Raw genomic sequence first — 144,179 nt, 5'->3', positions numbered from 1 at the left:
GGAATAGGTACGGCTTCAGAGGGCTAGATACAGGCTGTTCACCTGCCCTGGCGCTGCTCTGCCCCTTGGCTAGCTTCCTCTCTTCCTGTTCCTTCTCAGGTGGGTCTTCCCTCAAAGAGACAAAGCAGTAGCTCTAAGTTACATACTTTCAGTTAAGAAGCCCAGCTACTCTCCTGGAACGTTCACCATCTTCCTGGCAATACTCTTTGACTCAGTCTTGAGTTAGAGTCTTTATTTCCTTATCCTATGGTACCGTCTTCCCCGGTTTATTCTTCTTTTTGGCGGAACATGCCCTCTAGTAGCTGCCTGAGAGAAGATGACTAGAATTAAATATTCTCTTCTGAGATTTTGTAAGGCCAGAATGTTTCTTTAGTTTACCTTCGTGCTTGATTAGTAGTTTTGCTGGAATGAGAGAGACTCTCAATGTTACCCATACCTTGTCCTTCTGTCTTTCCTGAGTACCTTTCTAGATCCTTTGCAGTGAGGTGGTGTTGTGATAAATTCAGCCAGTGAATTGTGATGGAAAAAGTATATCACTTCCAGGCCCAGGGAACTGAGAGCTTGGGTGCCCCTCCATGCTCTGTTTCCCCCACCACAGGAACTTTGGAGGACATGTGTTTAAAAGCACCTCTCAGGATAGAAAGAGCCTGGATGCCTGAATCACAGGATGGAGAACCACCCGCCAACCTGCTTTTACAAGAGCAGAAAGTAAACATTGCTGTGCTAATCTAAGATGTCAGGGTTTCTTTCTTCTTTTTAAATTGCAACAGCCCTCAGTGGAATAAACATTTCTTAGGTGCACCATTCATATGAAGAAAAATTTAGAACACTCCTGAGGGACACAAAGAAAACTCAAACAAATGGAAATCTGTATTCCTGGAAAAGAAGATTCATGGTCTAACAGTACCAGTAGTGGAAAGTGTATTAATTATGAAGGTGATGTCATCCCTATAAATATACCAACAGCATATTATTTTTTTTGAGGGGAAAACTAAACAATCTCATTCTAAAGTTAATACGGAAAGGAAAATTTTGAAGAAAAATAAAGTTAAATTCAGATCTCGCACATGACTCCAGGATAAATTCTAGTTGGTCAAATAATTAAATGTAAAACATGATACCATAAAATTAGGAGAAATAATGATAATTGTTTAGAACCAAGTACTGGGGAGGCTTTCTCACGGCATGACACAAAACCTTCATAGCCATGGAGAAGATATTGGTAGATTCCATTATTTAAAGGTAAAGGGAAAAAATCTATACATGAAAACCCCCATAAGCAAAGCCAGAAGACAGATAATAAACTGGGAAAGTATTTGCAACTCAATTCAATTCTAAAGAATAATTTCCCTAATACACAAAATGCTCCTGCAAATCTGCAAGAGAAAGACCAATAACTTAGCAAGAAAATGTGCAAATGATATGAACAGAGATAGAAGGAAACATACATGGATCTTAAAAGATGAAATGATGCTCAATCTCACTCACAGTAAGTCATTTCACATTGAAACTACAAAGGGACATCATTTTTCACCTACCAGATACTGGCAAAGATCCTAGAATTTGATAGCATGCTGTATTATTGAGGATACAGGAAATGAGCACTGTCATAAATTACTCGTGGATGTGTAAATTACGACAATCCTTACAGAGTACAATTTGACGACATCTTTGCAAATACTCTTTGAGCCAGCAACCCTCTTTAAGAACTTTCTCCATATCTGCAGATATGTGAAAGGATATCAGCATAGCCTAGCAACATTTCTTGTAACAGTAGAGACAAGAGATGAGCTAAGTGTCAATGTAGGGGCCAAGGGCAGGCTGCCCCAAGATGGGTCACTTTGGCATGAATAGTCTTTTGAGTTCAAAGTAATCAAAACCCAGCAGATGGAGGTAAAGCTCTCTTCCTGGTCCTCAACCGCCTAAATTTACATTGGGAAGGAGAGCCTATGCCAGGAAGAGAACTATTAAAAGATTCCCTTTTACCTGAGAAACTTATCTGCACAATAGGACAACTTTTGTTTTTAAAACATCTCCTTTCACCTTCCTGGTAATGGCCTTCTTCCCCATCTTTTCCTCAGATTCTACCCCTCTCCTTAGCTCATATAAGCTTCATGTTGCCTTCTTGTCTTTAGAATTTCCATGTTTATGTGGATTCCCCATATGTATGCTATTAAATTTGATTTTCTCCTGTTAATTAGTGTCATGTCAATTTGATTCTAAGTCCAGCTAGAAGGACCTGGGAGGGGAGAGGAGATTGCTTAAACAACACACAATAAAATATTCCATAACTGTAACAAAGAATGAAGAAACTCAAGAACAGACATGGATTTATCTCCCACACATCTGATTGAATGAAAAAGACAAGTTGCAGAATGTGTGTGCAATATACTGTATTAATTGTGTGGGGCTTTTTTAAAAGAGGAAAATGTATATAGTTTCTACATGCACAAAATATCTCTGGAATGAAGTATAAAAATCTGGTCATTGTGGCTGTTCATGGGAAGGGAACTGGATGAGGGTAAGAGAGAAGATTTGAAGGGAAGAGTTTGGGCACTTGCAACTTACCTTTCAGTATCAATGGTCACATAACCCCTTCAGTGACAAGCATCTCACCTGCCGCTGAGTCAGCTCATAGCTCACAAATATGTGTGAGTGACTCCACCTTCAGGCTGATCTCTTTTGGAGGTTTTTGGGACACCCCTTGTACTGTGGGCAAGTGTCTACCATATGACCAGAGTGTGGGTTTTGGCTTCCTATGTTGATATAGTCCAGAGGAATGGCAGGGAAACAAAGCAATTCCCTTTTGATGTCTTTGATAACAATGGCTCTAACTAATGAGTAATGAGAATGGAAAGATTTCCAGTTGAAGACGACCCACCAAACACAAATTTACTCCTCCTCCCTCTGAGAGTCCTATTGCAATGACGAAAGAAACATTAAAGAGAAAGTCCATAGTAGCATTGGGAATCTGGGAAGGATGCTTTTAAGAGATCAGAAGACACACAAAAATATTTCCTAAGACATAAAGCAGACAGAATCAGGTTGGTGGCAGCTCTAGAATTTGTCTCTGGGATCCATCTTCTCACGTTGCTCCTGAATAAAAGAAGAAATGTGTTACAGGTGGTGTCCACAGTGGATATTGGGGCAGGAGTAAAGGGTCAGTGCCCTGAGTTGTCAGCTGCTTTGAGGGACCAAGAGAACCCACACTAAGGAGTCAAGTGACCTCAGAACCTAAATGTCAGCCTGTCTAGTCACATGGCCTACTAAAAATCAATAAGTTGCTATATCCAAAAAGTCATCAGTTCTGGAAAATTAGAAGTGAGTTCTTAGGTGAAAAATTGAGCAGATGTGCTTCATCCATAATGGGCTTGACTCAAGGTCTAAGCAGGAGCTGAAAGCTTCCGCAGATGAATTCTCCCAGAATGCAGTGCAAAACAGGATGTCAAGGATAAAACTGAAGGCAAGTATGATGAACACCATTCATGTGTAGTGGCTCAACGTAGTCCCTGGGTTCAAATCCTGCCCAATCCTTTATTAACTCTCTGATCTTGGGTAAGTCACATCATGGCTCAATTCCTCAGTTTTTTCAGCTGTGAACGGGCGACAACCAGAGGAACCACTGCATAGGGTAGGTCTGAGCAGTATATAAAGTAACAGGTAAAGTGCTCAAAAAGTGCCTGAACAGAGTAAGACTCAGATCTGCTTAGCTAAGTGTCTATTGTTATTCATATTAACAGACCACCAGCTATGTTAAAAATAAATATGCTATCACATTCCCTGTTTGAAAATGTCTAAAATAAAATGATGCAGAAATCTTCAAAAGTAACGATGACAAGGGTAGTCGCACTCTTTCAAAAGCAACAAAAGACAAGAAACAGTGAAATCAGAAAGATAGAATTCTAAGCCAAAAAGTATTAAATAGGACACATTTTATATTTATAATAAAAAAACTATGAAAACAATGGCAATGAGCCTTTATGCCTGAACAACATGGTATCAAACAACATGGAATCAAAATATATGAAGAAAAAGAAATTGAGTCAAAATGAGAAAATTTAGCAAATTTCTAAAATGACTGATTAAATAGACAAAAATAAATGCCATGGGGTTTTATTTTTATCTTTTTTAAAGATTTTATTATTTAGTTGAGAGAGCGAGATCGCACAGATGGAGAGAGAGAAGCAGACGCCTTGCTGGGCAGGGAGCCCGATGCGGGGCTCCATCCCAGGACCCCAAGATCATGACCTGAGCCGAAGGCAGACACTTAACTGACTGAGCCACCCAGGCGCCCCCGACATAAGGGTTTTAAATATTGAAATCACAAGCTTGATTCAATAGTAACACATAGGATTTTGAACCCAGGAAAGAATACACACTCCTCGTAAGCACACATGGAAAAATTGATATAGTTTTGTTGTTGTTGTTGTTTGTTAATTCATTAATTTATTGATTCATTCAACAATACATATTTAACACTCACTAGTTACCAGGTTCTATGACATATATTGTGTCTACACTATACAAACAAAAAGAAAAATTGATATAGTTTTAAACTAAAATGTCTCAATAAACTTCAAAAAGTAGAAGACACTCGGGCTAACTTTCTAATGTCAATGCAGTAAAACCAGAGATCAGAAATAACACAGAATGTATGGACGTGTTGAATCATTAAATTGTACCAGAATCTAATATCACACTGTGTGTTAACTAACTGGAATTTAAATAAAAACTTAAAAATAACACAGAAAAGAATACCCCAATCAAAAAAAGAAGAAAAAGATATATGTCCTTGGAGATCAAAGCAATACAGAGCAGCATTCTGTTACTCTTGGGCAAAGCAGAAAGTCATGGTTGGCACTGCCCACAGTTTCTACTTGGACAATGAAGACTCTGTGTAGTAAAGTCACAGAGAAGACAAGGGGAAAGGAAATCAACCCCGAAAGCTAGCAAATGACTGAAAATGAGAAAAGAAAAAAGGAAATTTAACAGATAAAAGAAGCAGACATCCATGAAACAGGGCAAACAATGAACTTTGATAAGATCAAAATCAAGTTCTTTGAAAATAACGAATACTAATAACCAATACAACGGCAAACCATTCACAGCCTTGATCTAAAAAAAAAAGGAATGAGAAAAATCACTACCAAGGAAGGAGAGACTTTCAAAATTATAATCAACTTTATAAATTTGAAAATCTGAATGAATTGAATATTTTTTTAGGAAAATATAAATTACTAAAATTAACTACAGGGTCAGAAGACCTAAATCCTTGATGGTTCCATTGAAAAAAATTGAAAAGGTAGTCAGAGGTAGTCAGAGGTCTGGTCCTAAAACAGCCCCCAGAGTCAGGCAGTGTTTGGGGGGAATTCTTGTGACCTTGCAAGAAACACATCGTTCTTATTATTCAAACTGTTTCAGAGCACAGGAACAGATGAAACGTTTCCCTTCTCATTCTCAAAGTCTAGCAAAGTCCTAATATCAAAACTCATCTGCATTTGAGAGGTATAGAGGTTTGCATGTGCGTGCATACAAGTGATCTAGAAAGAATCCAGACCCTAGCAGGCTTCCTCCTGGGAAGGACGGGGACCAGGGCTGGGTGAAGGGGGTTTTCACTTCCTACCCTACACATTTCTGTAGTTTGATTTTTCTCAATAAATACCCATTGATGGATTAACTATGTAATAATTTTGAAAGCATTCATTACTTTATTTATTATTACCTTTTCAACTAAAAGAATAAGTAGGAAGTATCTGTATCAGAAGTTGGCAAATTTTTTTCTGTGCAGGGCCAGATAGTAAATCCTTTAGCCTTTTGGGGCTCATACAATCTTTGTCACAGCTGCTCAACTTCGGTGGCTAACACAAAAGCAACCACAAACGATACGTAAATGAATAGGTGTGGCTGTGTCCTAATAATATTTTATTCACAAAAACAGGCTGTAGGTTGGATTTGGTCCTCCGCCATACTTTGCTAACTCTGATCTCTATCAGGAATGTGGAAATTGGTATTTTGATGCATTTTACTAAACCTCTGTCCAATGTTGTAGTCATTTAACAAATATTTATTGAGCACCTACTATGTTCTAGGCACTGCTCTCAGGACTAGGGATATAGCAGTGAACCAAACAGAGTCACCATGCTCAGGGAAGTTGCATTCGGCTGGGAGAAAATGGACTATGTGCAAATAAAAAATAAAAAATGTCAGGGATTAATAATTACAATGATGAAAATAAAACAGAGAGTACTGGAGGTGGGGATGGCACAGTTTTAGAAAGGGGGGTAAGAAAGCCTTCTTGAGAGGTATGTGACCATCAGAAAGAGGCTGAGGATGTGCTGTGTGGTGGGGAGGGAGTGGGGACCTGTTCCCGGGAAAGAGGAGTGTGAAGTCCCAAGCCAGGAAGGAGAACCAGCAAAAGGCTGATGTGCCCACGGCAGTGGCCAGTGGCAGTGGTGCAGGCGAGCAGGAGAGACCCAGGAAAGCATGCATCTTGCGAGCCAAGGGAAGTGCCAATCAAAGGTCAAAAGATGAGAACCATTCTCCCAGGTAACCTAAGAAGGGCGGTAGGGTCGGGCTACAGAGTAGGTTCAAGCAGAGAAATGTGGCCAGGAAGCCAAGCTGGGCACTTGGAGACCCGGACCGGGGCAGCGATTAGGCGACAGAGCGGGTCCTCCAACCAGCAAGCTTGGTCCCAGGCTGCACTGGGCTCTGAGAATGACAAGGGGGATCGAAAAGCTTCCTTCAGTGTGTGGGGGGTGGGGCTGTGTTGGTTGTGGGAAAAGGGTGACACATGGAAACAGCCTATCTCTTCTGAGAAGCATGAAGTTAAGGGCCAGTGCAAAGGTGTATGGAAACAGAGGAGAATTCCATTCCATTTGCCCAGTCTGTGTTCCATGGAGGATGGAGGGGGCATTTTGCACTAAGTTTCTCCAGGGTTTGGTCAACTGAAGAGCCTGGACCCCACGTGCGAGGTCAGCAAGATGACCACGTGTCCGTGGGCTGAGTCAGGCCAGCAGAGGTTCAGTCCTTTCCATCACAGCAGAGGCTTGGTGGGCAAGGGTGGGCAGGAGACCTACATTTCTTTCCAGCCAAGGGTGTTAAGAACCAGGCTGGCCAAATCCTTAGGTTTGTGTCTGTGAACGAGGAACACCAAGTCCTTGGAGGCAGCAGGGCTCCGGAAAGGGCACAGAACCCATGGCTGCATTTCTATACCTGTGACCTGGGGACAATCACACTTTGTGATGCCTCAGAGGTGACTTAAGATAACATGTGGAAACTGCTTGTGAACCTGAAGGTCGTGAGTGTGAGGAGAATGTACTCCGTACTCCATGGAAGCACCAGACCCATTGAGAACTTTAAACAGACAGCTGAGGGTCATTCTCCATGAGCGAAAAATTTTGGGTGTTTAAAAAAAGACCAGTATTCCTTTATATTTGTCCAACATTGTTCTTTTTACCATGCATTTAATGTGTGTAAATAGAAACACAACTTCGGCTTGACTTCTCCCTGCATCTTATAGCCTTGTCTTTGTGGAGCGGGATGCCCGTGTTCCCACCTCCACCTGCCTGTCCTCAGGACTGCTGCTGCTGCTGGCTTCTCATTGGCTGATCACAGGTCCTGGATACAGTTGCCTTGGTGAATTCGCAACCTCGTGTGTGGGTAGGGGCAGAAGCTTCTCTGATTTATCCTCTGCTCTTAAAAGTTGAGGTTATCCCCAAATGAAGCTTAAAATAAATTATGACTATCCCCCTCCACTGTTTTATTTTTCTTCAATTTGTGCTTCCGTGAGCAAGTAATGCTCTTTCATTGACAGCTGAATGAGCAGAAAAATGAGGAAAAGCAACTGTCTCCTGTGTCCCAGTGGTTTCCCCGCTCCAGCCCTTCCTGGAGTGGAGAGACACAAATTACAAAGCACGCACCATCATTTTTCGGAAGTTAGCTCTTAAGGCTGAGTGGGAGTGATGCACTTTGAGGGCCTTCATTTCAGGGTGTCATATGGGAGAGGTCATATTCCATTTCACCTTGTCCTCCATTGACGAGCGTGGGGATGAGGGGAAAGCATGGGGTCCCACTGGGCGCAGAGCAGGACTTTGATGATGACAACCACGCAGCCAACATTTGTGCCATGGAAATGTCTTCTAACAGTTGGTGGAATCAAAGTGGGTTCTGACATGAGTGTGGCAAAACCCGTTCAGGAGAGAAACTTTTCTCACCTCCTGGTAAAACCCCATGGTGCATCTCTAACCTATTCATTAACTCAGAGAACCTAAATATAAATTATTTTTGCTACTATCTAACTACTGTTCTCCTCCAGAGGCAGGTTTAAAAGCTGACCACATTGGTGCTTAATAATACCATACTGTTGTTCCTGGTGTGATAAAATAACCTAATGAGGTGCATTTTTCACAGGCCTATATTTCAACATGAGTATGAGATGATTAATTATAATTTTAAGCCAATGTTTCACAGATGCAGAACAATCTACATGTCACAGGTTGTTTTCATGAACAAAACAGGGCTTACATCATGCACCCCGTAGGTTAACCTAACAGACTTAACTATTGTTCTAGAATGTATCCAATACATAAGGCAGTGCGGCATGATACAGTTGGGAGTGTACAGGGAAGTAGGCAGCAACTGTCAGCCATAGACAGTGAGCTCGGAGGGAGTGGTAATGTAAGGATAAACCAACATGGATAGAATGTCCACTGATGGCCCCTGCATGGAAGGTTCTCCACATGTTCTCCAGCAGCGTTGTGGGTAACCTGTTTCGGATTTTAGGCTAGAAAAGGACAGTGAAGTCAGAGAGAAGAAAAGCATGAGCTGTGAGGGAAGAATGGGGTGGGGAGCTGGTGGCAGTGTAGCCCAGTGCCATGCAGAAAAAGGCCGACCGAGGGACATGGGTGGCGTTGGCTGCAACTTTTCCTTGAGAAATGGAAGTTCAAGAATAACCTTAGTCCGGTCTGAAACTCAGAAGGGCCTGAGGCTGGGGGCAGGAGGCAAGGGGAGATGGGTCTCTACTCTTAGACCACTTCAGGGTACATCTTACCCCATGTGTAGAATCCAAAGGAAAGCTTGGTGGCAGATGTGGACCTGGGGAGGCTCTCCCCAGGAATCAGGAAAACCAAATGCCTTAGAAACTCAAAGAAAGCCAACTATAGCAGGGTGGCTACTTCAGAGCCCAGACTTCCCACTCTCTTCATAAGGATGTGCTGTGTGGTGGGATCATAACTCTAACAGAGTTATGATCTGAGGACTATTCTTTCTGTCCTTATATGATCCCTGGGTAGGGGCTGAACAAGGAAAGGGAGAGAGGAAAGAAGGATCTAGGACTTGGGGAAAAGTAGGAAGGGCCAAGAAATAATAATCCAGATACTGTGTTTGCACAGGAGACAGAAAGTCAAAATCCAGGACGATCTGCCACCTTTATTAATGCAGCCAGGGTACCACAGGTGCCCCTGGGGTTGGTGTGTGGTCAGATCCAGAGAAACAGGGAACAAAAGTGGTGGGACGAGCTTAGTTAGCAGGTCCAGTGTGCAGGAACTAGTTGCACAGAGAAAATGCTGGTAACCTGGGACTTAATTGTAGAGAGGAGCCAAGCCAGGAAATTCAGTGTGTAGACTGCTCAGTCAATAACTACTTAGCAGGCATTGGGTGCCAACTATATGCCAGGCACAGAGTAGTCTGGGGCACAGAAAAGGAAGAATAGGTCCGGGGAGGCTGCCTGACATGTTTTTGTGCATTTATTCCCCACACCGATAATTCATTATTCTCATTTTCCACAAGCAAAATGCAGAGATAGAGGTTAACAGCTTGCCCAAGGCTACACAACACCTGTGATGCTTGCTTGTATGTGTGAAATTGGCTGGGCCACGGTGCCCACTTGTCTGCTCAAATGCCAGTCTAGATGTTGCCGTGAAGGTATTTGGGGATGAGCTTAATATCTAAACCAATAAACGTTAAGTAAAGCAGATTACGCTCCAAAATGTGGGTGGTCCACACCCAATCACTTGAAGTCCTTAAGAGTATAGACTGAGGTTTCTCAAAACCAAAGGAATTCTCCTCAAGACTGCAACATAGAAACCTGCCAGTAGGGCACCTGGGTGTCTCAGTCAGTTAAGCGTCTGCCTTCTGCTCGGGTTGTGATCCCCAGGGTCCTGGGATCGAGTCTGACATTGGGATCCTGGGATCAAGTACCGCATCAGGCTCCCTGCTAAGCAGGGAGCCTGCCTCTCCCTCTGCCCCTTCCTGCAACCCCTGCTTGTGCTCTCTCTCAAATAAATAAATAAAATCTTAAAAAAAGAAATAAAGAAAAGAAACCTGCCAGAGTTTCTAGCTTGCTGCCCTGTGGAATCCAGACTCAAGACTGCAACATCAACTCTTATTTGATTTTCCACCCTGGTGGGGCTTGCCCTGTGAATTTTGGACTTGCCAGCCCAAACCATTGCATGAGTTAATTCCTTAAAATAACTTTCTCTCTCTCCTTATCTATCTATCATCCATCTATCTATCTATCTATCTATCTATCTATCTATCTATCTATCTATCTATCTATATTCCTCCTTACGGAAAACAAAAACTAGAAGGGGAAAATCACCTCTTTAACAAATGCCAGAGGCACCTGTTAATGCAGAATCCTATACTAGGAAGGGCTGTGATCAATGGGGGCCAGGCCTCCGCCTCCTGAACAGGGCAGGCAGGAGGTCATGCTCTCCATGTAGGGGATTCACTCCAGAACCTCCAACCCCGCCCCTGCCAGAGAAAACCAGGAGGAGCCTGCAGGAGGGGCCGTTATTACAGGGACTCCAAGACCACCCAGGTCAGTTTACGGGACCTCTGGGAGTTCTGCCCCAAGACTACATGGTTCTCCACACAGCCAGGAAAGGGACAGAGAGCAGGATGTGTATAGACCGTGATAATGGGGCCCCAAGTACATATTTGAGTTAATAAGTCTGATGAATGGAAAATCAATTATATATGCTAATTAAACACAGTAAATGTTGGCTTGTGCACTTTTCTACAATACTTTCTAATTACCATAACTTAGATATTTATAAGCAAGCCATTAAAAAATCAAAGAAAACTGATGATTTACATTTTTCACGCCTTTGGAAGGGGGAAGGACGTTGAATGGAGTAGGAACCATTTCCATGGTTGATTTGAGTTCTTGAATTTATTCAAGTTCTTCTGATCAGAAATACCATAAAGGCTTACCACAGTTCAGGTTTTATTCTAGTCCATAAAATACATAATTTGTGAGCCAGAAATGAGGATGAAGGCAACTCGTATATTTGAGCAACTCCAGAGCATCCCACAATGAGTTGAGAACATGGGTGTTTGGTGGGAGAGAAGCATGAGCATAGATTTTAGAGGACCACTAAACAATTCTTAGGTTTTAGAATTTTACTACTGAAGTACATATTTTTTTTTGTTTCAAGTTTTTATTTAAATTCTAGTTAGTTAACATACAGCACAATATTGGTTTCAGGAGTAGAATTGAGTGATTATCACCTACGTACAACACCCGGTGCTCATCACAAGTGGCCTCCTTCATCCCCATCACCCATTTAGCCCATTCCCTGTGTGCCTCCTCTCCAGCAACCCTCAGTTTGTTCTCTGTAGTTGAGAGTCTCTTATGGGTTGTCTTCCTTTTTTTTTCTTCCTTCCCCTATGTTCATCTGTTTTGTTTCCTAAATTCCACATTGAATGAAATCATATGGTATTTGTCTTTCTCTGACTGACTTATTTTGCTTAGCATAATACACTCTAGCTCCATCCACGTCATTGCAAATGACAAAGTTTCATTCTTTTGGATGGCTGAGTAATATTCCGTTGTGTATATATATATATATATACCACATCTGAAGTGCATAATTATCTGGGACGCTGAGAAATGAACAATATCAGCCTGTTTCAGGCTCCGACAAAGAACAAAAGGTAAGAACAGTCAGGTTCACACTTGAACAGCATCACATCAACTGCCTGCAATAAAATGGTGCTTTTCAAGTACCATTCTTTACATATGGCAGAGCAAGCCAAGAAGTCACACAGTGGTCTGAGCACATCCCAGAAAATACAGGCATCAGCAAAACAGTTTGTAAGTGGCCGGAGGACACAGCGGAAAGAGAAAGGGAGGAAGAAAACAAAAAGCAAAAAGATAGGACTTTTTAAAGGTTGCAAACACACAGAGAATGTTCACATACTTGTTAAATAATTGAAGACCTTGCTCTTGATCTTCAGTCTCACGGGCATCGCTGGGTTCAGACAGAGTGCCAACCCTTGCTTTGTTTTCTGCAGTGGATGCATCTTGGAAGATCCTGTGGGTTTGTTCTGCATTATAACATAAACAGGCATCATGGTTATGGCAAGAAGCTCACCTACTTCTTGCTGCCTTTCTTGTCGTCCCTAAAGTTATATGTTGCTAGGGATTTGGCTATTCCCAATTGTCTACAAAAGGATGATTTTTCAGTTCCTATTTCACATTTTTCTAACCAAACATCCATTAGTTCATTGAGAAAATGGTTCATTACAAGTCATTCAAAATAAACAATTGCTTGTTTTGGCTAGGAATGGAGTGGCCATTTTTCCAAAAGTGCATGTTGGTATTTTTCTGGTTATGAGGGTTGCAGTAAGTACCCCCCTTCTTTGCAATAGATAAAAATGGGTTTCATGGAAAGAACGAAAGAAGGAAAAAGAGAAAGCAAAATCCCTTTCAAATGTAGTATCTTCCTGAACTACTGGCCAATGACTTCCCCACCTTGGGTTTGGGTTTGGGTTTGGATCTGGTTTCTCTTGGGTTTGGGAACCAGAGTCACAGGGAGTTTCTACTGACTTTTAACACTCACCAGTAAAGCTCATTTTCTTCCTCTCCAGGACTCCACCATGGACCATGATATCTGCCTTAGTTTGGGGCAGCACCTTCTCCACACACCTAGTTCTAAACCTCTGAGACTCATGAGCCTCTTCACCCCACCTCGCAACAGTCACAAGGGGTGATGTTCCCTAGCAAAAGGCTGATGGCACCCTGATTAAAACCTTCTGGGGGACCCTTTGTCATCCAAGTCCATCCCATCAACCTGTTGGCCCACCCCTGCCCTGCACCGCCCCTCACCCTCACGTACACCCCCTCTGTCATGCCCCTTTCCTCCTTGAGCTTCTGGAAGGCAGCCCCCATCCTCCCATCCACATGTGCCCAGTCCTGGGTCCTGAACCTGCGAGGTGCAGACTTGTCATGATCTATGCTGTCACATTGAATCACATTGTGGTGGAAAGGCTCATCCCAAGAGACAGGCTATGGGAAAGGGTGGCTTTGGCATGGCTGTCCCTGATGTCTCCTTGTATGCTCCACATTTAAATTGTCCATCCAGCTATAGATCTTGCCTCCTCCCAATGGGACAGAGGTGGGAACAAGAGAAATGCAGTGGCCACCTTAAGGGGTGGGAATTGCCACGGGGATGAAGCTCTTGCCCCGGTGTGGTGGCTTCTCCCCTGTAATCAGGGACGTTGGGCATTCTTTTCATCACTGATGGCACAAGTAACCTGTTGTAACAACCTATGTTGTCCACGAACAGTATTAAAATGTGGATATAAAACCTGAAACACTATCATGCTCCTGGGTCCCATGAACTGGTACTATGGAGTGAAATGCAATAACCTTTTGCCTCTACCTTTATGCTGGTTAGATCATTTTGACTTCCATGGAGCTCTCTAAAGCACAACTGCTAATCTGGAGCCTTCCAGCTTGGTCACTCCGGGATACATTCATTTAATAGGATGTATTTTTAATGGTGGCAGCTGGCTCTTTTTGTATTGTAAGAGCTGCAAGGCTTCCTTGGTGCTTACACAAGCTGAAATCTATCCCCGCACAGTGAGAGGAAGTGGATTTCCTTCTGAAGGTGGATGCCATTATAGCTCATCATAAAGCAGCCCCTTCTGGAGCACCCACAAAGGAGGAGCGCCATGGAGCACAGATGGATCACCCAATGCTGGAGGGAAGCAAGCCTTTACTTAAAAGCCTGGAATTATTACCTAGGGAATCACCTACAAAGGTCAGTCTCAAACTCAAAATGCTGCCCATGGATCTGATGTGCAAGTGGCAAAAGATCTGGAATATTTTAGAATTTTATTAAAAAAATAATCTAAAACATAATCTCTCTGGCTACATTTTGACGATGTTAGTGCTATATGTATATCTATTTTTTACAATTTTAACTTTTTATTAAGATTTTATTTTTAAGTAATCTCTACACCCAGCTTGGGGTTGGAACTCACAACTCTGAGATCAAGACTTGCATGCTCTACCAAGTGAACCATCCAGGCACCCCTACAATTTTTAATTTTTAAGTAGTTTTAGGCTCATATAAAAGTTGCACAGAAAGTTCCCTTGTACCCTTCACTCAGTTTCCCCCCACAGATAGCATGTTACATAACCCTAGTATGTAAATCAAAACCAGGAAATTGATATTGGTGCAATACTAAACTATAGATTGATTCAGACTGTACTGGGTTTTACATGCACTCACTTTGTGTGTGTGTGTGTGTGTGTGTGTGTGTGTGTGTGTGTGTGTGGTTGTTGTATAGTTCCATAACATTTTATCATTGGTATAGATTTGTGCAAACACCAGCACAATCAGGTGATTTTTTTTAAATGAAATATTTCTTTTTTTTTTAAATTTATTCTTTTTTTTTAAGATTTTATTTATTTATTTGAGAGAGAGAACGAGAGAGAGAAAGCACGAGAGGGAAGAGGGTCAGAGGGAGAAGCAGACTCCCCGCTGAGCAGGGAGCCCGATGCGGGACTCGATCCCGGGACTCCAGGATCATGACCTGAGCCGAAGGCAGTTGCCCAACCAACTGAGCCACCCAGGCGCCCTAAATGAAATATTTCTATTCTATTTTTACTTATAAACATTTCAAACACGCAGAAAAGTATAAAAAATGATATAAGAGATATCCATGTTTCTAACTCTGGATTTAACAGGTGATAACGTTTTGACACATACACTTCACAATCTGTTAAAGAATTAAAATATTAAAGATGCAGCTAACGCCACCTGATCCCTTCCCTCTCCCTTTTCCTTCTCAGCCAAGGTTATTTCTTTATCAGCAAAATTAACTGTCAAATCCAGGAAACAAACCTCACTCTGTAATGGTCCCTTACCTAAAAAGTGAGATGATTACTATGATAAATATTCAGGCTATTTTTGACTTACCAGGATTTTAAGTTACATTGTAAAAAATATTCGTCAAAATTTTTTAAAATGTATTATAGATATTTAATAGAAATAAAGAATTTGGCAATAAAAACAAAGTTTTGCAGTAATCTTGTTTATCATAGTACTCTATGAAGTTGTATGGAATTAATAAGTGCATAGATGAATACTCCTCTGACAAACATGTTACATCACAGGCTGTAAGAATGTATTACATGACAGCCTAAAATAGTGTATAAATAAAAAACCATGTCTAAATATTCATTTTCACCAACTTGACTTTTTCAGTGGATGGGCCGTTTTACTGAAGATTGTGGGGGCTGTGGTAGGGGTGAGGTTACAATGAGACTATGACTCACAACAACTACCTTAATAACCAAGGATAATTTTTCCATTAAGACAAATCTTAAAATACATGTAATACACGTCCAGTTGCGACCCTGATGGTTCAGGCTTGAGGAAGTGTTGCAGACCACAACAAACACTGCTTCGTCCTGCCCTACAATTCTTAAAGAGGTGAATGAGTATCCCCACACACGCAGGCCACAGCATCACAGAGAGGGGTCGTTTTCTCTTGCCTCTGCCCTCATGACTCCCACCACTGCCCCAGAACACCTGCTGCCCCCCAAACCCTCCTCTTGTGCCCAGCTCTGCGTGGCTTTTCTCACCCACGCTCACCTTTCCCTCTCCTATTCTTCGTTCCTTTTTCTATGGCCCAACCCAAACCCTCTCTTAGGAGAAAGGGTCCTTTCTCTTTCAACGTTAGGAGGTAGGGAAATTGAGAAAGGCAATTACAGGGTTCTCTTTGGAAGGCTAGGAGAAGAAAAATAGCTAAGAAGATCACTGTGCTAGTTTTAAAAACATAACAGCTTTGGGGCACCTGGGTGGCTCAGGCTTAGTCAGTTAAGTATCTGCCCTTGGCTCAGGTCATGATCCCAGGGTCATGGGATTGAGCCCCGCAATTGGGTTCTTCGCTTATTGTGGAGCCTGCTTCTCCCTCTCTGTCTCCCTCTGCCTGCAGCTCCCCTTGCTTGTGCTCTCTCTCTGTCAAATAAATAAATTTTAAAAAATCTTAAAAAAATAAAATAGCTTTATTAAGCTATAGTGCACATATCATAAAATTCACCTTCCAAAGTAATACAATTTGGTGGTTTTTAGTGTTTTCATAGATGCGCTCAACCACTAATTTCACAACATTTTCACTGCCCCCCTAAAAAAGTACCCTGTACCCCAGAGCAGTCATTGTGCATTCCCTCTAATTCCAGCCCCTGGCAACCACTCATCTACTCCTGTCTACAGATTTATCTATTCTGGACATTTCAATGGAAGGAATCGTAACAGTATGTGGCCTTTTGTGACTGGCTTCTTTATCTTAACAAAAGATATTCAAGGTTCATCCGAGTTGTATTGTAGCATGTGTCAGGTCTTTATCCCTTTTTAGGGCAGAATAATATTCCACTTAGGAATATACCACATTCTGTTTATGCATTTATCAGTTGACCAACATTTGTGTTGTTTCTACTTTGGGGGCTATTTTAAGTAATGCCATTATGAACATTATTTTTTTTAATTGATAAACTTTTAAAAAAGATTTTATTTATTTATTTGAGAGAGAAAGAGAGCGAGAGAGGGAGCGGGAGAAGCAGACTCCCTGCTGAGCGTGGAGCTTGACGTGGGGCTTGATCACAGGACCAGGAGATCATGACCTGAGCTGAAGTCAGACACTTAACCGAATGAACCACCCAGGAGCTCCGCCGTTATGAACATTCTTACACAGGTTTCTGTGTGGGTATATATTTTCATTTCTCTTGGGTTTATACCTAGGAGTGGAATTGCTGGGTCGTATGACAACATTTGGAGGAACTATGATTATTTCCGTGCGTTCACCTATAGAATGAAAGTTCAGTCCAGCTTCCTTAACTTCCTACTCTTTCCTGCCTCGTACTTCGAAGTCCTCATTAAAACAAGAAAGGTGCATATTTTTCTATTAGTCAGCTGAAATCATCCCCCAGGTTGTTTGCGGGTTACATCAGGTCTTACTTGGCATCACAAAAATTTACTTCCATATCATGAGATTTGAGAGAGAAGCATCGGAATTTTTAATCAAATGCTATGTTGAAGCTCACTATCACATCGTGAGGGTGGGGTGCCAGAGATTCTGCTTAGACTATCCTTAAGCTCACTACTTTCCAGAGCAAACTATGTTCTTACCTTGGTAATAAAGGAAAAAGCAGGTGAGCAGGTAAGGACAGAATTCCTCCAGGTGAGAGCAGAAAGCACAGAAAGCCTTTGGACCTTTGGAGCAAAGCTTCAGAAAAAAAGACTCCACTCTCTTCCAGGAGCAATCCCAGGAGAGGATCTCGCTGTGCTCCCTCAAGGAGAACACGCCATCATACACCAAATGCAGAAGCACCTGGCTCACGTTGAAATCCCTCAGTATCCTCTCTCTGTAACTCGTCAGTATTTCTGAGAGCTGCTTGTTTCTCGCCTCCTTTTCTCTCTGTGCTGTTGACTCGCAGTAATAGAACCACGACCTGGCCCCTCCCTCCCCCATCCTATATAGAGCGGGTGAAATGTCTCCCACCGGGGCCTGGGTGCTCGGCGGCCCCCGCAGGCAACGTCCGCACTGCATGGACATCTGGAGGCAGACTCACCTACTGTCTGGCATTATTATAGATCTGCGGGGAGAGGGAAGGCCTCGGATTAATCCCGCATGCTGACCCGCGTGGCCCTAAGAGGATTGTACTGCACTGATTAGCCCCTTGCAGCCGTTAACTTTAAAAGATGAAGAAACAGTCTGGCTACCGCCTGTTCCATTGAAATTCTTCCTCTGGGCCCCAGGTGATCATTTCCCCCTTGAACTCCCCCAAATGGTTGTTTTTAATGTTATGAACGTAACACGCTCACCATCTAATTGCATGGTCTCATCACGATGTTGGAAGGGGTTTCAGGAACCCTGCGCTCATCTCTTCCCGCCCCCCACCCCCCCAGTCTGGGGGTAGACTTTGCCTTGCAGTAAAACTATAGATGGTAGAGCAAAGTAGCCAAAGCCAGTGGTTGTTTAACGGTGTTTCAGTTTTATTCAACTATCTACTGAGTGCTATTTCTTCCTGGCATGGTTCCCTTCCTCCTAAGAAATTCAAACACTTCTATGTGATCACTTGGTTAAATGATCTCTCTCTCCTCTGATCTGACCCTGGTGTCCACTTAATGAAGCCAGATTAGAAGAAGGGATTATTGCTGGCTCAGGGGAGGCCTCTGACATCAGTGATGCCTCACTGCAGATTCCACAGATATAATTCAATTGCTCCAAGCGAGCCTTCGTGTTTCCACCTGCCCGGAACCTCCCAGGCCCCGGAGTGACCCTGGAGTGTCCCTGGCTGGGTCTGCAGGTGACCAATTCTTTGCTTGCCCATACTCTCTCTCCATCTGTGCATGGGAGTGAATTATGGCTTTGGGGTCCTTCTCCTACCTGTATCATATGTGTCTTCTCTCTAAAAGTCACCCTAAAATCACCCCAGATAAAGAGGAATGATTTAAAGAAGCCCAAAGGTCTCTTACATTTTTCCACTTAGGAAATTGATGAAAAGATCAGTGGTTATTGTGATATTCAGTTTGGTTTATAGAAGCAATTAGATATTTTTCTATAGAAGCTGGGTGGAAGATTTATTTTTCAGAAATCAAAACTCCCTTGGAGTGATGTGATTGTGGTAACCACAGGAGAAGGCTTTTCCTGGCTTTGCTTCTGACCTCTTGTGTGACTTTGGGAAGCCCGCGTGCTTGCGTGACTTTCACATGCAAGCCGACCAACCCTGAGCACCTCTTTTATCAGAGGCTCACATTTCAGGCCACCATCCACCAGCCCTAATCACCCCTGGCCAGGGGCCAGATGACTAGGGACAGCTCCTATGTCCTAGAACCCCCCGAAAGTATGCAAACTAGCCACTCCTCAGCCTGCTTCCCCTGAATCGCCCAGGATTTTCCTGCAGAAATCACAATAAAGGCTGTCTCATATTTTCCTCCCACTCCTTCCACCTCCTGACCTACCCCGGTGCTTCCCCGTGTGGCCCTGCCTGGTGTGACACGCCCCTTCCACTTGGGATCGGTAACAAATGATCTTTTCTTTCTTTCTTGTTAAGATTTTATTTATTTGACAGAGAAAGAGTGAGAGCACAAGCAGGGGGAGCAGCAGGCTGAGGGAGAAGCAGACTCCCCCACTGAGCAAGGACCCCGATGTGGGGCTCGATCCCAGGACACTGGGATCATGACCTGGGCAGAAGGCAGATGCTTAGCCAACTGAGCCACCCACGCGCCCCACAAATTATCTTTTCATCGGTGGTGGTCTCTTGATCTGTTGGCTTCAATATACCTGAATAACAATGAACTCTACATTTTAAGACATCCATTGAAAGTACAAATCTGGGACTGGGCTGGGACAATATCACAAAGTGCTCTGAGCCCCATGAAGAACGGGGAAAGGCGGTGACAGAACCCAGCAACTTCTTCACTACCAACACTTAAGGTAAATGTGCCCCACGTTGAAGCTTGGGAGGGAAAGAGTGCCATCTTGTGGTGTGTTGTGGTCTCTCAGGGCATTTCTTCTTTTTAAGACTTTTTTTTAAAAGCAGTTTTAGGTTACAGCAAAGTTGAACAGAAAGTACACAGTTCTCATCCCCCCTGACCCCCCCACCCACCCACCCACACACAGCCTCCCCACTGTCAACATATTCCACCAGTGGTGCATTTGTTACACTTATGAACCTGCATTGATACATTATCATCACCCACAATCCATAGTTTAGGGTTCACCCTGGGTGTTGTATATTTCATGGGTTTGGACAAATGTATAATGACACACATCCATCATTACAGCATCATACAGAATAGTTGCACTGCCATAAAAATCCCCTGTGATCCACCTCTTCATCGCTGTTCCCCACCCCCAACGTCTGGCATGCACTGAGCTTTTTACTGGCTCCAAATTTTGCCGCAGGTGATCTTTACTCTAAGACTGTCTTTATTTGGATGCCCACTTTGGCTGGTGCGTGATATAGAATAATGACGTGTAAGACAGCAAACTACCCTGGAGAGGAGGTGCAGATGGAGATTTAAAAAAAAGTCAAGTAGACAAATAAAATAATTACAATATAGCTGGAAAAGAAGTTGAGGGAAAATGAGGGTAGGGTCTACCTTAAATAAAAAGCAGAGGAGGCACATAAGCTAAAACTGCCAGGATGACCAGAAGGCAGATATTACCGTGGAAAGAAGATGCTCCCAGGACGCGTAAAATTTCAGTGTCAGGAAAAAGTGAGGGCTCCGTGAACCAGTGGATGGGGCTGTAGGATGGGGGTCATGGGATAATATTGCGGAGGCCATCAGGAGCTCAGTCTTGCTTGTCTGCTAGGTCCTGATGAGAAATTTGGGTTTTCCTCTGTTCGCAAAAGGAAGCCCCTGAAGGCTTTACCCAGGGGAAGGATATCATCTGATGGATGGGTTCAGAAGCTGCTAACATTTTACCTTTTGCTTTGTCACTTGCTCTCTTTCTTTCTATAATATTTTTGGGAACTATTTGGACATTAAATTACATATATCCCTGTGACCTTTTACCTCTGAATAACATCAGCTTGTTTTTACTAAGATTGGAGATGTTCTCTTACATAGCTTCGGAACAATCATCAACTTCATAAATTCACATTAACATAGTATCACATTAGATATTTTGTCTATACACAATTCCTTTTCCAATTTTGTCTGGTTGATCTAATAATGCCCTCGATAGCTTTTTTAACAATCCCACCCCCGGTCCAACTTGAGGTTTTAAAATTTATTTTTTAAGTTATTTTTTAATTGAGGTGTAATTGACCTACAGTATATGGTTTCAGGTGTACAACATAAAGCTTCAGTATTTGTATGTCTTACAAAATGATCACTACAATAAATTTAGTTACCATCCATCCCCATACATAGTTACATTTTTTTCTTGTGAGAACTTTTAAGATCTACTCTCTTAGCAATTTACAAATATACAATACAGTGTTATTAACTACAGTTGCTATGTTGTACATTACATCCCCATGACTGATTTATTTTATAAATGAAAGCTTGTACCTTTTGACCCCGTTCGCCCCAAGACTGTTCTTAAAACAACCATATTTGCTCAGTTACTTGAGATACCACCTTGATCATCTACTATTTTTTTTTTTTGTATGAAGTTTGGTCTACTTTTGGACTTTCTTTTCTATTCTTTAGATATATCTGTCGATTCACGCACCAGTTCCATATTCTTCATGTTAGAGCCTTTGTAGTATGTTTTAATATCTAGCAGGGCTAGATATAGCTCCTTATAGCTCTTTCTCTTCATTGTTTTCCTAGTTATTCTTTTGTGTTTATTTTTTCATGTGAATGTTAGAATTGGCTTTTCTAGTTTCCTGAAAATGGTCACTGGAATTTTTATTGGGGTCACATTAGATTTATAAATAAACTGAGGGTGGGCTGACATATAAGGATATCGAGAAAGCCTAACCAAGAACAAGGATGTTTTCCCATTGGCTCAAGTCTCCTGTGACTTTCAGAAGTGTTTTAGGGTTTTCTTCATGTAAGTTTTAAGTACAGGCATCACTTATTTATTGCAATTTGCTTTTTTAAAAAAAGTATTTATTTATTTGACAGAGAGAACGAGCACAAGCCGGGGGGAGAGGCAGAGGGAGAGGGAGAAGCAGGCTCCCTGTTGAGCAGGGAGCCTGATGTGGGACTCGATCCCAGGACCCTGGGATCATGGAGCCACCCAGGTACCCCTCTAGCTTTTTCATCATCATTATATTTGTTATGCTGACCTGTGATCAGTGATTTTTGATGTTACTATGACGGCAAACTTAACTGATAAATGTTGTGTGTGTTCTGACTGCCCCACCAACAAACTGTCCCCCTGTCTCTGTCCCTCTCCTCCGGCCTCCCTGTGCCATGAGACACAGCGACATTGAAATTAGGCCAATGAATAATTTTAATTAACTCCAAGTATTCAAGTGACAGGAAGTGTTCATTGAAGCAGCAAACTTGATTGTTGTCTTATTTTAAGAAATTGCCACAGCCACCCCAACCTTCAGCTACCACCACCCTGACCAGCCAGCATCCATCAATGTCACGGCAAAGTCCTCCATCAGCAAAAAGGTGATGACTCATTGAGAGGTCTGATGACAGTTAGCATTTTTCAGAAATAAAGTGTTTTTAAATTAAGGTGTGTACCTTATTTTTTATTAAACATAACGTTATTGCATACTAAATAAGCTATAGTATAAACATAAGTATTATATGTGCTGGGAAACCAAAAAATTTGGCTCGCTTTATTGGAATATTCTTTCCATTGGAGCAGCCTGGAACTGTACCTGCAATATCTCCGGGATATGCCTACATTCCTTGCTGCCTTATTTCTAATATTTTCTCTTTATTGCTCTAACCCTAAATGGGATTCTCCTATTCATTGTGCCTTCTGACTGGATATTACTTGTGTGTGTGAATACTATTGATTTTTGCACATTAAGTTTATGCTTCTTTTTTTTTTTTTTTTTTTTTAAGAGAGAGAAAAAGAGCCTGCCAGCAGGGGGTGGGGGTGGGAGGGGCAGAGAGAGAGGATCTTATGCAGCTTCATGCCCAACACAGGGCTCTGTCTCACAACCCTGAGATCATGACATGAGCTGAAATCAAGAGTCTGGCGCTTAACCGACTGAGCCACCCAAGCACCCAGTTTTATACCCTTTTATCTGGATAAATTCTTTTTGATTTTGTGTTGGCTTTACAATTGATTATTTAGAATTTTCAAGGTGTATTATCATGTCATCTTGAACAGAGATAACTTTTCTTTCTCCCTTCTTTTTCTTTCTTTTTTTTTTTTTTAAGATTTTATCTATTTATTTGACAGAGACACAGCGAGAGAGGAAACACAAACAGGGGGAGTGGAGAGGGAGAAGCAGGCTTCCCATGGAGGAGGGAGCCTGATGTGGGGCTCGATCCCAGGACCCTGGGATCATGACCTGAGCCGAAGGCAGACGCTTAACGACTGAGCCACTCAGGTGCTCCTCTCCCTTATTTTTCTGTTGTTTTCTCAGCCAGATTCCATCTACTTGTACCTCCATAGCAATATTAAATGATAGTGGAGTGAGTCGGCATCCATGTCTGGTTTGTGACTTTGGGGCAAATACCTCTGGGTCTCCCTCTTAAGTTAGAACTTAAGTAAAACTGTGGTTTTATGATTGAGGTATATATATTCATGTTAAAAAATATACACCCATTTCTGCTTTTTCACAAGCTTTTATTTATTTATTTTTTAAAGATTTTATTTATTTATTTGAGAGAGAGAATGAGAGAGAGAGGGTACATGAGAGGGGGGAAGGTCAGAGGGAGAAGCGGACTCCCTGCTCAGCAGGGAGCCCGATGCGGGACTCGATCCTGGGACTCCAGGATCATGACCTGAGCTGAAGGCAGTCGCTTAACCAACTGAGCCACCCAGGCGCCCTTCACAAGCTTTTATTAAGAATGGGTGCTGCATTCTGTCAAAAGCCCTTCCGGCATCTATGGAGTAATTATATGGTTTTTCTTTTTAGGCTAATGTGATGAATTACATTAATATATTTTCCATTATCAAATCATCATTGTATTCCTGGCCTAAACCCCACTTGATCACGACATACTGTTTTCTTTATATAGCGTGGAACCCTGTTCATTTTCATTAACATTGTATTTAAGATTTTTGCATCAGCATTCATAAGTGATGTTGATAAATTTTCTTTTTTAGTGCTCTATCTTTATCAGGTGTAGGTGTGTTATACTGGCTTCATAAACAGTGTAAACATTTTTCTTTATTTTCCATGCTCTGTGACAATTTATTAGCACTGAGACTCTATGATCTTTAATGGTTTGATTGAGTTCCCCTGAAAATCATCCGGGCCTGATGCTTTTCATGGGGTAGTTCTTTGATATAACTTTACTTCTTCTATGGAAACTGGTATGTCTAAGGTTTCTATTTCTGCTGGGGTAAACTTTATATGCTTAAGAAATTATCCATTTCCTTCTGTTTTCCAAGTTTATTTGTAGGGATATAGAAAGTAGTGTCTTATAATAATTTATTAAATTCCTTATTATCAATAGTTATTTTCTCTGTATCTTTTCTCATCTTGCATATTTATGCTTTTTTTCCTTTTTTCTTTGATTTTGGAAGTCGGTGCTTGTCCACTTTATTTTTCAGGGTTTGGGATCTTGGTTTACTAATCTGAATGAAAGATTTTCTCTTCTCTATCTCATGAATTTCTTCTTTTTTCTTTATTATTTTATGTGCTTCCTGCCTTCCTTTATTTTGTTATTTTTTTAGGTTTTGAAATGAGAATTTATTTATTTTCATTGTTTTTTTTAAAAGATTTATTTATTTATTTTGAAAGCGAGAGAGAGAGACAGAGAGACAGAGAGACAGAGACAGAGACAGAGACAGAGAGTAGGGGGAGGGGCAAAGGGAGAGGGAGAGTCTTCTTTTTTTAAAATTTTTTGTTATGTTAATCACCATACATTACATCATTAGTTTTTGATGTAGTGTTCCATGGTTCATTGTTTGTGCATAACACCCAGTGCTCCACGCAGAACGTGCCCTCTTTAATACCCATCACAAGGCTAACCCATCCCCCCACCCCCTCCCCTCTAGAACCCTCAGTTTGTTTTTCAGAGTCTATCATCTCTCATGGTTTGTCTCCCCCTCCGATTTGCTCCCCTTTATTCTTCCCCTCCTGCTATCTTCTTCTTTTTTTTCTTAACATATATTGCATTATTTGTTTCAGAAGTACAGATCTGTGACTCAACAGTCTTGCACAATTCACAGCGCTCACCATAGCACATACCCTCCCCAATGTCTATCACCCAGCCACCCCATCCCTCCCACCCCCCCACCACTCCGGAGAGGGAGAGTCTTAAACAGACTCCACGCTGAGTGTGCAGAGCCAGACTCAGGGCTCAATCTCAGGACCCTGAGATCACAACCTGAACCAAAACCTTGAGTCAGTGGCTTAAGCCACTGTGTCACCCATGTGCTCCTTCATTGTTTTGTTTTTATTGACACAGATATTAGGGTTATGAATTTTTCTTTCACCATTGCTTTAAATGTATCCTGTAGATTCTTATGTGTATTTTCATTATCATTATTTTATTTTATTTTTTTAAAGATTTTATTTATTTATTTGACAGAGAGAGACACAGCAAGAGAGGGAACACAAGCAGGGGGAGTGGGAGAGGAAGAAGCTGGCTTCCCGCTGAGCAGGGAGCCTGATGTGGGGCTCGATCCCAGGACCCTAGGATCATGACCTGAGCTGAAGGCAGATGCTTAACGACTGAGCCACCCAGGCACCCCTCATTATCATTATTTTAAAGAAATTCTGTGATTTCTTTGTTTTTTCTTCTTTTACAAAAGAGTTGTTTAATAGAGGTCATTTCATTTCCATGTGGAAGGGCTTTTTAAAAAGTTGTTTCATTTCTAATTTCCAATTCCATTGCATTGGGATCCAAGAGTGGTGCATGTATATTTCTAGTTTATTGAAGTTACTGAGGTTTTCTTTAGCTGCTGGTATAAGATTAATCTTTGTGAAGATTGTGTGTGTGCTTAAGTAGCTTTTGATATATATGTTAACCTTTTTATTATATTTTGGGAGGGTCTTTTACATTCTTACGTTTGTATGTGTATACTCGACCTGTCTTGAATGAATAGTGTGTAAAATTTTCCTATTATTAGTGTGTTTGATCTCTTTCTCCTTGCAATTCCTGAAGTTTATATTTTATGTAGTGCTGTGTAGTTTGCCTCATATATATTTATAATTGCTATATTGTCATTGCAGAATGTGACTTTTTTTTAAAGATTTTATTTATTTATTTGACGGAGAGAGACACAGTGAGAGAGGAACACAAGCAGGGGGAGTGGGAGAGGGAGAAGCAGGCTTCCCTCTGAACAGCAAGCCCAATGCGGGACCTGATCCCAGGACCCTGGGATCATGACCTGAGCTGAAGGCAGACGCTTAATGACTGAATGTGCTATTTTTCACATTATAAAGTGTCCTTTGTCTCACTGAATGCTTTTTGGCTTGCTTCTTTAGTATAAATATGTTCTAAATATTGCATGGGGCATACTTACACCCCCAATTATTATTTATCTGAAATTCAAATTTAACTGTGCATCATATATTTTATCTACAATGCTAAATACAGACAAGTCCTAGAAATAAGGATCATTGCCAGTACCCAGACTGTGCAAACTAAATATCAGTTCTCACTAAAAGCAACTAGGCATGGCATCTTGGAGACATGACAGATCCTGCGTGTACAGATGAGTCTAGAATATTTTATCATACCAGAAAGAAAGGCAGCAATGAAATGTCTCAGGAGTCAGTTTGAAGAGGCTTCTACTCCACAAGAGTGCAGAGACATCTATAAACCAGGCTCAAGTTTTTTCCTCCTCAGTGAACTGGTGATATAGAATTCCCCATGAGGCCATAGGAGCTCTGGCCCTATGGGTGATTGTGCAACTAACTTGTGCCTTTAGAATCTGTTTGAGCTTGAACTTATGTGTACCTCTTTATTGATCATAGAGTGCTACTATACATGCCTAAATTTAGGGCTTGGTGGGTCAGACAACACCAAGTTCATGATGGACAGCTTAGGTAGCTTGGTAACTTGATGGTCCATGATCAAGAAATCAGTCTCCAGGGGCACCTGGGTGGTTCAGTCGTTAAGCGTCTGCCTTTGGCTCAGGTCATGATCCCAGGGTCCTGGGATCCAGCCCAGGGTTGGGCTCCCTGCTCAGCGGGAAGGGCCTGTTTCTCCCTCTCTCACTCCCTCTGCTTGTGTTCCTTCTCTCTCTTTGTCTCTCTTTGTCAAATAAATAAATAAAATCTTAAAAAAAAAAAAGGAAAAGAAAGAAATCAGTCTCCACTGTGGTCCAGGAGCAAACCAGAGTTGCTTCTCAGAAATAAAAAAATGGCATGTTTTTTTCCCCACTCCTAAAGGACTATGACTGTGATTCCTTTATAAATTCCATCAAAGGTTACATATATTACTCTTACCTTCAAGCACCATCAAATCTGTTGCATCATTGCGGTCCATGGGTAAAAGAGCTTGCATAGCAGCTTGACCTATTTAGAGCCTTCTGCTCTCACTCCTACTCAAAACTGTAGTCTTTTGAGTGACACAGTAATTGGGTCAGAGTAACATACATGCTCAAATGAGGTGTATGTTGTCTCCAAAATCCAAAAAGGACCCCTAGGCATTGTGCCTCTTAGTGAGACAAGTCAAGATTCAGCAACTTCTCTTTCACTCTGGAAATGATATCTCTAGATGCCCTCACCTACTGGGCCCTTAAAAGTTTCACTGAATGGCAGTCTCCTGCAATTTTTAATTTTAGGATTTATTTTCCTCCCAAATCTTTCATGTGCCTTCTCAAGGTGACTATAGTATAGTTGACCCTTGAACAACACAGGCTTGAAATGCATAGGTCCACTTATATGTGGATTTTTTATTTTTTTATTTTTTAAAATTTATTATTATTTTTTAAACATTTTATTTATTTATTTGACACAGAGAGAGGGAGATAGTGAGAGAGAGAGAGCACAAGCGGGGGAGCGGCAGGCAGGCAGAGGGAGAGGGAGAAGCAGGCTCCCTGCTGAGCAAGGAGCCCGATGCAGGACTTGATCCCAGGACCCTGGGATCACGACCTGAGCCGAAGGCAGCCGCTTAACTGACTGAGCCACCCAGGCGCCCCATATGTGGATTTTTAAAAAAATAAATACAGTAGAGTACTGAAAATGTATTTTCTCTTCCTTATGATTTTCTTAACATTTTTTTTTTCTAGGTTACTTTATTGTAAGAATATAGCACATAATACATATAATATACAGAATATGTGTTAATTGACTTAACATTATTGGTAAGGCTTCCGGTCAACTCAAGACTTCTGTTATTCATAGTTAAGTTTTTGGGGAGTCAAAAGTTATATGCAGATTTTTGACCACACAGGGCATAGGTGTCCCTAACCCCCCGTACTGTTTAAGGGTCAACTGTGTTTGTTATTTCCCGCTCACCAAGTAGAATCAGCGGGGTATTATTCACGATAGGACATTGGCGTGATGTCTTTGAAATGGAGCAGCAATCAAAGTCCTTGTGGACTAGATTATGACGTAAAGCTAGAGAGTCCTAGGGTGAAACGATGAATGTATTGCTTGTCTTGGCAACTGAATGAAAACTGCTTTTGAGGGCCTTTAACTAATAGGCATAAAGTAAAAGCATTAGCCAGATCAATAGCTGCATATAAGGTGCCAGAGATGATGCTGATTTACTCCACCAATGAGAGCATATCTGGAAGAGCAGCTGCTACTAGAGTTGCCATCTAATTAAATCTATGACAATCCACTGTAATTCTTCATCCATTTGCCTTCCCTATAGGCCAAATAGGGGAGATAAATGGAGGTGTGGTGAGAATCACCACGCTGCATCTTTCAAGTCATTGAGGGTGGCAGTAATCTCTGCAATTCCTCCAGGACTATAGTATTGCTTTTGGTTTACTATTTTCCATGGTCGAGAAAGTTCTAGTGCCTTCCACTTGGTCTTTCCTACCAGAATAGGAAAGTGGTTCCCTTTCTGGGGTGAGGGAACCACTGTGGATATTCTGCCAGTTGCTGAATATGTCTGTTCAAATCCTGCTTTCTGAAACTGGGGAAATAACCGCAGTAACCTGAGGAGCTCACCATCAGGTAAATCCTAGCCCGAACCTGGAAACAACCCAAATGTCCAACAACAGATAAATGGATAAACAAATTGTGGTATAGCCATATAATGGAATATTATCAGGGATGGGTGAGGGAATGAACAACAGATACACCCAAAGACATGGATAGATCTCAAAATTATGCTGAATGAAAGGAGCCAAAAAAACAGTACATGGTATATGATTCTGTTTATAGAAAACTCTAGAAAATGCAAACTAATCTGTAGCGACAGACAGCAGATCACTGGTCGCCTGAGGATTGTAGGTGGAGGCTAAAGAGAGACAAATTACAAGGGAGCCTGAGAAAACTTCGGGGGCTGGGGAGGGGGCTATGCCGGGCCATAGCATTTGACAATACATGAGTCATGGCAGAATGGGAGGAGCAAAAACCAGATGGCAGCAGGTTGAGAAGTGACTGGGAACAGTGAGTCAGTGTAACTCTGTCCAGAAGCTTACCAGGGAAGGGAATAATACAGTGGTTTCAGTGCCATACGTAATGGAACTTCCTCCTGGGAGCTGTTTGTGATTCCAGTTAGCTTACTCCAACTAGATGCCCCCCTCAGCCCCTGGAATGCGGATCTGCTCCCAGAGTGGCATTCATTCGCCTCTCTACCTTTCTAATAACTGCCAGCCTTTATTTTCAGAGCAATTGCTCTCTAACTTCATCAGTCTAACTAAGCTCTCCCATTTTGGAATTCTGAGGGCATTTATTATCTCTTTCTCATCATAGGACGTGTTCAATTCAATTTCACCAATGTTGAAAGGTACCATAGTGTTAAGCACATAGACGCTGGCATCAGATTATCTGAGTCTGAATCTCAACTCTGTCATGCAGTGGCTGTGTGACCCTGGTCAAGTTGCTTAGCCTCTCTGTGCTTCAGTTTATCCATTAATTTACCAGACATAATAAGAGTACTTTTTGCTATAAGTATTATAGTAGTATTTATAAAGAGCTTAAACCAGCGTTTGCCACATTCTAAACCCTAAGAACGTTAATAAAAATCACTTTGTGTTCCTATTACAGGAAGGTTCATGCTCACAGTTACGTGGTATACAGGGATGTCTGCGGCATTTGCCTTAACCTGGAGTGAGGAGCTAGCAATTGCCCGTCAGCTTCAAATTTTCTTAGAGATCTTCTGTGCCTTGGCCCAGCGGCCTCTGCACTTGGTCAGCTTTGGCATGAAAGCCAAAGATGGTGGACTCTCAATAGTCACTTCTCAGAACCTAGCTGCAAGTTGGAAGGATGGTGACTGCTAGAATTCGCGAGAGGAAAGACAGAGCCACGCTGGGAAGGGAGATGTTAATAACCTTCCCAAGATTTTGGACACTTTGCATTTCAACCACCTCATGGTGATATTCATGGCTAGCCCTGAAGGCACGGTCTGCCTATTCAGGCCCCACGCCACTCTCCACGCCCTGACCACCGCGCGTGCGGGTACCCAACCCCAGCAGCGTGCCCAGCCTCAGCCCCACCCCTGCAGTCACCGCCCCCCCGCCTCCCCCTCACCCCGCCGCCCCGAGGCCCCAGAGTATAGTCCCCGCCCTGCAGTGTGCCTCCTCTGCCCTTCTCTGTTGCCCCGCCTCTCCTCCTCGCCCCGCCTCCCCGCGGTTTCTATGGTCCCAGCTTGCGGTGAGCCCCGCCCCTCCTCTCCTCGTCGCCCCGCCTCTCCCCGTCAGTCCACCTCCCCGCGGCTCCTATAGTCCCCGCCCTGCAGTGAGCCCCGCCCCTCTCTCCTCGTCGCCCCGCCTGTCCACGACGCCCCGCCTATAGCCCGGCCGCCGCCGGTGCCTCCAGCGCAGCGGCTGCTACCTCAGTGGCGTCGGTGGCCTGGGGAGCCGGCCGCCATGGCGGCGGAGGCCCTGGCGGCCGAGGCCGTGGCTTCACGCCTGGAGCGGCAGGAGGAGGACATCCGCTGGCTGTGGGCGGAGGTCCAGCGCCTGAGGGACGAGCAACTGAACGCGCCCGACCGCGGCCAGGCCGAGGGGCCGTGCCTGACGCGGGAGGTGGCGCAGCTCCGGGCGGAGAACCGCGACCTGCGCCACCGCCTCTACCGCCTGCGGCTGTGCCTCGCCGAGGAGCTGAGACAGCAGGCGCCGCTGGAGAGCGCGGCGCGGGCGGCGGCGGCGCAGGAGGAGGCCCGGCGCGCGGCTGCCGGCGCGCAGGTAACGGGGCGGCAGGCTCGCTGCGGGGAACGGGGGCGGGTGCGACTAGAGCCCCGGGCGGGCGGCGCCGCGGGCTGCGTGGTGCACGGGTGGCGGTGGTCCCGCCGGAAGGACGGGTGCGGCCGCGGCGCGCTGCTCTGTGCACCTGCTACGGCCTGGGGAACCAGTGAGGCGCCTGGACATCCCTCGGAGCCCTGTCTTTCCAGCAGTCGCCAGACTGACTTAATGGTGTCATTTCTCAGCTCTCCCAGTAAATTGCCACATATTTTCTTCAGTAGCAGAAATAGCATTTTCCTTTGTTTGAAAAAAAATGCTGGCGTGTTTAAAACTTACTCTTCTTTTCTTAGCAGGAAGACCAACAGCTACGTAAGTAAACTCAGCCATTTCGTCTAATGAATGGCTGGTTCTGAGCTGTTTACGACAGGTGGTTTTTGGGGGTTTTTTTTTGTTGTTCACTCGTTGAAATCTGTATATTTAGCGTTATTATTAGAGTGTTTTAATATTTTGGGCCATTGAAGGACAGGTTATCGTCGTGTAACATAATACATTTTATGAAGTTTAAAAGATTTCACAGACTGTGGGGTGTTCTTGAGTTCTTTACCAAGGGTAACTGTGGTGCACTGGCAACATCTTCCTAAAATAGTGTATTTACAGTGCGGAGGCAGCTACACAACCATTTTCCAGTGACATTATGTTTAAAGTTTAGGGGAAAAAACTTTAGAGAGCAAAATATGTTAAATGTACTTAGCAAGAGTGTGTGAAAATGCACAGACAGGAAGGACGGAACCCCAGAAAGTGAGTTGCCCATCTAGAGTTTTAGGTGGTGGTCAGGGAAGCCCAGCCTCCAACGTGGGACACTTGCTGATTGCTCGCTCCTCTGTTGTGTTCCTCTTTCTTGTCATTGGTATGAGTTATTTATAACTTACCTTTATTTCTCAGCCTCCTTCCAGTCAAACCCAAGAAAAGAACACTAAAGCAAAGGAGGATAGCAGGCCTGAGAGCGAGGTGAGTTGTTGCTATGGAACTAATGTAAAATACTACCTGTAATTTAAATATGTTGATACACTTAATAGCCCAGATTTTAAATTAAAACATAATTACTAATTAAATTATGACACTAGTAGTATATTCAAAACCTTGCAAGCCTTAGCTACAAGATGTCTTAACTTCGAGCTGAGCTAGCCACACAGCTATCTTTAAGTGCTTCTTTGTCTATTTAAGTTGAGATAGCAGGGCTTTACTTTTGTGTTAAGGAAATTAGCTACCATATCAATCATGAAAACAAACCAGAGTAGGTTTTGAGGATAAACACTTGGCAGGAGCAAAGAAGGAAAACCTGGCTGCGGAGTAATCAGTCTGGTTGCGATCAAACAGGAAAGACAACAGAGAATGAAGTAGGATGGTATATGGGTAGGTGCTGAATTGTGCAACTGTGCATAGACGAGTGTTAAACATATGGCGGAGGGAGATATGGTAGTTAGAAGAGGTGGGCTTTGAGCTGGACCCTAAGACCTAAGAAGGGGGTGGGAAGTGACTGGCAGGAGAGTTGGAAATGACCTGGGGTGTGCAGAGAATGGGGTGAGCCTTACTGCAGGGTGAACACGTAGAAAAAAGTGGGCTGTGTATGTTAACCTTCTTGTATTCTAATGACTTTCAGGTGACAGATCAACCAGATTTTGTGAAGGAAAGATTGAAGCTGTTTGAAATATTGAAGCAAGACCATCAGCTCTTATTTGTCGTTGCTGACGAAAAGGGGAATACAAGCAATGTGATCACAGTGAGAGTGGCTGGTGGGAAAACCGTGGAAGGGGAAGTCTGGAAAACAACACCTTATCAAGTGGCTGCTGAAATTAGGTAAAACCATAGTTTGGAGAAGATATTCATTATGTAGTATTGTGCCAGAGCTTGGTGACAGTGTGTTCCCTGGGAACTGCAAAAATATTTTTTTTTCTTACTTGAATAAATTAAGTGTCATTAATTTTTTCCCTCTGGCTTAAATAGGGCATTTAAATAAGTAGTTGAATACCAGAATAAAATCTCTTCTTTAAAATGTCCATATTTTAAAGTTCTTTTTTTTTTCTTTAAGATTTTATTTATTTATTTGACAGAGAGAGAGAGTACAAACAGGGGAAGCAGCAAGGAGCAGGAGAAGCAGGCTCTTGCTGAGCAGAGAGCCTGATGTGGGGCTCGATCCCAGGATCCTGAGATTATGACCCAAGCCAAAGGCAGACTCTTAACCAACTGAGTTATCCAGGTGCGCCCCCCCCCCCATGAAAAATATATAGTAGAGAAAAATGTATAATCCTTGACAGGTCACTTTACATTGACTTTGTTCATCATCAGAGTATTTCCATGAGATTTTACTGATCCTTTGCTGGACTTGACTCCAAGTCAAGTCATCATCCCACCAGTAAATAACCATGGGTGGTTCTTCGAACCATGTTGGACAGATCCCTGAAGGTTTTCAGGCCTGTTTCTTTTAATCTCTGGAATAATATTGCTTTTCCCATTTACCTAATGAGGTTGTAAAAATTAAATAAAATAACTGCATATGAAAAATACTCTGAAAATTAAAGTGCCTCTAGAAATGTACAAAGTGACTTATTATAGATTGAAGGTGTATGTGTTAGAGCTATTATCAACCCTGGAATAAATACTTTGACTTTCCTAGAAGTTAGATACATTAGTGAAGTTATGTTATTTTGACCAATGTTAATTCCTAGCAGTAAGTGTAATTCCGTGGAAGCTATAGCTCAAGACTGCCATGTAAATAAACTTTTACTATTTAAAAAGCAAGCTTTTTCAACAGTTGAAATCTTCAGATTTCCTTGGAAAACTATGATTAAAATTATATATATATTTTCCCACCCCATCATGTCTTGCACTCTAACAGCCTCTCCCAGCTATTCCCACGTTTTCCAGGAGAGAGATGGTTAGATGTGCTCAGGAAAAAACAGGCTTTGAGGCAAAAATAAGTTTCTGTTTCTTCACGGCGAGTCAGTTTGCATGTTGGCGTAGTAGAGACTGGTTCTGCACGGAAGAATCCTGTTTGAACTTGGGAAGCAAAGTTACTGGATTATAGGACAGCTTCTTCATTGTACCCTTAATAATCTGCATTTCCACAGGGTACCAGCTTACAAATCGTACAATCAAATTTCATGATAGTGGGATTGTAGGAGCGTCTAAAAAGTAAAGTTAGCCCAAACCAAAAGACAAGCAAAGCGGGCATATCAGGCAAACCTGTTAGGAAGAGAGCCGGGATCATAGTACTTCAAGACACCAGAATTCAGAGCTTAAATCATCAAATGGGAGGCTTATTTCAAAAATAGACAAACAGTGTAATCCGCAATGACTATTTGTCACAGAACTTTAGGAGTTAATTGATGTAGCATCAGATCAGAAATACAAAATTAAAGACACTCAGGAGTGGTAGGCTTTAACCTCTCTTTGGTTAGTACTGGTTTTGGACCCATCACATAGGCAAACATTAGGGTTATATGCGTCTGAATAATAACACTGTGAGGGGGACTTAGTGGTTGCTCACCAGTCTCTGTGGTCTACAGATAGAGATCTCTCAGCACCTGTGGTTGTGTTTTTGGCTTCTCAGAACCTTAATTACATGTGGAAATACAGTTCACATATTCTGTAGGTAAAATGAAATCTGTTATGAACTCAGTAAACATTAAATGACAGCAAGGCAAAACAAAGTAAAACTTGAAAATTACAAAAAAAAAAACTCTTCAAAATAACTCAGGTGAAAGGAAATAAAAACCACAGGATTTTTTTTAAAAATTTTTTTATTATGTTAATCACCATATATTACATAATTTGTTTTGGTGTAGTGTTCTATGATTCATTGTTTGTTCATAACACCCAGGGCTCCATGCAGAATGTGCCCTCTTTAATACCCATCACCAGGCTAACCCATCCCCCTACCCTCCTCCCCTCTAGAGCCCTCAGTTTGTTTTTCAGAGTCCATCGTCTCTCCTGGTTCGTCTCCCCCTCTGACTTACTCCCCTTCATTCTTCCTCTCCTGCTATCTTCTTCTTTTTCTTTTTTCTTAAAATATGTTGCGTTATTTGTTTCAGAAGTACAGATCAAAACCACAGGATTTTTAGGAAATACTTTAATGAGGAGAATGTATGTCAGAAATCTGTGGAATAGGGCCAAAGTAGTGATCAGAAACAGATTTGTAGTATCAAAGGCTTTTCTAATAAGAAAGAAGAAGAAACAGACTAAGAATTCAACAAAGACAGTTAGAAAAAGAAGGGAGCTCTAAGGCGAATTAGAGAGGGGCACCTGTGTGGCGCAGTTGGTGGGACGACAGGCTCTTGATCTCAGCTCAGGTCTTGATCTCAGGGTTGTGAGTGGGGTTCTGTGTTGGGCTCCTACTTAAAAAAAAAAGTGAATTAGGGAATAGTATTAACTGGAAAACTGTCTGAATAAGGGTTCAGTGAGGTGGCTGGATATAAAATAAATGAGAAATTAATAGTTTTATTAAATTATACTGCCTATTCTCTTGGGTTACTGAGAATTGATTGCATAGATGATGATTCCTGTTCTGGGGGAGTCTAAGCATACCATGTAACGTGGAAATCATTAAGGAAAAGATGGACAAATTCAAACGGCACACAAAATAAAACGCTTAAGAAAAATGGCTATGTGTAAAAATGACACATAAAACGGGAAATGACAGATGTAAAAAAAATGTACCATATAAAACAAATGATTGCTCTCCAAGTGTTTTTCAAATTAATAGGAAAAAGATGAAAACTTCAGGAGAGGAACAGATTATCTTAGAAGTATAAATGAAAATTATTATGTGTTCTCTATTTGTCCAAGGTTTATGCATAGCAGTTAACATTGATACAGTCTTGGGGAAATGGCATTGCTGGAGGGTGGATAAATAGGTCCGGTCTCTTTCAAACTTTTAAAGCCTTAAAAACATGCAAACCCTAACCTTGGACCCAGTAATTCTATACATAGCCATTTATCCTAAGGAAATACCCCCGTAGAGGGGCGCCTGGGTGGCTCAGTTGGTTAAGCATCTGCCTTTGGCTCAGGTCATGATCCCAGGGTCCTGGGTTTGAGCCCCGTATGGGGCTCCCTGCTCAGTGGGGAGTCTGCTTCTCCCTCTCCCTCTGCAGCTTCCCCCTGCTTGTACGTGCATGCCCTCTATGTCAAATAAATAAATAAATAAATAAATAAATAAATAAATAAATAAATAAAATCTTTAAAAAGAGAAAAGACCCCTGTAGAAAAATGGGGCAAAGGACAGTTCATAGTAGTTCATGAAAGAATTGTTCGCAGAGTGTGGTTCCCAAACCAACAGCATGAGCATTACCTGGGAACTTAGGAGAGAGCAAATTCTTGGGCCCTGCTCCATACCTCTTGAATAATTAGTCTCTGTTTGTAAGCCCCTCCAGGAGTTTCTGATGCAAGTTCAAGTTTGAGAACCACTGAGTTAGGCTAAACTGCTGTCGCAAGAGATCTCCCCCAAAGACCATTGCTTGAATAAGGTAGACCTCACGTTTTCTCATATGGCAGTCCAGAGATGACCAGTCCAGGCTAGTGGACATCCCTGGTCCATGCAGTCATTTATGAACCTGGGCTCCTTCTGTTTTGTTGATCTGCCATCTCCTAGGTCACAGTTCATCCATGTTGAGGGGTGGAAGCTGAGTTCATGGACTCACGGACTTGCTTGCAGGCAGGGGGAAGACAGCTGAGGAACAATAATGCTTTGAGGGCCAGACCCCACAATGGCACACTCTAATTTCCTCTTCTATCCTATTAGCTCACCTTGAGTCACCTGGCCACCCCTAGCAGTAAGAGAGAATGGAAATGTCGCTTTTGCTGGCCAGCCACATGTCCAGCTAAAGCATTCTCCCCGTGGAAGAGGGAAAGCATGGTTTAGGGGACAACGTCTGCCACAGTGTGTCCCTGTGAAGTCCAGAAATCTGTGAGAGCCCTTTTTCATCATCCCGCACACTTGGTCCCTCCCCAGGCGAGACAGCTCTGGGTCCCAATAGCTGAAAGCTTGGGATTTCCAAGTGATGTACAGAACACCCCGTTAGGCTGGCCCCTTACACTCTAGCAACAAATAAGCTGATAGGGCTGCCCACCCCACATGTGTATATATACGGTGGTGGAATACACACGAGGCCAACACGATAGAAGTGTATTTGGAAAAAAGAGGAAGGAGCAGTAGGGCATCCAGTAGTGGACAGAAGCCATCAGATTCTGCTGGCAGCGATCGGGAGGCCCACAGCCTGGCAGCGGGCAGTGCTTGGGTCAGCCCGTCTGGCCACCCTTTGTTTTCTGGTCCACAGTCCCCCGGAGGCCCTGGTTTTGCTCTTGGGGAGGTTCCTAGTTGTCCATCATCTAGACAATTCCATCATCTAAGAATTCTAGAGAGAGACTTCTCACCCCTTTTTGTCCTGGCTTTTGTGCTTGGCTCATTCCTCTGTCCCTCAGTTGAGTGGCCTGAGGTCATATGAAACACAGGCTGTGGGAGGGCAGCACCCTTACTCTGATCCCTGCAGTGGGCCTGGCCCCTATTGTCAGTCTTGACGTTGGCCTTCGAGAAGAGCTGTCCGTGCCTGTCCCTCCTGCTGTTGGGGACAAATGACTGTTTCTCCGATCTCGCACAGCCTCACATTTCTGGACTCTTAGTTTGGATTACAGGCCACAGGCAGAGCCTCTCTTGGCAAAGTCCTGTCCCTTCCATCTCTGCCTCCAAACCAGATAATTCTCACCCGGGCTGAGCTGGGTCTGGTGGTATTTTGCAAAAGCTGCAGTAGCCATCCAGCGTTTACCAACATTCTGCCTTTTTATGCCTGCTTCCTTATGTGCTACAAGCATTGTAAGCGCATTGGTTTGCTTTAAGGCTTTACCAAATATGATCTCAACTATTTAATCACGTATCAGTATTTGATGCTTATCAAATACCAAATGATGCCACGACAAGGGGTGTTGGCCACATCTTGCTGCCCATTTGCTAAGCCAGTGCGACGTGTTTTGGTTTTGTTACTCACCTCCAGGTCCTTACTTTTTTGTATTAGTTAAGATACAGGCTAAGCTGCTGCAACAAAAAATTCAGTAGCATAAGTATGATCGGAGTCTCTCTCCGGTAGCCGTCTGGAGGTGCGGGGGGCCACCTTGGCAGGACAGCACTCTTTTCCATAAGTCATCTGGAGACCTGAATTCCTTCCGTTTGGTTGCGGGACCATCTGTATGTATGTCCAGTGTTGCGCTTGTCTGCATGGTTGGGGGGAACAGCGTGCGTTCGCTCTGGTGTGCAGGAAGTGGGGAAGGGATGGGGAAGGGCTCTCCGTTGTCTTAAGGCTGAGATGCAGAAGTGCTACAGGCCACTTCTGCTGGTATCCATTGCTTCCAAACCTAGTCACATGGCCACATCTGGCTGCAAGGAAGGCTGCAAACTCCTGCACAAGAAGGAGAGAATGGATTTGAAGAACCCTTAGCAGTCTTCACAGCCAGTAAAAATGAAAATTAAATTCTACTTCGTTAATAACAGTAGCTAGCATTTATTAAGAAGTTTTTATTGTGAGTATGCCTTATTTAATCCTTAGAATATATGGATGAGGAAGGTCCTATAAATCCCCATTTTAACATATGAGAGAGCCAAGGCTTAGAGTAAATTGTTCAGTGTTCAAACCCAGAGCAGGTGCTCTTAACCACAGCACTGTACCAATGCTCAAGTTACTCACAGAAATGCAAGTTAAAACATCATATTGGAAAGAGGACATGGTTTCATAGTACCTGACATTATGAGGGGAAAGAGAAAAGGTATTCTTGCACCTTTCCTGGTCGGGAAATTTGGCAGTATATTCCAACAGAGGTCATTAAAGCATATTTCCCTTGACCCAGCAGTTTTACTTCTTGAATTTTTCCAGAGAAAATGATTGGGCACTAAGATGTGTGTTCAAGAATGTTCACTGCAATATTACTTGCCCCAAAACAAAACAAAGAAAAAAAAAAACCCACAAAGAAATAACCAAAATGTCCAGCCACAGAGGGTTCAGTAAGCAAGTCTTGTTTCTTCTGCAACTAATTACTAGCATGTTTTTCAAGTCTGTCTATTGTCAGGGAAAACATGCGACTTACAAAGTTTAAAAAGTACGTTACCAGATAACATATACAGAATGGTACTATTATTAGATTTTTATTGTAGTGTATATATTTATGAAAAAATATGGAAGGACATACAACAAAATGTTAACAAGTAATCCCTTGGTGGTGTGATTGAGGTTTTTTTTTTTCTTCTTCTTTGCTTTTCTGTGCTTTCCAGGTTCTTAATGCGTTATTTTTGTCAATAATTTTCAAACAACAATAAATGTGTGGGGGGCGCAGTGAGAGAGAGAGAGAGAGAAGGAGGGGTGGATGTAGAAAAAGACTAGAAAGACATGTACTAAAATGCTAGGAGTAGTTATTTTCAGGGTGGTAAGATTTAGATGTGATTTTTATTTTATTCTTCGTGTTTTCTCTGTTTTCCAAGTGTGGTGGTGGTGGTTGTTGTTTACAGTGGATGTATACTACTTTTGTATCTAAAATAAATGTTATGAAATAAAAAAAATCTGTTCTATTAGTTTACATTTGTACTTTCTATTCACTTAAAAAAAAAACCCTGGAAACTATTCTAATCTTTTGTTTTAATGAATCATTGTAGTGTGTGATAAGGTTAACTCCCAAGTGACTTTTCTCTTTCTAGTCCAGAGCTGGCTGAAAGCACGGTTGTAGCCAAAGTAAATGGTGAATTATGGGACTTGGACCGTCCATTGGAAGGGGATTCCACTCTAGAGCTGCTTACGTTTGATAATGAGGAAGCTCAAGCTGTAAGTATTTAAAAACCAATCAATGAAACTTTGAGTAATTATATTGTAAACAATATTATGTACAAAGACACATATTAAAGTCAAGAATGATGAGTTTTGTAACCTTCTGAGACTTAACATTTGTTTATTGGTGCTTAGTATTTATGAGTTTCTATGGAATGAATATGTACAAATATATATCAGCTTTTAAAGAAGCCCCTATTTATCATTTTTTAAAATAATTATTTCTTTAAGCTATAATGCTTTATTATAAAATCAATGTATATTCCAAGTGAATTTTAATAGATTCTTAAAAATCAGTCTACTTTATAATATAATATGTGTAGGAGAATTGGAAAACATTATCAAAACTCAGATATCTTTTAAATAGTTATTAATGTAATATTCTGGAAAATAGATACCAGATTTTTATGTAGGTCTCTGATATGCACCGTTACCTTAACTTTGCAGTTTTCCTTTCATGTGGCCCACTGTCCACCTAAAACCTAACCTGTGATTAGTTTAGGCTACATTAATCTTGAAACCTAGGCTAAATTTCTTGATTTATTAACCCAAACTTATAAGAAGCATATTATAATTACTTTTCTGTGTGAAATATGTGAGGTATAACAATTCAATAGCTAAATAATACAATATTAATAAAATCACATTTAAAAGTGATTCGGAAAGAGCAATTTTTAGAAGAAATACATAGCATATATGTATTATTTAGTTTTTCTCATGAGTTGTTAACAGCTGTCACTTAACTTCATCCCAGATTTCATCCCTAGACTTTAAAATTTTATAAATTCCTTCAGTCAACTGACCAGCATCTAAGGCCCTGGAGTCACGTAAAGACACTATAGGGCTGCAGTGGACAAAGCATGGAGACTCCCGCTTCCAAGAGTTTTAAGAGTTTACATCCAGTGGGAGGAGGTAGTAAACAAGAAAACAAACAACTAGAGGTTTCAGATAGTGTCAGTTTCTGGAGAAAGTCCAGTCGGGGCTGGAACCAAGAGCCACCATGATAGCTGGTGGAGCAATTAGTTTTGATCCTCAACTAAGGGCCCAGATCCTGCCTGAAAGCCTTGCACTTTCCCACACTGGCAGGCTCTTGGTTTATCTGCAGGTGTCGCTCCTGAGACTCTTTTTACATAGTTGGCTGTTGAACTTCTTCAATCTGCCAGGTACTAGGGTGGTAGGGGATGGACGAACTACCAACTTTAATGTTCCATGGAGATGTGGGCATCTTTGGGGTTCTTCTCTCCTTGCATTCAGTGACCTCATGAAAAAGAAAACATTTGTTATCATGGGAAATCTTTCTAGAGTGCCGAACCAGCAGGCCCCTCTGCTTGCCATGCTCATAACATGGTATCTGACGTCGGATTGTAGGGTTTCCATAAATATGTGTGGTTGTTGATGAAAATGATAATAGGCAAAAACATTTACCAGAAGTTTATTTACCATTTACCAAGTGACCCTGGCCCCTTGAGTCCCCAGTTACCCTAGCACATGTGTATGTTTTAATCCCTATTTTACAGATGAGGCAACCAGAGCTCAGGATGGTGAAGTAACTTTTCCAAGATCTTGATGCTTCTTTTAATGTAATTTAGTAACAAAGATTTTTTTGTTGTTGTTGTTCCTGGAATTTATTTTCCTGTTGCTATAAACATAATAAGATACTGAACATAAACCAACTTATGAATATTTAGCACATATCCATGAAAAAGAAACCCTATAGAAAAATGAATCTTGAAAACCCAGATCTAAAGAAATGAGAAATTAATGCTTTTTTAAAAGCATTTTTTGCTTTATGGAAAATTTCAAGACTCCTTTATATTGTAAAAGATGATTCTATTTATAAGAATAGTTAGAGCATAATGTAACATACAGAAGAAACACCCTCTGCCCTCTAGATAAGTTCATATAGAAAATGACAGGAAGAATATTCACATAAAGCTGATAAATATACACAACAGAAACAAGGGGCATTTTATAAAATGATACAGCTTGCAATTTTAAAACATATCTAATGGTATTTCCTTTTGTGAGCGTATTGTCTACTAAAAGAATATATGTAGGTAGATATTATTCTACTTTAAATCTTTGGGGGAAGTCCCAGGGAAACCAGTGATGTGCAGCTATGATTTCATGCTCAAGAAAACACAAGGTACTTGGTGGTACTTAGAGGTGTGAACCAGAAAAGCAGATTTACATAAGAACCAAAGCTGCTAGTTCTGTGCTTTTAGTGCAGCTCAGGGGTCTCTTCCAGTACATCAGGGCATGAGTCGGGCTTCACTCCCCTTTTCAGTGGCCACCTCCCCCCATCCTCTGGATTCTCTCATTTACAATGAACCACGCCCTTCTTTTAAGGTCCTTTATGGTGCCACTGCTTTTCTGGTTTCATTCCCACCATCGATTGTTCTCAGTCTCCTTTGCTGGCTTTTTCTTCTTCATCTGCCCGCAGAGTGAAGAATTCCTCGGTGCTCAGTCATGGCACCGTCTGTCTTTAGATTCCCGTTCCAAGCGTTTCTATTAACTATCCGCTGTCAGTTCTTCTGTCTGTGGCTAGACACGTCTCAGTCTTGTGTACGCTGTTGGCCATGCACTATCTCCATCCAGAGATCGTACAGGAATCCTGAGTATGTCCACAGCGGAACTCTTGATTTTAGCCCCATCTGAGTGTACACCTCCATGACATGCCTAATTGCTCAACCTAGAGTCTCAGAGGTTGTGTATGATTACAGCCTGCCCTCCCAGCTCCAGTCTCGAATTAATTGGTAAGCCATTACTTTCCTGAGGTATCTTGAATCTGCCCACTTCTCCACATTTCCACTGCCACTGTCCAAGAGTCCACGATGGTGTTATTATGGCACAACCCAAGAAACTGCCCACCTGCTGTCCTATTCCCCTAAAATCCATTCTTGTACTGCTACCAAACGGTGTTTTAAAAGGTAAATTGAAAATTTTTCTGTTTAAAGCCCTTCACTGCATCTCACTGCATTTGGAATAAAACTCAGCTTCCCTCCTCTCCCGGCCCAAGGCCTGCATGGCTGCTCGCCTTTTCTTCTCTCTGCAGCCTTTCTCAGGCTACCCTGCTTTCCCCCTTCCATGTTCCTGACTCTCTGTGAAGGTGGAGCCTTCACTGTCACTCTTCATTCCAGTGCCCTGTTCATCTCCTTTTAAATCTTCTTCTGGTCTTGTGATTATGCACTTACTAGTTTGTTTATGCCCGTCTCTCTCACGCTGCGCTGCAAACTGCAGGAGGCTGGTGACTCCTTTTTGTTCACTGTTGTATCCCCAACACCTAACACAGAGTTTGGCTCAACAAATATCTAGGGATGGACAGAGCACCAAAGAAGAGACTTGGGTTCATGTTGGCAGTTAGTCTGCCCTCCTGGCACCATCCGAAGCAAAGGGACCGACCCTCTGGGCCGTTTGCAGATCCTATCCCAGCCTAACGCTGCCGGTTGGGATTGCCCATAGCCTGCTCAGCCAGCCAACCTCCCTCTGTTCGGATTGATTTTATTTGTCAAACGGCTTTCTCATTGTAACATTTCCTATTTGATAAGGGAAGGAAAATGCTGCCAGGGGACTCCGGCGTTGTCTTGCTTCTTTGGCACCTATATTTATTTGGTGACTTTGGTTAGTTTTAGTTTATCCGTAAACCACTGATTCCTTGGGGATTCAAAACCAGATTCAAAACCCAACTTTCCGACCTTCTAGACCTGATGAGCGGCCCTTGGACGGTGGTAAATTAACTCATGTGTGTGCTGGCCGGGGCTCTCAGGCCACATTCCCAGGCCCCACACTCGTCGCCCTCCAGAGCCATCTTGTCAAAAGCTGTTCAACCTGCGGGGACTGCCGTGTAGACGCAAACTACTTTGGCCCTCTGTGTTCAGCTTCGAGGCTGTCCCTGGAGAGAAAGGAAGGAAGCCAGTGTCTGTCACCCTTGGCTTTCCTCCACTCTGGGCTGAGCTGGGCTGCCGCGCGACTCCTCTGCTCAGCCTTCCAAGCGGATGGTTGAGGCTTCAACAGACAACCTCTCTGCGAGTGAAGATGGACGTGGAAGGCCGTGGTTTTGGAGCTGTGCTTTAGCTGCGACTCAAGACAGCAGTTTACACTAGAACCCAGCTTATGGCCCTGGTGTAATTGCCAGGAGCGCTCAGAAAGTGTTCTCTTCGACGTGGGCATTGAAGCGTTTCTTTTCAAATTGATATTGCTCTGTGTCTTAGCATTTGTCCCCTCAAAGGTGATCCACTTGCTTCCTTGTGTGATTGGACTAACAGTTTCCCATGCCGTAATTTCGATAGCCACTGGCCTCTGTGTTCCACACAGGTGTACTGGCACTCCAGTGCTCACATCCTTGGGGAGGCCATGGAGCTTTACTACGGAGGCCACCTGTGCTATGGTCCACCCATTGAAAATGGATTTTATTATGACATGTTCATTGGAGACAGGTAATACCGCCTGCATAGTCACTTCTGAAGGCATGCGTTTATAATGATTACATATTAATTTAGTGAATGTGTATATGTTCTATAACTTGAGCATAGATTGGCTATGTTTGAAAATTATTCTTTTATGAGTTTAGATTCCAGAGGAACTTCTCGAACTTTCTTTCTTGTCCTCAGAAGGAAGTGATAATACTATTTATCTCACATGAGACCTGCTAGAGCCTAGTACTGAATTAAGAACAGAATCTCAAATTTAATCCCCAGAGAGTGGCTGGTTCAGTTCTGCTCCATGAATAATGAAGGGTGCTATCCACCTTGGCCAGACATCCCATGCAGATAAGTACCATGCAGAGTAGGGGACAGAGGCTTCACATTCTGTAGATCTGTGCTTGAAATCATTAGCAACAGGCCCAGCCCCAGCCCACCACCTGTATTCCCCATAGCTCTTAAGGACTAGCTGCCAAAGCTGAAACCTGAGGGTCCTTCCAATTCCTGTCCCTCCCTCAATCCAGTTCTTCCAGTCCTATCTCCTAAATAGTTCTCCCATCCTCCCTTCTTCCTCTGTGCTTCTGCCTGAATTAGACCCATAACATCTCTTGCTGGATGACTTTGGTACATTTTGTCCTTACCTGTCACTACTGCACTGCTCAAATGGTCTCCCTAACTGAGCACCCAGTACTCTATAGCTCCTGTGTACAGCCTTGTCCATCTTCATCTCCTGTTCCCACCACCCCAAGATTTGTTCAACAAGATTTTTGACTGAGCTTGGTGCTGGTGATTCAGCAGTGAACAGAGTATGGTCTGTTCCCGTGGAGCTAACAGTCTGGTTAGCTTAGACAATAAACAAACGAACAGCCACTTACCAGGTGGTGATGAGTGGTATGGAGGAAAAGAAGCCAGGTGTGGAGAGGTGTGTGCCATGACAGGTGGTCAGGAAAGGGTAAAGTGATGCTGAAGCAGGGACCAGAATGGAGGAAGGGAGCAAATGCTGAGGCTGTTGTGTGTGTGTGTGGGGGTGTTTATGGACCTTTGGGGGTACAGCATTCTAGGCCTCTGGGACCTCCCTGGTGTGGGCCTGTGCCTGTGTTGTTTGAGGAAAGGCAAGGAAGCCAGCGTGGGTGGAAGGGAGTGAGGGAAAACCAGAGAGCAGCTGAAAGAGGTCAGCTGATGGCTCACGGAGGCCCATTCCCTGCAAGTACCAGACTGGATGCTGCAGGTCACACCCACAGATCTTTCTCCCAACCCGATTCCACAGAAACTGAGGGCGGGGATTTGTGAGCACTTACTACATCTCTTTTGAACAAAAATGTAGGTGTGTGAAGTATAAGGTTGACTGCATGAAGAACAGGTCTAAAGGAGCTTAGTCTAACCGGGGAAGATTCTAATGGGGCTTTTCAAATTATACACCTCATTGCAGAGAAGAATTGCAGGCAAGTCATTTCCTCTGTTGGGGCCTCAGGATTCTTCTTTGAGAAGTGAGATTGTCTGCCTTGCATGTGGACGTATGACTTTCTGAAGTCCTGGTACAATAAAACACGAAATTCCTCAGTGTCAGTGACAAGGGTCCAAAGAAAGGACATTGCAGGAAGGCTGAGAAATCTGAGTTGACTCTCACTTGCTCTTCTTTTTAGAGCAGTGTCCAGCACAGAACTGTCAGCCCTGGAGAGCATCTGTAAGACTATCATAAAAGAAAAGCAACCTTTCGAAAGACTGGAAGTCAGCAAGGAAGTGCTCCTCGAAATGTTTAAGGTAATTTCAGGAAACTCTTTAGAATAAGAAAATCTTTTGCCAGGAATATTAAAAATGATTAATTGACATAGCTTTTTTTTTTAAACAAATAGTTGAGTGTTGCTTGCCACATTGTTCCAATCAGTTTGGCAGCCTACTGTGAGGTTGTCACTAGTCACCCAATGTGATATGTCCTTACTATGTCCTGAAAATTTTAATGCAGTTATATGTAGGTGAAGGACCAGGTGATAATTTTCATGTGTGTGTCTATAAATCTGATTAATTTTGAGTATTGTTAATATTTTGACTAATAAATTCAATAATACTTCTACTTTCTCTTTATATTGTTTTGACCAACGTATGTAAATATATTCTTAACTTTTATTTAGCACGCGCGTGCTCACGTGCGCACATGTGAGCAGGGGTGGGGCAGGGGGAGGGGAGGGGCAGAGGCAGAGAGAGAGAATCTTAAGCAGATTCCACATCCGGCCCAGTGTGGAGCCTGACTCAGGGCTCGATCTCACGACCCGAAGATCATGACTGGAGCTGAAATCAAGAGTTGGATGCTTAACAGACTGAAACACCCAGGCGCCCCCTGATTTTATTTTTTAAATCATATCAAAGAAAGCACGTAATTTGAACATAGAATATTGTTGAATTAAAAAATAGGTTTGGGCTTGGTAAAGTTGCAGGTACTCGTGTGTGTGTGTGTGTGTGTGTGTGTGTGTGTATGTGTACATGTATGTGTGTGTGGTAAAATACACAAAATAGAAAAATTTATTAACCATTTTTAAGTGTACAGTTCTGTGGCATTTTGTACATTCATATTGTGCAACCATCACCACCATCCATCTCCAGAGCTTTTTCCTCTTCCCCACCTGGAACCCCAACCAAGTAAACACTAACTCCCCATTCCCACTTCCCCTTTTTCTGCCTGTACAAATTTGACTACTCTAAGAACCATATAAGTGGAATCATACATTTTTTTGTCCTTTTGTGACCTCCTTATTTCACTAGCGTAATGTCCCCAAGGTTTGTCCATGTTGTAGCATATGTCAGAATTTCCTTCCTTTTTAAGGCTGAATAATATTCCGTTGTATGTATAGACCACATTTTGTTTATTCATTCATCTATTGGTGGACACTTGGGTTGTTTCCACCTTTTGAATATTGTGAAAAGTGTCGCTGTGAACATGGCTGTAGAAATATCTGTTCTAGTCCCTGCTTTCAATTCCTCGGGGTATATACCCATAAGCTGCTGGATCATATGGAAATTCTCTGTTTTGTCAACTGCCAGACTGTTCGCCAACGCAGCTGCACCATTTTACATTCCCACCAGCAGTGCATGAGGGTTCCAGTTTCTCCACGTCCTCGCCAACACTTGTAGTTTTCTGTTTTGTTGATAGTAGCCATCCTAACGTGTGTGAGGTGGTATCTCATTGTGCTTTTGACTTGCATTTCCCTAATGACGAGTGATGTTAAGCATATTTTCACGGACTTATTGGCCAGTTGTATGTCTTATTTGGAGAAATGTCTATTCCAGTCTTTTGCCCATTTTGTAATTGGGTTGTTTGTTTTTTGTTGTTGAATTATAAGAGTTCTTCATATATTCTGGATATTAATCCTGTATCAGATATGTGATTTGCAATTATTTTCTTCTATTCTGTGGGTTGCCTTTTTGCAGCCACTCTTAAGAACTAAACTTAATCAAATCTCTTTGAAGAAAAATGATTTGATTTGAACATATAAGTATGAAACAGTTAAATCATACAAATCTATTTTTTTTCTCTCAACAACTATCCCCTTTAAATAGTTATTTAATAAAAAGTACCTGGCACCAAGGCAGTAGTGATGAAAGCAGGAAAGAAAAGAGAAGTGTCTGCTGAGTTTTTAATGTAACGATAGGATCATTTACTATAAACTTTGTTTTTGTTTTATGCAAATTAATGCAGCTATGTCCTCAAATTTTATTTATTTCATGTTAATGAAATAAATGAAATAGTTAAAATTGGAATCTTCAGACCTAAATGTGAGACCTGAAACCATAAAAATCCTGGAGAGCACAGGCAGTATCCTCTTTGACAGAGGCTGTGGCAGCTTCTTACTAGCTATGTCTCTGGAGGCAGCAGATATAAAAGCAAAAATAAACTATTGGGACTACCTCAGAATAAAAAGCTTCTGCACAGCAATGGAAATAATCAACAAAATAAAAGGCAACCTACTGAGTGGGAGAAGGGATTTGCAAATAACATATCTGATAAAAGGTTAGTATCCAAAATATAAAAAGAACTTATCAAACAACACTCTCCCGAAAAGAGTAATCCAATTAAAAAACAGGCAGAAGACATGGATAGACATTTTTCCAAAGAAGACATTCAGATGGACAACAGACACATGAAAAGATGCTCGTCATCACTCATCACCAGGGAAATACAAATCAAAACCGCAATGATATATCACCTCACACCTGTTAGAATGGCTAAAATCAACAACCTGAGAAATAACAGGTGTTGGCAAGGATGCGGAGAAAGGGGAACCCTCTTGCACTGTTGGTGGGAATGCAAACTGGTGTAGCCATTCTGGAGAACAGTATGGAGGTGCTTCAAAAAGTTAGAATACCCTATGATCCAGTAATCACACCACTAGGGATTTACCCAAAGAACACAAAAATACTAATTCAAAGGCATACTTGCACCCCAATGTTTGTAGCAGCATTATCTACAGTAGCCAAAGTATGGAAACAACCGAAGTATCCATCAACTGATGAATGGATAAAGAAGAGGTGGTATAATCTACAATGGAGTATTATTCAGCCATAGAAAGAATGAAATGTTTGGGCGCCTGGGTGGCTCAGATGGTTAAGCGTCTGCCTTCGGCTCAGGTCATGATCCCAGGGTCCTGGGATCGAGTCCTGCATTGGGCTCCCTCCTCCTTGGGAGCCTGCTTCTCTCTCTCTCTCTCTCTCTCTCTGTCTCTCATGAATAAATAAATAAATTCTTTAAAAAAAAAAAAAGAATGAAATGTTTCCTACCAAGACATGGATTGAGCTAGAGAGTATAATGCTAAACAAAATAAGAGAAAGACAAATACATGATTTCACTCATATGTGAAATTTAAGAAACAAATGAGCAAAGAGAAAATAAAAGAGAGTGAGAGAAAGAGAGAGGCAAGCCAAGAAACAGACTCTTAACTATAAAGAACAAACTGAGGGTTACCAGAGGGGAGGTGGGTGGGGGGAGGGGTGAAATAGGTGATGAGCACCGGGTGAGGTACGGGCGTGTTGAATCACTGTATTGTACACCTGAAACCTAATATTACACTGTATGTCAACTAACTGGAGTTTAAATAAAAAAAGAAATACATTCTGAAAATGAGATGAAAAAAATCATAGTCTTCTAGAACAGTGCTGTTCAATAAAAATATAATGTGATAATGATGTACTGTATGTTGGCTAATTGAATTTAAATAAAAAAATTTCGAAAAATAAAATTTCGAAAAATAAAAATACAATGTGATCCACGAATCTCAGCCCCATATGTAATCTTAAATTTTCTGGTAGCCACGTTTTAAAAGTAAAAGAATGGTGGAATGAATTTTTATAACATTTTATTTAACCCATTATATCAAAAATATCACTTCAACATGTAACCAACATAAAAATAATTAATGAGCTATTTTACATTCTGTCTTTCACAGTATGTCTCTGAAATCCCGTGTGTTTTGCACTTAAGCTCATCTCATTTCAGACTGGTTCCATTGCAAGTGCTCAGTAGCCACTCGGGTTCATGGTTCCTGGTTTAGACACTACAGCGCTACACTGTGAACTCGGGTATTCCCCGAGTCTCAGCACCTAGAACATAGTAGACACCCATTCAGTGTTTGTTGAAAAAAGTAAAAGTTTTTTTCTCCATTTAAACATTTTATATAATAATATGTAAATATATTTTTCTTTGTAGTACAATAAATTTAAATGCCGCATCCTGAATGAGAAAATTAACACTCCAACTACGACGGTTTACAGGTAACGTGTGTGTAAATTTTAAGCCCTGCTCCGTGGTAAACTTGAAGGTATTAGAAGTAGAAGCAGTTGGTCTTTGGGTGGGTGGCGTATTTTATAAATTTGCACAGTTGATATACTACTTTAGTTTGGGACTCCGAAATGTTATCAGCAAAGGGAACTTATTCCCCTCTTCATTTGTATTTATCAGGCTGGTGCTAAAACCTGAATTTTTGTTTTCCGGACGTTAGCTGTGACAGCATCTTTCCCCATGTGGGTGAGACTGTTTGCCCAGTGCCTTACGTTTTAGTGGGGGCTGTTAGGGAAGGGAATTTTATTCTATCCTCCCACATTCTTGTTGATGTGGCAGCGGGAGTTGCTCTATGTCATCTGCCTCCTACAGTGATTTTCTGCCTCTTACTATACTCCCCATTTCCGGGAGTCCAGGAGCATTAACTTTCATGCGTTAGTCAGATATTCATCATGAAACACAATTAAAGACAACCTTGGGGAACCAAAGGCAAGTCAAATGGTAGGAAGAGGCAAGTGAAGTCAGTACCACTGTGACTTAGTTCTGTTCCTTTAACATCTGAGCCCTTTTTTTTTTTTCGTGCGTCTTTTAAGCTGCCTGACGGGTAATTGCTGTTCCCCATGTCTGTGTGTTCTGACTGCGTCTGTGACCTTCACGGTCCCATCTTAGAAGATCTGCTGTCTGTGTATTTGAAATCACAAATACCCTCCGCAAGGGCATTTACTTTCCACAGTCAAGTACTTATGATTCTGGGGTTTAATGGTGCTGTAAGTAAAGTCATCTCCCCTCTAAGCAAAGCTATGCACAGGTTATTTCTTTAAAGATTTTATTTATTTATTTGAGAGAGAGAATGAGAGACAGAGAGCACGAGAGGGAAGAGGGTCAGAGAGAAGCAGACTCCCTGCTGAGCAGGGAGCCCGATGTGGGACTCGATCCTGGGACTCCAGGATCATGACCTGAGCTGAAGGCAGTCGCTTAACCAACTGAGCCACCCAGGTGCCCCTGCACAGGTTATTTCTTATGTTACAATATGAACTCATTGCCCTTTGACATTGAAGCGGGATAGATACTGTGCTTACCTTATTTTTGCCATTCGCCAATGACCAGACAAGGTTTTATTATTCATTACCTGTAATTCAAGTAATTGTTAGTATATGCATTTTAAAACTTAAAAATACATGAGGAAATAAAAAAGGTATGCTGTTTTAAAATTCTGGCTTCTAATACTTGAGCCTTTGTGGTTATTTTTTTTTTCTTAAGATTTTATTTATTTATTTGACAGAGACACAGGTCAACAATGACGCTTCTTATTCTGTCAGTTTAATTTTTGGAAAATGAATTGCTTTTCGTTCTATAGGGTTGTTCAAAGATCAGTGTATTGAAGTCTTTCATGCTAATTAGGCATTCCTTCCACTCCTTTGAGCGTTGATTTACCACTTCCATCTTGGACAGAGAACAATAAAGCCTGGTCATTTGAAGAAATGCTATTTTCATCTTTTTTTTTTTTAAGATTTTATTTATTTATTTGACAGAGAGAGACACAGCGAGAGAGGGAACACAGGCAGGGGGAGTGGGAGAGGGAGAAGCAGGCTTCCGGCAGAGCAGGGAGCCGGATGCGGGTCTTGATCCCAGGACCCCGGGACCATGACCTGACTGAGCCGAAGGCAGACGCTTAACGACGGAGCCACCCAGGCGCCCCAGTATTTTCATCTTTGAAGCTTATTTCACTTTGGTGAATAAACCGGTCCCTTTATGTATTCATTGTAATTTTTAACTTTTTAACCAGTGAACTTCAAAAATACTTAAAATTGGTTGGAAGAGTTAAGGAAACTTACTTTCTTTACTAAATTTTCCTTAAATTAGTTGATGTTAAGGACCTTCCCTCCAACCAGTGTCATTAGTATTTTAACTTTTTAAATGTTTCTGTACTTGATAAAAAGTCTGTGCTTATTAAGGTTTGGGGGTCCATGTTTGTTAGAGGTGCAAGTGAATCCCCAGCAACAGTATCATGTGTTTGTTTTGTTTTGTGTTTTAGAGAGAGAGAGAGTGAGAGCATCCACAGACAGTGGGGAGGGGACAGAGGGAGAGAGAGAATCTTAAGTAGGTTCCATGCCCAGCACACGATGCGGGGCTCGATCCTAGGACCCTGAGATCATGACCTGATTGAAGGCAGACGCTTAATCGACTGAGCCACCCAGGCGCCTCCAGACCTGATTTTTTAGAGCAGGTTTAGGTCCATAGCAAAATTGAGAAGGTACAATGATTTCTTCCGTACCCCCTACCCCACACATGCACAGCCTCCCCCACCTATCTACAGCCCCCGTAGACTGGCACATTAGTTACAACTGATGGATCTACACTGACACATCATAGTCACATAGAGTCCAGAGTTTGCATTATGGTTCACTCTTGTTGGGGTACATTCTATGGGTTTGGTGAAGTTTATTTTTAATGTAAGGTATGAAGTTAGTGCATTTTGTATAAATTGGAGGTCATTTTGGTTTTGAAAGTTAGTGTAGAGCAGGGGAATGGCTTTTTGATTTTATGAAAGTGGAAGGTTTTTAAGAGCCTTGGGATATGACAGTGAAAAGTGATGTCTTTATGTACAGTTATTTTCAGAAGATTCTGTAACTTTTGAATTTGAACAAAGGAGGGAAGACTGGGATCTAAGACTAGATAGATTGCCTCTTCATCCTAAATTAAAAATTAATTTAAATTATTTTAAGTTGGCCCCAAATCAAAAGTTGACCTAAGATGTACAAATAAGTGAGATCCTTCACTTAAAACATATGAAAACATGGTTTGTAACGAATGGTCCAAAATGCTATAACTGTATCTGGGCATGTCTGAAATATTTCATTATAGGTGCGGTCCGCTAATTGACCTTTGCAGAGGCCCGCATGTAAGACACACTGGAAAAATTAAAACCATAAAAATTTTCAAGGTAAGGATTTTTTTTTTAATACAGCAGACTTAAGATGACCCAGATAATGAGTAATTTCAGTCACATCTTTTATCATCCGAACATCACAGTATTGTAAAATACTTCATTATTTGATTTTTACAAAAACTTCTAAAAATACTGTAATTTTTTAGATTTTTTGATAATTAGGACTTTACATGTAGTTTTGTTTATTATCTAAACTCACTACACATGTGACAATGCCTTTCTTTCTCATATGCTATGTTAACATGTTGTTCTGGGTATCATGGTTTTCTCGAATCACCCTAATGTGAACAAGAACACTTGACTGGGATCTTCACGTCCCCGATCCTGCTTCCTCTGCTGCTCCTCCCGTCAGTGGTGCAGTTACTCTTGGCCCTGCTGCCTTCCCCTACCTCACTTTCCTTTCCCACAATCCATACAGCAGACTACATCGTTTTCTGATGAATTCCGGCAGGGCGGGTTTAATTAGAATCAATTTTAAAGTCTTTCCAGTGCTACCGAAAGTCATCTTTAAGTAAAGCTATGTTGATGATGTAGCAGAAAATTGTGCACATATTTAAGAGCGGTTTTATTTATCACCAAATGTTTGGTGTGTTGACCCAAATCTTGTTTGGTGCTTAGAATTCCTCAACATATTGGGAGGGCAATCCCGAGATGGAAACACTGCAGAGGGTCTATGGGATATCCTTCCCTGATAACAAGATGATGAAGACCTGGGAAAAGTTCCAAGAGGAAGCCAAGAACCGAGATCACAGGAAGATTGGAAAGGTACGCCGTGCGTCCTAATCACCAGCAGGATGGGGACGTTCTTTGGCCTATGATCAAATTGTTTGGTATTTCTTCTGCTCATGTCTGGTCTTCTGTTTTGCTGGCACTCGGAGTTTGCTGTTGCGTTCTTGCATGCTAATCCCCAAGTGTCCTCTCACCTCTTTCCTTCCCGTGTCTTTTATTAAGTTTAGAAATCACACCATTCTCTCATTCTTACCATGATATAAAAATAATGTTTTAAAAAATTGTATGTACTTAATAACATACTTTGTGTTTGGGAAACAGAGCAGAAAGAATGAACTAGATGGAAATTGTAACTGAGCCATTCCTAGCATATCACATGCATACAGTAAATATTGATCTATGGCAGTGAGATTTGAGATGCACTTATTGTTTTAATCTAGGAACAAGAACTATTCTTTTTCCATGATCTGAGTCCTGGAAGCTGCTTTTTTCTTCCCAGAGGAGCCTTCATTTATAATACACTTATGGATTTCATACGAGTAAGTTTACTTTTAAAATGTTTTTCTTATTCAGCCCCATTTTACTATTTTCTCTCATAATAAAATGGCCAAGCGTTTTCATTAGCTTTAGTTTATGAATATTAATAATAATTTTTTATTAATTAATTAATAAGAATATTAACTAATATTAATAAGAATTTTGTACCTAAAAGAGAAATACTGGATTGTGCTTCAGAAAAAATTGAGATAAATTCTATATTCCCTAAATAAAATGCATCCTTGGGATTTCCGTAAGTGCAACTATTGTCCATATACATTTCTAGAGCATGAACAGTACAGAGATAAGCATTAGATTAAGTGTGGAACTCTCTGTGAAGGAGAAGAAAGGAGGAAGTGCCCTCTCTGGTACACAATGCTAAATGATGAAGTGTGGTTGCTCAAAATGTGGTCCCTGGTCCCCCTCCATTGACTCCCAGGTGACTTGGCAGCTCCATCCGGAGCGAAGGGTAAAGGCAATTGCGTAAAATACCTTCTTGTAATAAAGGTCATAGATTAGAAAGTCTTCATCGCTTCTCGGCCTTTTGGCTAAGATCAAGTGTAGATTAGAAAGTCTTTAGTTTACATCATTTGAACTATAGATACTGTCCAGAGATGATCCATGTGGACGATTAGGATTATGTTTCCTTTTTTGTGTTTTTTGTCTTTCCTGTAACTAATAATTACCTAAAATTTTCATATACTCAGTTTTATATCACTGACTTATTTAATTCTTATCACTTACTCATCCTCAAATTTTTCCTCAAAACTGCAAAACTCCTTACAGTGTATTCTTATGATTCAGGTAATGTCTCAGTAATTTAAAAAATGTGGTCCTCTTGTTCTAGAATTAACTTGCTACAAGGATTCTTGCCAACTGATGTCTTAGGACTTGTTTTATTCATCATTCTAGCTACTCCCTTCATGTGTCTGCTATGTTGATTCTCTTTTCTGATACTGTATCTTCCTCTTCCTTATCCCTCTCATCTGGGGAAGCACTTTCTTCAGTAACTTCCTGAGAAAAGGTTAATGGCGTGAGCTGGTTTTTCTCTGTCTACCTCACCAGTCTCATTTCCCTTCCTTCTCTTGTGCTGTGTCCCTGGAGGCTAAGCTCTTTGGACTCTACCACCTGGGCTACCTATTTTCCAGTAGGGATTGACCAGTGTGAAGCCCTGGTAGGCCAGAGGGCCTTGAAGAATCACTGAAGATTATCTGAGACTTCAGCAGGTGGTGATGACCATGACGCTGCTGTTTTGGATGGGCTATGCTGGAAAATCAACACAGCCCCTGGCGCCTTGAACTCTCAAGGTTGGAGATCGAGTTTTGGAGAATAAATAGAAAGCCTCTGTGGTGGCCTAAAAGGAATCTCTTTATCTTTATAGATGCAAGACCCACATGGCTGATGATTAGGCCTGATTTATATGGCCTGATTTGTATGGGCTGCAGAATTATAAAGGTATTTAAATTCACAACCCCAGTGGTCTCTTATGCTAAGGTAAGGGCACCTGTGGGAAAGAGTGGGTTCCTGAATTTTGGAATAAGAATTTTTGGCAGACACAGATGAGGCAGAAGACTTTGAACTCCCAGATACCTTTGTCTGAAGAAATTGGCCTTTCCATGCAAACAAAACAAAAATAAAAAACATTCAGGAACTTTACCTGTTTTTCCTCTTGATTTTCTGTTATATGATCTTGCCTTTTCCCATATTTAGTAATTTTTTATTATATCTAAATATTGTATATAAAAAGAACTTCAGAGGCTATAGATAACTTCATCTCCCACTAGAGCATTTACCCCCTGCCAAGACTGAAGACTAATTGCTCAGTCCAGTTAAAGATTGAGCTGAGGGACGCCTGGGTGGCTCAGTCAGTTAAGCGTCTACTTTCTGCTCAGGTCATGATCCTGGGATCCTGGGATCGAGTCCCGCATCAGGCTCCCTGCTTAGCGGGGAGCCTGCTTCTCCCTCTGCCTGCCTCTCCCCCTGCTTGTGCTCTCTCTCTCTCTCTCTCTCTCCCCCTCTCCCTCTCTCTGACAAATAATTAAATAAAATCTTTAAAAAAAATAAAGATTGAGCTGAGTTAGGGCAGGGTCTCCATTTTGATAAGACATAGTCTCCCTCTTCTTCATCCATATTTCTAGGGCATGACCCTGTGGGGTTTCCAGTTGATAGGCTGGTCTCTTCAGCTCCAAAAGACTGGAGGAGAGTCAGTTCTGCTCTTCGAATGTGTTCTGCAGAGCAAAAGACTATTCCAAATCTCATCCAATTACTGTATTGGCTCAACATCTAATAATATGTCATCTGAATCTGCAGGTCTAGGTGCAGAAGCGGCTCCTCAGGTGCAAAGTACAGATCACCAAGTGCAGTTCTGCTCCTCGTAAGATCTGTGAGCTAAAGGGGCAAGTTATCTGTGGGCCATCTCCCCCCACAACATTATAAAATAATGATAGAGAAATAGGATGCAGTGTGTACTGCCATTCAAAAAGGGGTGGGGGAAGGTAGTAGTCACTGATCTGTAGAAATCCTGACAACCTACTTGTTCTTTCTCCCTGGTCAGAAAATGTACTTTGGTTAGGGCTTTTGTCTCTGCATGGGTTGTGGTTCTGCCCTTTGAATCATCCTTCCTTTACCATGAGAAATAGCCCATGTAGCCTTCTGAGTAGCTTTCTCAATATTCTCAATCTGTTTCTTTCAGTAGGAGTTTGGGGTTCCAAGGCCTCATTTCATTTTGTGCTGTCTCTGTCCCTTTTAGTTTAAGCCAGTACAATTCCTTGAAAAGCTTCATGGGGTCTTTTATATACATTTATAATCAACACTTGGGTGAAAATCACACCTTCGTCTCTTTATGAGCCAGATCATTCTCTACCTAAGCCTGTCTGTGAAGCTGATGTGAGCAGTACACTTAAGATTCTTAAAAGCCTTAATGTTTGGGGCACCTGCATGGCTCAGTTGGTTAAGTGTGTGACTTTTGGTTTTGGCTCAAGTCATGATCTCATAAAGAGACTGCTTCGGATTCTCACTCCCTCTCCCTCCAGCTCATGTGCACACTTTCTCTCTCAAAAAATAAATAAAATCTTAAAAAAAAAACCTTAATGTTTAGCTAGAGAGTCTACCAAGCACACTCTTAAGACTCTCAGAAGCCCTACCAGCTACTTGCGTAGATCATTCTGAGGTCTTCACAAGTGGTATACAGCCATACCCTAAAGAGCTTTACCCTAGGCCATGCTTTATGGGTGGGTGGTAACCTGTGTCTTTTCTTTGTGCTGAAGTCATTCTTACCTTGTGAGTCTGAGGATGCAATAGTTTTATTTATGAAACTAGCAGGTCCTGGCATTTTGATATTTCCTCTCAAAAACTTAATAGTACCCTGTTTAGTTTATATCTCTTTTGTATTTTGTCATAGGCAGCCATAAGAAGTCAGCTGTCCCTTTCTTCTCTCTGCCTAGACATATCCCTAGCTACAGTCCATGAATTCTCTGAGTACCCTTTCTGTTTTTCATCACCTCAGGTGATAGTGTTACCACCGTACTGGCACCACATAACAAGAGTCCCCTTTTCTTCATCCTCCAGTATATTTTCCTCACCGTCCTTCCAAGTCCTCGCAGATAGTCTCTAGCCTTCTAGCTCCCACCCACCACCTGGCCCCAAAGCAGCACCCACATCCAGTGCAAATTCTGGTTGTCTGTTGCAGCATAACAGAGTGTCCTGAAGCTTAGTTGCTTAAAATGGCTATTTTTTTGGATTATTATCTCTAATGGTCTATGCATTAGGCTTATCCAGGTGGTTCTTACATTGAGTTCCTTATATGACCTCATTCAGATGGAGGCCAATGCCAGAGTTGCTGACTGAAGTTTAAGTTACATTTGTTAAAATGCATAAATCTGAAGCTCAAGAAATTTCCACATGTGTGTACGTCTGTACAACCACCACCCAAATCAAGACATAGAGCAGTTCCATCCTTCTTTAAAATATTTTATTTATTTACTTATTTGAGAGAGAGAGCAGAGTGAGGAACAGGGAGAGGGACAAGCAGACTCCCTGCTGAGTGTGGAGCCCAACACGGGGCTCGATCCCACAACCCTGCGATCATGACCTGAGCCAAAATCAAGAGTTGGATGCTTAACTGACGGAGCCACAGGCATCCCTAGGACAGTTCCATACTTTCATAAGGTCCTCTTGTATCTTCCCAGTCAATACCTGCCTCCCCTCTTCTCACCTGAGATGATCTTGCTGATTTCTATTAAGCATAGATCAATTGTGCCTAGTCTTAAACTTCATGTAAATGGACTCATACAGTATTAGCTATTGTGTTTCTGGCTTCTTTTGTTCAACTTAATGTCTGAGACTCATCCATGTTTTATGTATAATTTTTTTTCTATTGTTTGATGTATTTCATTTTGTGACTGTAGAACAGGGTATTTATTTGTTCTCCTGTAGGTGTACATTTACATTTATGTTGTTTCCACTTTGGAGCTATTATACATGAAGCTGGTACAAACATTTTTGTACATGTCTTTTGGTGGGCACAAGTACTCGCTTCTCTTGGGCATATACCTAGGAATGGAATTGCTAGGTCGTAGGATGGTAATGACTAACTTAAGAAAATACTGCATAGTTTTTATGTGGTTGATCCATATAATGTTCCTTCCAGAAATGTATGAACATTCCAGTTACTCTGCATCCTCTTCAACACTCGGTATTATCAGTTTGCCATTCGGGCAGGTACCATGGTATTATTCTGCATTTCCCTGATGAATAATGATGTGACAACCTTTCCATATGTTTGTTGGTCATTTGGATATCCTCTTTTGTGAAGTTCCTGTTTAAGTATTTTTCCCATTTTAAAAAACTGAGTTGTCTTTTTATGATTGCTTTTTAGGGGCTCTTTCTTTATTCTGGTATGAGTCATTTGCTAAATGTATATATTGTGAGTGCATTTTTTCAAGCTGCAGCTTATTGATTCACTTTCTTAATGATGCCTTTTAACCAATAGTTCTCATGTTTAACAAAGTCGGGTTTATTATTTTTTTATTTTCTGTTTAGGGTTTTTCATGCCCTCTTTAGGAAATCTTTGCCAATTTCAAAGTCATGAAAATATTCTTCTTTGTCCTATTCTAGAAGCTTGATTGTATTTGTTTTTAGATTCAATGTCATGATCTATCTTGAATTCACTTTTAGGTTTTGTGGAATAGAGGGGTCATGGTTGATTTTTATCCACAGGTTATCCAGTAGCTTCAGTACCATTTATTACTGCAGTAGAATCTTTGTCCCAAACCATTATATATTTCTGGATATTTATTCTGTTCTTTTGGTCCCTTTGTTGTCTGTCCTTGCATTAACACCACACTGCTTTGATTATTGTAACTTACTATAACTATGTATTGTCTTAATATCGGTAGTTTAAGTTTTAAAATTTTATTCAGGACTATTTTGGCTATTTTAGATTCTTTGTATTTCCATATAAATTTTATATCATGGTTTTCATTTCCTAAAAAATAACTGCTGGGATTTTGATTGGAATTGCATTCATTCTATAGATTAATTTGCAGATAATTGACACCTTAACCACATTGAGTTTCTAATCTATGAACATTGGAAATTTTGTCGGTTCATTTAGTTCTTTCTTTTCCCTTGGCAGTATTTTGTAACTTCTATTTTAGAGGTCTTGCACATCTTTCATCAGGTTTGTCCCAAGACATTTAATTTTTTTGAGTGGAAATGGTGGAGAAACACAGACAAAGGTGCCCAACGCGCCTCGGTGGCTCAGTTGGTTGGGCCTCTGCCTTTGGCTGAGGTCATGATCCTGGGGTCCTGGGATCAAGCCCCTTGTCGGGCTCCCTGCTCAGCGGGGAATCTGCTTCTCCCTCTTTCCCTCCCCCTGCTCGTATGAGTGCATGCTCTCTCTCTCTCTCTCTCTCAGATAAATAGATAAAATCTTAAAAAAAAAAAAAGTTACCCAACATCGTTAGTCATCAAAGAAATGAAAATTAGAGGCACCTGGGTGGCTCAGTCAGCTAAGCATCCAACTCTTGATTTTGGCTCAGGTCATGATCTCAGGGTTGTGAGATCGAGCCCCGCATTGGGTTCTGCACTGGGTGTGGAGCCTGCTTAAGATTCTCCCTCTACCCCCACCGCTGCTTTCTCTCTCTGTCTCTCAAAAAAAAGAAAAATTTGAAAATTAAAGCTGCAGTAAGCTACATGTCCACTAGAATATCCCCCCATAGTAAAACAACAACAACAACCAACCTGAAAATACCAGAGATTGGCAAGAATGTGAAAATTCTAACTCCCATTGGTGGGAATGCAAAATGGTACTGCTACTTTGTAAAACAGTTTGGGCAGTTTCTTACACAGTTCCAGTCCTAGTTTTTTACCCAAGAAAAATAAAAACATGCCCATACAGAGACTTGTATTGGAATGTCCACAGAAACTTTATTTATATTAGCAAAACTGCACAAAGTAAGCTATAAACATAATAACATTTCCCGTCATAGAGCATACTTTAAAATCATTCCCAAACACATGAAATGCTAACATGATTAGCAGTATTATCCAGAGTGGATTAAAAGTCCATTGATTATTATCTCCTGAGCCAAGCTTTAAAATAGTCTCTAGTCAAAACAAACAAGCAAACACAAAAAATTCTTCAATTTTTAGGTCCTTGGTTAATCTGAATATATAGAGGCATCTGACATAGCCACAGAATAGTTACTGCCATTTGTAATGATCTATAATTTTGTTAAAACTTTCTAATTTAGTAAAAATGAGGGATAGGTAAAGCAGCTTACTGAATGGCTGAGACCCAGCTATCCACAACTGGACTGAAAAGATGCTCTGCCGAAGAGTAACAATGGCATCCCTTTAAGTGATATGAAACGAGTGTTGTTCATAATTTTAAAACATTATGTTTTATACTTTTTTTAATTGTAAGAAAAAGTTTTTTTACTTCATTAAAATATGCTGGTCTAGATCTGTGCCAGATACCCTTAAATGATTAACAAATGGTAAGAACCTAAGAAACCAGCAACAGAGATCATCTGATCAATATCTTGAAGGAAGAAAAGTTTAAATAAAATAAGAACTTTGGTTGAAAGACTGTTTTCCTGTCCTGAGTGATTGAGTTAGGAAAGCTGTTGATAGGTAGGGAGGAAGAGAAACCAGCTTATGGCTTTATAGATACCCGCCACTTAATGTGTTATATATTAAAATTCTCAGCTTCATTTCTGTTTAAAACTAAACAAATCAAAACTAAATTTGAGTGCAACATAACATTCATGCTTATTGAGTTATAAAGTGATTCTACCTCTTAAGTAATAGAAAAATACCTGCTGTTTATCTAGAATGTAGAAGGATTTTGGAATTTGTAGTTATAGAAAGTTTATATATACATAATATTATATGTGATATATATTATACATATAATTTCAGTTACTAATTTTCAAAAGAATTAACAGATTATGTACTATATACTATTATATAGTATAAAATAAAGATACTTAATGTGAAAATGAGACTGAGAGTACATTAATCTTTCTTTCATGATCCAGAACACCTCACCTAAAACTGAGGGCACATTAACCACAAACTAATATGAGGTGTAATCCCAAATTAAGAAATATTCACTCCTAGTGTTACTTTGCATGGAATTGTGATCTGTCTTGCCACATTTTAACATTAAATATGTTTATCTTAAAGGAGGAATATCACCAACATAACTTCACAGAAGTGCTCTCTCCCAACATGTACAACAGCAGACTCTGGGAAACCTCAGGTCACTGGCAGCATTATAGTGAGAACATGTTTACCTTTGATATTGAAAAGGACACGTTCGCCCTTAAGCCCATGAACTGTCCAGGGCACTGGTGAGTATTAAAAGTGAAGCAGATCTTTGCATAAGAGCACATAGCACACTTCATCACAGTCAGCTTTGAATATTACTAGTTTGCTTTTTTGGAGTTAAGGGATTCCTTTAATCTGAGGAGTGGTGGCTACCAGTTATCTTTACCAAGTTATTTCATTCTGGAGAGTACATTTACTCTTTAAGATATGTTTGATCTTGGGCAGGTGTAGAATGTTAACTGGAAACCATTTAGTTTTTGTGCCTCTTTGAGATAGAATTATATATCAATTTTATAAATTATTATATTTGTTTCTGTAATAGTAATACACATCAAATACACATATTTGCAGAACATTTAGTTATTATATACTGTTTAGGTTGATGAAAACAAGACCAGTGAAGTCATAATCAGTGGGTTACTGGATTTCATTGATTCTAAGATAACTTCCCACCCACTCCCATTTCAACATCCCTGAAATCAGAATGCATCATATTATCAGGGGCCTCTTAGCATTATGTCATAACTTAATGGTTATTTCCTTTCTAGTGGTATGTAATATAGTGATACATCTTACAGTGTTGTCTTAGATTCTTTGAATGAATGTAATTATCATAAAGCTGGCATGCAAATTCAACCTTGTAAGACAAGCATATTTCACAATAGGATGTGAACAGACATGAGTATCCACCAAAAAATTTCCCAAGTATTGTGGTTTTGTATCATCAGCATACATAGTTTCAAGTACATTGGCCTTAGAAGGTAACTATAAAACCTCAAAACAAACTGAAGAAATCTTTTTGCCCTTTAAAGACTAAAAGAAATTCAACTTTACAATGACAGCATATAAAAAATATATACTTAATTTTGTGAAAACTGGTGTGTAAACATCTGTTTGCTCTCTTTTTAAACAGAAGGTAGAACTAACCTAGAGTCTTGCATTCTGTGAAATACTGTTAACTTTTTAACTCAGTTTCCTATTAGGTACCATTTGAAGCTATAGCCTATGATTTCAACTATAGTTATAAGTAAGCCTGAATGAAGGTAGGGAATGGAATTTTGATCTTCATACCTTGGAATAAGGAAGTAGGATCACAGTGGCTTAGTGGTGTTGGGGTGAGAGCCAGGAGTGGTTTTTTTTTTTTTTTTTCCAGAAGAGAGGTCTTTTACTCAACAGGGAACACTTGTTGAGTGCTTATGGCGTTGGTGCTAGGAATGCAGAGGTGATTAAGACACCGTCCATTTCCTTAGGGAGCTCACGAGCAGAGTGGGACAGAAGCAGATATATCGACAATCAGTTATGAAAAAGTAAGTTCAGTGTCAAATTAGTGGCATGTTCCAGGTGATCTTAGAGCCTGAGGAGAGACTGCCTAGTCTCATCTAGGGAAGTGTCCAGGGGGCCTTCACTTAAGAAGTAGCCTTTGAAATGAATTGTACACAGTAAGTAGAAATTCACTGGGTGAAAAAGAATAAGGAACAGAATTTCTGGAAGAGATAACAGACAGGGTTCTTTCTCAGAGTGCTGCAGTGATATAAATTCAAGGTTCAAAAATTCCTAGAAGTTTTTTTTTTTTTTTTTTTTTTTTTGAGGGAGAGTGAGCATGGGGAGGGGCAGAGGGAGAGGGAGAGAGAATCTTAAGCCCCGATGTTGGGGCTCAGTCTCACGACCCTGAGATCATGACCTGAGCTGAAATCAAGAGTTGGATGCTTAACCAGGTGTCCTTGAGGAATTTTAACTGTAACTTACTAATATTTAGATAATTACTTAATCTTTTCTCTGCTAAGTAAAAGCCGTGTGTTGTTGCATCTTTTCTAGTCTAATGTTTGCTCATCGTCCACGATCATGGAGGGAAATGCCTATCAGATTCGCTGATTTTGGAGTTCTTCATAGGAATGAATTATCAGGAACTTTAAGTGGTTTGACTCGAGTTAGGCGCTTCCAGCAGGATGATGCCCATATCTTCTGCACAGTAGAGCAGGTAAACGGTAATACTGGGTGAAACATGGTTGACATAAATTCAGTGTGTTGCCTTAGACACATCTCTTAGTTTCAGAGTCGCTATAAAATAAGATGTCTGTTCTCATCTCTGAGGTCTCCTTCAGCTCTAACATTTTTGATCCTCTAATTTGGGGAATAGATCAGTAATTTCTTGTCATGAAATGTATTATCTTTTTCCATCAAGTTTCTTCCAGTTTTATTAACTTAAATACATTAAGTGGAATATTTTAAGGGACTTGGTAGAATTTTGGTTTTTCTGTTTGTTTGTTTGTCAATATTGCCTAGAAGTGAGAGCTTACTTTTTCAGGTTTTCATGTCAGTTCAAATAAAAATTGCCATGAAATAGTACACCATCAAATGATTTGACCTAACTGACACTTAAAGAACACTTCAACCAATAACAGCAGAGAATGCATTCTTTGAAAGTGCACACAGAACATTTACCAAAATAGACCATATTCTGGGACTAAAGGAATTCTCAATAAATTTAAAGGGTTCAACTCATACAAAATACGTTCTCTGGCTACAGTGGAATTAAAAGTCGAAATCAGTAACAGAAAGCTATCTGGAAAATCCCCAAATATTTGGAAAGTAAATAACACGCTTCTAAATAATCCATGGATCAAAGAAGAAATCAAAGGGGAAATTAGAAAATATTATATATCAAATGAAATGAAAGGAAATACATCAAAATTTATGGGACACCATTAAAATGATACTTTGAGGGACATTTATAGCACTAAATGCCTATATCAGAAAAGAAAAATGGTTTCAAATCAGTAACCTCAGCTTTCACTTAATAGACTAGAAAAAAATACTAAATTATATCAGAAGTAAGCAGAAGAAAGAAAACAACAGCAGAAATCAATGAAATAGAAAAGAAAAACAATACAAACTTTCGGTAAAAAGCAAAGTCTGGTTCTCTGAGAAGATCAATAAAGTATAAACTTTCAGTCAGACTGATCAGAGAAAAAGAGAAGATACAAATTAAAAATACTAGAAATGAGAGACATGACATTACTTCAGATTCTATAAATAGTAAAAGAATAATAAGGCAATATTATGAACGATTTTATGCCAGTAAATTTGTCAACTTAGATAAAACGGACAAATTCTTTGAAAGACAAACTACCAAACTTCGCTCAAGAAGAAATAGATAATCTGAGTACCCTTTGTCTATTAAAGAAATTGAATTGGTAGTGAACAGGCTTTGCACAGAGAAAACTCCAAGCCATGATGGAATCCTTGTTGAATTCTACCAAGCACTGAAAGAAAAAATAATACCAATTCTTCATATCCTTGCCAGGCATTAACAAGGACCTCCCACACACTTCATAGTGCCACTGGAGACAATGTGGGCTTAGACTTCCACCATCATCTGGCAGTAACAAGGTGCCTGTTCTAGTCCCTGTTTTGAGTGCTGTCAGAGGAGGTCTAGTGGAGAGACAGGACTTTTACTACCACCCCACAGTAATGAGGTCATGCATTCAATGTGGTCAGTAATGGCCACATGAGGAGCAGTAACAAGATACTCCTACCTCTCCCTGGCAACGTGTTATCAGAGGAAACCTAGTGGGGAGCCATAAATCCCACTGTCACTATCAGTAATGAGGGGTTCCTACTTTTTTCATGCGTCCTCAGTAGAAAACCTAGACCATCTATTCCTACTTTGCAGTAACCAGGAAGTACTTCACCCTCCCTGTTGGAGCAGAGTCTGTGGGAGCCAGCTAAAACAGAGGTTTAAATAAAATTAAAGGTCTTAAACTATCCAAATTTTAAATTTTATAAATCAAGAGTTGTTCATGCCAAGAATTAGGAAAATCTCAACTTAATGAGAAAGGACAGTCTACACTAATGTGGAGATGACAAGGATATTGCATTACCTGACTAAGATTTTAAAGAAGCCATCATAAGAATGTCTTACCCAAGCAATTACAAATACACTTGAAAACAAATGAAAAAATAGCCTCAAGAAAGAAATAGAAAATCTCAGGAAATAAATAAAAGAGGGGTGCCTGGGTGGCTCTGTTGGTTAAGTGGCCAACTCTTGGTTCTGGCTCAGGTCATGATCTTGGGATCCTGGTATCCAGCCTCCATCTCACATGCTGGGTGTGGAGCCTGCTTGAGGATTCCCTCCCTCTACCCCTTCCCCTGCTCTCTTTCTCTCTCTCAAATAAGTTTTTTTTTTTTTAAAGAAATAAAAGTTATAAAGAAGAACCAAATGGAAGTCTTAGAACTGAAAAATATAACAACTGAAATAAAATAGTGGATGGATTCATGAGTAGAATGGAGGGGACAAAGAACAGAATCAGTGAACTTCAAGGCAACAATAGAAATGACCCAGCTTGAACAACAAAGAGAAGAGACTGAAAGAATAATGAACACAACTTCAGAGACCAATGGGACTAAAACAAAATGTGTAATATTTATGTCACCAGAGTTCTGGAAGAAGAGGGGAATAAGGGTGGAGGTGAAAAGTACTCAAAGACATATGGCTGAAAACTTGCCAAATTTGGCAAAAGACCTAAGTCTACAGATTCAAGAAGCTGAGAAAACTCTAAAAAGGATAAGGCCAAAGAAATCTACACCAAGATAAAGCATAACCAAACTTCTGAAAACTAATGACAAAATTTTTGAAAGCAGTGAGAAAGAAATCAACATTATCTTTAAGAAAAGATGTTTTGTTTTGTTTGCATAAGAGATTTCTCATCAAAAACCGTGGATGTCAGAAGGAAGTGAACAACACTTTCCAAATGCTGCAAGAACTGTCAATTCAGAATTCTATATACAGAAAAAATATTCTTCAGGGATGAAGGGTAAATCAAGACATTAAGCCTACCTTAAAACAATGGCTATTGGAAGTTCTTTAAACAGAAAGGAAATGATAAAAGAAAGAGTCTTGGAACATGAAGAAGGAAGAAGGAAAAATTGTAAAAGTAAAACAATTTCCTTTTCCTTTTGAGTTTTCTGAATTATGCTTGGTGGTTGAAGCAAAAATTATAACACTGTCTGATATGGTTCTGAGCATATGTAAGAGGAAATGTGTAAGAAAATTATACTATAAATTGAGTAAAGGAGGTAAGGTTTCTCTACTTGAACTGGCAAAATGATGACATCAGTAGGCTATTATGTAATACCTAGGGAAACCACTGGAAAAAAGATACACAGCTATATGCTTAAAAATAGATAAAATGGAATTCTAAAAAATATTAAGCCAAGGGAAGGCAGGAAAAAGAAAACAGAAATGAATAATAAGACAATACAAGAAGGAAACAATAAAAACAACAAAAAAGACAAACTGAAATCCTAACATATGTTAAATGTAGATGGTTAAAATAATCAATTAAAATGGAAATATATCAAAATGTATGGGGCACAGCAAAAGCAGTGCTAAAAAGTAAACAACACTAAATGCATATATTATAAAAGAAGAAAAGTCTCAAGTCAATATCTAGGCTCCCACCTCAAGACCTAGAAAAAAAGAAGGGTAAAATAAACCCAAAATAACAAGGAAGGAAGCAATAAAGACCAGAGCAGAAATCAATGAAATTGAGGACAGAAAAATAATGGAAAAAATTAATGAGACAAAAAACTGGTTCTTTGAAAAGATTAAGAAATTGGCAACTTCCTTCAAGACTAACAAAGAAAAAAGTTGGGAAGACACAAATTACCAGTATCAGGAATCAATAGGGGATATCCCTAAAGACCTTGAAGACACCAAAAGCATAAAAAATGAATATAATGAACAACAGTACATAAATTAGTTTGATAACTTAGTTGAAATGTACTAACTCCCTGAAAAGCACAAACTACCACAATCACCTGATAGGAAATACATCATTTGAAAAGCCCTATCACTATTAAGGAAATGAATATGTAATTTAAAAACTCCCCAAAAAGAAAACTCCAGGCTCAGATTTTTTTCACTGAAGAATTCTATTGAACATTTAAAGAATTAGTACCAATTCTGTACACTCTGTTCTGAAATAGAAGAGAACACTTCCTAGTTCATTTTATGAGGCTAGTATTAACTGATACTAAAACCAGACAGAACTACAGACCAGTATCCCACATGGATACAGATGCAAAAGTCCTTAACATGATATTAGCAAGTAGAATTCAACAATATATTAAAATAATTACACATCATTAGCAATTGAGGTTTAGCCTTCAGGGATAAGAGGCTGATTCAGTGTCAGAAAATTTGTCAGTGTAATCCACCATATGACAGGCCCATTCGTGGGAATGTAAAATGGTACAGTCACTTTCAAAAACATTTGGGCAGATTCTTAAAAACTTAAACACACACCTACCATATGACCCAGTCATCTTACTCCTTTTTTTTCCCCCAAGAGAAAAAGAAAGCACACGTCCATAAAAGACTTGAACACAAACGTTCATTGCAGTTTTATTTGAAATAGCCAAAATATAGAAACAACCCTAAAGCCCAATAACAGATAGATGTAAAAAGTAACTGTGATACATCCATTCAATGGAAAACAGTTCAACAATAGGAAGGAATGGTCTATTGACACATATAACACGAGTTTATCTCAAAATAATTATGCTGAGTGAAAAAAGCCAGCCAAAAATAGAGCATGTGCTGCGTGATTCCAGATAAAAATTCTGAAAAAGTCAAACTGATCCATAGTGACAGAATGCAGATCCTTGCCTGTCCCCCTGCCCCTTCCTAAAGGGCTCTAGTTTTGTTAGCCCTTTTCTGTTTGCATTTAAAGGTGCCATCCTTTCCCCCCACCTTCCTTTCCCCCACCGTGAGGGGATCTCGCTGCACTCTCTGGAACCTCACTTATGTTCTAGGCTCAGCTGCCAGTCTCACCTGCATCTCAGCTCTCCTTCCTGAGCTCCAGATCTCAACCTCACAGGGTCTGGTAGACCTTCTGTTTCTGCCTCCCACACCACTGTCTCTGCCTTCCCTGTTCACTTTTTCAGGGGATGCACCAACATCCTCTCCAGTGCCCAGGCCAGGAGTCCAGGTGCCTGTTACTCTTCACTGCTCATGTCCAGTTAATCACAAGCCTTACTGAAAGCTCTTCCTAAATGTATTATCCGTTCCTGAATAATTTTGTTCATTCCTGGATTTCCAGCATCCAGCACAAATTCCCTGCATTCCAGCTACTTCTCTCTGGTTCAAACCACCATCACCTCACTCCTAAATGACTCTACCGGCTTCCCAATGGGCCCGCCTTCTAGTCTTACCAATCTATTTCCCGTACTTGAAAGGAACAGATTGGACTGTGTTAGTCTCTTGCTGAAGAACCCTTCATTGGTTTCCCATTGCTCTCAGGCTAAAAAGTACAGACATTATACTAGCTTTGAAGACCCTTCATTTTCCCTGTCCCCTGCCTGCCACTAGCCTGATCACCTACCACCCTTCTGTGCCCTCTTCCCTGTCATACGCAGCTCGGCCCCATGGCAGCTTCCTGTGGCCCCCCTGCCCTAGCCTGCTCCTCTGTCCTCTGGGTCCATACACTTCAGTATTTCCTCTGCTCCAGAAGCTGTGCCCTAGCTTTCCACGGAGATATACACACACACACACACACACACACACACACACACACACACACACAAAACATCTTTATCCATTCATTTGTCGATGGACATCTTGGCTCTTTCCATAGTTTGGCTATTGTAGACATTGCTGCTATAAACATCAGGGTGTACATACCCCTTTGGATCCCTACATTTGTATCTTTGGGGTAAATACCCAGTAGTGCAATTGCTGGATCGTAGGGTAGCTCTATTTTCAAGTTTTTGAGGAACCTCCATACTGTTTTCTGGAGTGGCTGCACCAGCTTGCATGCCCACCAACAGTGTAGGTGGGTTCTCCTTTCTCCACATCCCCACCAACATCTGTCATTTCCTGACTTGTTAATTTTAGCCATTCTGACTGGTGTGAGGTGGTATCTCATTGAGGTTTTGATTTGGATTTCCCTGATGCCGAACGATGTTGAGCACTTTTTCATGTGTCTGTTGGCTGTTCCGATTTCTTTGGAAAAATGTCTGTTCATGTCTTCTGCCCATTTCTTTATTGATCATTTGTTCTTTGGGTGTTGAGTTTCATAAGTTGTTTATAGATTTTGGATACTAGCCCTTTATCTGATATGTCATTTGCAAATATCTTCTCCCATTCTGTCGGTTGTCTTTTGGTTTTGTGGACTGTTTCTTTTGCTGTGCAAAAGCTTTTTATTTTGATGAAATCCCAATAGTTCATTTTTGCCCTTGCTTCCCTTGCCTTTGGCGATGTTTCTAGGAAGAAGTTGCTGTGGCTGAGATCGAAGAGGTTGCTGCCTGTGTTCTCCTTTAGGATTTGGATGGACTCCTGTCTCACATTTAGGTCTTTCAACCATTTTGAGTCTACTCTTGTGTGTGGTGTAAGGAAATGGTCCAGTTTCATTCTTGTGCCTGTGGCTGTCCAGTTTTCCCAACACCATTTGTTGAAGAGACTGTCTTTTTTCCATTGGACATTCTTCCCTGCTTTGTCGAAGATTAGTTGACCATAGAGTTGAGGGTCCATTTCTGGGCTCTCGATTCTGTTCCATTGATCTATGTGTCTGTTTTTGTGCCAGTACCATACTGTTTTGATGATGACAGCTTTGTCATAGAGCTGGAAGTCCGGAATTGTGATGCCACCAGCTCTGCTTTTCTTTTTCAACATTCCTCTGGCTATTCGGGGTCTTTTCTGGTTCCATACAAATTTTAGGATTCTTTGTTCCATTTCTTTGAAAAAAGTGGATGGTCTTTTGATGGGGATTGCATTGAATGTGTAGATTGCTCTAGGTAGCATTGACATCTTCACAATATTTGTTCTTCCAATCCGTGAGCATGGAACGTTTTTCCATTTCTTTGTGTCTTCCTCAATTTCTTTCATGAGTATTCTATAGTTTTCTGGGTACAGATTCTTTGCCTCTTTGGTTAGATTTATTCCTAGGTATCTTACGGTTTTGGGTGCAATTGTAAATGGGATCGACTCCTTAATTTCTTTTTCTTCTGTCTTGTTGGTGTATAGGAATGCCACTGATTTCTGTGGATTGATTTTATATCCTGCCACTTGACTGAATTCCTGTATGAGTTCTAGCAGTTTTGGGGTGGAGTTTTTTGGGTTTTCCACATAAAGTATCATATCATCTGCAAAGAGTGAGAGTTTGACTTCTTCTTTGCCGATTCAGATGCCTTTGATTTCTTTTTGTTGTCTGATTGCTGTGGCTAGGACTTCTAATACTATGTTGAATAGCAGTGGTGATAGTGGACATCCCTGCCGCGTTCCTGACCTTAGGGGGAAAACTCTCAGTTTTTCCCCATTGAGAATGATATTCGCTGTGGGTTTTTCATAGATGGCTTTTATGATATTGAGGTATGTATCTTCTATCCCTATACTCTGAAGAGTTTTCATAAAGAAAGGATGCTGTACTTTGTCAAATGCTTTTTCTGCATCTATTGAGAGGATCATATGGTTCTTGTTCTTTCTTTTATTAATGTATTGTATCACATTGATTGATTGATTTGTGGATGTTGAACCAACCTTGCAGTCTAGGGATAATTCCCACTTGGTCGTGGTGAATAATCCTTTTAATGTACTGTTGGATCCTATTGGCTAGTATTTTGGTAAGAATTTTTGCATCCATGTTCATCAAGGATATTGGTCTGTAATTCTCCTTTTTGATAGGTTCTTTGTCTGGTTTTGGGATCAAGGTAATGGTGGCCTCCTAAAACGAGTTTGGAAGTTTTCCTTCCATTTCTATTTTTTGGAACAGTTTCAGGAGAATAGGTATTAATTCTTCATGAAATGTTTGGTAGAATTTCCCTGGGAGGCCATCTGGCCCTGGGCTTTTGTTTGTTGGGAGATTTTTTATTACTGCTTCAATTCTTTAGTGGTTATAGGTCTGTTCAGGTTTTCTATTTCTTCCTGGTTCAGTTTTGGTAGTTGATACATCTCCAGGAATGCATCCCTTTCTTCCAGATTATCTAATTTGCTGGCATAGAGTTGCTCATAATATGTTCATAGAATTGTTTGTATTTCTCTGGTGTTGGTTGTGATCTCTCCTCTTTCGTTCATGATTTTGTTGATTTGGGTCATTTCTCTTTTCTTTTTGATAAGTATGGCCAGGGGTTTATCAATCTTGTTAATTCTTTAAAATTAACAAGATTGTTTCATTGATCTGTTCTACTCTTCTTTCGGTTTCTATTTCATTGATTTTTGCTCTGATCTTTATTATTTCTCTTCTGCTGGGTTTAGGCTTTATTTGCTGTTCTTTCTCCAGCTCCTTTAGGTGTAGGGTCAGGTTGTGTATTTGAGACCTTTCTTGTTTCTTGAGAAAGGCTTGTAGTGCTATTTACTTTCCTCTTAGGACTGCCTTGGCTGCATCCCAAAGATTTTGAACAGTTGTTTCCATTTTCATTTGTTTTCCATGAATTTTTTAATTCTTCTTTAATTTCCTGGTTGACCCATTCATTCCTTAGTAGGATGCTCTTTAGCCTCCATGTATTTGAGTTCTTTCCAATTTTCCTCTTGTGATTGAGTTCTAGTTTCAGAGCATTGTGGTCTGAAAATATGCAGGGAATGATCTCAGTCTTTTGGTGCCGGTTGAGACCTGATTTGTGACCTAGGATGTGATCTGTTCTGGAGAATATTCCATGGACACTAGAGAAGAATGTGTATTCTGTTGCTTTGGGATGGAATGTTCTGAATATATCTGTGAAGTTCATTTGGTCCAGTATGTCATTTAAAGTCTTTATTTCCTTGTTGATCTTTTGCTTAGATGATCTGTCCATTTCAGTCAGGGGGGTGTTAAAGTCCCCCACTATTATTGTATTGTTGTCGATGTGTTTCTTTGCTTTTGTTATTAATTGGCTTATATAAGTGGCTGCTCCCATGTTAAGGGCATAGATATTTACAATTGTTAGATCTTCTTGTTGGATAGACCCTTTAAGTAGGATATAATGTCCCTCATCTCTTATTATAGTCTTTAGTTTAAAATCTAATTTGTCTGATACAAGGATTGCCACCCCAGCTTTCTTTTGGTGTCCATGAGCATGGTAAATGGTTTTCCACCCCCACACTTTCAACCTGGGGGTGTCTTTGGGTCTAAAATGAGTCTCTTACAGACAGCGTATCGATGGGTCTTGTTTTTTTATCTAGTCTGATAGCCTGTGTCTTTTGATTGGGGCATTTAGCCCATTACATTCAGGGTAACTATTGAAAGATATGAATTTAGTGCTATTTTGTTGCCTTTGAGGTGACTGTTACTGTATATTGTTTGTGTTCCTTTCTGGTCTGTGTTACTTTTAGGCTCTCTCTTTGCTTAGAGGACCCCTTTCAATATTTTTTGTAGGACTGGTTTCGTGTTTGCAAATTCCTTTAGTTTTTGTTTGTCCTGGAAGCTTTTTATCTCTCCTTCAATTTTCAATGACAGCCTAGCTGGATATAGTATTCTTGGCTGCATATTTTTCTCGTTTAGTGGTCTGAAGATATCATGCCAGTCCTTTCTGGCCTGCCAGGTCTCTGTGGATAGGTCTGTTGTCAGTATAATGTTTCTACCATTGTAGGTTACAGATCTCTTCTCTTGAGCTGCTTTCAGGATTTTCTCTTTGAGACTTTAAATTTTACTATTAGATGTCGAGGTGTTGACCTATTTTTATTGTTTTTGAGGGGGGTTTTCTGTGCCTCCTGGATTTTGATGCCTGTTTCCTTCCCCAAATTAGGGAAATTCTCTGCTATAATTTGCTCCAATATACCTTCTGCCCCTCTCTCTCTTTCTTCTTCTTCCGGGATCCCAATTATTCTAATATTGTTTTATTTTATGATATCACTTACCTCTCGAATTCTGCCCTTGTGATCCAGTAGTTTATCTATCTCTCTTTTTCTCAGCTTCTTTATTTTCCATCATTTGGCCTTCTATATCGCTAATTCTCTCTTCTACCTCATTTATCCTAGCAATTAGAGGCTCCATTTTTGATTCACCTCATTAATAGCCTTTTTGATTTTGACTTGGTTAGATTTTAGTTCTTTTATTTCTCCAGAAAGGGTTTCTCTAATATCTTCCATGCTTTTTTCAAGCCCAGCTTGTATCTTTATTTTTTTTTAAAGATTTTATTTATTTGAGAGAAAGAGAGAATGAGAGAGAGAGAGCACGAGAGGGAAGAGGGTCAGAGGGAGAAGCAGACTCCCTGCTGAGCAAGGAGCCCGATGTGGGACTCGATCCCGGGACTCCAGGACCATGACCTGAGCCGAAGGCAGTCGCTTAACCAACTGAGCCACCCAGGCGCCCCCAGCTTGTATCTTTAAAATCATCATTCTGAACTCTAGTTCCAACATCTTACTAATGTCCGTATTGATTAGGTCCCTGGCAGATGGTACTGCCTCTTGTTCTTTTTTTTTTTTTGAGGTGATTTTTTCCGTCTTGTCATTTTGTCCAGAGGAGAATAGATGAATGAGAGAACAAAATGCTAACAGGGTAACAACGACCCCAGAAAAATATACACTAAACAAATCAGAAGAGACCTGAAACTGGGGGAAAAGAAAGGGAAAGGAAGAAAAAACAAAAAGATAAAAAACAAACAAAAAAACAGAATATGATCAAATATGATCAGGCTGGTGCATAGATCAGTGCCACACACTAGATTTCGGGTGTATTTGGGTCTGTTAGAAGAAAGTGCCTCCCAAAATTTTAAAGAAAGAAAAACATATATGTACAACAATAAGGGTAAATATGATGAAGGGATGGAATATGACTGTAAAGATGAAAATTATAAAAGATTTTGTAAAAGGAATTGATAAGAAGTTGGTTGAAAAAAGAAGGAAGAGGCTTTAAAAAAAAGAGAGAATGTGATCAGGGAGGAGACTAGAACAAAGCCATACACTAGAGATTTAGGGTATATTTTGGTCTGTTAGCGGAAACTGTATCCCAAAATTTTAAAAGAGAGAATAACTTACATATATATGTATACCAAAAATAAAGTTAACTACTATGAAGGGATAGAATATGACTCTAAAAATGAAAAATAAAAAAAGATTTTTTAAAGAAGGATTGATTAAATGTTGGTTGAAAAAGGGAAAAAGAAAAATTCAAAAAAAAGAGAAAAAGAAAAAGAAAGTTAAAAAAAATTAACTTTGAAAGACTAAAGAATCATGGGAAAAAAGCCATGAATTCTATGTGCAGCATTCCCCTAGCTTTGGAGTTTCTGCCGTTCTCACTGATTGGTAAACTTGGTCTTGGCTGGCTGTTCTTGCTGATCTTCTGGGGGAGGGACCTGTTGCCATGGTCCCCAAATGTCTTTGCTAGAGGCGGAATTACCCCGCCCTTGCTGGGTCAGGGCTAAGTAATCTGCTCGGGTTTGCTCTCGGGAGCTTTTGTTCCCTGCAAGCTTTCTGTACAGCCTTGGAGGATGAGAGTGAAATGGCAGCCTCCCAATCTCTGCCCCAGAGGAGCCAAGAACTCGGGGCCCTACTCCTCAGTGCGCCCCCAGAGAAAAGCAGTCAGTCACTCTTGTCTCCCCAGTCTCCGGCCGCACTCAGTGCTCACCTAGCCTGTGACGGAGCATTTCTGTCTTTGGCACCCAACCCCGTTTGGAGTCCCCAAACCCAGCAGATCCCTGTGGTGCGCTCCCGTGCCGCTCCTCCCGGGGGAGGAAGGGGAGTCTCCTGGATCTGCCGCTTGTTGGGTCCCTGCTGGAGGAGCAGTGGCCCGACTGTGCCGCGGATCACGGTTTATGGCAACCCCGAGCTGAGAGCCCACTCCTCGGCTCCGTGTCTGCAGCTGGCTTCCCCGCTCCGACACCTGGGAGCTCTGCCGCACTCAGGCACCCCCAGTCTTTCTGTGATCCCGAGGGTCCTGAGACCACACTGTCCCCGAGAGGGTTCCACCCCCCGCTTAGCCACTGGAGTGATGTCCCTCAGCGGAGCTGACTTCTAAAAGTTCTGATTTTGTGCTCTGATGCTCTATCACTTGCCAGTAGCGGCTGACGGAGGCCCCCTCCCCCGCTGTCTATCTTCCCAAATATCGCCTCGGATTCACTTCTCCGCATGTCCTACCTTCCAGAAAGTGGTCGCTTTTCTGTTCAGAGAGTTGCTGCTATTCTTTTCTTCGATCTCCTGTTAAGTTTGTAGGTATTCAGAATGGTTTGATCCCTATGTAGCTGAATTCCTGGCACCAGATGAAATTTAGGTCTCCTACTCCTCCGCCATCTTGTTTCTCCAAACCATACTTTATTTCTTAATTTATTTCGGTGTTAACTCTTTAGAATATTTCATTTGCTCTCATTTCAGATTGAAGAAGAAATAAACGGCTGTTTGCAGTTTTTGCAATCTGTTTACTCAACATTTGGCTTCTCCTTTCAATTAAATTTGTCAACAAGACCTGAAAACTTCCTAGGAGAAGTTGAGCTATGGGATGAAGCTGAAAAGGTAGGGGGAGACAAAGTGCATCCCTTCCTTTCTGTGAGTGTGGAAACCACCCGAGTGACTGTAGTTACTTTGCATGAGGAGGATGCCATGCTTTGCAATAGAAAGGTTTAAATTGGAAGTTATGGGATAAATACAGAGATTATAGAATGTGGTTGTCCAGTTTTCTTTGTAACAGTGATAAGAACAATACATTTGTTTCAAATAGTTTCAAGTTTATAGCAGGTTTTTATTTATACTCTTTCAGTGTCAGTCACTAATAACCAATTTCATAAGTTTTTAAAGGAATCCTCTGATTTGCAGGCACTCTTGGTGTGTGTGCAGCTTATTTTAAACTGTTGCCTGTTGAGCCAACTTAGTGTGATTCATAGATGTAGACGCACACACCCGTTGCTTGAATCCTCTCCACAGTCACAGCCTCTGGTGCTATCCCTTATCTAGAGGCACCCAGAGACTCACATGTCACATCTCAGCTTTGGAGAACAAGATTAAGGAGCTCATGATGCTTCTCTGTCTCTCTCTCTCTTTTTTTCCTTCTTACTAAACATGAAAAGAGTCCAGTACATTTCCTGTGTCAGTTTTTATTTGAAATGAGGGTGGTGGTATGGCCAGACACCCTTGAATGCCTAAACCCTGACCTGCCTGTTGATCCACCTCTTCACAGAATACTCACAGACGCTGATCACACAGATCATTAAGGAACTAAGAATCAGAGGAACACTGTATTGATAGTGTTAGTTAGTTTTCTGTTCGGTACTGAGGCAGGCAGAGACTTGGTAGAAGCAGTTTAGGCTTGAGATCTAATTAGGGCCTTCTCCTCCCCACTGTCCCATACCCATCCTAAATGCACCTTCTTCCGTATCTGTTTCATAGAGGAAGAAAGTCAAATTAGACAGCCTGCCCCTGCTCAGCCACATGGAGATAGGAAGAGGAAAAGAGGGCACAAAGCTTGACTCTGGAACACCTTTTGCCTATTTTCAAAAAGGTTAGCTCCATGAGTGAATTATAGAATAAGCATTAAGGTCTGAAATGGTGATGATGATGACAATGATTGTGATAACACCTAAGGTTATGGTGGGCTTAAGTGGAATAATTTATGTGAGGAATTTGTCATAGTGTCAGGCACATGTAAGTGTTCAGTAAACGTTAGGTGTTGGTATTATTAATTGTAGTAGTAGTATCACTATTATCACTCCATACATGGAGTGCAGGGGGCCAAAAAGTGGGTGGACCAAGTGTGGGCCTGGCACGGGGAGAATGGGCTGGGCTGTCCCACCATCTTTTTGCTGTCTTTTAGTTCACTGTTCCTTTAGAAGTTGGGAATCCTTCCACTCTGGGGGAATTTATCCCATGGTGTCTACCCCTGATCTGGGAATCAGTGAGATGAATATATATATATTTTTTGTCTTCAGATGTCTCTGAAATGGTTTGAAAGAGACAGTAGTTAAGTCAGCTCCAAGGCCACATTGTTCCTGAGTCATCAATTCACCATTACCTTATTTCTTATCTCAGATTGTGTGTAGTTATGGAACCCAGCAGAACTCACTGGACAGCTATGCAGTGTAACCATCAGATGACAGCTTGTCCAAATAACCAAAATGTCAGGAGCAAAAAAATACCCTAGATTTGAATGATGTGAGTTCTGTTTTCTGTTAAGTTTCATCAAGAAATCTGTGACATAAAGAAAATCTACTTTTTCTTGTGAAAATTAAAATCCAAAAGAAATAGTTTCATGTTCTATATGTTCAATTTTTTAATTTAACCTAAGCTCAGCTATAGGGTTCCCACTCAGATAAATGTGAAGGGAGTCTGGGCTGCTGCTTCAGCAGACCTGATCTGGCCTCTGCCCCTGGAATCTATGTAAATCCACCTGCTCCTTGGAGCTGGAATAACCCCTCTCCAAATCTCTCGTGCATCCCACTTTTCCGGCATTCCATTGAGCCATTGAGATCCCTAAGAACATTCCAAGCCCGCACCCACAAAATTCCAAGCAAATTGATATATTTAGACCCCAGCCTGTACCACAGCATAGACCCACGGTGCTCTTGGGAGCCAGAGACTTGGTTTACCTGGAAAAGAAGGATAGCCAGCCAGAAGGGGAGAAAAGGAGATCTTGATTTCTCCTCTACCAGGGTGCAGGCAGTGTCCACAGATGTGAATTACAGTGGTTCAGTCTCCCCTCAGACATACATTTCCTCCCATACCTTGCATAAACTGAAAGCTTTCTTAGCTTTGGTTGTTCCTATTAGGCCGTCTTGATTACTGTGTCCTCAGAGGCCCAGTGAGTATCAGTGCCCTCTACTTTATGCTTTTCCCCCAAAACTGGCCCTTTTTTGGCTTTTTAATTCCTGGGAGCCCCCCTCAATTCTCCCCATCACTTAGTTCCCTCCTGCAGCAGGTCCTCGTTTTCTCTAGGAATATATTCCAGTATCTCTTCTCCTTGCAGAAGCAGAGTAAGGCAGAGGCTAGCCTCCCAACCTATGAAATGAGTCTGTGGTGGTGACCTTCTCTAGTCCTAGGTAGAACACAAGCTGCTCTAGCAGGGTCAGGCCCATGAGGGAGCCTCCTGGGATCTCAGCCAAGACCAGCCAGCACCTGACGCACTCTAACTGAGATCCTAGAAAATCCTGCCAGGACCCCATGAGTCAGCTTTCTTGATGACTCTGCCTTTGGACCCCCAGCCGCCACCACTGCTTTGACTTCCCTATCAGCAGTTTACTCCCAAATGTCAACCCCCTCATAGGCACCGATATATTGAGGTGATGACAGGACTTTGGATGCTGGTATGGCAGTATTCTGGCCAGGGACTTAGGAATGCACAGGTGCTTCCCAAGGAAGCTATATCCATAGGACATAGCCAGAAGACTTAGACACTTCTTATTAATACTTATACCCAATCACCAGCAGTTCTGAGGGTTTTCACTACAGTCTGAAATCAAAGAATTTATGTGGCTTAGGCTGAAGATCAAAATGGGCCTCCTGCTCCCACCCACTATAAATCATAAAGGACACCCCTCCCTAGCTACATGTACAGAGGTATAGAAAAGCAAGAGACAGTGGCAAGGCCCTTCCCCTTGACCTTACCCACCTAAACACAGAGTGGATGGGGGAACACAGGGTGGATAAAGGATAAAGATCAAAGTTTCATACCTTTTAATGAGTGGAGGCATCACCCACTAAGTTGGGAGGTGTGTAGGCGAAGGGGGCCTGCATTGGCTTCCCTAAACACTTGCCTGGAATTCACTGGGACAGTTTAGTACATTGTCTTTTAATTTTTCCAGTTATAATGTGTATGAGAGCACGTACCATCTTAATCACCTTTATGTAGCCCCTGCTCAGTAATTTATTGGATATAAAACATGCCCAATAAATATATGTTAAGCTAAAATAGAATATAATTAAGATTTGTAATAACTTACTTTTTTGAGCTATGTGGCAAAAAATAAGAGTACAGTGACGTATAAGTTTTAAATGTTCTCTTCTTTAAAAAAAATAGCAACTACAGAACAGCTTGGTGGAATTTGGAAAACCATGGAAGATGAACCCAGGAGATGGAGCATTTTATGGCCCTAAAGTAAGTAGACTATATGCCTCAAAAAGAGTAAAAATTTAAAGGAAAAATAAAAGCTGTCTTTAAGCCTGGTTTAAAATAAAATATCATTTAATTTATAGATTGATATAAAAATCAAGGATGCTATTGGCCGATACCATCAATGTGCTACAATTCAGCTGGACTTCCAACTACCTATTAGATTTAATCTTACATATGTTAGGTGAGTAATTGAATGTGACAAATAAAGTAGTACTAATATGCCAATCATTTGTCATTTGAACATTAGCAGTACAAAAATAAACATCAATACATGGACTAGTAAATGTCTATTACTATATGTGTGACATACTCATATATTTTTTATATATTCAAGTTTTTACTTAAATTCCAGTTAGTTCACATACAATGTAATATCAGTTTCAGGTGTACAATATGGTGATCAACACTGCCATACAACACCCAGTGCTCATCACACATGCACTCCTTAATCCACATCACCTACTTCACCCATCCTCCCACGCCCTCCCTTCTGGTAACCATCGGTTTGTTCTCTATAGTTAAGACTCTGTTTGTTGGTTTGTCTCTCTTTCTTCCCTCCCCCCTTTGCTTGTTAGTTTTGTTTCTTAAATTTCACATAGGGTTGAGTTCCACATATGGATGTCTCTCTCTGATTGACTTATTTCGCTTAGCATAATACTCTCTGGCTCCATCCATGTTATTGCAAATGGCAAGATTTCGTTCTTTTTTATGGATGAGTAATATTACATTGTTTATATTATATATACAACTTCTTTTTAAAAATTATTTATTTATTTATTTGAGAGAGAGAGAGAGAACACAAGCAGGGAGAGGGACAGAGGGAGAAGCAGACTCCCCACTGAACAGGGAGCCCGACATGGGGCTTGATTCCAGGACCCTGGGATCATGACCTGAGCCGAAGGCAGACACTTAACCAACTGAGCCACCCAGGCACCCCTGTACTACTTCTTCATCCATTCGTTGATGAGTGGACACTTGGGCTGTTTCCTCAGTTTGGCTATTGTAGATAATGCTGCTGTAAACATCAGGGTGCATGTACCCCTTTGAATTAGTATTTTTGTATTCTTTGGGTAAATACCTAGTAGGTCACTTGCTGAATCATAGTGTAGTTCTATTTTTAACTTTTTGAGGAACCTCCATACTGTTTTCTACAGCCGCGGTACCAGTTTGCATTCCCACCAGCAGGACTAGAGGGTTCCTCTTTCTTCATATCCTCTCCAATACCTGTTGTTTCTTGTTGTTTTAGCCATTCTGACAGGTGTGAGGTAGTTTTGATTTGCATTTGATTTCATTGTAGTTTTGATTAGCATTTCCTTGATGGTGAGTGATGTTGAGCATCTTTTCAGGTGTCTGTTGGCCACCTGGATGCCTTCCTTGGAAAAATGTCTATTCATGTCTTCTACCCATTTTTTAATTGGATTACTTGTTTTATTGTGTGTTGATTTGTATAGTTCTTTATGTATTTTGGAGGCTAACCCTTTTTTAGATATGTCATTTGTAAATATCTTCTCCCATTCAGTAGGTTGCCTTTTAGTTTTGTTTCCTTCACTGTGCAGAAGCTTTTTATTTTGATTTAGTCCAATAGTATATTTTTGCTTTTGTTTCCCTTGCCTCAAAAGACATATCTAGAAAGAAGTTGCTATGGCCATTGTCAAAGAAGTTACTGCCTATGTTCTCTTCCGGGATTTTTATGGTTTCAGGTCTCACATGTAGGTCTTTAATCCATTTTGAATTTATTTTTGTATATAGTGTAAGAAAGTGGTCCAGTTTCATTTTTTTGCGTATAGCTGTCCAGTTTTCCCAACACCATTTGTTGAAGAGACTGTCGTTTCCTCATTGGATGTTATTTCCTGCTTTGTTGAAGATTAATTGACCATATAATTGTAGGTTCATTTCAGGATTTTCAGTTCTTTTCTGTTGATCCTGTGTGTCTGATTTTGTGCCAGTACCATACTGTTTTGATTACTCCAGCTTTGTAATATAACTTGAAGTCCAGAATTGTGGTGCCTCCACCTTTGCTTTTCTTTTTCAAGACTGCTTTGGCTATTTGGGGTCTTTTGTGGTTCCATACAAATTTTAGGATTGTTTGTTCTAGCTATGAAAAATGCTGTTGCTATTTTGATATGGATTGCATTAAATGTGCAGATTGCTTTGGGTAGTATGGACATTTTAACAATATTTGTTCTTCCAATCCATGAGCATGAAATGTCTTTCCATTTCTTTGTGTCATCTGTAATTTCTTTCATCAGTGTTTTATGGTTTTCAGAGTATAGGTCTTTCACCTCTTTGGTTAGGTTCATTCTTGGGTATCTTATTGTTTTTGATTCAGTTGTAAATGGGATTGATTCCTTAATTTCTTTTTCTGCTGTTTCATGATTAGTGTGTAGAAATGCAACAGATTTCTGTACATTGCCTTTATATCCTGTGACGTTGCTGAATTCATGTGTTAGTTCTAGCAGTTTTCTGGTGGAGTCTGTGGGATTTTCTATATAGAGTATCATGTTATCTGCAGATTGTGAAAGTTCTACTTCTTCCTTGCTAATTTGGATGCCTTTTATTTCTTTTTGTTGTGTGATTGCTGTGGCTAGGACTTCCAGTACTATGTTGAATAAAAGTGGTGAGAGTGGACATCCCTGTCTTGTTCCTGATGGTAAAGGAAACACTCTCAGTTTTTCCCCCACTGAGGATGATATTAGCTGTGGGTTTTTCATATATGGCCTTTATGCTGTTTCCTCTAAACCTACTTTGTTGAGGGTTTTTATCATGAATGGGTGTTGTACTTTGTAAAATGCTTTTTCTATATCTATTGAAATGATTATATGGTTCATATCCTTTCATTAATGTGATGTATCATGTTGATTGATTTGCAGATATTGAACCACTCTTGCAACTCAGGAATAAATTCCACTTGATCGTGGTGAATGGTTTTTTAATGTATTGTTGGACTCAATTTGCAAATATTTTGTTGAGGATTTTTGCATTTATGTTCACCAGAGATATTAGCCTGTAGTTCTTTTTTTTGGTGGTGTCTTATCTGGGTTTGTTATCAGAGTTTTGCTGGCCTCATGGAATGAATTTGGAATTTTTCCTTCCTTTTATATTTTTTGGAATAGTTTGAGAAGAATAGGTATTAACTCTTCTTTAAATGTTTGGTAGAATTCTCTGTGAAGCCATCTAGTACTGGACTTGTGTTTGTTGGGAGTTTTTCATTACTCATTCCATTTCTTTGCTGGTTATCAATCTGCTCAAGTTTTCTATTTCTTCGTGTTTCAGTTTTGGTAATTTAGAAATAGAAACATATGTTTCTAGAAATTTATGCATTTCTCCGAGGTTGTCCAACTTGTTGGCATGTAGTTTTTCATAATATTCTCTTATAATTTGTTGTATTTCTGTGGTGTTGGTTGATATTTCTCCTCTCTCATTTGTGATTTTACTTATTTGGGTCCTTTCTCTTTTTGATAAATCTGACTAGAGGTTTATTAATTTTATGAATTTTTTCAAAAAATCAGCTCCTGGTTTCATTGATCTGTTCTATTGTTTTAGTTTCTATATCATTTATTTCTGCTCTAATCTTTATTATTTCCTTCCTTCTGCTGGCTTTAGGTTTCGTCTGTTTTTCTTTTTCCAGCTCCTTTAAGTGTAAGGTTAGATTGTTCATTTGAGATTTTTCTTACTTCTTGAGGTAGTACTGTATTACTATAAACATCCCTCTTAGGACCACTTCGTTGCATCCCAAAGGTTTTGGACCCCTGTGTTTACATTTGTTTCCGTGTATTTTTCAATTTCTTTTTTTATTTCCTGGTTGGCCCATTTATTTTTCAGTAGCCTATTATTCAACTTCCATGTATTTGTGGTCTTTCCAGATTTTTTCTTGTGGCTGAGTTCTAGTTCCACAGCATTGTGATCAGAAAAGGTGCATGGTATGACTTCGATCTTCTTATTTGTTGAGTCCTGTTTTGTGGCCTAATATGTGATCTGTTCTGGAGAATGTTCCATGTGCGCTTGAAAAGAATGTGTATTCTGCTGTTTTAGCATGGAATGTTCTGAATTTATCTCTTAAGTCCATTTGATACAGTGAGTCATTCAAAGCCATTGTTTCCTTCTTCTGCTTAGATGTCCATACATTGATGTAAGTGAAGTGTTAAAATTCCATAATATTATTGTGTTATTATCAATGAGTTCCTTTATGTTTGTTATTAATTATTTTACATATTTGGGTGCTCCTATGTTGGGTGCATAACTATTTACAATTGTTATATCTTCTTGTTGGATTGTCCCCTTTATGACTATATAGTGTCCTTCTTTGCCTCTTGTTACAGTCTTGTTTTAAAGTCTAGTTTGTCTAATGTAAGTATTGATTGTTACCCTGGCTTTCTTTTAACATCTATTTGCATGATAAATGTTTCTTCATCCTCTCACTTTCAATCTGCAGATGTTTTTAGGTTTAAAATGAGTCTCTTGTAGGCAGCATTTGATGGTTCTTCTTCCTTTTTTTTTAATCCATTCTGACACCCTGTGTCTTTTGATTGGAACATTTAGTCCATTTACATTCAAAGTAATTATTGATACGTATTTATTGCCATTTTATTACTTGCTTTGTGGTTGTTTCTGGAGATTTTCTCTGATCCTTTCTTTTGTCTTTCATGTTTTGCTGATTTTGTTTAGTGATATATTTGGATTTCTTTGTCTTTATTCTTTGCATGTTTGTTAGTGGTTTTTGATATATGGTTACCATTAGGTTGGTATATAACCTCTTCTGCATATAGCGGTCTATATTAAGTTGATGGTTGTTTAAGTTTGAACCCATTCTTCTCCTCTTCTCCCCATGTTTTAGGTGTATGTTATTATATTTTACATCCTTTTTTGGTGAATTCTTTGACTGATTTTTTACAGAAATATTCATTTTTACCACGTCTGTGTTTCCTACCTTTATACTGTCACTTTTGGTCTCTCTTTTCCACTCAAAGTGCCCCCTTTAATATTTCTTGCAGGGCTGGTTTAATGGTCACGAACTCCTTCAGTTCTTGTTTGTGAAACTTTTTATCTCTCCTTCTATTCTGAGTGATAGTCTTGCTGGATAGAGTATTCTTTGCTGCAGATTTTTCCTATTTAGCACTTTCAAAGTATCATGTCACTATCCTGTGGCTTGCAAAGTTTCTGTTGAAAAATCTTCTGCTAGCCTTATGGGTTTTCTCTGGTGAGTTATTGACTTCTTTTGTCTTGCTCTTTTTTTTTTTTTTTTTTAAAGATTTATTTATTTGAGAGAGCGAGAATGAGAGAGAGAGTACATGAGAGGGGAGAGGGTCAGAGGGAGAAGCAGGCTCCTCGCCGAGCAGGGAGCCCGATGCGGGACTCGATCCCGGGACTCCAGGATCATGACCTGAGCCGAAGGCAGTCGCCTAACCAACCGAGCCACCCAGGCGCCCTTGTCTTGCTCTTTTTAAGATTTTTTGTTTATCACTCTACTTTGCAAATTTAACTACAGTATATCTTGATGTGGGCCTGCTTTTGTTGATTTTGATGGGAGTTCTCTGTGCCTCCTGGATCTGGATGCCTGTTTCCTTTCCCAGATTAGGGTAGTTTTCAGCTATGATTTTCTGAAATACAGTTTTTGCCCCCTTTTCTCTCTCTTCTGGGACTCCTATAATATGAATGTTACATTTGATGGAGTCACTGAGAACCCCAAGCCTATTGTTGTTTTGCATAATTCTTTGTCTCTTTTGTTCAGCTTAATTACTTTCTATTACTTTGTCTTATAGGTCATTAATTTGTTCCTCTACCTCTTCCAGCCTGCTGTTCATTGCATCAAGTGTTTTCTTTTTTTTTTAATGTTTTTATTTATTTCTTTATTCATGAGAGTCAGAGAGAGAGAGAGAGAGAGAGAGAAAGGCAGAGGCAGAGAGAGAAGCAGGCTCCCTGCCTAGCAGGGAGCCCGATGCGGGACTCGATCCCAGGACCCTGGGATCATGACCTGAGCCGAAGGCAGACGCTTAACCATCTGAGCCACCCAGGCGCCTGCATCAAGTGTTTTCTTAATCTCGTTTATTACATACTTCATCTCTGTGTGATTCTTTTTAAATTCTTATCTCTGTGGTAAGAATCTCACTGATGTCTTCCATTCTTTTCTCAATTCCAGTGAGTATCATTATGATCATTACTTTAAATTCTCATCAGGCATGTTACTTACATCTGTTTCACTTAGATCTCTGGTCGTGGCCTTATTTTGTTCATTCATTTGATATAAGTTCCTCTGTCATCTCATTTTGTCTACATCTCTGCCTGCTTCTGTGTGTTAGAAAATCTAGTTATGTCTTCTACTCCTGAAAGTAATGGCCTTATGAAGAAGAGGTCTTGTAGTGCCCAGGCCTGGCACTTTAGGGAGTGTCTCCATTGTGTGCTGTGTGCTCTGCTCTTGTGTTCTGGCTATTCTTTCCTTCAAGCTGGCCATCTGCAGAGGCTCTCCTTGCCTGATGTGGGCAGTGTTTGGTCCCTGGGCTGAGTGTGGTGAGTTTTAACTAGGAATGTGCTGGTCTGCTTCTGAAATGAGACATGTCATCACCTCCACTAGAACTGAGGCCCTGTAGAACTCTCTGATAGGGAGATGTGTTGTGGGCAGGGGTTTGTAGTCTTCTGGGGGAGAGGCCCACTGCACTGGGACTGAGGTAAGTGTGATTGAGAAGGGCAGTTCCATTGGAGTGCGGGGGTGGGGAGGTGGGATTTGGTGTGAGCAAGTTAGGCGGCCAGTGTCCACACTGCGCTGCTTCCCAAAGGTGGCTCTGTTTATCCTGAAGGCTGGGGGAGGGAAATGACGCTGGCTAGCGCCTTTGTTCCTGGAAAGGCCTGTCCGTGAATGCTTCCTCTCAGGGACTCACTCCAAGAAGAGCAAATATTCTCCCCACTGTGTGCCCCAGGTACTCTTCAGATTGCTTTTTCCATGCTGTCTGCCCCCCGGGTTGTTTCCCTGCCTTCTCTCTAGGACTAGGGTAGTGCCCTCTAGGCTCTATCCCAGCCAAGCTTGCTGATTCTAAAATTCTAGGCTTAAAGCCCCACTAGTTGCAAGAACTCATGAAATTCAGTCCCTCTATTTTCTAAGCCAATGGCTATGGGGAAACATTCTCCTTGTGTGTTCCCCTGTGTGCTCCTCTCTCTCTTGCCTTTCAACACGACCATGGCTCCCTCCACACCACAGCAGCCAGGATCCTTTTCTCCCCTAAACCATGTCTCTGCACTCCCTACCTTCTTTGATGTGTCTTCTTCTCTCCCTTTAGTTGTGGAGTTTGTTCTTTCAGTCTTCAGTTGAATGTTTTTGATTTCTGGGGTATTTAGGATGATTTGATAGTTAGCTAGCTGTATTCGTGGGATGAGGCAAGCCTAAGGTCCTCTTACTTTACCACTATCTTCCTGTCCCCAGTTCCCAATATACTCATATATTTATGTACCTGCTTATAATCTATTTGGGGATCAACGAGAATTTTCTGACTACATGATCTAGTGGGGGAAGGAAGATAAATAAGTATAAGATTAGAGATATGAACAAAGTACTTTAAAACAATCAAAGCTGCTAACTCCCTGACGTGAGGAGGGATGACTTTATAAAGAGTGAACATTGGGTCTGTATCTTGAGGGTGAGGTATTTGCCAGGGAGAGCAGAGTAAAAGGGCAATATTGTCACTGCACACCAACAGCTTTTTAAAAAAATAATTCTTAATATACAGTAAAGTTTCATATGTGTGTGGCGTGTGTATGTGTATGTACAGTTCTATGAATTTTCACACCCATGTAGAGTTGTGTGCCACCACCAAATTATGATTCCATCATTCCAGCAAACTCCTGTGCTCCTCCCCTGTCGTCATATTCTCCTCCCATCCCTTGCCCTTAGCAATCACGAATATGTTGTCCGTCCCTATAATTTTGCCTTTTACAGAATGCTATATATATGGAATGATATAGTATAAAACGTTTTGAGACTGGCTTTTTTCACTCAGCATAATGTCTTAGAGATTCATCCATGCTTTTGCCTGTATCAGTAATTTGTTCCTTTTACTGTTGACTAGTATGCTGTTATATGGATGCACCACAATTTGTTTTTCCACTCACTCATAAAAAGGCATTTGGTTCATTTCCAGTTTTGGGTGATTATGAGTAGAGCTGCTATAAACACTAATGTATAGGCTTTTGAGTGAATGTAAGTTGTCATTTCTCTGGGGTATAGACCTAGGAATGGGGCATATGGTAAGTGTATGTTTAACTTATAAGAAACTGACACACTATTTTCCAGTGTGGCTGTGCCATTTTGCATTCTCACTAGCAATATATGAGAATTCCAGGTGTTCTATATTCTTGCCAGCCCTTGGTTTTCTCAGGATTTGTTTGTTTCTTTTTTTTTTTAAGCCATTTTAATAGGGGTGTAGTAGTATTTCCTCTTGGTTTAATTTTGTATTTCTCTAGTAGCTAATGATGTTAACATCTTTTCATATATTTATATGCCATTCATATATTCTCTTTGATTAAGTGTCTGTTCAAGTCTTTTGCTCATTTTTAAATTGGGTTGTTTTCTTACTGTTGAGTTTTGAGAGTTCTTTATATAATTCAAGCCCTTTGATAGATACGTGATTTGCAAACAGTTTTTCCTTATCTATAGCTGTTGTTTTTTCATTTTTTACAGTGAAAGTCTTAACTCTTCCTTCAATATTGAGTTTTTAATTTCAATGAATTCTAATTTGTAAATTTTTTCTTTTATGGATCATGCTTTTGGCATCATGTCTACAAACACTTTGCCTAAGCACAAGGTTTTCCTTTATGCTTTATTTTAAAAGTATTCTAATATTAAGTTTTACCTTTGGATCTAAGATCCACTTTGAGCTCGTGTTTGTGTAAGATGTGATGTTTAAGTCACAGTTCATTGTTTGCATCTAGATGTCTAATTGTTCTAACACCATTTTTGTAAAAACTGTTCTTTCTCCACTGACTTGCCTTTGGGCCTTTGTCAAAAATCAACCGGACACATTTGTGTGGTCCTATTTTTAGATTTTCAATTCTGTTCCACTGATTCATTGATTATCCCTTTATTAATACCATACTGATTCAATTACTGTAGCTTGATATTGTTTTAAAATTAGATAATGTGAATCTTTTATTCTTTTTCAGAGTTGTTTTGGCTTTTCCAACTCTTGCTTTCAATAGATCTATTAAAAAAAGAAACAACAAAAAACAAAACAAACAAAAAACCCTAGTGAGAATTTTGATTGGAATTGCATTAAATCTGAAGATCAGTTTAGAAGTGACTTTATTGAATCTTTCAATCTATGAACTTCTTTGATTTCTTTCATCAGTTTTTATAGATTTCATCATACAAGTCCTATGCATATCTTATTAGATTTATACCTAAGTATTTCATTTGGGTGGAGCAGTTGTAGATGGTATATTGTATTCTTAATTTTGGCACCTGTGTGTTCATTGGGAAATACAGATGATTTTTGTATGTTGATCTTGTTTGCTGAACTTACATATTCTAGGAGTTTGGGCAGGCTTTTGTTTGTTTGTTTTTGTTTTTTATTTTTTTTGGCAGAATTCCTGGGATTTTTCTATGTAGACAGTCATGCCATCTGCAAATAGAGACAGTTTTACCCTTCCTTTCTCATCTGTATGCTTTTTATTGCCTTCTCTTGCCTCATGGCAGTGGCTAGAACTTTCAGCTCTAGGTTGAATAGAGGGATGAGGGTGGAGATGCTCACCTTCTTCCCAATCTTAGGAGAAAAGCATATAGTTGTTTCACCTTTAAGTACAATTGTTAGGTGTAGGACTTTGTAGGTGCTCTTTATCAAATTAAGGGAGTCTTCCTCTACTTCTAGTTTTCTGAGAGTTTTTATCATAAATGGATTTTTAAAAAAGATTTTATTTATTTATTTGAGAGAAAGAGAGAGAACGCAAGCAGGGTAAGTGTTAGAGGAAGAGGGAGAAGCAGGCTCCCCACTGAGCAGGAAACCTGATATTGGTCTTGATCCAACCCTGGGATCATGACGTGAGCCGAAGGCAGACACTTAACTGACTGGGCCATCCAGGCACCCCCCAGAATTGATTTTGAATTTTGTCAAATTCCTTTTCTGTATCAATTGATACGTGACTTTTCTTTTTTAGCCCATTCATATGGTGGATTACATTGATTTAGAATGTTGAACCAGCTTTGCATTGCTGGAATAAATTCCACTTGCTCATGGTGTATTGTTTTTATATATTACTGGATTGAGCTCCTAATAGTTTGCATGTATGTTCATATGGGATATTGGTCTGTGGTTTTCTTTTCTTGCACTATCTTTCACTGGTGTTGGTATTTGAGTAATGCTGGCCTCACAAAATGAATTAGGAAGTAGTCCACTGTCTTCTATTTTCTGGAAGATATTATGTAGAATTGGTTATTTCTTTTTCAAATGTTTGGTAGAATATACCATTAAAACCATCCACTGCTGGAGGTTTTCTTTGGGAAGGTTTTTAATTATGAGTTCATTTTCATTGAGATAGAAGATGTTTATGTTACCTCTTTCTTTTTGGTTAAATTGAAATAGATTGTGCTTTGCAAGGAATTGATTCATTTCATTTAAATTGTTGAATTTATATGCAGAGAGTGTTCATAATATTACACATATTATGCTTTTAATTTCTGTGAGACCTGTAGTGATATCTTCTCTTTCATTCATAATTTAGTAATATATCCATCTTTGTTCTCTTCTTTGTCAATTTTTCTAGAGGTTCATCAATTTTACTGACCTTTTCAGAGAACTGACTTTTAATTTCATTGATTTTTCTCTATTATGTTTTTAATTTAATTGATGCCTGCTCTTTATTATTTTCTTCCTTTTGCTTGTTTGGGGTTTTCCTATCCTTTTACCTTTACCTTTAATCTTTAAGTTCACTGACTCTTTTCTGTCATCGCCTTTGCTGCCACGTCCATCTAGTGAATTTTGTTCATTCCCATCATTGTATTTTTTTAGTTTTACAGTTTCTTTCCTGAGACTTTTATCTTTCTAGTCCTTTCAAGTGTGTTCACCTTCACTTGGAGTATGCTTATAATAGCTGTTTTGTAGTCTTCAGTAATTCCACCATCTTTGTCATCTCACTGTTGGAATCTGTTGTCTTTTCCCCTTACCTGTTGAGATTTACCTGGTGATTGATATGCCACGTAGCTCTGGATTGCATGCCAGACAGATGCTGGGTTTGTTTAAATCATAAAGAGAGTGTTGATTTTTTTTTTTTTTTTTTTTTTTTTTTAGCAGTCGATTTGAAGGGTTAATTAAGTTCAGGCCTTAATTTCCAACATGCCTTCTGGGGGCTGTGGTTCCAACGTGAGTTCAATTTTCAAAGCCCTTGGTAGCGCTCTTCAGATGTGTCCTGTGTGTGTGCCACCTAGTGGCCAAGTCCCATACAGGGTTCAGTTCTCAAGCCTGGTGTATGCTCTTCAGGGTCAGACCTATGCATTTGCAGGTCAGAGGTGAGGCCGGGTGCGTTCATACACTACTTTATGGGATAGCTCTATTGTACTCCCTGTGTCTGATTTCCCTGGCACTTTTGATTCCCTAGGGTACCTTTTTACAGTCCTATGGCCAGAGAGCTGGGGCTTTAGCTCCCCCTCTTCTCCATGCTCTTTCTGTGACTATATCTGTCCTAGAAACCAAGCATCAGGAGGTGAGAGAGAGAGAGAAAAAAAAAGCAACTGTGATTTATCCCTGACATGTAGGACCATAGCTCTTCTGGTCAGAGAGAAGGATCCCCTTTCTTAGAGTTTTAAGTGCTAGTTTAGTCCCTGGCCTCTGTGGGAATGCCTGGGGGCTGGACAGAAGAGAACAGAAAAAAGAAAAAGAAACCCTAGGATTTCCTCAACCCCTACTCTTTCTGAAATTTAGGAGTTATTTATTCTGACTCCTGACCAGGAAATGAGGATTTCTCTTGAAGCTGCTTCTGGTGTATACTTCTTGGTTTGGGCCTGCCTTTTAGTCCAGACCATCAGGCCACACAATTCTGAAAGACAGAGTTACAGGAAACTAACTACTGGTTTGATGGTACTTCAAATTCTGGTCTCCTTTAGCAATCCACCTGTCACCATTTACTTTTCAGAGTTCTCGGGTGGCTGTTTCATGCCTTCTCTCCAGGGTGTATGTTTGTATTCAGTGAGAGAACTAGGCTGGAGCAGAGCATGCTTACTCCGTTTTGCCTGGAACCAGCATCCTGATCTGAGTTAGACAAAATGACAACATCCCTTTAAACTCTACTCTTATCAGCATGTCTAAGTTTTGGATATAGTGTTGATTAGATAATGTGCTGAGTTGTCTTTTTTTTTTTAAAGATTTTATTTGCTTATTCATGAGAGACAGAGAGAGAGATAGAGAGGCAAAGGCAGAGGGAGAAGCAGACTCCCCGCAGAGCAGGGAGCCCGATGCAGACTTGATCCCAGGACCCTGGGATCATGACCTGAACCAAAGGCAGACGCTTAACCAACTGAACCACCCACGTGCCCTGACTTGTCTTTCATTCAACATTAATAAAGACAAAAAAGGAAAAATTATTGGCATGTTTGAAATCCAGTAATTTTAATAGAATATTTTCCTAATAAGATTGTTTTTTTAAAAAAGATTTTATTTATTTTTGCGAGAGAGAGAGAGAGAGTGTGCATGAGTGGGAGAGGGAGGGGCAGAGGGAGAAGCAGACTCTCCACCGAAAAGGGAGCCCAGTGTGGGACTCGATCCCAGGACCCTGGGATCATGACCTGAGCCAAAGGCAGACACTTAACTGGCTGAGCCACCCAGACGACGTTCCTAATAAGATTCTTTTTTTTTTTAAAGATTTTATTTATTTATATGACAGAGAGAGGGACATAGCAAGAGAAGGAACACAAGCAGGGGGAGTAGGAGGAGGAGAAGCAGGCTTCCGGCCGAGCAGGGAGCCCAATGTGGGGCTCAATCCCAGACCGTGGGACCATGACCTGAGCTGAAGGCAGCCGCTTAACAACCGAGCCATCCAGGCACCCCACTAATAAAATTCTTATAATAAATGAACAACCACCATTTTCCCAGTATGATTTTATGGATTGATCTCAATTTGTGTCCAAGCTTCGAAAAATCTTTTATTTTGTATTCTTCATCTTGTGTTTTGATTACTAGTTATAGAGCTACACTAAGAGTTATAAGTTAAAGAGCTGAAGGAATAGTCGAAGTGTTACATATTGAGAGTTACATCAACACATGAAAATAATAAAAATGCTTAGGAGAATGAGGGAGAAAACACAGACCTTTCAAAAATAAATTTGGGCCTTTTAGGAAAGATGGTATCTTAAGTTCATGTCTACAAAACCCATCTTTTCCCAGGAACCTACTAAAATGAACAAAAAGAATGAAGAGTGATGGCACTTTGTTAATGCTGAAATGACCCAACTTGTTCAACAAAATTTGAGCATTAATGGGCATTCAAGGAGGATGTGGAGGAGAAGCAGATCAGCTAAGGCAATCTCCATCCTCTATTCATCCGTCTATCAGTTTGTCCATCCATCATCCGTTCCTCTTTCCATCTGTCCGTCCGTCCATCCATCCATCCATCCATCCATCCATCCATCCATCCTAGGTGTTGGGTAGAAAACAGAGTAGGAGAGCAAGAGTGGAGGCAGTGGTCTGGAGACCAGGTCAGAGATGATGACAATTAGAATAAGGTGGTAGTAACAGAGATTTTTTTTTTAAAGAGATACTTGGGGTATATTTTGAAGGTAGAACCAGTGTGATTTGTTCATAGCTTAGATATGAAGGGAAAAGGAGAGAAGAGCATCAAGGTCATCGTCATGATCAAATAAGGTTTTTTCTAAGAAAGCAGGGCTAGTTCAGCATGAAAAAGTATATTATTGTCATTCATTACATTCAACAGTGCTGAAATTCAATCAACAAAATTTAACATCCATACTCGTGAGATGAACAGAAAGAAATTTCCTTACTATTATAAAGAATATTTATTAGAAAATAACAAGAACACCTCAACTTTTTTGGAAAGAAGGGGATTATGCCTACTGTTTATACTGTTACTTAGAATTGTTCTGGGAGTACAAATATTTGAAGCAAAAAGATAAAATTGTTATTATTTGTAGATGTTAAGATGTCTTGAAATCTACCAGAATCAAATGGAGAAAAATGGCAACTAATGATAAAGTTAAGTAAGGTCAAAATGCAGAAATCAATTTGCTTTCATATATATTAGCAATAACCTGCTAGGAAATGCAGTGGGGAAAAAACATTTCAGCAACAATACTAAAGTAAAATACCTAGGAGTAAACTTAACAAGAATTATAAATGTATAATATTTATATGGAATATATGCCATAAAATTTTATCAAAAACTATAAAAAAAGCATTGTTTATTTTGTGCATATGTTTTTTTTAATTTAAATTTTGTTATTTAACATACAGTGCAGTATTGGTTTCAGGAGTAGAATTCAGTGATTCATCACCTACATCAACACAGAGTGCTCAACATGACAAGTGCCCTCTTTAATACCTATCGCCCATCTAGCCCATCCCCCACCCTCCTCCCTCCATCAACCCTCAGTTTGTTTTCTCTCATTAAGAGTCACTTATGGCTTGTTTCCCTCTCTCCCTTTTTTTCTTTCCCCATTCCCATATGTTCATCTGTTTCTTTCTTGTATTCAGCCATCAAAAGGAATGAAATCCTGCCATTTGCAATAATGTGGATGGAGCTAGAGTGTATTATGCTAAGTGAAATAAGTCAGTCAGGGAAAGACAAATATCATATAATCTCACTCATATGTGGAATTTAAGAAAAAGAATTGTTTAAATGAAAATTCATACCACACTCTTGGAATGGGAAGAATCAATATTGGGAAGATATTAATTCTCTTCAGATTTAACTATAAATCTAATATAATGCCAACAGAATCTACTGGGATTATTTTTGGGGATGCTGGCATTAATTCTAATGTTTATCTGAATGTATAGATGTGTACATATAGGTTTTGTCACTATTTGCCCTTCTTAAGGCTAGACCTGATTTTAGTTCTTTTGATAGAAATGATGGGACAGAAATTTCTGGTACCTGGGGCCCTATGAAAGAATCATCCTGCTTCTCTTTCATTCCCTATACAAAAACAATGTTATGTAACATTCAGGAGTATACCATACTGGTTATTTTATAGAATGAATTATTTTTTCGTATATCTGAGCAGGACTGGACTCAGCTACCTACCCCCACCCCAGAGCTTTCTGTGGGATCTAGATAGGATTTGGCCTGCAGTCAGGTTGTAATGGCTCTTAGCAGAAATGATTGGCAATGATGATATCCAATTTTAATGTTTGAAGTAAATTTAATGAATGGATTTCTCTGTTTTTATTTGTTTGTTTGCCTTATATGTATGTAGTGTAGTAGTAGCTAGCTAATATAATTTTTAGATACAAATGTCTCATAAGAAATTTGTAAGCATAGCATATAACATTTATTGCAATAATGTGAAATTTATGTTTCTGAGAAAATTATGCACAGATCTTGGGGTGACTCACTTCATTACAATTAACAGTCATAATTTGTTTTTTCCATCTTTTTTTGGAAGGGAAGGAGGGAATCATTAAGTGTAAGGTACATGTCATCAAAGTTTCATGTCTATTTAAGGAATTTGACCAGTGGACTTTAGGAACAAATATCAGGAACATTTTCATGAGGCTTACAATGGGAGCAGTGGGTAGTGTCAGGAATGGGTTGCATTCAGATCAAATAAAATTAGCTGTTAGTTGACATTTGGGTGAAGCTGAGAGAGGGTTATGTGGGAGTTCATTATACTAGTCTCTTTACTTTTTTATATGTTTCATGTTCTCTAATAAAACATTTTAAAAATAAAAGAACAGAAATTAGCAAACAGAGCCGTCTTTGTTTTAAGAAAACAAGACAGTCCCAAAACCAAAGAAATAAGGTTCATAGGAGAGATATCCAAAAATACTCATTTAAATCTGTAATCAAAGCACTATGAGAAGAACCCAAGGCACTCTGCTCTGCCCCCACCTCTTCAGATTTAGAGATTGCTGAAGATCTTAGAAGCAGAGAGTACCGATGGCCACTTCCCTGACTGCCCTACTGTGGGATGACCTGAACCTGGTCCACACCAGTTGCTGCCAGGTGCCTGGACCATGGTGAACCTGTGTTCCCCTGGACTCATGCTGACTCCCATGGAAGGGGCTCCTGTAAAGTCTCAGGGAAACCAAAGAGTTTAGTACTTCATTCTAAACTCCTTAGGGCTTCTTCTTTAAGGAGTCTTCCCTCACCACTGGTGGTCCCAGCATTACACAGCTACACAGTGTGTGTTGCTCATTGGTTTTCTAAGAAACTCGGTGGTAGTAAAACCCCCAAGAAAAGCAATGATGGGAGGAAGGGGAATATGACTGAGGAGGGGTACATGAGAGGTTTTTAAAGTACTGGTAATATTGTATTTCTTAACACAATTTTAAAAAATTATTCTGGAAAGTAGACATAGGGATGTCTGGGTGGCTCAGTCAGTTAAGTGTCTGCCTTCGGCTCAGGTCATGATCCCAGGGTCCTGGGACTGAGCCCTCCATCGGGCTCCCTGCTCCACAGGAAGTCTGCTTCTCCCTCGCCCACTCCCCCTGCTTGTGTGCCTGCTCTCACTATCTCTCTCTCTCTGTCAAATAAATAAAGAAAATCTTAAAAAAAAAGAAAGTAGATATAAATGTTTTAAAGAGTCTTCACCACAAATTGTACATGTTAAATTTTTAAAATAAAAAATAGTGCTATATATGAATGAAGCAATACCGTCCAGATATAGACTTATGTGAGGATATAGTACATGGGAAATGAGACATTTCAAACCTGTGGGGAAGGGGTAGGTTCAATAAATGACATTGGGACAATTGGCTGGGCTGTCCATTTGGAGGGAAAATGTGAAATTCTAGATTGCATACTAGATACAAAAATTAGTTATAGCTGGATAAACTATTTTTATAAAAATTCATTAGAGTAGTACTGACATGATACTACCTAGAGAAAACCCTAAAGACCACCAAAACATTACTAGAACTGAAAAATGAATTCAGTAAGGTCACAGGATACGATATCAATGTACAGAAATCTGTTGCCTTTCTGTGCATCAATAATGAAGCAGCAGAAAGAGAAATTAAGAAGACAATTCCGTCTATAGTTACACCAAAAATAATAAAATACCTAGGAATAAACTTAACAAAGAAGGTGAAACACCTGTACTCTGAAAACTATGAAACATTGATGAAAGAAATTGAAGGCAACACAAACAAATGGAAAGACATATCATGCTCATGGAGTGGAAGAACAAATGTTAAAATGTCCATATTACCCAAGGCAATCTGCACACTGAATGCAATCCCTATCAAAATACCAGCAGCATTTTTCACAGAGCTAGAACAAACAATCCTAAAATTTGTATGGAACCACAAAAGACGCTGAATAGCCAAAGCAATCTTGAAAAATAAAAACAAAGCTGAAGGCATCACAAATCCAGATTTTAAGTTATATTACAAAGCTGGAGTAATCAGAACAGTATGGTATTGGCACAAAAATAGACACACAGATCAGTGGAACAGAATAGAAATCCCAGAAATAAACCCACAATTACATGGTCAATTGATCTTTGACAAAGGAGGCAAAGATATGCAATGGGAAAAGGACAATCTCTTCAACAAATGGTGTTGAGAAAACTGGACGGCTACCTGCCAAAGAATGAAATTGGACCACTTTCTTACACCATACAGAAATATAAACTCCAAATCACTTAAGGACCTAAATGTGAGACATGAAACTGTAAAAATCCTAGGAGAGAACACAGGCAGTAGTTTTTCTGACATTGGTCATAACAACATCTTTCTAGATATGTCTTCCAAGGCAAGGAAAACAAAAGCAAAAATGATCTATTGGGACTACATCAAAATAAAAAGTTTTTTCATAGTGAAGGAAACAATCAACAAAACTAAAAGACAAGCTACTGACTGGGAGAAGATATTTGCAAATGACACATCCAATAAAGGGTTAGTATCCAAAATATATAAAGAACTTATACAACTCAATACAAAAAAACACAAATAATCCAATTAAAAATGGGCAGACATGAACAGACATTTCTCCAAAGAAGCCATCCATATGGCCAACAGACACCTGAAAAGATGCTAAATATCACTCACCATTAGGGAAATGCAAATCAAAATCACAATGAGGTGTCACCTCACACCTGTCAGAATGGCTAAAATCAACAAATGATGGGGATGTGGAGAAAGGGGACACTCCTCCACTGTTGGTAGGAATGCAAACTGGTGCAGCCACTCTGGAAGGCAGTATGGAGGTCCTCAAAAAATTAAAAATAGGACTATCCTTTGATCCAGTAAGTGTGCTACTGGGTATTTACCCAAAGAATACAAAAACACTAATTCGAAAGGTTATATGCACCCCTATGTTTATTGCAGAATTACTTGCAATAGCCAAACTATGGAAGCAGCCCAGTTGTCCATCAATAGATGAATGGATGAAGAAGATGTGGTGTATATATTACAATGGAATATTACTCAGCCATAAAAGGGAATGAGAGCTTGCCATTTGCAACAACCTGGATATAGCTGGAGAGTATAATGCTAAGCAAAATAAGCCAGTCAGAGAAAGACAAATACCATATGATTTCACTCATATGTGGAAACAAAACAAATGAACAAAGGAAGAAAAAGAGACAAACCAAAAAACAGACTCTTAATTATTAGAGAACAAACAGATGGTTACCAGGGGGGGGGGTGGGTGGGGGGATGGGTGAACAGGTGAAGGGGATTAAGAGTACACTTGTCATGATGAGCACTGAGTAATATATGGAATTATTGAATCACTATATTGTAAGCCTGAAACTAATATAACACGGTATGTTAACTACACTGGAATTTTTAAAAATCCAAAGTAGTAGAAGAAAATATATTGAATATCTCTATTATGTTGGAGAAGGTTCTTTCTCTATATAACATTACTGTTAAAACTCATAAAGAAAAAGACAGCTTTGGGTGCCTGGGTGGCTCAGTTGGTTAAGCATCTGCCTTCAGCTCAGGTCATGATCTTGGGGTACTGGGATCGAGCCCCACATGGGACTCCCTGTTTGGTGGGAAGTCTGTTTCTCCCTCTCTCTGTCGTTTCCCTCCACTCTGCTCATGCTCTCTCTTGCTGTCTTTCTCTCTCTCTCTCTAATAAATAAATAAAAATGAAAAAAAAAAAAAGACAGCCTTGACTTGTCCAAAATTAAAAATTTATGATAGAAAAGATAGTACCAAAACAGGCAAAGGACAAGTAAATAAATGTGCTTGGAAGAAGTATTTTCAATTTCCCACATTAGAAAAGGAGTTAATTTTCTTAATATGTCTTTATATATTTGTTTACTGTATATATGTGTGTGTGTGTATACTATATATAGACACTTTCTTACTATATGTTTAAAAATTAATTACCCCCACATTCCCAATAGACAATGGACAAGAGACACAGTAGGCAACTGAAGAAAAATCAGAAATATAAGCAATCATTAAACATGTAAAATGACATTCAGCTTAACTAATTACAGCAGTACAAGTTTTTTTTAAATTTCATTTTCTATCTTTATAACTCACAAAACAATTCATCCCATGATTCATCTTTAGTGTTTATGAGAAAATGAGAATTTAAAAGTCTATTTTTTTAAGATTTATTTATTTTAGAGACAGAGAGAGTGCGGGGGTGGGGGCAGCAGAAGGACAGGGAGAGAGAATCTCAAGCAGGCTTCCCGCTGAGCACAGTGCCTGACCTGGGGCTCCATTCCCAACACCCCGAGATCATCAACTGAGCCGAAACCAAGAGTCAGTTCCTCAACTGACTGCACCACTCAGGTACCCCGAGAAAATGAGAATTTAGAAACAAATCCATTTTCTTTATTTCTTCGGTGTCTGACAGTTGTTCCACATAGTACTGGCAAAGTAAGCCATAGTTCAAAATAAAGTTAATTTTTAAAAAATTATGATTTGCAAGATTGCCCATCAGTATTAGTAAACTGATCGCAGCCAATAGTTTAGAATCAAAGATAATCAGTACACTTACAGTAGAAATAGTGTTCTAATATTTCCTTGCTTTTTGCTACATATTTCATTTTCCCTTGGTTTGTATTATTATTTCTAATACATAGCACATTATATGCTTAAAGATGATTTATAAGGAATCTTGTTTTTCCTAGTTCAGGAAAATAACTTTTAAATAGAAGGCAAGAAGATAAAGTTATTACTGAATCTTAAGAGAATACATAAATATATAATTTTCATTTTTTAGTAAGGATGGAGATGATAAGAGGAACCCTGTGATCATTCATCGAGCCATTTTGGGGTCAGTGGAAAGAATGATAGCCATCCTCTCAGAAAACTATGGGGGGAAATGGTAAGTGATATGGAAAAGAAAAGCTGTATGTCTATCATTTTGAACATTTTGAACAAGATAGGATTACTGCGAAAAAATTGGTAGCTCTTGCCTTATAATTAGCAAGTATCCAAATAGCAAGTAATCAATTCTTGTTGAATCTGCCAGGTCAGGAAACCAAAACAAAGAAGACAAAAGCAGCACAACCTAAAACTATCATTTACCTTTTGGGGAATGCAGTAGAATTGAAGAGTTATCTTTTTACCTATTTCAAGTCCTTTAAAGATCTAGTTGCATCTGGTGACCCTGTGAGTACGGTTCAACCCCTTGCTGAACAGCCATCCCTCCTTCAACCCTTGTTTTCACCTCCTGGGGGTGCCCAGTCGTCATGGGGAGAAAAACACATGAACCTGGTTCACAAATGGCTCTGAACAATACTTTGGCAAACCTAATGCGGACAGCTACAGTACCACTTAGGGGAGAAGTGTGGAAGGGAAATGCCCCCGAGTGCAGGAATTTGAGTACATCTCATAGTCCTCTTTCCTTAGAAGGAAAAATGACCAGACATACGGAGTTACAGCCATGCCTGGGCTCTGGTGACTGCTTTGGCCACAAGGTCAGAGACCTAGAAGTAATTAGATTGGAAAATAGATGACAAGTAGATATGAGGGGGAGGAACATGGATCATAACTCAGAATGGGCCATGAAGGTGACGTCAGCCACCCCAAACCCTCACTTTTGGGTGTTTTTAAAGATTCAAATACAGGAGGACCCATTCTGTGGTTACCATCAGCTTCATTCTTCCCCCAGTGGCTGCTCCGTGGTTCACGAACAAAGTGGCCACTTGGGGTTACGGGCTCAACAACATGGGCCTCCCCAAGTTCCTTCTGGCTATGCCTCTTCTGAGGCCTCAGTCTGCCATCAGTAGGGTTCAGTCGTGGTCCCTCCTATGGAACCATAATCCTGGGGAACAGTCAGCTTTCTGGGTCTTTCTCATCATGCAAGGGCCAGTGACTTGTCCTCACTGGAGAAGATATCAGTTCTGGAATTTGCTTAGCTCTTCCTTCCTCCCACGCATCTGTCAACAGCACCGTGTAAATACTTACTGAGCTTCAATGGTCGGAAACACGATAATGCTTCTGACCATGGAAGTAATTTTTTTTTTTTTTTTTTTAGCAAAAGAAGGAAGGTGCTGAGCTGACATTGTGGGATTTGCTAGTATTACTGTGCCCCCAGAAGCAACCGGCCTTACTGGCAGTCAAGACATCAGGTGGCAGATGATCCATCTTGTGATGGCACATCCAATGGAGGTGGAAATGCTGCAGCCCAGCAATCACATGTGACATCTTTGTCTCCCATCTCATTTTGAAGAAATTGACTGAGATCTGCTCATGCAGTTTAGTTCTGATTTAGTTCTGTGCTGCTGTCGCTGGGTACAGTCCCTGCAGCTCCCATTGTTGACCCTGGGGTGCTCCCATTGTTGACCCAAAGGTCTCCCCCAGAGCTCCATGTCTCCGCACCACCCCTGCCAGAATTGATTCTATGTAGTACCTCCCCCAGGTGCTACTCTGTCCCAAATCCGTGCACCATGCTTGTACATGCCAGATCATGTGCCTGCACTCGAACATGTCTAGGGCAGCTGGGGAAAGCAAATTTCTCAGCAGGCACTACAAGGTGGGAAATTCCCCCAGCAGAGGGTCTTTAAGACGTCCTGGGTAGCTAGAGTCTGTGTACATCCCTGAAGTTTTATTTGTGATCTTAGAGAAATGTACTTAGGTATCATGGGGTGTCCAAGTTGTTAAAACTTACACAGATAAGCCAAAAGAACATGCACGCTACCTAAGTATGAGTTAACACATTGACATCTCTTTCTGGTTGATTCTGTTTTAAATAGTTTAATGTAGGTAAGAGATGGTGGTGTCTCGCCCGAGAGTGGTGGCAGTGAATGTGCTAGAAAAACTAAAAAGAACTAGTGGAATCAGGTGATGGAGTGGGAGACAGGAGATGGTGCTGTGCACTCAATGGGCTGTCCCTCACCGTGCAGACTTAGGGCACAGGCTGTGCAATCCATTGACCCAGAGTTCAGACACCTGCCAGAGTTTCGGTGGACACCTCCCCAAGAGCTCAAAATAGAAATTGTTAAAATGTGGCTCCCCTGGGGATGGGGTGAGGACAGAGCTCAAAAGGAAATGCTTACTTTTCACTTTATCCACTGTATTCCTGTGTTTTATTATACATTTTATTACTTCTATCATATGCGTTATTTTGCTTTTTTAATTTAAGAATAAATATCTAAATGTTCATAAGGTGCCGCCAGGTGGTAGTTCCCACAGCATTTCCTTTCACCTTTCAGACAAAGTACTGATGAAGAAATATTTCCCACATTAAACATTGCTTATACCCAACTTCCCATCTTTTTTTTTTAATTTCATTTTGAGATAATTGTACATTCACATGTAGTGGTAAGAAATCACTGAGAAAGGTCCAGCATACCCTTCACTCACTTTTCCTCAATGGCAGCATCTTACAAAACTCTATACAATATCATGACCAGAAAATTTTTGATACAATCCGCCAACCTTATTTAGGTCTCACCAGTTCACATGCACTCGTGTGTATGTGTGTGTTGAGTTCTATAAAATTTGATCACCTGTGTACCCACCATCAGTTAAGATAGAGGACAGTTCTGTTACTTATGAGGACTCCTTGTGCTACCATTTTATTGTCACACACCTCCTACCCCACCCCCATCATCCTCCTCTGACAGCCACTCATCTGTTCTCCATCTCCATAATTTTGTCATTTCAAGAATGTTACATAAATGGAATCACACGGTGTGTAATTGTGCGGGATTGGCTTTAATCACTCGGAATTCCACTGAGATCCATCCAACTCGTTTCAAGTCTCAGTGGTCGGTCCCCTTTTATTGCTGATAGTGTTCCATGGTGTGGATGCACCAGTTTGATCATTCATCCATTGAAAGACATTTGGAGTGTTTCCAGTTTGGGGCTATTATAAATAAAGCTGCTATGAACATTAGTGGGAAGGTTTCTGTGTGAACATGTTTTCGTTTCTCTGGGGTAAATACCCAGGAATGCAATTGCCCAGTGGTGTGACCCAGCAGCTGACCTGTTCTTCCCTCCCTTTCCTCCCATAATTCCCAGCTTCCTCTTTTGTCTGCCGTGTTGCTTTTTAGCTCTCAATATGGTTTGGTTTACTTCCACACCACTCTGCTGAATCTGCTTTCTTGTGAAGTCTTACTTTAAAAAAATCTTCGGCTATATTTTAAATCACATAATACATGATCATCATCAGATTCTGAAAATACGTATTTTATATATTTTTCAGGCCTTTCTGGCTCTCTCCTCGTCAGGTAATGGTCATCCCTGTGGGGCCAACTTGTGAAAAATACGCACTTCAGGTAAAATCAGAGATAGAAAAGTACATAATAATCTCGGCATGTCATCTGTGAAGGTTATTGACTTGGAATGTTATTTGTGCCTTAAAATATTGCATAACTAATATGTTACTTTAGCAACCCACATTTTCAGTAATTGAGAGTAACATCTGAGTCACGTCTGTGTAGCTGGATCAGAACTATTTTATTTCTTAATGTTTTTGAGAAATGGGGATTTTAAAACATCTCATACTTAACAAGTTACTCTTTTCCACATGGCTCTATTTGGAAGAATACTTGTCTATTGCTGTATAACAGATAACTCCAAAACTCAGCAACCTGAGACCACAAGCATTTATTATGTCACAGTGTCTGCGAGTCAGAATCTGGGAGCAGCAAGCTGCTGGCTCAGGGCCCCTCAAAAGCCTCTGATTGCGCCGCCGGCCATGGCTGCCTTCTGTGGGCTCACTCACTTCGTTGTTGGAGGCCTCAGTTCTGTACCCTGTGCACTTTTTCAGAGGTTCCCTGAATATCCCTCCCAACGTGGCAGCTGGTTTCCCCAGAGGGAGTGATGTTAAAGACGTGGAAGCTGTAGTCTTCTAGCTTCATCTCAGAAGTGACTTGCCATCACTTCTGCCCTCCTCTGTGGTCACCTAGAACCACCTGGTACAATGTGGAGGAGACGACACAAGGTGTGAATACCCTGTGGGTCATCTCAGAGGCTGGCTACCATAAATATCGTCATAATGAAAGTGTTTTGTTTTCTTGTAGGTGTCCAGTACATTTTTTGAAGAAGGGTTCATGGCCGACGTTGACTTAGATCATAGCTGTACACTAAATAAGAAAATACGAAATGCGCAGCTGGCTCAGTATAATTTTATTTTGGGTAACTTAAGTTTACATTTTCTCAAATGCTTGTTTTTTTTTTCACTTTAATTCCAAAAACTGGTCTATCTGAATATCTGAAATATAGTACAAACTACATGAGTATGGTATAACTATGTGAGTGGTGAATGGTGTAACTACATGAATATGGTATAGCTGTGTGATTATGACAGTTTATTACCTGTACACAAAGAACAGTCCATGGTGTTCCTGGTTAGTTGTTCTTAAATACTCGTTATTTGCTAGAAGAAGAGTTATAAAACCTCACGTGAATCCTGTGGGTTAGTATCACTAGCAGTATTCAATATCTCAAACCAACAAGGAAAAAAATGTGAAAATGATTTCATCGGTAGAATTATGCTCTTTATGTTTCAGTCATGTGACAGGCCTCAACTATTCTCCCTTGCTTTTCTGATTTATTATTAATCTTCGGGATTAAATTAATCAGTGGGAAAGATGCCAACTTTAAGGTGATCAAAAGAAAAGAATTTAAGTGAAAAAGTGTCCTTAAGACATATGAGTACTTGGATGCAGTATCTAAAATTTTGACTTTAAAATGATTCAGAAATCAAGAGAAGCTGATCCTGGATGCCTCCAGGCATGATATTGTTATCTCCAGTAAGTTGAATGATTCTGTAGGAGGTAAAATAAATATGCATAGGGTTGTTCTATCCGCATTTTGTCATTGAAAGTATTTGACTGTGTAGTAGATACTGTGATGTTTCAATCAGGCTCCTTCTGGTGACAGAACTCTCACATTGACTTAGATAAAGATGGAATTTATTGGAAGGGTAATGGAGTATCTCCTGACACAGAAGGTAGAATTAAATTAGAAGAGTATTAGAAGAGTAACTGGAGCAAGCTGCTCAACCCTTATCAGGACTGTTTCTCCTCATTTCTAGCTCCTACTTTGCTCTGGTTCTTTGTGCTTCTCTTGAATGTCTACTTTATTCCCCTTACCTGGTGACCAATTTCTTCCTTCCACATGGCAAGAAACAAGCCTGCAGATTGCTGCATCATCCCACATAAGGGGCACTAGAGAGAAACTTTCTACCTACATTCCAGAAAATTTTGATTGGTTGGGCATGGGTCTGGTGCCTACCCATATTGCCATATGGAGTCAGGGGTCTGTCATACCCATATGCCATATGCCATATGGAGTCAGGGAGATCTTTCTCCCTGCTCCAGTTTGTGCCCCAAGACTACAATATGTGTTTGTGCAAGTGGACAGTAAGGAAGAGGGGATTAGAAGTCATTCCTTCTCTCAAGAAACTTACTATCAGAGGATGACTTCATGGCCATTAGACTGATAATAAGTGATTAATACTGAAGAAGAACTCAATAACACATGTGTCATATGACTATTGACTTAATATTTAGTAAATCGTTTATTTAAGATATGTTTATTACCCTTTCTTTTCCACAGTGGTTGGAGAAAAGGAAAAGACAAATAATGCTGTAAATGTTCGAACAAGAGACAACAAAATTCATGGAGAGATTTCTGTAACTTCTGCCATTGATAAGTTGAAGAATCTCAAGAAATCGCGTACACTGAATGCTGAGGAAGACTTTTGAAGTTCTTCCTTGTACTTGCTTCTATGTAGCCTTGTTTTGACCCCTAAAAATGCATTTTTCTTTATCGCTAGTACTTCTAAGAACTTTTGACTCACTGATGGGCACAGTGAGAAAGGAGACAATGAGTAGCTGATATAAAAAGTTTAGTTCATTAATGTGTCTGAAGAGAACACGAGGACAAGCTTGGGAGATTTTTAATTTCCCAAATGCCTTGAAAGACTTAAGGGGGAAATGTTATTTATTGAAAGAGGGAAGTACTATGATTTGAAGATTTGGAGAGGTTATTGCTGAGATTGTGGTTTTCAAAAGATAGACCTCAAATTAAAACCTGCAAAGCTTTTCTCAATATAAGGGGAAAATCTTATTTTCTAGGACAATACATCTCAGGTATTTTTATGATTGTTTTACTAAAGTTCACACTGAAATGTTATCTCCAAAATTGGAATCGTCGCTTAATTTGTTTTAACTAACCAACAGCCACAAAAGAAGCGACTAGTACTAAATACTGGATTATTGACAAAGGACTCGGGACCTCAGATTCAGTATTGTGGAATCTACTGTTGTTTGCAGTGTAGGTTAGGAGTTGCTGTTTTAATGCTTCTAATTGACAACTGTTCATCTGTAGAAAAAATAAATTCCTAAATAAAAGACAACACACAGTGTTTCCAGTATTTCAGCTATGGGCTTATACCATAGTAAGCTGCTCCCCTAGAGTTAAATTACTTTTTTCATGAGATGACATTCTACTGATTTACAGACTGTGTTAACCTTAAAAATAAAACTGTCCGTTATTTTACCAGCAAAAATGGATTCATTTGGGAATAGCAGATAATTTTAATTTGACATGTGTAAGCTATCACAAAACCATAGACAAGTCTGGAGAACAAAGGAGAGGGGGCTGCTTTTTTATAAAGGGGGCAGGAGGGAGTTTGGAAGGGCTGTTATAAACAAAAAGTCCACTGGAGTAAACTGGGAGTTGAAGTGTAGCGGCTTTTCATTGGCTGGATTGTGACAGTTTCTTGTTGGCTGGACCGTCCCCAGGCAAAGAGAAAATCTTTCTTCTTTTTGCCGGGGTAATAAAGTATAGGTTCTTCCTGTTGGGAATGCAAGGTGCCTCTCTTGGAGTACAATTCTGTAGTCCTAATTTAGGAGTGGTAGGGCATGAGAGCTCCCCCTTCTGGCCTCCTGGCTCCATCTTAAATGAGGTTTCCTTTATTCAGGTTCACAATTCAAATGGATTTCTGATTTTAACTGAGAGGAATGCCTTACTGCTCAGAACCGAGTTGAAATAGCTTTACGCCAGTAGAGAATTTAGCTACCAATCAAGAAGTATTTATTGGGTGTTATCTGGCTAGATACTGTGGAATTCAAAATAAATTTAAGACATGCTCTCTTTTCTCAACACCTTTATTATTTAGCATCCTGAACAGTTAGTAAACAAAACTGTATTATAGATCAGACCTATATAGTACTAAGAGGTGCAAATTGTGTGATGTAATTTTTAAGGAAATATTTATTGGGGCCTTATTGTGTGCCAGGCACCAGTCGGTATATTCTTTTCATTCATCAAAACTGCTAGTGAAGGAGTGGGGAGTCAGAAGGCCCCCAAAAAAATCTTGTGGCAGGTGGGTGGGAAGGAGGAACGCAAGTCAACAACACAGGAGAAAGTATGCTGTGACAAAAATAGGTGCAGTCTGCCATCTGAGCACACAGGGAGCCGGAGGCCCCGGGGTGCAGCTCCCTTCCCCAAGGCTGGCCTTCTCCAGGGAGGGACCCATGCTTTGGACCCCCCCCCTTTCACATCCCCGGGTTCTTGTCCCAGTACTTCTGGACCTGAATACTTGACAGGTATATTTACTGCCCTCTCCCAATCTCAAAGGAACTTTCTGGAAGTGTCTTTTTTTAAAGAGTTGGCTAGAGGTGAACCCAAAGCTGACCACAGAGAGATGCTAGCTGGGCACTGATCAGGTCAGCAACGCAGGAAATGGTGGCGTCCTTTGGGGCTGCCTGTCACACCTTGGCGTGGGGTCTCACTTCCCCTACTGGGTGTGTGCCACAGTTTCTTCATTTGCAAATAAGTACCTTTTCGGTATGCAATCAAATACGTCATCAACACCTTCGCAGAGTACCGAGCAGTTTTTAACCTCTAAACATACATATCCATCCACGTAGAGATGATGGCCAACTTCCCCAATCTGCCCGCCTCTGATTGCAGCCACTTCAGGTGTGAATTTCGGTCCCGGTGACCCTTCCCAGTCGCTAGCCATGGAAGGAGAAGTGAGCGCCTCGTCCGGGGGAACTCTGGGGAGCCAAACAACCTCACAGGGTCGCGGCCACCACACGTCCACCCCAGCTGCCGGGAGGGCGGCCCGGGAGGCTCTGGAGAACCCACGCGGAGCCGGCCGCGCGCCTGCGCCCTGGGCTCCCCGAGGACGCGCCTGCACACGCCCCTACGGCGCGCGCCGGGGCCCCGCCCCTTTGCCTAGTCCCGCCTCGCGGCCCGGATGTGCGCGCGCCGGCGACATGGCGGCTGCGGCGGTCATGCTGCAGGCCCTGTGCCGCTTCTGCCGGGTGCTGCTCTTCCTCTTCCAGTTCTACATCTTGTCCGGCGGGGGTGAGTTAAAGGCCAGAGTCCACGCGGGGTCGGGCTGAGCGGTAGCGAGGCCCCCGGGAGCTGCGGGAAGCGTCCGCGCTAGGCCCGCTGGCGGAGGGCGGAGACTGAGTGCGGGGCGCGGGGCAGCAGGTCGCTGCAGCCGGGTCTGGGGGGTCCTGACCGCCCGCTCCGCGGCCGTCCCTCCGCTCAAGAACCCCAGAGCCTCGGAGCTCGGCTGATGAGCCCTGGAACGGGGGACCGAGGGTTGGGGTCTCGGCCGGGGAAGCGGACCTGGAACCCGAGACCACGCTTTGTTCCCTAGTAGCCTATCGATCCGCATTGGTGTCGACCCCTTTGGCGTTTCTTTGTTTAGTTTTCTGGGCAGTCAAGCTGTGAGGTTTTCATGAGCATTTATTGGCCTGGTGTGGACCTTGCGTCTTAACCACACAAACCAAGGTTTTCATATCCCAGGATAACATGTTTCTCTAATTGTAGGATCCTTAAATTTAGAGCAGTCGCAGCCGCTGGCTCAGTCAATAAAGGATCCGGGCCCAACACGTACTTTCACAGTAGTTCCCAGGGCAGCAGGTACTAGACATTTTCTATTCTAGTAAATCTGTATATTTATATCTAGTGGTTTCTTTCTTCTTAGATAAAATAACTTTACAGTTTTTTTTGAAATTTTTATTGTATTTTAGGTTATGTGAACTAAAGACAGATACTGTGAACTAAAGACAGATACACAGATGTTTTTCTGTAGACTGTCTTGATATTGCAGTACCAGTTCCAGCCTCATCTCTTTTTCCAGTTCCACAGTCCTCATTTCTATCTCTTTATTATTTTTCCGCCTCGTTCATCAAGATCACCTTCAACCAGTGCTTCTTTCCCTTCAGAAATTTTCTTTTTCTTCTTAAGCCCCATTCCTGATGTTGGACATTAGAGGCTCCTCCCAGGGCTGTGTGAAATGGAAGGATCACAGACAGATTAAGACTTGGACACTAGGTCTGGTTGAGCTTCTGGGAGCTTGAGCATATTATTCACCCCTTCAGCATCACTTTACTCATCTTTTAGGTGGTGAAGTTAGCCTGGCCCTCTAAAGTCATTTTGGCTTTGTGATTTCTAAGTGTCCAACTTCCAGCCACAAGAGTAATCAGAATAAAAGAAAAGAAAAGTAGAATTGACTACATAATCCAGGGACTTTAAGTAGGATCAGTTTTAAATGAGTCTTAGTGTGTTTCGCTAAGCAGAACCTTTGTCTCTATAGTTCATCCCTTTAAAGTTCCATTATTTCAATGAATTGAAACTGGCAGAGGTATTTTACTGATTGTTATTTGGTTGTTAAGACTACTACAAGACAGGAGCATACTTGAATTTAAAACACAAATTATAGAGAAAGCACAAGAATTTTTTATTCCTTTGGATGTTTTTGAAAGCGTCTCTTCCTCCCCCAAGTATACTTGCAAATGATCCTCTCTTAATTGATAAAAACATATTGTACTCCTGGGAAGGTTGGCTGGGAAAAAAAATTATAACCCACCAAACAAGTTATTAATATATGGAGAACTCTCTTGAACTTTGGTAGTATAAAACTGTAAGTGGTACTAGCAAATTATGGCTTTTTGAAGTACCAGTGTGGAATAATGACAGAGAACATTTTTAAAGTTGGTACCCTGTTGTACTGATTGATTCAGTTGGAGGGTCAGTGTCGTAATTACCAAATCAGTGAATTCAGATGAAAAGAATATTGGATTAGAAACAGAGATTTGGGTCGTGGTTCCAGTTTTGTCACTTTGTGATCATGAACAAATCTTACCCTCTCCAAGTCTTAATTTTTCATCTTGTTACAGAGTAGATTTTTTTGAGGCCCAAACTTACACCTAGCTTTGTGTATACATTGTATGTACATAAGTACCTTTGATTTTCATGCTCATTTGGGGGGCAGTAATTAAATTCTTTTTACTTAGCTGTTGAACTCTTGGACCAGGTCACACAGCTTGGTGGCAGCCCCTTGCTTTAATTGCAGGTGTCTCTGATTCCAGCCCTGACATTTTCCATTCCAGTGCAGCATTTCATCACTGGCAATCGTGTCCCTTACCCTGCAGGAAATTGTTTTCTTCTGTGATGCTGATCAGTATTATATGAGAATAAGCATCTCTCTTATTTTTCACAGAAAGTACTGATATCCCACCTTATGTGATGAAGTGTCCAAGTAATGGTTTGTGTAGCAGACTTCCTGCAGACTGTGTAGAATGCAAGACAAATTTCTCCTGTGTCTATGGCAAGCCTGTCACCTTTGACTGCACAGTCAAACCTTCCGTCACCTGTGTTGTAAGTACTGCAACTTACTAATTTTAAATGAACTCACTGTAAACCTCAAGTTCTAAGTACAGTTTAGACTTGACTGTGGGGGAAATCCTGAAAGAAAGCGCTCTGCATTCCGCAAGTCATATTTTAGGAACAAAGACAATATGATCAGAAGACTGAAACTTTCCTTTCCAAGTGAGGTTTGGTTGCCAGGGTACAGATGGCAATTTCTTGACAAACGAAATTGGGGCAACTATCAGACTCCTAACAGAAAGTCAGAAATAGAAAAGGCTCATGTGCACTGTTGCCTATTAGAAAACACCCTATTACAGTTATCACACCTATATCCCATCTCCTGATATTTTGACAGACAGGAAGAGGCCTAGGAAGGCTTTCATAGTTGGGTGTTCCATAGAGTGCTCTAGGGATACCTGCTTCCAAGCTGCTTGACTCTGGCTGCCATTAGAATCACTCTGGAGCCAGCCCCTGGCCTGCTAAACGCGAACAGGGCAGGGAGACTCAGGTATCTGCATTTTTTAACAACTGGACCAGGTTAAAATTATTACACACTCCCTTGTTTGGGGCTACTCTCTGGGTGAGAGGAAGAGTAGAAAGGAGTAATGAAGTAGTGTTTTAGTCTTGGCCCTGCCATAGCTAGCTGGGTGACTTACTAATCTGTCTCTTGTCAAATGAGGGAAATGAGCAGATGGGCCCAGAACAGCTTTTTCTAAAGTGTTTCCGTGGAACCCTACTTTTGGGAAATGGTTGAAGAGGAAGAAACAGATTCTATACCGTGTCCTCTCTTGCAGATTGCTTTTGACTTGGCAGTCCTAGCATTTCTGTCACTTGAACAGGGTACCTTGCCCCTTCAGTCTTTGGAACTTGGTCTGTGGAGGGCTAGACTGGAAAGTTTCTTACACCCTTGCACTCTTTCTGTAATTTTCCTGATGAAGTCTAGTATCAGAGAGGGAGCAGGGAAGGCTTCTCTTCAAAGGGGAAATAAGATTTTGTGCTGTCAGTGTCTCAACTTAGTTTTCATAAAACTTAAGTATTGCCGTTTTATATCTTGTATCAGCACACCGGAAAATTGAGTGTAGGTGCTAGATGGTGTTCGTGACTGCCCTTGAATTATTAGTCTTTGTTGCTTAATCTTAAATACTGTATTCTCCCTAATTACCTAATGGGGAAACTTACTAATTTGAAGGCTTTTAAAAATGTTCTCCCCACCTGAAAGTAACATAACATTGGGTATCAGCTGTACTCCAACGTAAAAATAAAAAATGTTACCTCATAGGTCTGACAGTGAGTAGGTACTTCGTGAAAAATGGGAGAACTCTGACCTCCGGGGGAACTCTTCCAGAATTAGCCTCCTTTGTGGTTTGCCTCAGCAGCTTTGATGTTCACTCCCAGCACTGGTTACTGGGTGAGACAGGATTCTCAGTTTCTTCCTTCTTTAGATGTTTCCTAAATAAACTGTTTCATTTAGTAGGAAATAGCAGAAGATAGGAAAAATAACAAAGGTAGAGAGAAGTTACAAAGCTTAAGGGAAGTTTCTGGACTCCTCAGTCATGGTGCCTGGTGCCGTGCTCAGCCCCTGGCTGAGATGTGTCCTGGGCGGGACTTTTTTCTCTCCTCCTCCTCCAGGAGCTTTCACATCACCTGCCTCCTCTCCTGGCCAGTGGCCCTGAGTCCTGTCAAATCACAGGTGCCCCGTCCTCAGGTGTAGGACTTGGAAGTCTGCCCCAAGAGAGTGTGGTCTGTTCTTGAAAGTGGAGAGCAGTAAAAACATGAATGGACTGCCTGCAGACATGGGTCCTGGGACTGCTGTTGCCTGGTGAGCCAGGGCAATTCGCGTGTGTTTATTTATTTTACGAAGATCTGTAGGGTCTCTTCTTGGTAAATAAGTTACCATTTCAGGAAGGAATCATCCACCACCGTCCCCGTGTAAGCGTGCTGATGCTTATTTTCTCTCATCTGCACGTGCATGCACTCAGGTGCCTCCCTGCCCCCTCTTATTTTGAACTTAACTGGCCAAAAAATGAACTCTTCTAGTCCTTCTCCAGACATGCTGAATTAAGAACTACCAGGCTAAGGGAATCTCACCTGGATTCTTTTATAGAAATAAATGTAAAAACCCTGCATCCCCTGCCATGTCCTATCACTCCTGCTCCACTTGATGTCCGCTGGAAGTGTGCTTGTCAGAAATGTTTTGCGTTCCTTGGAGAAGCTATCAGACTGCTAGTGTATCTGAAGCAGGTGTAATTTCTTCCAATGGGTTCTGGGTTCTTAGTAATGACAGCTGTTTCACAGAGGGAAAGGTAACATCTTTTTACTATATATAAGCTTTTGAGGGAGTCTATACCTCTCCAGAGAGAAGATGGATTCAGTCAGTGCTGGGATGCCCGGGTTGCTCTGGGGATAAAAGTGGAATCCCTCTCTTGTCCCAAATAAATTCAGAGAGATCAGAAATTTAATATAATAAAATGAAGCCACAAATTAAGCAAAGAAAGCTTGATTGTTATGCTATAATCTCAAAAGTAGGAAATATTTTTCTAAATATGAAATAAAACTTAGAAGCCGTAAAAGAATTGATACATTCGACTGCTAAAAATGACCTAAAAAAGCATAAAGGCAAAAGATCAGTGGCAAACTAGGAAAAAGTATTTCTCACACCTGTGACAACTAATGCACTAATATCTATAATATATAAAGATTTCCTAAAAGCCAAGGAGAAAAACATGACAGTGCTATAGAAAAATGGTATGAGGACATAAGTAGATGGTTCACAGGAAAGGAAGTACGGATGGGCTTTCAGCATATGAAGAAATGTTCAGTTTTTCTCATAATTAAAGAAATGTAAATGGATGTATTTTTAAACCTATCAGGCTGGCAAATAAAAAAGCTTGGTAACACTCCGAGTGCATGAGGACATAAGGGACCCTCTGTCTTGTTAGTGGGTGGGCAGATTGGTCAGCCTCTTGTAGGCAATTGTCACATCTGTGAATCTTAAAGATGTATATATCTTTTGACCCAGCAATTCCACATCTAGGAATTTATCTTACAGATACTGTACGTGGATGCAAATAAATATGCCTAAGGATATTCTTAGCTGCGTTGTTACCCGGGCAGAAGATTTAAAACGAGCTTAATGTCCAGGAGAGAACTGTTTATGATTCAGTATGAAATGAAATAAGTAGCAGCTAGTAAAAAGAACTAGGCAGCTCTCAAGATACTTAACTGATAGCTACAGAATTCAGTGAAAAGTGAATATCAGTGGGAAAGTTAAATTTAAAAAAAGAAATATATCTGACATAAACGCACTGATGCATAGAATAGATTCCCCGGAAGGCCAGAGGCTAAGCAGGGCTTGGTGCTGGGGAGGGCAGTGGCTGCCGACGGCTAGACAGGACCAGCTTCCCCCTTGCTCCTGTCTCGTCTGGGAATCTGTACCACATTCGCGGACTGCGTTGTTTAAAAAACAATTGATAAGAAGCGTGCATTATCAGTGCATCACTAGAGATACACAGATGTTTCAGACACTATTGCCTAAATCAAATGGTGCCTTCCCCAGTTTGGGATGTCATTCATAAACCGCAGTTTTGCATTGATCAAAAAAATTAGTAAATTTATACTTCCAGAGATGATTTTAAATCATTTAAAAATGATTTTGAAAACTCTCTATTACATTATAATGTCAAGTGGGGAAAAAAGGATACAAAATGCTTTCAGTATAATTGCACTTACATAAATCTGTATTATAGGAATTAAAAATGAAAGATTAAAAGTAGTTCTCTCTGGAGAGGTTACCAGTTTTTTTCCTGTAATTTCCAAAGGGGCAGCACACAGCATGTGCTACTCTTCCAAGAGAAAACAAAATAATGGTTTTTTTAAATTGAAGTGAAAAAAATCTACAGTCTTAAAAGCTTAGCGCCAACAATGAACACTTGGCTGAATCTCAACATGTGGCTCTTTCAAAGTTGAGAGTGATTTTCTGGGGCGACCCGTTGGTTGATTATACTGGGTGGAGGTGTGAGCAGCAGTCACAGCCCGGAGGTCCTGGGCTCCGGTGGAGATACTTGGGAGGATTTGAGACTCGGCAGCCAGTCCATGTGTTGTACTTCTAGGAGCGTCAGACTGGGGTTGGGGACTGTGGGTCCTGCGCATAACTTGCAGCTCAGTGACCTTGAACACATGTAGTCGTCTGTGCTTCCAGCTCCCTGTGGCTCTGTGGCTTGATAAAATACATTTTCCCTTTCGTATTATAAAAGTACCCATGCTCAATTATGAAAAATTTAGCCAAGTGAAAGTGGTAAAATAATCTTACCATCCTGGAATAACCTTTGTTATTTTGATGTAAATTTATGTAGGTTTTTTTCCTTAGGCATATATATTTTTGGGTGTATATTTTTATGACGAAAGGCTCATACTGTGTACGTTTATTTTGCGTACATACTGGTTTGGTACCTATTTTCCTCCCACTTTCTGCTAGTATTATTCACAAGGCCTTTAGTAGGAGTTTTGTGCCTTGTATTTTTATTGACATATTAACAAACTATTATGATTGATTCATTCTCTGTCCTTTGGCGTACAGGATCAAGACTTCAAATCCCAAAAGAACTTTATCATCAACATGACTTGCAGGTTTTGCTGGCAGCTTCCAGAAACCGATTATGAGTGTTCCAATTCCACCAGCTGCATGACGGTGTCCTGCCCCAGGCAGCGTTACACTGCCAATTGCACCGTGCGGGACCACATTCATTGCTTGGGTGAGTTGGAGTTCAAGGAAATTCGTGAGCAAAATACTTTTCTTTAAGCTTACATATGGAACTTTAATTAGCAGTTTGAGAGTTAAATTTACATTATTTATTTAAAGAGTTTATTTATTTATTGGATAGAGAGAGCACAATCAGGGTGAGGGGCAGAGGGAAAAACGGGCTGCCAGTGTGGGACTCGATCCCAGGACCCCGGGATCAAGACCTGAGCCGAAGGCAGACGCTTAACTGACTGAGCCACCCCGGTGTCCCTATTTATTTATTTATTTATTTTTAAGATTTTTATTTATTTGAGAGAAGGGGAGAGTGAGTGGGGAGGGGCAGAGGCGGAAGGAGAAAGAATCTGAAGCTGACTGCACTGAGCATGGAGCCTGATGCAGGGCTCATTCCCACCACCGTGAGATCACAGCCTGAGCCGAAACCAAGAGTCAGGCGCTTAACTGACTGAGCCATACAGGCACCCTAAATTTAAATTGTTTAATCAGAAACATTTATTAGCACTTTCTAGTTACAGCAAGCCTCATTAATAAACTCAGTGGTGACAGATGGTAGCTACGCTTGTGGCCGGCATAGCATAACATAGTTGTTGAATTACTTCCTGTGTTGTTCACCTGAAACTAATGTAACATTGTGTGTCCACTGAAAGATAAAAAAATAAACTCAGTGAACTAAAAAAAAAAAAAAACACCCAGAAAATGTGCAATTCTCTTATCTTTTAAAAATGTAGGATATGATAACACAAGAAACAAGGTGTAAGATATAAAGCATAATGTACAGTAATAACGTTTTACCCAAATTTCCGACTAAAACAGTCGGATGCCATGACAGCTAACTGAGTGCTTTTCCTGCACCTGCTTGCCCTAGCTTCTCTCGAGAGCTAACCACCCTTAGATGAATTTTCTTATCATCCCACTTGCTTTTCTTTACATTTTGTGTCCTTGTATCACATGTAAAAATAAGATAGAGTATGATACATTATTCAGTAGTGCTTGTTTTAGACTTACCTAAAATAATAGTCTGTTTATGGTCTTATCCTTCCTCTTTTCCTCTCAACATTGTGGCTCTAAGATGATCCGTGTGTCTTATTATTTTTTTTTTTACTTCTGTATAATAATCCACTGTAAGATTGTATCATAGTTTCTCTGTTCTGTGTATTTGGATTATTTACAGTTTTTTGCCCTTACAGGTTGTGCTGGTATTAGAGTTTTTGCACATACCTCCTGGTTGCATGTGTGCAGGCCTATACTCTCTAGCATGTATTATTTTCCAAAATGCTTTTAACAGTTTACATTCCCACCATTGATACGTAACTGATCTTGATGCACATGCTCTCCAATACTTACTATTCATAAATGTTGTCTTTTTCTTGAAGATTTCTGGGAATTCTTTTGTATTTTGGATAATAACCTTTTGGTGTCCCTAAAACCCTTTCCCAGATTTTAACTACCCCTCCCCCCACTTTTGGGGGTATCTTTTGGATAGAGCTTGACTTTTTTTTAATACAACTCATAGCCCTTTTATTTCCTATATTTTCTTCTAGAAGTTGGAAGTTTGGCCTTTCACACATAGGTCTGTAATCCACCTGGAATTGGTTTTGGTATATGGTATGAAGTAGATTCAGGTTTACTTTTTATCCCACATGGATAGCCAGTTGTCTCTGGACTCTTCCAGGCCAGTCTGTGTGTGCCCTGCATCCCATAGGAGGCGTTTCTGTGTGCCTGGGCTGGGCTCTCTCTCCTTTACCCGTTGCTTGATTTATCTGTTTGATAAATAAGACCACACTGTCTTATTTGCCCTAAACTTCACCTAAGTCTTGTTAGCTTCACATACTTAGAGCTGTAACCCTTACTTAACTGATTTAAACATTAAATGTATGTTTGTAGATGGTAAGGGCTTTCTTTTTACTAGTCACTGTAGCAAACTTTATCTTAGAGAGAGTTGACTTTTAGATTTTAAATGACAAGGCCACTAGTCTCTGTGTAACAATACTTTTATACCCCTGTTTCTATGTAGAGTGTTTTCCCTTTTTTTCAGGTAACCGCACTTTTCCAAAAATGCTGTATTGCAACTGGACCGGAGGTTATAAGTGGTCTACTGCTCTGGCCCTGAGGTAAGCTTGGCTACTAGTAAGTAAAGGATGCCATTCAGATTTCGTTGGGATCAGTGGAATCTTCCATACATTGAGCTCAGCTGAGTTCCTCCTTCACTTAGATTCTTTCACATGTGTTAGGAAGGCCCTAGGAAATGTAGCCGCAGGGAGTTATTTAGATGATCAGAACAGGACCTTCGTGGACGTTAATGGCAGGATGTTTGCTTTTCTCCCAAGATGTCTGCACATCCTTAGAGATGCCTTACTGAGTTATTATTATAGATCATTAGAACCAGTCAGGGTTTTCCATCCTGAGTGTATGTGAGTCAGTAAAATGGTATACACTGTTTAAAATAGATAGGTTTATGATTTGTAGTTTTTAGTAACTTCCTCCTTTATTATAAAAACTAACATATACTCCATACTAAAAACTGGAAAAATTGAGATAAAATAAAACATTAAAAATCACCTCTAATTCCACCATCCAGAGATAATTATGGACTTATAATTTTAACATAAGAATGTTAATGCTTGAATTTGTTAAGACTTTTAAACAGTTTGGGGGAAAAAACTACCAATTCTTACTCCCAGAGGGAAGGGTAGGTGTGATGCTGATTATTCACTAATTGAAAAGTTGGGGCATCTACAGTTGAAGGTTTGGCGCTAGAGCCCGAGACCCTGTGGCCTGTAGCGTGACATGTCAGGGGTTTCTCGCCTTCGTCGAGGTTGAAATTCAGGCCAAATTGTTCTTTGCTGTGGGGCCAGCAGGGCGGTTAGCAGCATTTCTGGACTCTACTAACTAGATGCTGGTAGCACTCCACGGTGTGATAATCAAAAATGTCTTTAGAGACTGCCAAGTTGCTCCTTGTTGAGGAGCACTGCTTTAGGGTTTGGGCTGGGGAGGGACAGAGCAGAGCCTGCCTGGCGGGAAGGCCCAACTGGAGAGTAAAAGAATAGTCCAAGGTAGAAAATTTGATACAACAAAAATGAGATTTGATAACTGGCCATCGTCTTTGTCAGCAGTGGTTCAAATGAAAATGAACGATGGACTTTTTTTTTTTTTAAACTTTTTATTTTGGAATAACTTGAGACTTACAGAAAAGTTTTGGAGATTGTTCCTGGACACCTGTCACCCACCTCCCCCTTGATTGTTCACATCTTAAGTTACTGTGGTGCATTTTACAACTTGACTTTTAAAAAGTAAGCATCATTTTCTTTTCAGAGCTCAACATAGTTTCTTTCAGAATATTCACTGAGTGCGATAATATCGGGGGTTTGCTTCCAAGTACTCTGGCATGGGGGCAGGGCGGGTACAGATGCTGCAGGACTGGCCACATGCTGATCAGTGGTGGAGCTGGGTCGGGGGTACTATTGTCTTCAACTTTCTTTTATATGTTTGGAAATGTTCCTTAATCTTAAAAGAAGTACAATGAGAAGTCGTCTGAATATTGTTAGGTCTTGGAATTTGAAGGAACCTTAAGAGTCATTTGTTCTTAACACTCCATTTTTGGAGATGCGTGGCAGAGTTCAGACGACTTGATCTGGGGCAGTCTCGTGACCCCACCTCCTGACTCCATGTTCGTGTCCTTTCTGTTGGACTGGCTCCCTGCTTTGTTCTCCCACATGTGCCATTTTCAAGACTAAAAAGCAATGAGATGGATTTACTTTTCTTTGAAAGAGGAACCATTAGATTTCAGCACAGCTAAAAATTGTTTGTTTACCTTTGACATTTAAACAGTCTTCTTGCCTGTGATTATTTGGTGTCGTGAATTTGGGAAGTAGGCATTTGTGTCCTTACAAAGGATTGTGGTCGTTTGAGGCCCTTTCACACGTGTGACTTCATGCCAGTATTGAGCCACAGCTGGCTGTGGATGGAGGGTGGCTGATGGACTCGCACCCTGTAACCCGTTTGCTCTTGCAGCGTCACCCTCGGTGGGTTTGGAGCCGACCGTTTCTACCTGGGCCAGTGGCGGGAAGGCCTTGGCAAGCTCTTCAGCTTCGGCGGCCTGGGGATATGGACGCTGATAGACGTCCTGCTGATTGGCGTTGGCTACGTGGGACCGGCAGATGGCTCTTTGTACATTTAGCTGTGGTTATGTGCTTCAGAGAGGAGCAGTGTTTAGGAGTCTCTTTGCCCGTAGGAATTGATGTGCTGTGAGTAATGTATTTGTATGTTTTTAATGTACAGCATCTGTACTTTGCCTGCCTTGATGAAGGTAAAATTAAAAAATAAATAAAATAAAAAATACCAAACCATGTTTATCTGGAATTTGTTTTTATCTGCCTGAACTTTATTTTTTTCTGTGAAAAAATGTAAACTTACTCATCACTCCTTGGCCTTTTGGCTAAGATCAAGTGTAAAAAATATGAACTCCCTTAACTAGAACAGAAGCTGCAGTGATTGAAAATCTGCGTAATTCCTGTGACTTTAGTTTTAGATTAAGTCAGTTTGTCACTTGGATCTCCAGCCTTGAAAAGATTTTCAGTTAATGTTTGCAGAAAGTGGAACGTGTTTGTATTCTTTTTTTTTTTAAGATTTTATTTATTTATTTATTAGAGAGACAGCGAGAGAGGGAACACAATCAGGGGGAGTGGGAGAGGGAGAAGCAGGCTTCCTGCTGAGCAGGGAGCCCGATGTGGGGCTCGATCCCAGGACCCTGGGATCATGACCTGAGCCAAAGGCAGACACTTAACGACTAAGCCACCCAGGTGCCCCTATTCTTTAGCTAAATAAAGTTCTCTACCTAACCTTCCCTCTGTACATTTTGCAGTGTACTATCTCAGTAGGCTGGTCTTTATATATGACGCTTGAAGTAAACTGCACAACTTTTGTGTGTAGTTGCTCTGGTTTGAATTTTGTTAGTAACATATTTGCAAGAGTACTGGAAAATTAATAAAACGACAGGTTCCTTTAAGAAGTACATAGATCTGTTTTCTGTATTAGGATGGAATCGAGTAATCATAACTCTTACTGGGGTAAAATCCTTATTTTTCAGAGCCTTACTCCATTTCAACATATATTCATAATTGGCTGGTTCATTGACACACAGTGGAAGTGTTAAACGGTGTGTTTCAGTGTGAGAAATGTTTTCAAGTCTTTATAAATCTGTTGTAGGCCCTTTCGTGGAAAGAAAGACCATTATTTCAAATTAAGAGTATCTGAGTATTACTTTTTAAACATCTGTGTTAATAGCTAGAAGGCTTAACCAGCCTATCAGATCCAGAAGCTATATTTCTCAGCATGTTCCCATAAATCTCATGGAAAGAAAAGGCATCTTTTCTTCACAAGATTATTAATTATAGTTTACCTGTAAACTACAGGGGAATTGAACCACTTTGGTGTAGTAACCTGCCAGTTAAGAAGGCCTGAAGCTCAGAATCTCTTCTGCAGGTGAGATTTCTCGTTCTAGTTGAGTAACAGTTCCAGCCCTGGTCACTAGGTGGTACGTTTCCATTATATTTCTAGAAGCTGCTGAGGTTAACTGGTTCTTTCCTAGGAACATGAGCAGAGGCACAGGGCATGGGCAGTGCTTCAGATGGGAGTAGCCTAGTTTGCATGGACCTTTCTTTTCCAGGGCAAACACACGTTCTCGTCTGTCATGGGTACACGAGACTCTGGCTTGAGCTGATATTTCTTTAGTAGGCTTCTGTTCCTACAAGGAAACGGCTCCTTTGCTAACTATATAAAAATTTCCCCTGAATCTCCTCTGTAATTAGCTCTATGCAGAAGAGACTCACCAACATTGCCCTGTTGAGCTAGCCCATGAGGAGCCGGGGAAGTGATGGGAATCACCGGCTGCACTCAGTGCCCTTGGAGGAAGTAGGAAGCTCCTGCTTTGCCAGTTGAGCATCTTTATGGCTTCGGGGCCTGAGCTCAGTCATGAAGTTCCAGTGTTTGAAAGGTTCAGAATCCGTGAAAGGAGACGTGTAAATGAAATTGCTCTAATTCCTGAGAAACTTTTAGAAGGGGATAGTCTTGGGGACCTAAAAACTATAAGCAAATCAGAGATGCTTCCTATCCAGGATTTGGTGGAGCTGATGACCTCCGTGACAAGAGAACTAGCAGGAAAAGGAAAAGATTTCCAAATGCAGTTTAAACAAATTTGTGAATGATGAGCTCATACATGGCCCCTTAAAAAAAAGACCTAATAAAACTAGACTTCCCAAGGGCACCAGAGAGGGTGGGTGTGATCTCTAGAAAATTCCATGGGCCTCTGCTGGCAGCAAAAAAGTCATGTTTGGGTCTGACCTTCAGGCTCTAGGCCTGTGTGCTGTGAGCTCTGACTAGGGACTGCTAAGTCCCTATCAGGTAGGACTGTGTCAGTCATCACCCTCTATTGACGGTTCTCTGGAAATTCAGAATTTATCACAGCAGCATGCCATATGTCACTACTTTGTCCTAGGAATCTCCGCCTTGCTTTGGCAAGGCTCTTCCACTTGCCTTAGTAATTATGCCTGGGCAGGTGCCGTGTCACTTATTTCTGTCTCCCCCATTGTCCAGAGCAGAATGTCTTGCCCACCGTGGCTCTGATTTTTTGCTGGCTGAGTTAATGCCATTGCTGCCTTAGAGGTACTGGAGGACTTGAGGTCTTCCAGGGAGTGTAGCTGAGGTGCTTGCTGGGAGGCGACGTGCAGCAACTGGCTTTGAGTAAATACTGGCTGTAGCACCGTGTTAATCTGGTTTCTGCAAATTGCTGAGGAACAGCTCTGGTTTCTGGTGCTTGTAAAAAGAGATTTCTTTTAAACATCTTAATATTTCAAGATCTTAAACTGTCTTCTCTTTGCCACAAGTCTTTAATACTTTCTGCCAGAATTGCATTTATTTTTGGCATATCACCAGCTAAGGAATTTGCAAATGATTTTAACTCCTCCTGCAAGCAAAGAGTGGAAAACAAGCTGTATCTGATGCAGCTTTTCAAATACAACATCAGGACCTTAAAAATGAAGGCAGATTCCTTCCCTTCTGCTCTGAAGCTTCCTTTCTGGCCGTACTATATCTGCTGGAAGGGTCACAGAATGTTGGAGCGTATGTAAGTTAATTTGTAACCTAGATGAATTTGGTATAAATCTTTCAATTTGGAGTATTGACATTGTCTTTTACAAACACATTTTTATGCAAAATAAGGAAGCTTTGATTGAGACACTTGGACGTAATTTACTAAGTAGGAGGTTCCATGACAGCAGGGCTCTGGTGCTGTGCTGTAGCCCCCTTTGAGGTCCCTACCTGGCACACAGTAGGTGCACAGTGACTTTGCTCAAAGAGATTCCCTATTATTGAATAGGGAATCTCCAGAAGTAAGCTAAATCTCTAAAAGTATTGCTAAGAATGTCTGGATAAAGTGGCTGACAACAGCTCCCTTTCAAAAAATGCCTGATGACACAAACACGATATAGTAATACTGGCACTTCCTTCCTGCAAAAAACAAACAGAACTCATCAGCAAGCAAGGAAAAAGACAACCAAATGTCAAGAATGTCAAAAAATGGTCAGAGAAGAGAAAAATTTTGCTCAGGTGTGCCAGGCTACTCCTGCAAATGGTCCTGGTGAATCCGCAAAATCCAGCAACTGAGGGCGCCTGGGTGGCTCAGTTGGTTAAGCGACTGCCTTCGGCTCCGGTCATTACCTGGAGTCCTGGGATCGAGTCCCGCATCGGGCTCCCTGCTCAGCAGTGAGTCTGCTTCTCCCTCGGACCCTCCCCCCTCGCATGCTCTCTCTCTCTATCTCATTCTCTCTCTCAAATAAATAAAATCTTAAAAAAAAAAAAAATCCAGCAACTGACTCGCAAGTGGAACAGACTGGTCCGGGGAAGGGGCATGTCCTTATCCTTCCCCGGTTACTGCAGCGGGGAGTGGAAGGGGCTGCTGGGAACACAAGGGAGGGGGCTTCTGGACCACCAGCACTGATTCTCTGATGGATATGGGGGTCCCACACTAAACCAGAGAAAGGCTCCAAAGCCCAAGGTGACCTCCGTGGGTCATGAAATGCACTTCCTAGTGAGGGGAAGAGAAACATGTTGAAAATTTCAGTCAAGAGACCAGAGACTAGGTATTCAAGGAAAGGTAGTTCCAGCTGAGCTTTCCCGGCCTTCCCTCTGGCTGTCAGGCCACACAACATTGAATAGAACACAAAATAGGACTTCCAAACGGGGCTCAGAGAAGAAAAATAGGGGAATTTATTCACATGATAACATGAAGTTGCCCACATTACACAAGAACACAAGAAATGACACATGACTTTATACCCACTTGGATGACTATAATCAAAAAGACAATCAGGGTGCCTGGGTGGCTCAGTTGGATCAGTATCTGCCTTTGGCTCAGATCATGATCTCAGGGTCCTGGGATCGAGCCCCATGTCAGGCTCCCTGCTCAGCGGGGAGTCTGCTTCTCCCTCTGCCTGCCTCTCACCCTGTTTGTGCACTTAGACTCGCTCTCTCTCTCTCTCTGTGTGTGTGTGTGTCAAAATCTTTTTTTAAAAAAAAGACAATGATAGGTATCGGTGAGGAGGTGGAGAAATTGGAACCCTCTTACACTGCTGATGGGAATGTAAAATGATTGCAGCCACTTTGGAAAACAGTTGAGAAGATCTTAAATTTTTAAAACAGTTACCATGTGACTCAGCAGTTCTCCTGGATATATATGCCCAAGAAAAATGAAAACATGTGCCCATACAAAAACTTGTTCATAGCAGCATTATTTTTAATAGTCAAAAAGTGGGAACAACCCAAGTATCCATCAACTGAAGAATAATGCATACACAAATGTGGTATATCCATACAGTGGAATATTAGTCATAAAAAGAATGAAGTGTTGATACATGCTATAACATGGATAAACCTCAAAAACACTGTGCTAGTGAAAAAAGCAGGTGAACTTTATGATATACAAATTATATCTCAAGAAAACTGTTTTAAAAAAGAAATGGCAACTGCCTGGAGTGTATATCCGGGATGTGAATTTGCCTCCCATAGCTGCCTTCACTGCTTCACACAAAATTGCTTCTGATCAAAGAACTCTTTTCACAGCAAAAGAAAAGGGGCAGCCAGTGTGAGTTTATCCTGAGAAAGGGAAAAATGTAGTAACCAGTACTACATCTGGTAGCCAGGCTGTGATTTTAACCTCTAGATAGTAAAAAAACAAAACAAACAAACAAAACAAAATACAAGCAGCACTCCCCCACTTTTTTCTAGTTTCTTAAGGTAGAAGTTTGGGCCATTGATAGAAGACATTTCTCATTTCCTAAAAGAAGTATTTAATGGTGTGAATTTCCCCCTAAACTTTAGGTACATCTCACAAATTCTGTTGTGTCCAATTAGAAGTGTTTTGTAAGTCTTCATTTGGCTTCTCTTTGACCCAAGGGTTATTTTTTAAATTTTATTTATTTATTTTTTTAGAGAGAGCATGAGCAGGGAAGGGGCAGAGGGAGAGAGAATCTCGAGCGGGCTCCCTGCCTGGGGCAGAACTGGGTGTGGAGCTAATCTCACGGCCCCAAGATCATGACCTGAGCTAAAATCAGAGTTGGATGCTCAACCAAATGAGCCATCCAGGCACCCTGACCCAAGGATTATCTTTAAATATGTCATTTAATTTCCAAATATATGGGAGTTTTCAAGATACAGTTTTGTAATTTCTAGTTGAATTTCACTGTGGTCAGAGACTAAAATTTGTATTTTAATTATTTTAAATTTGTTGGTTTGGTTTTGGCTCAAAATATCATCTGTCGCCTGATGTCATATACTCACTTGAAAAGAATGTGTATTCTGTTGCTCCAGGTAATTGTTTTATTAATGTCAATTAGGTCAAGTTGGTTGATAGTGTTTTTCAGGATTTCTACATACTTGCCAATATTCTATCTACTTAATTCTATCAATTATTGACAGAGGAGTATTGTGGTCTCCAACTATAACGGTGGATTGATGTATTTCTCACTTCAGTTCTATCAATTGTTGCTCTGTTGTTAGGCATACATATTTAGGATTGTGATGACTTCTCTTTTTTAGTTGTAAAATGTATGTAACACAAAATTTACCATTTTAACCATCTTATGTGTATAATTTGGTGGGATTAAGTAAGTTCATATTGTTGTACAACCATCATTACCATCCATCTCCAGAAGTTTTTCATCTTCCCAAACTGAAACTCTTCCCCCATTAAACACCTCCTTATTCTCCCTCCCCCAGCCCCTGGCAACCACCACTCTACTTTCTGTCGCCATGAATTTGATGACCCTAGGTACCTCATATAAATGGAACTAGACAATATTTGTTTTTTTGTGTGTCACTTAACATAATGTCTTTGAGGCTTATCCATATTATAGCATGTGTCAAACTTGTATTCCTTTGTAAATCTGAATAAGATCCCATTATTTGTATATACCACATTTTGTTTATCCATTTATCTGTTGATAGAAATTTGGGTTGTCTCTACCTTTTGGCTATTGTGAATAATGCTGTTATGAACATGGTTGTAAAAGTATCTCTTTGAGTCCCTGCTTTCAGTTACTCTGGGTAGTCCCAGAGTGGGTTGCTGGATCATGTGGTAATTCTGTTTAATTTTTTGAGGAACCTGTGATGTCTTCTTGATGAATTGACCCTTTTATTATCATGAAATGACCCTGGTCACATGCCTTGTTCTGAAGTCTACTTTGTCTGATATTAGTATAAACACCTCCCCTTTTATTTTATTAGTGTTTGTCTGAAATCTTTTTTCATCCTTTTACTTTTGTAACCTGCCTGTGTTTTCATATTTAAACTGATTTTCTTTTAGACAGTATATATTTGGTCTTGTTTTTTCCCGTAATCTGACAATCTCTTCTGTTTAATTGGGGGAGTTTAGACCATTTACACTTAACATCACTAGTGATATGGTTGGATTTAAATCTGCCATTGTGTTAGTTATTTTCTATTTGTTCCATCCATTCTTTTTACTCTTTTCCTGCTTACTTTTAGAATTGTTGAATTTTTAAAAATTATTTTCAGCCATTTTTCTTCAAAAATTTTTTCAGCCCTATACTCTTTCTCCACTTCTTCTGAGACTCTAATGATACAAATGTTAGATTTTACTATTTTATTGTCCCCTAGGTTCCTGTTCTTTTTTTTTAGTATTTATTACTATTTATTTATTTATTTTTTGTATTTTTTTTATTTGAGAGAGAGAGAGAAGCAAAAGAGAGAGAGCATGAGCAGAGGGGAAGGGCAGAGGGAGAAGCAGACTCCCCACTGAGCAGGGAGCCTGATGTAGGACTTGATCCCAGGACCCTGGGATCATGACCTGGAGCGAAGGCAGACACTTAACCGACTAAGCCACCCAGGTGCCTGTCACTGTTCTTTTTAAAAAAAATTTTAGTCTGTCTTCTCAGGTTGTTCATAATGGAAATTTCTACTAATCTCTTTTTGAATTCACTAATTCTTTCCTCATTCATCTCCAATCTACTACTGAGACTGTCCAGTGAGTTTTTAGTTTAAAATATTGAAGTTTTTGTTACATTGTTCCTCTTTGGTTCTTTTTTATATCTTTCATTTATTTGCTGAGATTTTCTATTTTTTATTTGTTTTCAGAGTGTTCGTAATTGAAGCATTTTTATTATTTTATTATTGCTGCTTTAAAATTCCTGTCAGATAATTTCAAATCTGAGTTATCTCAGTGTTGGCATTTTAGATTATCTTTTCTCACTCAAGTTGTGATTGCCCTCGTTATTATATAACAAGTGATTTTTTATTGTATCTTGGGCATTTGGGGTATTATGTTGTGAGACCTGTTTGATTTTTTTCTTTCTTTCTTTTTTTTTTAAACCCTTCTGTTTAGGTTGGTGTGCATGTTCAGCTCCCTGCTGGGCTTCATTGACTTCTCCCTGACAGAAGCGGACCACTGATTCACATTGCCTTGTTGCAGATGGGGGTAAGCTAATCACAGGAGTCCTTGAAGAAACAAGCTGCTATGATATGAACATATTTGGAGGGCCACATGGCAGGGAACTGTAGACAGCTGTAGGAGCTGAGGGTCTCAGTCCTACAATTGCAAGGAATTGAATTCTTCCAACAATGATGTGAGCTTGGAAGAAGACCCTAAGATCCAGAAGGGGACACAGCCCCACTGGCTCTTGGATTGCAGCTTGGTGAGACCCTGAAGCAGAGAAGCCAGGTAAGCCATCCCAGACTCCTGATCCCCATGTGTTGTTCCAAGCTTCCCAGTCTCTGGTGATTAGTTATATAGCAGCAGAAAACTAATACACACTTCCTGTTGCTCTGTTTCATTCCTAATATTCCAGGTTTCCTTCTGTTATCATTTTCTGTCTGAAGAACTTCCTTTAGCTTTTTTTGTGTGTGTGTGCAGGTCTTCTGATGAAATTTTTCTTTAATTTTTCTCATATGAGGATACTTTTATTTCACCTTTATCTCAGAAAGATAGTTTTGCTGAATACAGAATTCTGGGTGACAATTTTTTCTTTCAGCACTTGGAAAATGTTATAACACTTCCTTCTGGCCTTCATGATTTTTTTTTTTTTTTTTTTTTTTTTTTTTAGAGACAAAGAGTGTGTGTGGGAGTGAGGGGGAGGGCAGAGGGTGAGGGAGAGCAAGAATCTTAAGCAGGCTCCACGCTCAGTGTGGAGCTGGACACGGGGCTTGATCTCATGACCTTAGATCATGATCTGAGCCAAAACCAAGAGTCAGATGCTGAACTGACTGAGCCACCCAGGTGCCCCTGGCCTTCATAATTTCTGATGAGAAATGTGGTGTCATTTAAATATTTTACTGCTGCAGGTAATACTTTTTTTTTCTGGCTGCTTTCAAGATTTTTTCTTTGTCTTTAGTTTTGAGAAATTTGATTATGATATACCTAGGCATAGATTTCTTTGAGTTTATCCTATTTGGGGTTTGCTTAAGTTCTTGAATCTATAAGTTTGTCTTTTGCCAAATTTGGGAAATTTTCAGTCATTATTTAAGTATTTGTTCAACACCACATTCTTCTCTTACTGAGTTTCTGATGACTTGGATGTTAGATTTTTTTTGGTTACTGTCCCACATGTTTCTAAGATTCTATTCATTTTAAAAATCGATTATCTGTTCAGATTAGATAATGTCTATTATTCTATCTTCACGTTCATTGATTCCTTCTAATGTCATCTCCATCTGCTATTCAGCCCATTCAGTGAGCTTTAAATTTTGCTTACCTTATTTTTTAGTTCTCAATATTTTATTGGGTTCTTCTTAAGTCTTCTTTTTCTTTGCTTAAGGTTTGTATTTTTTTTCTTTTCTCCCCCAGAGTTCTAGTACTTGCTTTTGGGAACATTTTTGTGGTAGCTCCTTTAAAATCCTTGTCCCATAATTATAGCATCTGTATCATCCTGTTGTTCATGTTTGTTGATTGTCTTTCCCCATTCAAGTTGAGATTTTCCTGGTCTTAGTATGATGAGTAATTGTGGGTAACAAGGACATTTTGAGTGTTGTTACAGAGATTCTGGTTTCTATTTAAATATTTCTCAGCAGGCAGTCAACCTGTTTAGGTTCAGAGTGCATGTTCTGGCATACTTTTGTGGGCTGTGGTTCAAATGCCAATTTAGTTTGCTGTGTTATTCTGGTCTGCTCAGCTTGTATGCCGCTCAGAGGCCAATCTGAAATATGAGCAGATTTGATATTAAGTGAAGTTCTCCAATCTCTTGATGTTTTGATTCTGGTTGGTCATGCATTGACTGCTTTGGGGTCTGCTCAGGATATCATACACAGATGTAAAGTGTCCCTGTCTCCAGTTTTGTTTTGTTTTTTTTCTGTAACCGCCCTACCCCCTTGCTCACTTTCTGATTTGGAGGGGAAGGGTGCTGCCTCCCTGTTGCTGTTTGCTTAGCACACAGGGGAATAGTTATAGTCCCTGCAACTGATACACCAGTGGGTGGTGGAGGAGCACCACCTTTTGCTGACATTTGCTTAGTGCAGGACAGAGATGGTAGACAGGGATCCCTCCATAGTCTCTGCAGTGCCAGGAATGGAGGAGGAGGGGTACCACCTCTGCTCATGTTAGTGTAGGACCCCAAATCCCAGGGTGGAGGAGGTGGATCTTCTCATTAGTGCAGGGCAGGCATGGTCAACAGGTCTCTGCGTATGGTCCCCATTGCCATCCACCCAATGGAAGGAGGGAGGCTGCCTCCTCATTAGTGTAGGGCAGGGATGGTTGACAGCCCTGACTCCAGTCCCTGCCGCTAAAGGTTGGGTAGGGGTGGTGTAGCTTTTAGTGAGGAGTTCCATCTGAAGTAGAGTGGGTTCCATCTTGTAGGACTCCCCTTTGTCAAAGCTTTTGGCCAGAGAGAACAAATTTTCTTTGGAGCTTTTGGGTTTTTTGGTCTGGGTCTGTTGACATTTCTGGGTTGTGGGTGTCTCTAGCGCTCAGACAAGGGTATATAGGAGGCTAAACACACACACACACACACACACGCACACATACACACGCACGCATGCACGCACACAAAAAAACCCAAGGAAATCTCTGCCTGGTTGTTCCTCAAGGTCTCTGGTCAGCCCAACTTCTCATTTCCATCTCTTAGAGTTTCTGATGGTTGTTTTATGTATTTTGTTCAGAGTTTTGGTTGCAAATAGTGGGAGGAATTAGGTGAAGTGAGATTACTCATTTTGTCTGGAACCAGAAGCTGTGAATTTATCTTTTACTGCGATTAAAAATAATGCTCTTCATTCCTGTGTAAATCCAAGTTCCACCTGCTATCATACTACATGTAATAAAGAGTAAGACTCCACTTCTGATGTTGGACCATTCACAGCTTGCGAGGCCCACTCCTCCTTCCCTTTTGCCCCACATCTGGGGCAAAAGCCATTAAGAAAGCTGATAAGAAAACCTGAACATTCCTTCTGGTGGTGCCCACAGGAAGTTCAAACCACACAAACTCCAGCCCGAGTGCCTGAACCCTTTCCTCAGCCCTACCCTAAGCCACAGCATAAGCCAAAGTCACTGGCCCCACTTGGCTCTTGCCATTTGGACTGGCTTGTGCCTGCCCTTCTCTCCTCAGGAAATCCCATGAATAAGAAACCTTTCCATATCTTCTTGGTGTAAATGGCATTATCAGTCTCAACATCTCAACTATTCCAGGACGGGGGTGGGGGGTGGGGGTTGGGGAAGGCTCATCCTGCCCTGCTTGGGGTGACTATCAAGCACTCCTTCTGCCTCAAGAAGTTCGTTTAACAGTTTTTATGATGCAAGCCTGCTGTCAATGAATTCTCTCAGTTTTTGTTTGAAAATGTGTTTTACCTTAATTTCTAAAGATATTTTCACTGAGTATAGAATTCTGAGTTGACAGGCTTTTTTTTTTTTCCTTTCAGCACTTTTAAAGATGCCATTCCATTGTCTTCTGGTTTGCATAGTTTCTGATCAGAAGTGTTCTGTAGCTCTTTGGTCTTCTGTGTGTAACTTCCTGCTTTTCTCTGACTGCCTTCAACCTTTCTTCTTCAGCTTTGAGCAGTTGGACAATGATGTGTATAGGTGTGTGTGTGGGCGGCGGGGGGGGGCGGGTTGGTGGGGTTGGTGTTTTTTTTTTCTTTTTCTTCCTCTTTCTTTTTGCTGTTTATTTTGCTTGGAGTTCTCTGAATTCTTCAATCTGTAGTTGAATGTCTATTATTATTTTGGGGGGGAATATTCTTGACTATTATCTTCTAATATTTCTTCTCTTCACATTATCTTAAAATTCTTCTCCATCTGCGACTTTAATTACATGTGTGTTAGACCATCTGATGATGTTCTCCCCACAGCTCTTGAATGCTCTGATTTGTTTTCACCACTTTTTTCTCCTTGTGTTTCAGTTCACAGCATTTCTATTGACCTATCTTCAAGTTTGTTGATTTTTCCAAGGCTATATTCATTTTACTTATGCACTGGTCACAAGAATTCTTCATCTATGATATCACATACTCTATTTCTAGCATTGCTGTTTCACTCCTTGTTATAGCTGGCATCTCTCTGGTGAAATTCACCATCTGTTCATGTTTGTTTCCCCCATTTCCACTGATGCATTAACATATTACTTAATAGTTATTTTTAAATCCCTGTCTAATAGTTCCAACCACCTGGGTCATCAAATCGATTTCTGCTGATTGCTTTATCTCTAGATTGTTTTCGCTCACTTTTTTTAAAATTGTAATTTTTAATTATATGCCAGACATTGTGTGTAGAAGAACAGTATAGACTGATGTAAATTGCATTGACACCTGCAAATGAGCATGCCTCTTCTGTCTGGATTTTAGTATTCAAGGTTCAGTGCATCCAGATAGGAGTTGAACCTGAACCAGGTTTGGGTTTTGTTGTTGCTATTTCTACCTGTGTAGCAGCTGACAGTTTCAATTTCTCCAAATGTGGGATGCTTTTACCTGAGCTGATAGTGGGGACTGGGGCACCAGATGGTTTCTCTCAGTGTTTCTGATAATCTCTTCACCTTTCAGCCTTTCCTTTTATACCTGTGCCTCTGAGAATCTCCTTCTGTACTCTTGTCTCTCCATCAGGGGTTGTGCTGTGACTTGTTTCTCAACACTAGGCCTCTGGTGAGAGGGGCCACTCTCTTATCCTGGTCCAGCCTCACTCTGAGACAGATTGTAAACCTCAGTGTGGGGCTTTTTCAGCATTCCTGCCCAACCTTCCCATGGCAACTCAGTTCTGCCTTGTCTCTAAATTCTGCTTTTTAATGGGAGTTTCCTGACCCTCCCCCATCACTGGTAACAGGCCTCTGCTTGTACTGGTGTCAGATCCTAGGCCCAAAATGATTTCTTGCCTTTCCCTTCCACCATAGCCATGGGTTTTTCCCTGTGTTCTTGGGGCAAGAGGTTTCCTACCTGTCTCCCAGAGGCAAATGGGGTTTGCTTCTAGTCTTTCTTGGAAAGCAATGGATTTTCACCTGCGGCCCTCCCTCTGTGTCTCTGGCTTTTGCTTCATAGGAGGGATGGATCCGGGGAAGGGGCAAGGCCTTGTGCCTATTCTCCAACAGCAGCTTGCCTCTTCCTGCATCCTCACATGCCTGTCACTCCCCAGACCTCTGCTCTGTTCGTAATATTTCTCTTGAGAACAAGTGGGTGCCGACTCGCCTAAGTCTGGATTCCTCAGCCTTTCCGAACTTACATCCAGGCCCACACCTGGCTTTTAATGATTTGCTAAAATGTTACCTAATGTCTTCATACCTCCTGATGGCCACGCTTCTCCTGTGCTTGACCAAAGGGGAAACAGGTTGTGCACTGCATTTCCCCTTGCAGGAGGGTCTGCTCCTTCTTTGGAATTCAGCTTATTTGGTTCCCTTATAACCTTACATCTCTGATAGACTCAAGAAAAATTGGGTACTCCTAATTGTAAACTATCCAGATTTTCTCATTGTTCCTTGCAGCTTTCTACATCCTATGTGGAAGCAGAAATTAGATGTTTTAAGTTAAAATTACTAACTCATTCTAATTTGTCCTCAGTCATCTATCAAGAACATTTCATGAACTTCTTATTCAATTATATCCTTCTATTTTATAAAATGACTTTAAAAGAGTTTCCCATATTTAAAAGCTAAAGAGTTTCCCATATTTAAAAGCCATATTTAAAAGCTAAAAGCTGTGAATGACCTGCTTTTATTCTAATATTGTAACCAGGGTCATTAATGAATATCCCAGTTAAACTCTTTCCCTTTGAAAAACATTGAGTCAACCACAAAACCAATGGGTGAATTTTTTTTCTCTTTCCTTTGGAAGTTCTTGAATTGTCTACTTTTAAATTTATATAAGCTCTCTATAACCAATTAGGATAGTATCTCTTGTGGATTTTAAGAGACCTTACAACCTAGTTTATTTTTCTTTTGTGTTAAGTTTGTTTGCCTGAGTGGTTAGTTCTGGAGTGTGCACATAATGACAGAACATTTTTGTGATTCTTTAATGTTCGAATAGCTATGGCTGTGTAACAATTGCCTCAGAGCTTAAAGGTATAAAACAATCACTTACTTTCACAGATACTGTGGATCAGAGATTTGGACACAGCACAGCAGAATGATGTGTTCTGTCCCATGATTCCTGGGGACTGCAGCTGGGAGCCTCCAAGAATGGGGCCAGAACCATCTGCCGGCTCATTCTTCACCTGCCTGGTGCTTCCCCTCCATGTGGACCCCTCCATGTGGTCTCTGCATGGGTCTGTTTGGGCATCCTTTACAGCATGGTGGTTGGCTACACAAAAGTTGAATTGCCTCTTCTAGCCCAGCTCCAGAAGTCATTGCGACGTGACTTCTACCCCAGTCTAGCCATTAAATCAGTTACAAAGGCCATTCAAGCTCAAGGGGAATGGACATGAACTCCATCTCCTATTGAGGGAGTAGGTAGACTCAGGAAAAGCATAGGAAACTAGGAATACTGTAGTAGATGTTTTTAGAAAATACAATCTATTGCAATTAATTCCCAAAGTTTTTCATGAGATGGAACAAAAGAAGGAAGAGGGGGTGGAAAAGAAGAGGAGAGGGAAGAGGCTGTCGTCTCCCTTGGAGCCCCTTCAGAATCCCTCAGAACTTTTTTTTTTTAGACATAGAGGTCTTTTTTTTAATTTTAATTTTTTTATTTTTCAAGATTTTTATTCATTTATTTGACAGAGAGAGACACAGCGAGAGAGGGAGCACAAGCAGGGGGAGTGGGAGAGGGAGAAGCAGGCTTCCCGCCGAGCAGGGAGCCTGATGCGGGGCTCGATCCCAGGACCCTGGGATCATGACCTGAGCCAAAGGCAGATGCCTAATGACTGAGCCACCCAGGCACCCCTACCTCAGAACTTTTGAGTTGCTGTTTCTTTGTGGCTAGGGTGGAATGATTAACTGCCAGCTACTCTTCTGTTTGCAATATTGACAAGTGTCTCTGTTGGCAGAGTTCCTATTTGTGTTTTTAAGGATTTGTCAGCCTTGTGTGCAAAATTTTAGGGTCATGCCAACTAGCTTCTCCCATGCAAGGCTTTCCATCTCCTGGCCCAACCACAAATGGACTGGCCGGGGGAGGTCAGAAAAGCCTGGGGTGTGTGTACCAGGCGTGAGTCTGAATTCATCACTGAAGTTTTTCCTTTCTCACCTGGGATTTGGGAAATCTTCTAGGTAGACAGTTCTAGAATTTGAATTGAGTTTAGAGGTCCCCTCATGTCAAGTAAAAGAATGTAAGCTGTTGGATATTCAGGATTATCTTTTTTTTCTACTTGTTTTCAGATGCCAATCAAAATAGCAATCCTGTCTATGTCAAAAGTTACCCAAAGTGGCCACTGTGACTTCAGATTGTCCTTAAGGAAATAATGGCATTTGTATGAGTAAGACTTGTAATGTGGAGATATGGAATAAACAGGTATTTGGCCTGGTTGGGGCACAGATTCAGACTAAGGTGATCCCTCAAGAATTGTGGTGGTTGGTAGAATGATGTGTATGCAATCTAATGGCTCCAGAACATGGCCCAGAACCAGCTGTCCTCAACTGTGCAGCCAAGAACCCTCCTGTGATCTATGTGCTTGTCCACGTCTTGAGTGCTGTTCATCTATAAGAAGACGTCTGTAGAGCAAGGGCAGACGTAGCTGTGGAGCTGGCTTGAGGAGGGACTTATTCAATCCACATCTGCCCTGTCCTTGTAGACAACCCCTTACAGACAAACAACACTTAATTCCCTCAAGGTCTTAGTGAAATATTTGGAGCTCAGACTGACACTCACCTTGCTGTCACAGGCAGGATGTGGCCTCAGACAGAAGGTGACTCAAGGGGTGTGCATGCAATCACTACGTCAAGGACCTGGTCTGCAGGACTGAGGGTCTTGACTGAATCATGCTGGGCCCTCCACCTGTCGCAGCCCACTAACCTAAGACCACCAGGGTCACATCAATGGCCAAAAAAGGTAAGCTTTATTAGCTGGCTGCAGCAAGGGAGAAACTTCACTCCTGATGCCTCTCAACCCTCAGTGTTTCTGACTTCACTGGATTGCTGTAATTTCCCACATACGGCACAGAACTTCTGGTTGTGCGCACACTCCATCGCTGTGCACTGGAGGACAAATGAGCCTTTGCTTCCTTGGGCTCTCCCAGCGTCAGCCTTGCTGCTCCTTCGGAGGTGCAGCACAACCCTCTTCTGAGCTGTGAGCTGTGGACACACCACCCCTCTCCTTTGTTCCCCAGCCCTAGCTGCAGTGCTGCACAGGCTGGCTGGTCACGTCCCCACTATCTGGGCACCCGTATTTACTCTTTATCCTTCCACCGTCCAGCTCCTATGTTGGCCTCCTTTGGATTGACGCACCAAGTGTAGTTTCTGGATGTTTTGTTTTGGGGCCGAACCCTGACAAACACAACTCCTTAAGAAGGAACACGCGTCCTTTCTGCCTGCTCTTTTTTTCCTCTTTCTTCTGGCTGGGACAGGGATGCAATGACTGTCATGACAGAGCCACACACCGAGGAAGGCAGAGCAGAAAGACAGAAGGTCCCTGAGGACATAGCGGAGCCTCCACCCCACCTCTGCCTTCATTTCCATGAGGGAGAAACAAAATGCTCTCTCGTTTACACCACGGTCTGGTCCCAGCAGCCAAGTGCTGTTCCTCAGTGACCTGCCCCTGTAGGACCTGATACAGCGTCTAATGCAACCAGAACAGCTGAGGTCTGGGCTACATAAGGGAGGAAATTGCTTGAAGAAGTAAATAATTCAGCTAATTTTTTGTATAATAATCATGAAAACCTTTTGAAAGTAGATGATGAAACTGGAGATTTATAAAACCTTTGCTGGTCTGTGACACTCAGGAGGGAGGCAGGCAAGGGCCAGTGGGCCCGCTGTCCCTGCGCCCCTCTCTACTGAACCAGAGTACAAGTGATGTGGCAGAACTGGTCAGGCAGTGGGGCTTGATGAGGAGGCAGGCAGCAAAGTTGTGGAAAGCTTGGGCTGCAGAGCTCTTGAATACTTCAGTGTGGTCTTTGCTCGAGGCCTCCATTTCTTCATCTGTAAAATGGGGGTATCATTGAGTTGATGTGGACACCAGATGAGACAATCTATATGAAACAGTCAGCATAATGCATGACCGCTACATTTGATATTTATAAACCACGCTAATTTACAGACAAGAAGATTGCAAACTTTGGTTTACTTTTACTATTATTTACTATTATCAGTCACAGTGACTTGTGACTGTTCTCACAGCGTGCTCGCACGACAGTCACCATGAGTGAAGGTTTAGCCTTTAGTTGGTGATGGTGGGCAGAGGGTCCAAGCTCAGAGTGACAGGTGGTTGCCACCTCAAATCCTCCATGGAACGTGGTGGGGTAAAAGCCAACCAGTAACAACAAGACCGGATGGTCTTGAGTGCTGTGGTGTATAAACTGCCAGAGCTTGCAGATCGGCCCCAGGGGTCACTCCCAACACCCTGGGGTTATGAGATGGGTGCGTGTGCCTGCCTCCCTGCACCCCAGCTCCAGCTTCTCTGTCCCCTCGGCAAAGTCTGGACAGATGGCAGTGCAATCCATTATGTGTCAGCTCAGCCCGAGCATTTCAATCGATTATGATGATGTTAACCTCGGTCATTTTGCTATAATTGATCCCTGTGGGCCTTTGTCAATTGCTTCAGCCACACGGTAGATGCAAGGCAAAAAGATGCGGTGACCTGGAGCCCTTTCCTCTGGGGCCAAGAAGCCGTCCTGATCACAGACCACAGAATGACCCATCTCCCACAGGCAGCCCCGAGGTACCCGAGGAAGATTAAATGGTGGTCGGAATACTTCGGTTAAGGATAACAGTGTTTCTGATAAAATGCTAATTTGTAAGTTTGAGTGATTACAGGGGTAACCCAAGTTATCTGGAAAAATTAGATTTCGTTGTTTCCTGCCAGGGCTGAATTAATGAGATGTCACTGCCGTGCACGCGCTCTTTTATCAAGATCTCCTTTATGATGTATAATCCAAGGTTGACAGACCTACAGCGCCCAGAGCCATTCATCCTCCAATTAACACATTTGTCAGTGTTTCTACAAATCATGCATCTTCTGATACAGGATAAGGGGCCCTCGCTCCATCCTGTGTCATCACCAAATACACACACATACACACACACACACACACTCGCACACTCGTACACTCACACACACTACACATCACGCCTCACCGTGGTTGTAAGTTAGATTTTATTTTGCCCACCTAGTGGCGACCGACCAGATCCACCTGTTGTACACTTGTAAATGTTTGTTTTCCAAGACCCCGCCCCACCCACCATTTGGACGATGACAATGGCATGCGTTTAGAAAGCCGCAGGGATTATATGAAGGGCAGGGAACATGAAGGGACGTGGGGAGTGTGGGTAGGGAGTGGAGACCAGCTTCCTGATGGGAATGAGACGCTACTGGTCCTCCCTGAGTGACTTAACCCTGACTTTGAGTTGTAGGTCCCCTGTCCCGCATGGGATGCTCGGTCCAGGACCCCCATATGACTGGGGGCACCTGGCCGGGCTGCTTGCAGTACGTTCAAATGCTAAATGATGACGTTTGGCACACGTCTGTTTAACATCTGGCTTCCCGATGCAATGCCTGCCTTGTGCTGCCTGCTTGGAGATTGGAACATAATCCTGGTGAACAAGCCAAAGTGGACGAGAAAAGGGTACTTCTGGTGACTCGTCTGTTCCGCATACGTTAATTTGCGTAATAATTGATCTCTAGCTATGAAGCTAATTTTGTCCCCAAGGCCCCTTTGTGAATCTCTGTCCGGTGGTCCCAGTGGAGATCGGAGGCTGGGAGATGTGGAGTCACTTGCTCTGCGAGTGGCAGAGCCCCCGAGGCCTCACCCTTTGCCCTCCTGCCTCTGTGGGTGGCATTGTCAAGTCCTCTCCACGTCAAGGGGGGTGGTTTCCCACCACGAGACCCCCCCCCCCAGGCCAACTCCACCCGTTCAGCTCTGCAGGGCCAGTATGTGGCCCAACCCTTCTTCCATGGTTCTTGCCCCAGAAGGCGATGACCCTCCCAAGCCCCCCGGGGGTCGTGTCCCCTGCCTTCACTGCACTGCCCTGGTGGCGTGTCTGTTTGGTGGCCTCCTCAGGACTGCTCTGGCAGCCAGAGCCCTGCCCCACAGGTGGCATCAGGGACCGAATGGCTGATGGATTCTACTGACATTACGTGGACCCCAGGGGGGTCTGAGCTAGGTGGGGGGAAGCCAGACTCAGGGCTTGGGGAAGGCTGAGTTACCCCGGGCTGGGTCTTGGGGTGCTGGGTGGGTAGGGAAAGTTTTCAGGAAGTTGGAAGCTTAGGAGGCGCAGGAACAGGAAATGCCACGTTCAGGGTGTGACAGAGGGCACACCTCTGCTGTGAGGGTTCTACCCAAAGACCAGATAGCTCCTTGCCTTCCCAGACTCTGGTGAGACAGTACTTAGGGTCTCATATGACTGGGGTCCACACCGTGGGCATCGGGTGCAATTAAGCTCTCTCAGAAGGTGTTTGTGACACTGTGGGGACCAAGGCCAGGCTGAGGGTTGTAAGCCCAGGTGAGCCACGACCCGAGGCCCCAAAGGACCCAGGGGCCACAGGGCTGCCTATCCCCTCCAAATGTCCCTCCCTCGACATCAACCATATCCTCTGCTTCCTCCACCACTGCCCCATTGTGGCTGCCCTGGACTTGCCTTCTCCCCGAGGGGTCTCTTACACTTCGCAGGTCACCCTTCGCCCTAAAACCCCTCCTGGCTCTCAGGAGAAAGTTCAGACTTCCGGACGGAGCCAGTGTGCTCTGCTGCCGGTCCCTCCCGCCCTCTCAGGAGTCTCAGTGGCCTGCATGTTCTGCCTCTGCCTGGGCCCCGCTCCCCGGTCAGCTCCGCTCTAACTGCAAGTGGTCGCACCTGGGGCCCCTGCCTGAGTGTCCAGATGTACCCACCCGCCAGGACCTTCCTCCGTGAAGTCAGTCATGTGTTACTGATGTGGTGGCCCGAGGGCTGCTGTCTCCCTGCTACCTCTGCGCACCCACCCCCCCAGTTCTCCAGCGGATTCCCAGTGACTGCCACCACGCCCTGCTCACAGCAGGTGCTCAGTTGACGTGGGATGGCTGCAGAAGGCTGGGGGCATGGGGGGGACACTTCCAGCTGACTGTGGCCCTTCTCTAGCTGTCACCGTGGTGTCCACACAGTGAGTGAGCACAATGTGGCCACAGCAGCGTCACCTGCCTTCTAGAGTGGATGACGCTCTCGCCATGGTCATGATCAGGAGGGTCTGGGTGTACCTTGGAGCAGTGAGAAGGGTGAGACGGAGGAAAGGGCAGAAAGGGTGGCTCTGGAATCCCGCAGCATTTCCCAAGCCTGGGGGCCTGGTGTCCCGCTACGGGACCTCGGGGTGACTTCTTTCTGGGGAGCTCAGTTCAGCCTGTTGGCAGCCCTGAAGCCCAGGACCATGGGATTGGAGAGGACGTTTCCACCCCCGCGTCTGCCTGCCTGGACGGTGTCCTGGACCACGCGTGGGATCTCACAGCCAGGTCTCTGCTGGGGATAGGAACCAGCTCTACAGAAGAGCATCCCTTGGTGGATGTTCTCCACGTTTCCTCGCCTGAGCCAGGTGGGGCGGGCCCAGCACTGTTCTGCTTTAGGCTTTGTTAATTCCCTGCCTTGCTGTTGCCACATTCAGATGAAAACCTCCCGAGTTTCCGAGACTCCACGTGTCAGAACCAGCTGTGTGTCCCGAGAGTTGAAAATTCCCTCCCAGTGGAATGGTGGGGGGGGGGGGGCGGATTGTTGAGAAAGCAGGGCCCCGGGCATGCCTGGGACCTCGGGGAGTCCAGGGTCTCTTTCGTCAGGGGAGAGTTGGCTCTGAGCCGATTCCAAGCACCCCCCGGCCCGCTCTTCTCCTCTGAACCCCATCCCACACCGAGCACATACACTTGGCACCGCACCTACCTCCCGCTCTCCAAGGCATCAACTTGACATTACCTTATGGTTGCGCCGCCCCAGTTGGTGGCTCAAGCAGTTGGTTCCAAACACTAATGCTGATCTGGCTGCTGCCTTGGGGCCAGGCCCAACTCTCCCCACCCCCAGGACCTTAGCCTAATGGGAGAAGGCTGTGGATTCCCGGTGTCCTCATTACTACCTGGAGATACTGGGCAAGAGATGCTCCTCTGCAGGTGTCCTCCTCTCTCAAACGTACCTCGGGGCTGAGAAATAAGCAAGGTGCCTCGTGCTGTCACGCACAAACGTTGCAAACGCTCTTTGCCAGGGTGCGGGACAGGATGGAGCCTGGCACCGTGGAGGGCAGACAGGTCAGTGAGGACGGAGGCTATTGGCAAAAGGACACGGCTCCAGCTATGTGTGGGGACGGTGGCGATGGTCGGGACAGGGAGACAGCTCTCAGGTGGACCCCGTCCCCACCTGCCTGCTTTGGGCTCTGTGCCTCCTAGGCCTTGTGCTTGCTTTGGACCCCCATGGGGCCAAATCCTTCATCATGGCTCCCTGGGCCAGGGGGGTGCTCACAGTGCCTTGTGAGCCAGCACCATGCTCTCCACCCTCCAGCTTGTGCCCTTGGGGACATCTGGGTGTGAGCCCGGGCACCAGCCCAGCCAGGGTTTCAAGGGGCCTCACCTCACCTCGTCGCTGCAGGGCCTTCGCCTCCCAGGCTCTGGGCTCCCCCAGGGGGCACGGGGCAGCCCTCGCCCGGTAGCCAGATCTTGCCCCACACTTAACCTCCCAGTCACAGCCTGCCATGTGCAGGAGCAGCTCCGCCAGGGGCACGGCGACCTCTGCACCCAGAACCAAAGCCCCTGCAAGCACGGCCAGCCTCGGTGAGGGCTCACTGACTGACACTGTGCTCCCCAGGACCGTCTTCACCTTGACCTCCAAAGGCATGTGTGGTGCCCCTGAGCTTGAGGCTCATGTTTTGTTCAGCTGGCCCAATATTTTACCCACATTTAAATATTGGAAGAGTTAAGATAAAACCTGGATTTTCAGTGCCGCCTCCCTCACCCCCCCCGACTCATCGCTGCACACCTCAGCCCTATATGATTCAGTTTTGTATCCACCCCCCCACACCCCTACACCCCTAATCCCTGGGTCCCCACTGGTTACATCCCTGCACCTGCTTTCCTCAACACGGCTTCTCTCCTCCTTCCATCTCTCAAACCTGCATCCTGTATCCCTTTGCCCCACGTCTCTGCAGCCCTGTATTCTGCCTCCCAGCGCGGTTCACACTGTCACCCCTCACCCCTGCTTCCCCGTGAGCCCCGCCATCCCTCCATCCCCTCCTCCCTGCATCCTTGTATTTCTGCACCTCTCACCCCTGGATGCCTCCATTTCTGCATCCCTCCGTCTTACACCCCTACCTTCCCCCTCTTCCTCCTCCTCTTCTTTGGGCTTCTCCTCCGCCACTCATTAGGCTGTTTTCAGCCCCTCAGTGGAGGACACAGGCATCGGTATCCAATCTGACAGATGCTCAAAGCCATCTCTTTCTTTCCCCGGGTGCTTTTAGGCATTCTTTGGGGACCGCTTTCCTGCATCCTATGGCATACATAACCTCCTGCTGGTGTCCCCGTCCCTGCGGGTCATTTCTTGAGCAAAGCCTGCTCAAGACGGCCTGAACTCAGACACGTTCTGCATTGTCTCCGTTGTCCTGCTGAGGTGGACAAGCAGGCTGTCCGCATTGTAGCCCTTCCGCCAGCCAGCTTCCCTCCTGCAGGAGGGCCAAGGTGAAGGCCGGGTGCCCCAATTCCAGCTCTGCGAGCTTCCTGAGTCCTTCTCCATGCTCTGCTCCCTGTCCTGGGGGCCAGGAGCCTCAGAGCCTCTACTCTGGGCTTGTGGTGGGGCAAGAATGTCAACCCCTCCTCCACTCCCCACAGTGGGAGCAGGGACAACATCACAGAGCTCCTGCCAAACTGTCCCCAAAGCTCTCTAACCAGAAACCCTCTTTCTCAGCCTCCCTGATCAAACAGCCTTCTAGAAGGGCTCAAAGTGGTTTGGGGACCTCTTGGCAAGTCTGCCTGGAAAGGGTAGCCCCCTTTAGGGTCTGACACTCACAGGCCACCTGCTGAGGTGTATGGCTCAGCATCCTTAGGATGTGGGGCACTCAGCTCTTCTGGCTCTCAGTGTGGTGGCTTCAGCGGGGACCACATCATGTGCTGCTAGACAACCCATACCTCTTTCCTGAGTCTCATTTCTGAAACAGGATGGGTCTTAGAGACCATGCACTGGCACGTTCCCAGTGCACTCTGTGTTTTCGTGGCTGGGTCGGTCTCCACTGCACTGTTCTGCTTTACTTACCCAGCCCCCAGCCCCCGACGGAATGTGCTTTTGCCGTCACAACTCACAGGGATGAGAATCCTGTGCCTCCACCTTTGTGCACAGGTGTGAAGAGACCTGTAGGAGACAGTCCTGGGGGTGGGTCCTTATTTTACTTACACCCCCAAGTTACCGTAGTCCACATCCACGTCACTGGGCGGAGCTGGTGAGTTGGTGACCCTTGGTGGCCCAATTCCCCGGCCGTCTGCAGGAGAGTCCTGTGAAACAGAGAGACGCTCACTAATTTGGCTGAAATCAGGTTGGACCAGGCCCGTCTCAGGAGTCGGAAGAAGGCTATCAGGGAGAAATGCAAAGGATGGTAAAGGATGATGCAGTCGCCTGGGCCAACCTGGCTGAGTCCGAGTCACAGAGGAAGTCCTGCTCCTGGGAAGGGGGAAGTGGGGAGGGGTAATTAGCATATGGTGCTGCCTTCACAGAGCCCTGCTTCTGCTCCCCCGGCTCTTACAACCCTGTTTGTGTGGGAATGGTCCCAGATTCCCAATGCTAGATAATTTCGGAGAGCGTGGAAGGGAAACCCTGCACCTGGGGCCTAGAGCCCTGATGGGTGGCTCCCCCGAGACATAGCACTCAGGGGCCCAGTCTTGTGGGGACCGGTTGCCGGGAGCAGAGCATTTGTGGGGACATCTACGTCTTCCAC

At 41.6% G+C, this 144,179-nt stretch overlaps 2 protein-coding genes and 1 long non-coding RNA gene across 11 annotated transcripts; all 3 read left to right on the top strand.

The window, feature by feature from the left end:
- Positions 1-30,785: 30,785 nt before the first annotated feature.
- TARS3 (threonyl-tRNA synthetase 3) lies at positions 30,786-107,197 on the top strand. 8 transcript variants are annotated; one of them, XR_003612243.2, is made up of 19 exons: positions 30,786-31,158; positions 32,098-32,163; positions 32,816-33,012; positions 39,887-40,010; positions 44,328-44,449; positions 46,078-46,195; positions 50,130-50,194; positions 53,067-53,145; positions 53,770-53,916; positions 54,321-54,419; positions 62,110-62,276; positions 64,069-64,231; positions 76,535-76,672; positions 80,166-80,243; positions 80,342-80,442; positions 100,602-100,706; positions 104,034-104,106; positions 104,601-104,774; positions 104,854-104,942. XR_003612243.2 is itself a non-coding variant. In XM_028122788.1 (19 exons), exons 1-19 carry the CDS (start codon positions 30,841-30,843, stop codon positions 106,540-106,542), a joined length of 2,424 nt encoding a protein of 807 aa, XP_027978589.1. In that variant the 5' UTR covers positions 30,786-30,840; the 3' UTR covers positions 106,543-107,197. The 8 variants fall into 8 exon arrangements, 5 of the variants coding, with proteins under 5 accessions (XP_027978589.1, XP_027978590.1, XP_027978591.1 ...); XR_003612244.1 differs by lacking the exon at positions 104,601-104,774 and adding an exon at positions 100,854-100,993 and having other exon boundaries at positions 101,862-104,106; positions 104,854-104,879; XM_028122788.1 differs by lacking the exon at positions 104,601-104,774 and adding an exon at positions 106,394-107,197 and having other exon boundaries at positions 104,854-104,968.
- Positions 107,198-109,039: 1,842 nt separating this feature from the next.
- Positions 109,040-120,546, top strand: TM2D3 (TM2 domain containing 3). 2 transcript variants are annotated; one of them, XM_028122841.1, is made up of 6 exons: positions 109,040-109,156; positions 109,631-109,723; positions 111,306-111,463; positions 116,031-116,205; positions 118,246-118,321; positions 120,222-120,546. In XM_028122841.1, the coding sequence occupies exons 1-6, from the start codon at positions 109,066-109,068 to the stop codon at positions 120,385-120,387; spliced, it is 759 nt and encodes a 252-aa protein (XP_027978642.1). In that variant the 5' UTR covers positions 109,040-109,065; the 3' UTR covers positions 120,388-120,546. The 2 variants fall into 2 exon arrangements, with proteins under 2 accessions (XP_027978642.1, XP_027978643.1); XM_028122842.1 differs by lacking the exon at positions 109,631-109,723.
- Positions 120,547-128,115: 7,569 nt separating this feature from the next.
- On the top strand, positions 128,116-135,649 carry LOC148163997 (uncharacterized). Its single transcript, XR_015768619.1, has 2 exons — positions 128,116-128,439; positions 134,267-135,649. It is a non-coding gene; the product is annotated as an uncharacterized LOC148163997 (long non-coding RNA).
- The last annotated feature ends 8,530 nt before the right edge of the window (positions 135,650-144,179 follow it).

This window comes from Eumetopias jubatus, unplaced genomic scaffold (genome assembly GCF_037043125.1).
Source record: "Eumetopias jubatus isolate StellerSeaLion01/CBP00866 unplaced genomic scaffold, mEumJub1_p1.0 scaffold_7, whole genome shotgun sequence".
NCBI lineage: Eukaryota > Metazoa > Chordata > Mammalia > Carnivora > Otariidae > Eumetopias > Eumetopias jubatus.
Note: the sequence above shows the minus strand (reverse complement) of the source record. Positions and strands in the feature narration are given on the sequence as shown.

Bases quoted from the DNA above. Each gene is read 5' to 3' on its own strand.
- TARS3 (XM_028122788.1), top strand. From the start codon at position 30,841: ATGGCGGCGGAGGCCCTGGCGGCCGAGGCCGTGGCTTCACGCCTGGAG. The intron at 62,277-64,068 runs GTGAGTATTAAA...CATCTTTTCTAG, and splicing joins ATGAACTGTCCAGGGCACTG to TCTAATGTTTGCTCATCGTC. The intron at 104,969-106,393 runs GTAACTTAAGTT...TCTTTTCCACAG, and splicing joins TCAGTATAATTTTATTTTGG to TGGTTGGAGAAAAGGAAAAG.
- TM2D3 (XM_028122841.1), top strand. From the start codon at position 109,066: ATGGCGGCTGCGGCGGTCATGCTGCAGGCCCTGTGCCGCTTCTGCCGG. The intron at 111,464-116,030 runs GTAAGTACTGCA...TTTGGCGTACAG, and splicing joins AACCTTCCGTCACCTGTGTT to GATCAAGACTTCAAATCCCA. The intron at 116,206-118,245 runs GTGAGTTGGAGT...CCTTTTTTTCAG, and splicing joins GGACCACATTCATTGCTTGG to GTAACCGCACTTTTCCAAAA.